At 31.6% G+C, this 108,210-nt stretch overlaps 10 protein-coding genes and 2 pseudogenes across 13 annotated transcripts; 6 read left to right on the forward strand and 6 right to left on the reverse strand.

The window, feature by feature from the left end:
- Positions 1–7,983: 7,983 nt before the first annotated feature.
- Positions 7,984–9,555, reverse strand: LOC125811182 (NAC domain-containing protein 92-like). Its single transcript, XM_049490706.1, has 3 exons — positions 9,140–9,555; positions 8,770–9,047; positions 7,984–8,694 (listed from the first exon to the last, which is right to left on the reverse strand). Exons 1-3 carry the CDS (start codon positions 9,324–9,326, stop codon positions 8,188–8,190), a joined length of 972 nt encoding a protein of 323 aa, XP_049346663.1. The 5' UTR covers positions 9,327–9,555; the 3' UTR covers positions 7,984–8,187.
- An 8,493-nt stretch (positions 9,556–18,048) lies between these two features.
- LOC125811164 (pentatricopeptide repeat-containing protein At5g15300) lies at positions 18,049–19,949 on the forward strand. The gene has a single exon (XM_049490686.1). It carries the CDS (start codon positions 18,055–18,057, stop codon positions 19,672–19,674), a length of 1,620 nt encoding a protein of 539 aa, XP_049346643.1. The 5' UTR covers positions 18,049–18,054; the 3' UTR covers positions 19,675–19,949.
- A 287-nt stretch (positions 19,950–20,236) lies between these two features.
- On the reverse strand, positions 20,237–25,106 carry LOC125811194 (casparian strip membrane protein 3-like). 2 transcript variants are annotated; one of them, XM_049490720.1, is made up of 2 exons: positions 20,839–21,038; positions 20,237–20,598 (listed from the first exon to the last, which is right to left on the reverse strand). In XM_049490720.1, the coding sequence occupies exons 1-2, from the start codon at positions 21,036–21,038 to the stop codon at positions 20,259–20,261; spliced, it is 540 nt and encodes a 179-aa protein (XP_049346677.1). In that variant the 3' UTR covers positions 20,237–20,258. The 2 variants fall into 2 exon arrangements, 1 of the variants encoding a protein (XP_049346677.1); XR_007441900.1 differs by lacking the exon at positions 20,839–21,038 and adding an exon at positions 25,073–25,106 and having other exon boundaries at positions 20,493–20,598.
- Positions 25,107–26,487: 1,381 nt separating this feature from the next.
- LOC125811165 (pentatricopeptide repeat-containing protein At5g01110-like) lies at positions 26,488–28,686 on the reverse strand. The gene has a single exon (XM_049490687.1). It carries the CDS (start codon positions 28,675–28,677, stop codon positions 26,488–26,490), a length of 2,190 nt encoding a protein of 729 aa, XP_049346644.1. The 5' UTR covers positions 28,678–28,686.
- Positions 28,687–38,561: 9,875 nt separating this feature from the next.
- Positions 38,562–38,917, forward strand: LOC125811197 (uncharacterized). The gene has a single exon (XM_049490724.1). It carries the CDS (start codon positions 38,588–38,590, stop codon positions 38,747–38,749), a length of 162 nt encoding a protein of 53 aa, XP_049346681.1. The 5' UTR covers positions 38,562–38,587; the 3' UTR covers positions 38,750–38,917.
- A 2,925-nt stretch (positions 38,918–41,842) lies between these two features.
- On the reverse strand, positions 41,843–46,755 carry LOC125810978 (RNA-binding KH domain-containing protein RCF3-like; annotated as a pseudogene).
- Positions 46,756–50,224: 3,469 nt separating this feature from the next.
- Positions 50,225–58,709, forward strand: LOC125811168 (polypyrimidine tract-binding protein homolog 1). 2 transcript variants are annotated; one of them, XM_049490689.1, is made up of 10 exons: positions 50,225–50,509; positions 51,098–51,307; positions 52,009–52,071; positions 52,155–52,228; positions 53,427–53,522; positions 55,125–55,182; positions 55,254–55,358; positions 55,454–55,535; positions 57,739–57,851; positions 58,032–58,709. In XM_049490689.1, exons 1-10 carry the CDS (start codon positions 50,327–50,329, stop codon positions 58,449–58,451), a joined length of 1,404 nt encoding a protein of 467 aa, XP_049346646.1. In that variant the 5' UTR covers positions 50,225–50,326; the 3' UTR covers positions 58,452–58,709. The 2 variants fall into 2 exon arrangements, with proteins under 2 accessions (XP_049346646.1, XP_049346647.1); XM_049490690.1 differs by having other exon boundaries at positions 57,739–57,804.
- Positions 58,710–64,244: 5,535 nt separating this feature from the next.
- LOC125811189 (expansin-A10) lies at positions 64,245–65,970 on the forward strand. Of its 2 annotated transcripts, none has more exons than XM_049490714.1 (4): positions 64,245–64,290; positions 64,388–64,519; positions 64,616–64,904; positions 65,657–65,970. In XM_049490714.1, the coding sequence occupies exons 2-4, from the start codon at positions 64,396–64,398 to the stop codon at positions 65,961–65,963; spliced, it is 720 nt and encodes a 239-aa protein (XP_049346671.1). In that variant the 5' UTR covers positions 64,245–64,290; positions 64,388–64,395; the 3' UTR covers positions 65,964–65,970. The 2 variants fall into 2 exon arrangements, with proteins under 2 accessions (XP_049346671.1, XP_049346672.1); XM_049490715.1 differs by having other exon boundaries at positions 64,276–64,294.
- A 6,407-nt stretch (positions 65,971–72,377) lies between these two features.
- On the reverse strand, positions 72,378–73,041 carry LOC125811193 (probable calcium-binding protein CML46). Its single transcript, XM_049490719.1, has one exon. It carries the CDS (start codon positions 72,939–72,941, stop codon positions 72,378–72,380), a length of 564 nt encoding a protein of 187 aa, XP_049346676.1. The 5' UTR covers positions 72,942–73,041.
- A 7,713-nt stretch (positions 73,042–80,754) lies between these two features.
- On the reverse strand, positions 80,755–83,931 carry LOC125811167 (cyclic dof factor 3-like). Its single transcript, XM_049490688.1, has 2 exons — positions 83,682–83,931; positions 80,755–82,259 (listed from the first exon to the last, which is right to left on the reverse strand). Exons 1-2 carry the CDS (start codon positions 83,820–83,822, stop codon positions 80,991–80,993), a joined length of 1,410 nt encoding a protein of 469 aa, XP_049346645.1. The 5' UTR covers positions 83,823–83,931; the 3' UTR covers positions 80,755–80,990.
- Positions 83,932–84,636: 705 nt separating this feature from the next.
- LOC125810979 (plasma membrane ATPase 1-like) lies at positions 84,637–90,030 on the forward strand (annotated as a pseudogene).
- A 2,489-nt stretch (positions 90,031–92,519) lies between these two features.
- LOC125811190 (uncharacterized protein At5g19025) lies at positions 92,520–93,738 on the forward strand. Its single transcript, XM_049490716.1, has one exon. It carries the CDS (start codon positions 92,784–92,786, stop codon positions 93,444–93,446), a length of 663 nt encoding a protein of 220 aa, XP_049346673.1. The 5' UTR covers positions 92,520–92,783; the 3' UTR covers positions 93,447–93,738.
- The last annotated feature ends 14,472 nt before the right edge of the window (positions 93,739–108,210 follow it).

A 108,210-nucleotide genomic window follows, 5' to 3' on the forward strand; every position in this document is an offset into this window, starting at 1 on the left:
GCGTGTAATTACTTTCGTTAAAGAAATAGTACCCATATACAAACAATTCTTTTGAAGGATACAACAAAGCCCTTGTATATATTTACAGATTTTTCTTAGGCTATTTCTAGTCTAAATATTTATAGAATTTAAGATGACTTCATAAGAGTCATGTTCTTTCATTAACAAATGACTTTTCATAAGAGTCATATTCTTTCAGGAATAAATGACCTTTCATAAAAGTCATTTTTTGTGTTTGTTCAATTTTAGACCTCTCTATATTACAATATATCCAACACATAGTTGATTAGGTACCTTAATTTTAATTTGCCTAATGTTTTAGAAAGTAGAACTATCTTAATTATGGAGCCAAAAAATATATTTTATGTAAATGGCTTCAAGTGTGTGCACTACTTAAAAAAAAAAGGAAAACTGCGAGAAAGAAAAACTCCTTTTATGTTTAATTTTTCCCGGGGTGTTCGATCAGGAATAGACAAATTTAAATTCATGTCTAGTACTCCCTCCATTTCATATTAATTGAATTGTTGAGATATTTTTTATTTTTCAAATTAACTTAATTGTTCAATTTTGGGATAAGGGTCTGAAAAATACCCCAACTTTGGTCGGATTTGTTGTTGCGATACTAAATCTTCATAAGGACTTATTACCTCCCTAGACTATTTAATACCGTATTTTTTTACCCCTGAACTATTTAATAGTGTATTTTAAAGGTATATATGTGCCCACGTGGACACATTATTATTGATAATTTTGCATTATTTTTTATGTCCACGTGGGCAAATATATATGTTTAAAATACGGTATTAAATAGTCTAGGGAGGTAATAGGTCCTCGTGAAAGTTTAGTATCGCAACAGCAAATCCGACCAAAGTTGGGGTATTTTTCAGACCCTTATCCCTTTAATTTTCAAGACTACTTTTAGAATGTTTTTCCAATTTTACCCTTTACTAGTTAGTATTAGAATTAGTTATTAATTAATGTTTAGTTATTTAATCATAATTTTGATAATAATTAATAAGGATAAAAATGGAAAGTTAAGCCTAATTTATGTCTTAATTTTTTTTCTTAAAGAGTGTGAAATACCTCAATAATTCAATTAATATGAAATGGAGGGAGTATACACAAGTGTGGGGGTGGTCTACACCAATTTGTGTAAGACAGGAAGTTAATATACAATAAATGTAATTAAATTTTGGTGTACTAAAAGTGGATGTAATTAAGTAGCTGTGCACCTATTATTTATTTATCCACCAAATTATTTCTTTAAGTCCATTAAAATTATACACCGACAAATTATACTATACTATAATAAAGTATCCACTTAATATGTTATATTTCTTAGGGAAAAGGTAGAAGGACCTCTCTAGATTATGACCTAAATTCTAGAGACACATTTTAACTAAATTAAGGTTTTATTACCCCCTGAATTCATTTTTTTGTAATTTTGTACACCTTTTTGGTTTACGTGACATTCAAATATCTCCCACGCGCCTCAACTGCGTGGAGTCACGAAGTGTGCCACATAAGCCAAAAGGTGTACAATATTATATATAAAATGAGTTCAAGGAATAATAGAACCATAATTTAGTTAAGGTGTGTCTCTGTAATTTCGGTCATAATCTAGGGGTTACTTGTACTTCTCCCTATTTCTTAACAAGAGTACAAAGTTCATTTTGTGGAAAATAAATATGAACTAAGAGAGTACTTACAAACTCCAGACTCGAGAGTGTCATAATTTCTTTAATTATGATGGCGTTTAACTCCAACGTGGGTTGAGAAAATTAAGGTTATGAGAGAGCTTCCAATAAACTTTAAATTATGCTTCAAACAAAACACAATAAAGAAACAAACTTGATGATACGTATTCAGAGGATAGTAGGCCAGTAGGTATTGGATAACATACATATAGATAATTACAATGTATATTTCGATCTTTCTTTTTAGATCATATTGAGTTGACCCCAGTCCAACAATATAATAGATCATATATATATATATGATTTGTATAAACTATATACTACTGATATAAAATGATTATAATTTTTGTATATTTAATTAGAAAATATAATTGTTTTTAGTTGACCGGCAGAATGTGTAACTTACCCTAGGGAAACGATAAAAAAAAAGGAATAATTGTATATAATAGCAAACTATTAATTTAAATTAAATGTCATAACCACTGTTTGATTTAATTGTACCCCGTGGCAAACTGTTGCTATTTCGCCTCTCTCCCTGGTGAATCTCGCTCGCCACTCTCGGCAGTCTCTCCCTCGCCTCTCTCGCTTTTATACAAATGCAAATGTATAAAATGCGTTTGTGTTTGTATAAAGCGAGAGAAAATTGTATATTTACATATATTTTTGTTCCCCTCTCCCAGATCTCGCTCGCGACTCTCACTCGTCTCTCTCACTTTATACAAACACAAATGTATACATTGCGTTTGTGTTTGTATAAAACGAGAGAAAATTATATTTACAAATACATATATTTTCGTCCTATACACTTATGATTATACAAATACAGATCTTTCCCTGCCCAGTTTTCTTTTGTCTTTCTCTCTTTTCTCACTTTATACAAACACAAATTATACAATTGATTCCTTTATATATGTATATCGAAACAAATTATACAATTGCTTCTTTGTATATATGCATAGCGAAATATACATATTAATAGCCGTAGCAAACATAAAGTTTGCTATGGTGCGCAATTATACAAACTATAGCTATAGCATACAAATATAATTTTTGTGTTTGTTATATGTGAAAGTTGCTCTAAAAAAACAACAATTAGTCAAGGGCTCACAATTCATTGAGTTCTTAGTCCACTATTGCAACCCATTTATTAAGAGTTTTTCATTGTTGAAGAAACGTGAGTGTGGGTTGTCTATTCCATATTGGGCTTTAAAAGTCAGTTGAGCCCAATCCGTCTTGTATGTAAGAAATTACTAACAAAATGTTAAGGTAGAGGTCTACCGTCTACACAGATGACAGATCTTACTTTTATTTTGTTAAGGTAGAGACATTGTTACCAATACAGTAACGAAAAAGCCTTCTTTTTTAAACTCCAAATTTCGAATAATTTCTTCTTACTTTGCCGATGCATGTGAAGAATCCATTACTAAATTTCAAAACCTTTGAAGAGGTTATTTTGTACTACGGATAAAGATAATAATTTTGAAATTAAATCCTAAATTAATTTATTTTATGTTTGATTGAATTATTTAATTGCAGTATAATATAAGGAGCATGGAATAATAGTAAAAAAATGACATAAGAACAAGAAAGACGTAAACTGCCAAAGTTTTCTTGTCATTTTGCTGAGTGAATATTCAATCTTTATTAAACGCTTAAACTAAACACGTGAATTTATTTTAAAATGGGATATTTTTTTAAAAAAAAAAAAGAATATTGAAGAAACAAACAAACGAATGATAGAGTGACATTTAAAATAGAAACCTAGGCAGCCAATTATTATGGGCCACAAATGTAGGCATGTGGACCAATTTAATAATAAGATGGAGAGACGGCCCATGCTTTCCATCGCTCATTTTTTCCGAATAACTCCAACTTACCATTGATTCTCAACTATCAATTTCCATTTTGTTTTAGCTGACTTCAGCAACTTGTAACATAACAACTGCTTAAGTTTCAAATAACTACTTTTTTCTTGTATTGTTTGCCAAAATTCTGCATTTATTTTGCTCAAATATATATGCTGAAATAACAAGACTAAAGTTATCTTTTGTTTTTTGGACAATTATTTAGTAAATGAATCTTTTTTTTCTTTTCTTTTTTTTATAATTTATGGACTTTTCACACCACAATACACAAAATAAATTTAAAAAAACTTAAAATCTTACCAACAAAATGTTAAACGACAATCTAATTTTGTCGGTTCCAAGGAACATCAGACAGGGACTTTGAAGGAATTGAACTAGGATGTGAAATGGGACACGTGGCCCAATCAACTACTGCACAATAATTGGTTGAAAACTGAAATGACGTGTCACAAAAAGACCAGAATGTGCCCTACAAATGACGATATACGTGTCAATTTATTAGTAGAGATAATATAATGTACTTCCTCCGTCCACAATTGTTTGTCAGGGTAAGGTCATGCACACCCCTCAAGGAAAATTTAATACAAGGTGTAATTTGACTAATATAACCCTTCTATACAATACTAAAAGTCCACATAACTTTTCAATTGAACTACACTATCATTAAGGGCAGAATTGGAAAAAAGTGACTAATTATTTCTTGATAGTTTAAATTGACAATTAATCTTGGACATCTATTTTTAGTATACCTGCCAAATAGTTGTGGACGGAGGGAGTATGGGCCTACTTGTGACGTTTCCGTTGAGCTGTTAAGGAATCCAACAAAGAAGGAAGGTGGGCTCATTGTTCTGTGGGCCTGTAGGACAGCCCAATGCTGTCGTCTCAGGGTTTGTTACTCATCATTATCACTTTCCTCATGCTTCCTCTTTTTTTTTACCTTTTATATATATATATATATGTTTTGTTTTCTTTCCCAATACTTATATTTATTTGGCCTCTCTGGAGTATTTATTTTAAAAGGTGGTTTCTTTTTTTATTACAATTGTATTTACGACTTTTTAAGATAATACTAAATGAGTGCGATATGAGAAATCAATTCCCTTTAAATAGATTTTATCAAACGTCTATTAGGATTAAGTCAATCATACAAAATATGTCATTTTCTCAATTGAAATATGTTAAGGTTTTATGATTTATTGAAATTTGCAAATTTGTGCAGACTATAAAAACTCAATTATCATTGTATATTCATAATCAAAACACATAAACTTCAAATAGTGTAGAACATCTTTTTTTTTTCATCCGATGTCTTGATATTAGTAGTTGGAATGAAAAGTCAAATTTACCACAAAAAGAAATAAAAAAGACCAAAGACAAATGACGTAAATTCGCAGAATATAATGCTGCTTTGTCTCTCTTCTATTGTCTTTTCCTTCCTTTTAAAATGGAGCAAAAATCGTATATTATGGAAACTTATGTATTCTTGTTTCCATGTTCCCTTCTCTGACATTTAAAAAAAATATAAAAAATATTTATATTTAAAGTCATATTGGAGCAACAAGAATCAACCAATTCAAATAATTAACATGTGGAGAAAAAATTAAAAAATATTTTAGAATTGAATATATCAAAGAAGATTGAAATTATCAACTTTTGATCTTATTTTTTTTTTTTTGTAAAAACTCAAACATTATCACATATTTGATCAAGTAAAATTCAACCCACCTATATATTTTCTTTTCCAAAGAGGACAGAGATTCAAAATGTTGATAATTGAGAAACAAAAATATTAAATTGAGGAATATAAATCATAAAAGTAGGAATTTGACCAAATTATTGAGTGACAGAGTGAGAACTAAACAATAAAATAAAGAATATATATGGTATATTTTGGTAAATTCACAACTTAATGCCACATAATCCATGACTTAATGATGTATGATAAATCTATCCGAAAAACCTGATTATTCTGAAAGCGCGTATCTCACTTACAAATTAATTAATCGATTAAGCGAATAATTTAATTTTGAAAGTTACAAATAAAATATACTAAGTTGGAAACAAATAATTAAATAGACCAAGTACTATTCTTCTATGTAATTAATAAATACTGAAAATCGAAAGTTCTTCTTCTTTCCTGAACAATTCATTATTAATAGATAGTATTTTATATGTTATCATTCTAATTGGCCTTTTAGAAATATTAATTTTGAATGGACGGTAGACTTTCAACTCTCTCATAGAGGGTATAATATTATGAAAAACTCTGACCATTTAAACAAAAAATATTTAAGGCAATTTTTTGAGTAGCCAAAAGATATAAAGTGTAACACATATATTTCTGTTAATCTAGTTATTTCTTACAATACTGAGTATTCAATTAGTACTAGCCAACACTTTGAACTTTGACTGCAATGTGTCGGTATATTACTATACGTTCGGATGGATGCAACTCAACTCAAACGATTGTTTGAAGTTAAGTAGAAATTATCTTGACGGTTCATCTAAAATAGTTAATGATAGATGGACTTGGTATGAGTCATGATTGATCACCAAGAATTTAATTTAAATTATATCATAATTTTGGAACAAATTGACAACTCCTAGTCCACATAAATTTCACCAACATATTTTACTTCCAAATTGATCTAAAGGACTCCAAATTTGATATTTTACAATTATTCAAAAAAATGAAATAAAAAAGAAACTCAATGATCAAGAATAAAATATCTGCAGAAGACCATTTGCATTGGGATCGCAATAAATATTCCTCCAACTGATTAAAAAAAAAACCTATTTGAATTTGAATTTTTTATTGCCTATAAGCACAAAATAGTTGAATTTTCAAGCTTAGGGTCCTAGACTCCTAATTTTATACATATCCTAGTTTAATCAATGTGATTTAAGTACTTAACAACTTGAAGCACGAAAAAAAATTATATCAAGACTGCTTAAAAGTTGTGACGTGTTGTACGTGTGCAGTCCGTGACGGAAAAATTACAGCTTAGTGCTACATGTACGAATGAACCAAATATTTTCAATAAAACCTAAATCCAATATCTATATCTATGAGCTAGCCATCGATAAATGGACATTTTTTTACCGCAATTTTCCCCCCTTGGGCATAGACTTTTTTCCATTAGGCTCCTGTAAGAGAGGGTATGAGAAGGGTCCCCTCTCCCTTGTCAAGGATTGATCGATAATATATGAACCGAAACATAAGCACATATAAAAAAAAATGTAATAAACTTTAAAATATTACTCTCTGAACTCATAATTTTATATTTTTACAAGTATATTGAATTCAGAATTTTACATATACTTGAAATTAACGAAGAAAGCTATCATGTTACTATCACGAGTTCGTAATTTGGTCCTATCTTCCTAATTTATTTGTACTTTTTTGCTTATGATGGGTCGACTAATCTAATAGAGCTAATATGGTCCCTATTGGGTCATTTTTTCCTGAAAAGTAGATATTCAGGATTTAATAAATGAGAAGTACTGTAAGTTGTATTTTTCTTCCTCAGATAAAAGCCATTTATTTTGAATTTTTACGGGTGTTTTTCACACTATCGTAGGATATTTATTTAAGTACTTTTAGGTAACTAATTAGAATATAATATTTCAAATGGGTTGCATACTTTTCTATGTTTAGAAGTTTAATTATAAAAATTATACATTCTTAGTGCACAAATATTAAATTCTTTTCGTAAATTTTCTTATCCTATGCTAAATATAGACATAAATGATATAATAAAAACAAAAGAATGTCAAATTGAAATATGGTTTTTGTGTAATCGATAAATAAAAAAAATAAAGGTCATTATCTAAAACGACTAATATCTAATTACAGACCATTGTACTGGAGTTTTAATAGATGAAGGAGAATCTGTCCTTTTTAAAAGTTCGAATATGTTAATTCAAATATTATTTCTGCAATAAAAAAATGATTAAATTTTAAAAATTGTGGTTATTTTCAAGTAGCAGTCGTAAAAAAATTCTATTTATGAATTTCTACGAGAAAAAAAGATTGTAATTAATTTGTAGATAAGTCATAAAATTGGGTTGGTAGCCTAACAGTTGGAATTACAAAGAGTTCATATACGAATCCTCCTGTGTAAAGTGATGCGATGATGAGCTAAGACTGTTAGATGGTGCAACCCAAAACTTCAACAAATGATGCAATTACAAACCAAATTATCTAACTAATACGTAATAAAATATGAATACTCCTAACTAACTCAGATTTTGAAAGCATCACAATAATATTTTTCTAATATAGACGCTTTTGATCTAGTATAAAACAAAAGTACATATCTCGATAAAAACTTCTTTATCCCTTATGAATCAACCACAAGTTTTATTAGTAGAAATAAGTAAAATGGAAAACAAAATTAGCACAATAGATGGTTTACATATTAACAAACCAATTAACTTATGTATTATTTCGAGTGGAGACAAATCTATACACAACAGATATGTAGTACTACTGCAAATGATCTAAAACAATATCTGAGAATAATAATTATAAGCACAATTCCTCTGTCCCAACTCCCACATTCAATTCTAATTTCTAATGCATTTTTCAAGTCACTACTAAATGTTTATCCAGCTCTCAAACATCAATAATTCCATAGACAATCGATGTCCACTGGGCCAGTTGAAGTGATATTGAAGTCATGATCTTCGTAACCCCTCAAACTTTGTTTTGATTCTGACCCATAATTGTTATCTATCAAAAGCCTCATTATCGAGTTATCTTGCATCAATCCAGAATCTCCATACTGGAAATTTTCCATGTACGCCATCGATTGGTTTGGTACATTTGAAGGGAAATCGACTGAAACAGGGGAACTCGATAGAGGAGCATGATAATGATCATAAGTTTGAGGTTTTTGATCCTCCACTGAATCGGAGAAACACGTCACATGTGAATTACATGTCTCACCACTACTTCTGGCTGTTGTTGTAATCTGAGTATTGTTGTTGTATGGTGACATGTCCATTAATGGTGGCAAATTTGAAGACCTCGAATTATCTGTTAAACTATCGCTTCTCGTGAGATTTGAGATTGCTATCTTTTTCCCTCCTGAATTCTTCTTGAAAATTCTACAAATCACACATTCGTTCTGCAAGAAAAATAGTACATAGAGATTAAATCCTGAATCCGGAAAACAGGGAATTGCGTGCTTAGTTATTTATACCTTGGCAGTTTTTGGGAGATTGTGGATAGAATATTTTCCATCTAATCTATATTCATGCATGACCCAATTAGTTTTTTCACCTCTAGGTGCTCTTCCTTTGTAGAAAACAAGAGTTTTCTTCATACCAACAAATGTTTTTGACTTGAATATTTCCTTATCTTTCCCTGTTGCCTTCCAATACCCTGCTTCTGTGGCTCTGTTTGTCCTCTGTCCTGTTGGATATTTCTTGTCCCTCATACAAAAGAAGTACCATTCTTTTTCACCCATTTTTGCCTTCCCTGAACAATATTTTTTTGAAAAAAAAAATCACAATCATCAAACATATAATTCAATAAAAAAAAACACAATTATGGGGCAAAAAAAAACTTACATGGCAAATCCCATGGTTCAACTTTGTTCAAATCCACCTCACCAATAGCTATAGCACAAAAGCTACTATCAAGAACCTTTGGGGCTAAATAGTGTGTAATAAGCTCTTCATCAGTCGGATGAAATCGAAAACCTGGAGGCAATTCCATTTCTTCTTCTTGACCACCAAATCCACACACACTTTCCATACTTTCTTGTTTAATTTTCAACAAATTCTAATAAACAAACAAATAAAAGAAGAAGAACCTTTTTGGATTCTTACAATTAATTTGATGATTGAAAACAATTGAAGAGGACAATTATTATATGAAGAAGTGAAAAAAATATGCACAAAAGGAGAGTGGGGCTAAGGGAAGAAAAGAAGAAAGTTTATAGTAGAAAGATTATTGGTATTCAGATAAAAGTGTAGCTAAGGAGGAACACCAGGTCTCTAAATACTAGTTGTTAGCACACAAATAATTTCTAAAATCAACTTGAGTTCGGCAGTTTTTGGCTTTAGATTTATTTCTTTCATTCATTTTTACTCGTTCACATTAAATTTTGTACGTTCATAAATAATAATTGACATAAATATTTTATCATAATATCTATATTAATTAATATTTAATATCAAATTTTATATAAAAAAAACAATTTGAGAAATATATAATTAATGCTAAGAGTGATTTATATATGTAATTAATGCTAACGATTTGTGAAAACTTATTTTTAAAAAGATTTGACAAATTAAAATGAACCGAGAAAATATTATTGAGTAAATAGTCGCTGTCGTTGTGAAGTTGACCAAAAGCAGCTCCTTATCTCTATTCTCTGCTTTCATATTTCAACTCCAATTTTAATGATTAATTAAATGATAAAATGGCGTAATCATATGTGTATGCTATTAGGTAACATTAGAAATTCAAACGGATTGGAAAATTGTTCAGTTAGTTGTCATTTGTTTAACCAATAAAATCTACTTTATAATTTTGCTTCAAACTCATGACACAATAATTTCGAAGTTTATCTTCTTGATGGAATAATTAAAATATTACTATACAAAATGATTTATGGTAAATAAAAACAAAATAGTTCTCCTTTACGAAATTGTCAAGAAAGTTCATTAATGTCAACTGTGATATTACTGCTCACACAGTCGCATAAAAGGTTCAATTAATTATACTACATGTTTAGGTACAGCTATAAATTTTACAAGACCAATCAATTATCATAAAAGTAAAAAGAAAAACAAAACATAGTTTGGTCCTTTACCAGGTTTAAATATTTTCTGTAATTAGCTTGTTGTGCTATATATTTGATCATATGGAAATTTTATCTTTTAAGACCAAAAAATTAAATTCAATCATATCATGCTGTACCATGCACATGGCTTACATCTGTCTCACACTCTTGTACTCTTTTATTATTTACTTTATGACAACAAAAACCTATAGTTCATAATACTCACGTATGCTCTTACCAGTTTCCATTGATTCTTTTTCTCTTTATTTACACTTAGATAAAATAATAGTATAATTTAAAAAGTCTTTGTGGGCGGTGTCGTATTTGAAAAAAAAACCTTTTCTTGAAAAATAAATATTTTGATTTTTTACTCATGTTCTGGTATTTGATAAGTAGGTAAAAGTATTATCGACAGTCGTATATATGGAGTGATTGATCAAAGGGGTGGGCATTAGGGGGTAGGGAGGAATGGTGAGCTTTGAACGTTATTATGTGTTGGGTAATGTTAATATTCTACCTATGGCAAGACCCACGAAGGCGGGGTGGCCCGGGTCAGAGTCATGATTGAACATGATGCTTGCTTGATGGACTTACTTAAGAAAAAAAATTACGTCTTTGCTATCAGCGATAGCTTTTGACATGGTCGTGAGCGCTTGATCCTAATACTACTATAAACTATTTTAAATATACTCTACTAATGATGTTTTGTTTTTCCTGAATTTTAAAGACTAATTTTTTGACAAATAATATTTTTTAAAATATTTTGACTAATCAATGTGAAAATTTGAAAATTATTTTCCTTTCATGCCAAACACACCCTAATTTTATCTTCAAGTCAGTGGTTTGATTATTTATTTTTTTCTTTTCCTTTATCACCTCTTTCTCTTCCTTTTGGTGTGCGGTTTGGCAAGAACTTTTGTCCGAATGCTACAAATTGTAGTAGTTCGTAAAAAGCGTATTTGAAACCCAAAAAATATAATAAAAGGAGCAATAGTTGGAGAGAGCCGTCAATTATATTCATTCACATGTAATCACGTTTCATTAGTACTGTTTGTGTATAAATTAATACAATATATACTGCAGTAGATTCAAGATTCCTTATTATCCATTGCTAGAGTTTCTTAATTAGTACTTCTTAACAGATAATTATCCCTAAATTAGTGTCTAATCCTCCTCACGTAATCACATAAGCGTGCGAATTAAAATACTTAAATGACCTACTTCCATGGTCACACCATCCCCCACCTCCACATAACGAATTGCTTCCCTATCAATCCATTCTGACTTTTCGCTTCTTTTCTTATAGTCAAGTGACTTTCACTCTTTCAAATCTATAATTATTATCAAAATTTTAATTGATTTTATGCACTTGTGAGCTACATTAGGAATGAAAAAAATTGTTCATGTGTGGACTTAATTGTCCTTTTCTTCGTCTAGTAAAGTCACCTTCAATGAGGACAATAATTGTTATTCTATCTTTATCGTGTGTAAGTACATTTTATAAAGAGTTCCACTCGAACTTTTTCTTTCTTTTAACTTTCTTTAATTAATATGGATAATCAAAAGTACTGGTCCACTGGTCCTTCACTTATCATCTCACATGACTCGAATTTCTAAGGTAAAAATTGAAGTTAAAAATGCTTAATCACTTAAGCCAACCTCTTTCGTCATCTAGCTACTATACAGTGTATTTTAATTGTTAATCATTAACCTATAAGATACTAATTAGAGAGCTTCGTGAATATAGTAATCCCCCCTTTTTATTAAAGTTGGTAATCTAAAAATTTAAGATGGTGATATTAAAGTGTATAATCATCTCATATAAAAATTTAAGTCGATACACATTTAAAAATATGTATAAAACAATATTGAGTGCAAAAATTACTAACTATTTATATTTTCTCTTCTCATCTGATTCATGCACGTAGGTGGTTTTACATCCTAATTATAAACTATATCAAATTAATCAATTACAAATATATAAACGTTAAGACTTCTACATCCTAATTCTAAAGTGTATACATTGCTCTTTATCATATATAGAGCATGTTTCTATTTACTTAGTGTCTTCTCCCTGTTACGGTTTTCATCTTATTAATTCGTGAATTAGTTCAACTTTTGTATGATTTGAAGACATGTTATTATATATCATCTAAAAAGTCTATGCAGCCAATACCAACGGAGAAACTACGTAACGACACCTTCCATTTTAGGAGATTGTTTGTTATTGGTGCCTTTCTCCAAATCGTAAAACTAAGCCTAACTTTAATTTGTTAAACTAATAATAATAACACAAATTTGACATTTGACTACAGACTTTCTTTCTGGTAAGATGGAAAAAATGTGGGCCATGTTTCATCAATACCGACAAGTAGCCAATAGGGGAAACACTCACGTGTCATCTTTTGATTCCAAAGAATGTCCAAATTATTGACGATAACAACATTATCTTCTCACAAAAAATAATAATATTTGGTTTAGATGACTAATTAAGTACTTAATTAATTAGATTAGATAAGACTAAGCAGCAAAAGTTGAAGGTGAACTCTTTGTTTCTCGTTTCCGATCATAACAATTCAACTAAATTTAGGATTGAATATTAATTAGTTTTGGCACAAGGTGTGTTAACTAATTATATAATTAATCTCAATTTTTGAGGGGTTGATTAAGATGTACTTAATTAATTAATACTTGGGAATTAAGTCGTGTAACATTAGGTAATGGATAAAGATTGAAATATGGTTCATTGTATGGAAATGAATGAGGAGGTGTAGATATTATATGAATGGATAGTAAATTCAAAGAATCGGTATAGATTAGGTCGTCTAAACTAATTAAGAGCAACAAACAAAAAAGAGGCAAAGCTAAGAATGAAATGTCCTTCTAAATTTAGAAACTTTCCTCTTTTTTTTTTTTGCTTTTGGCATCTCATATTCTTCTTAAAGTTGAAGCTGAATCAAGTGGCTATGGTACAGATACACTCCCTGTTGGATGAAACTAGCAGGCATCTAAAATGATAGTACTGTCCTTCATCCATATATTAGAAAGAAAGAACTTCCTTTTTTTCACTTTACAAAAATTGATCTTCTAGTAGTTAGGCTAGGAAAGAGCAAGAAAAAGAATCAGTAACTCAAGGTTAGGATAGATAGAAAGAATAACCTAGTATTTTTTGTCTCTGCTGAATTTAGAAACTGAGACCTTTAGGGTTCTCATTTACTTCATTGACTACCAAGCCACCCCTTGGGTGCCTAGCTAGTACAAATTTATTTCAGAATTACTCCCTTAGACCAAAACTATGACGACTAGTCATATGAATATACTTGAATGATTATAGGAAAATAATAGTATGATTAAACAAATTGATAGAGTATATATTTAAAGATTTTGAAAGTCATTGAGCTGATTTCGCAAAGATTACAAAGATAATATACTTAATCACTACTATGACAAGACTTTTATTCCCCAAGGAAAATTGAAAAAGAAAAGGCTACAAATTATTTTCAGAACTAGATATGGTAGATTGTGGTTGGTTAATCCTAACACCAACCAAAATGCAATGCTATGATCCTAATCTATTAAATAAATATAGTAAGTACCAATTAGTTTTGTTATTTTAATTTATTTTTCATTTGATATTATTTTCTAGTACGTTGTCCAACATTAGTTGTAGGAAGAAGTATGAAATAGGTCAATCTCTCTTATTGAGTCATGTAAAATTGCAGAATAACAAAAGAGTTCATTTATTCATGTTATTTATTGCTTAAATTATTTATATATAAATATTAGTTCTATATTACTTTAGTTAATACTAGTGATGATGAGGTCCTACTATCTAAGACTTCTTCAGAAAAATCTTTATCCACATAGCTATCTCGATAGTATCCTAAATCTATAGTATAATCTATTATCTATAGTATTATAACAGATTATATAGAAAAAAAAAGTAAAGATTATGAGGCCCCTTTGAAAATAAACAAATCAAAATATGCAAATTTGATGATTATTCATTTTATAATTAAATAATGTATCAAGGGGATTACTAATCATGTTGAAATTAATAATAATTCTTGAATTATTTACTTTTTATTTCATTTTTTTGATTAATTACATTAAAATTATGATATATATGGCTTACAATCTAATACATCCGTTTGACTTTAAATTGAATAAAATTATCATTGAACCTTTCTTATAAATAATATTGGAAAAAAATATATTTTACCCAAGGACACTTATATTTAGATTGTTATCTCACATTGAATGCATGTGATACAATACTATGCCAAAACTTTGGTTTAAAATATATAAAATACTATATCACTTATACATAAAATCAAAAAAACATTGAAACAACGATATAAATATTTCCGGTATATAATAAACACCAAATTTATTTATAATGATTCTAAACTACCCAACTCGTTGTTTTCAAGTTTTTGGTATGTAATATAATCTTTTCATTTATTGGTACAAGTTTTTGGATTATTACAATTTGGTCAGTTGTCGCTAGCGACACTTCCATTTCATGTATGCGGCAAACAGATTTCTAGCCTTTGAGTTGATTAATTATCTAAAATATAATTAAGAAGTGATCGAAAATTAATTAAATTAAAGATTAATTAAAAATTCAACTAGCTGAAAGTCTATTGGAAAAAACCTCTTTATCAGGGATACGATTTGCGTACATCCACCCTCCTTAAACTTCGCTTTTACATTGAATATGTTATTGTTGTTATAAAAGATTAATTAATTAAGAAGTGAGGATTTCTAGAGGTCCCAATATTTGGGACTAATGTTAGTTCAGTTAGGTAAGAATGAGCATCATATGCACGACAAGCTGGGCTTATAATGTCCAAACAGTGTATGCATGAACCACAGCCTACTATTTAGCAGTTTCCTATACTATGAAGTAACCACAGCTACTTTCCAAAATTATTAAAGAAAAATAAAAGGAGAGGAGAAAAAAGAAAAGATAATTACGTTTGTCTAATTTGTTTAGTAGCTAGGCTAAGCTATATATACTAGCTATGCCAAAGTATTTAATTAGTTATACCAACGTTTGATAAATAATACTATGGAAATTCGTCCAACTATTTAAAAATGGTGGCTTGAAGATAATAATTAGGAGTAATATTTGACTAAATATGGTAACATAAACTTAATTAATTTGACAAAATCAAAGTTCATCTTGCATTGATTCACATTGAATAGATGAAGCTTGGATTCAATCAAAGAGCTTGTAATTATGTATGTATTTTCGTTTACTTTTCCTAACATAGATCAGCCCGTCTGTAATAATTATTAATTAATTATCTGCTTTTAATTTAATATCCTCTCCTTTAGAAATATAATATTCGTGACACAATACTATGCCAAAACTTGGTTAATTTCCTGGCCATGCAATGGAATTTTTTTTATAAAAAATCCTAATTGTGATATTTTATTTTTATTTTCCTTAAAAATATGTTTTAATTACCTAGTGTAGAGGAAACGAGAAAAGAAATAGGAAAAACAAATCACTCTACCATGTAAAAGACTCTTATCGATCACCTTAAATTAATAGCCTATGAGCGAAATTATGATGAATTTATGTGATATTTCATTTGTTTTATACTCTTCATTTTCTTTTAGTTCTGGTTAATATATCATTTTAATTTTTAAGAGTCAAAGTATATTCCCTTTGATCAGTATTTTAACATGTATCTTTTCATCATATTAATATGTGAAGAAATTGTAACTTATTAGTATATTTTTTGAATTTTAAATATATATGGGGTGTGGTGTTGTTAAAAATTTTCATACAATCATCCAACATCAATTTTTTTTTATTTAAAATATATAATAAATCTAATTCAAGCTCCAAATATCAGACAGAAATTGCTTTTTGTAAAAAAGTTGACAAGTATAAAAGGGAAAGGCTGGTGTATAACATTAGAGTTTATCTTATGCAAAAAAACATTAAAGTTTATTGTTAAGGAACACCGAACACCTAAAAAACGTTGCAGTTTAAAAATTTATTTGCACCTGATACAAAATGAACCTTTTTCGTTTTACATATGCACTAGTTCTTCTGGAAAAAAAAAAGTCTATTTTCTTTTCCAATCCAAAAAGTCTAAAAACAGGAAACATTTTAAAACAACTTACTTTGACCTCTCGGAAAACACGATGCTCGTGCAACTCCTTGTTCAAAAGTCTAAATAAACTTGTATCCGTGTCTTCAATTTTTCTTCGTCAAAAATAATGGATCATAGTTTCATTTTACAAATATTATCGATAGAAAAGGTAAATAATCAGAAAAAGTAAGTTTAACCAATAATCATACATGTTTGCTCGACAAATAAGGCACGCTCAAATAATTAACCATCTTTAACAGACATTATTAACAGATATATTAGACGGTGCGATTTGCGTTGGAGGGTCTTGAGTGAAATAAAATGTATTTGATATTTTAAAATAGGAGTATATATTTTTAATGGTGAAGCCAACTTTTTGTTTTAGTTATTAGAAAACATTTCCAGAAAATACATGTTTTATCAACATTAAAAAATGATTTATTTTTTTCCTTATAACATCTCAACTCTAACTCCATGTTACTTCATCCAACTAACGCGTAGTCGTTATTAGAAATCTCTAATAGGAGTACAATAAATTCTCATCAGCAATCATGTTAGTTTTGCAGAAAATATTGACATATGGTGAAATTTCCGGGCAAGTGCACAATGGCAGTCTGTTACATAGAAAGTTGACATAACTGGTGCAAATTATGCTATAAAATTAAAATTCCTTTCGTTTCAATTTGTTTGTCTGATTTTTACTTAACTCATAATTTAAAAAAATAAAAAAAACTTTTGAATTTTGTAATTTAAACTAAAGATATGTTCATTAGAATGTCCTTTAATCTTGTAGTTATAAACATATCATATGATAAATTAGAACTAAGAATCGTCAAGAAAAACAAATTCTATGTAACATACTTAAACAATTTTATTTTTTAAAAAAGACAAATAATTGAAGGGAAAATTACGCAGTTAAGCAAACTTATACTACTGAATTACTCATCATAGCTATAGTTTGCTATAATTACCACTCGCGACTAACATTATACATTAATTACGTGGGTTTACTTCGAGTTTGTATAATTAGCCACGTTTGTATATGTATAATTCACCAGAATATACAAATACATATGTATAATATACAATTATCTAACCGATATACATATACAATTCACCTTTCTCCCACTCTCTGCCCTCTCTCTCTTGCCTCTCTCCTCCCTCTCCCAATCTCGCTCGCCTCTCTCCTTCCTCTCCCAATCTCGCTTGCCATATATACAAATACATATGCATAATATACAATTATCTAACCGACATACATATACAATTCACCTTTCTCCCACTCTTTGCCCTCTCTCTCCTAGTTTTGCTCGCCTCTCTCCTCCCTATAACATGTAGCTACGAATTGTAATTATCAAACTATAGCTATGGAGAGTAATTAAGCCATTTTTGAGTGGCTATATGTGAAAGTTCCTCATAATTGAAATGGCAGGAGTAGTGGGCCAATCTTCAAGCAAAAGATCCTTGTAGTGAACATCTGAACCTAAAATAAAGATAAAGCCCATGAGAAACAACAGGCCAGGCCCAATATTAGTTGATGAATCCGTAGAAGCACATCTATGGATGGGACTGTGGAAGATAAATGATCAAAAAGACAATAGCAAGCAGGAGTTTAAATCTTCACCGACAATCATCACTATGGAGCCAATGCAAAGATCTTCAATCCCTAAAGCAAATTCATGCTTTGATGATCATCAATGGCTTCAACTCCAATCGCATTGCTCTCAGGGAGCTCATATATGCTTCTGCTGTTACTTTCTCAGCATCTATTCACTATGCCCACAAGCTGTTTGCTCAAATTACTCAACCAGATCTCTTCATGTGGAACACCATACTTAGAGGCTCAGCTCAGAGTCACAGGCCTTCTCTTGCTGTTTCCGTTTATACCCAGATGGAAAAACGTTCCATACGTCCGGATAGTTATACTTTTCCGTTTCTACTCAAGGCATGTACCAAGCTTTCTTGGCTTGTTTCTGGCCTTACTGTACATGGGAAAATTGTGAAACATGGGTTTGAATCTAATAAATTTGCGAGGAATACCCTTATATATTTTCACGCTAATGTTGGAGATATAAGAATTGCAGGCCAACTTTTTGATGGTTCTGCTAAGAGGGACGTTGTTGCTTGGTCTGCTTTGACGGCTGGATATGCGAGAAGAGGCGAATTGGATGCGGCGAGGAGGCTTTTTGATGATATGCCGGTTAAAGACTTGGTTTCTTGGAATGTAATGATCACTGGGTATGTGAAGCAAGGGAAGATGGAGAATGCGAGGGAGATGTTTGATATTGTGCCAAAGAGGGATGTTGTGACTTGGAATGCCATGATTTCTGGATATGTGCTTTGTGGAGAAAATGAGAAGGCTTTGAAGATGTACGAAGAGATGAGAGGTGCAGGGGAATACCCTGATGAAGTCACCATGTTGCACCTTTTATCCGCTTGCACTGATTCAGCATTCTTGGATGTTGGCGAGCAGATACATCGATCAATTATTGATATGGGTGCAGGCGAGTTAAGCGTATTTCTTGGTAATGCACTTGTAGACATGTATGCTAGGTGTGGCAACATTAGGAAGGCACTTGAAGTGTTTCAAGGCATGAGAGAGAAGGACGTGTCGTCTTGGAACATAATTATATTAGGATTAGCTTTCCATGGTCATTCTGAAGAATGTATCTCTCTTTTTGAAGATATGAGGAGAATGAAGTATATCCCTAATGAAATTACTTTTGTTGGTGTATTGGTTGCTTGTAGTCACGCTGGTAAAGTTGATGATGGCCGAGAATATTTCAGCATGATGAGAACTGACTACAATATTGAGACAAACATAAGGCACTATGGCTGTATGGTGGATATGCTAGCACGTGCAGGACTATTGAATGAAGCGTTTGAATTCATAAACACGATGGAGATTAAACCTAATGCTATTATATGGAGAACACTGCTAGGAGCTTGTAAAGTTCATTCCAATGTCGAGCTGGGAAGGTATGCTAATGAGCAGTTGCTTAAATTGGGAAGGGAAGACAGTGGGGACTATGTCTTGCTGTCTAATATCTATGCGTCGAGGGATGAATGGGATGGTGTTGAAAGGGTGAGGAAGTTGATGGATGACAATGGGGTTTGGAAAGAACCTGGTTGTACTTTAATTGAGGCTGATGATTATGATCTCAAGAATTTTTGTTTTAATTCCAAGCGTAAACACTCTTGAGAATAGAGATAGCAGGCACAAGCGGAGAAGGGAGCAACTAAGCTTAATGCCAAACTTGGTACGCGTGAAGGTCCATCCTTTGTGGGAGGGTACAAAGACGACATCTTTGATCCAACTCTTCCGTCTATTCACATCATAAACCACTGTAGTTCATTAGACGTGCAAATTGCATTTTGGATTGTTTCTATCAGCAGTTCATTGAGGATTTGTGGTCATTGTATGCCTCATTTAGACATTTTGTTGTAGTCTTCGTTAGTGCATACAACATTAATTTATATTTGGCTAGTGCTGTGTCAGGTATTTTAGGACTTGTAAGTTTCAGCTCCAAATAAAATTTATAGCTAAGCTTTATACAGAAATTTGATGTACTAGTTGATTTTCAGCAGGAAGACAATTGTCAAGTAATAACAGAACAAATGCAACATCAATTTTATTGATTGAGAGGAAGAATCACTAAAACAAACAGATTTAATAACATCTTGAAGGAATAAATGACAAGAATCATTCAAAAATTTCTTGGAATAAAACACAATATCAAATGATGAAATCGCGCGTCCTTTCTTGGCGCAGGAAGTGATCAATAATCAGTTTCTTGAAAGAGCCAGAGCAGACAATATGATGAGCAGCAAAAACACAAGAACTCCAATGAAGGATCCAACCAAAGAGCCAGATGCACGATCGCAGAAAGAGTTGTACTGCTGGCAAATAGCAATCCAATTAGCACGAGCATTTCCCTTGTGTGCCAAATACACAATGGCTGCTGCTGCTGATGCTCCAGATGTTAAAAATGCCATCATCACCGTATCAAAGAAGATCAACACCACCCTTGTTATTCTTGCACCACTCATCACAATGTGCAAGATGGATAGGACAAGAGATACAGCGAGGTACGCGCTAACTATGCCATTAGCTACCACAAAGAACCTGTGAATTTTCATAAACAATAATGAGTAACCTGGTTAAAAATTAAAATTGTAATATACTACTTGCTATCTTTACACTAACATAGATAACATCTAATAAGTGTTAAACTAGTTACCTGAAAAGTAAGACAAACAACCTGCTATAACATGCTAAAGTACAGTAATAAGTAATATATTTATACATTCAGTGTATGAATTATATCGCAAACAAAAATATAGTAGTAATAGTGTATTATCTTACGTGAAAGTAGGAAGGTCCTTGTACTCAGCCTTAAACCTAATGAACTGTTCGAAGGAGGGAAGGGTTTCATTAGTTGTTCCCATGGCAATTGCACTTCCTAAGGTACCTAAAATGGCAACAATTCTCATAATAAAATCAAGAAAAGAAATTCCTCTGTTCCCCTTTGGCTTTGAATCATCTCCAGCTTCACTGCCACCCATTTTCTCCTTGATTTATTACTTTGCTATATACTCTTCAACAGTTTCGAATTAATTTCGATGTTTTTATGAATTTTTGTTGTGGTACACTTAGAGCAATACTAACATGCTATTTATACTAGGAAAAAATTCTGTTAATTTCAAACTGTACAATCAAGAATCCACTATAAAGCATAACGTAAGTCAATAAGTGGAATGGTTGGTTTTGAAAATCCTACTTATTTAATTCGTCCCATTGGTAGGTAACTATACATTACTGTTATTAATTAAGTTAAAGCCAATATGCTAGGTCTTTTTAAACATTTTTTTTTAATTCCATGGTTTTGGCACTTGAAATAAGCATTAATAAAGAGTAGAGTTGCAACTATTAAGGTGTTAATTATTACTCCCTCCATTCAACAATACTTGTCCACTTTATGAAATCAATGGATAATACTTAATTAACTTCATCAACTCCTCTTGCTTGCATTTATGTTTTCCTAGATATTGGGAAAATTAAGATAGGTAAGCGAGAACGAAGAAATCACCTAGTGTTTTTTTCCAGGAATTGAACTTGAGATGTTATGGTACTCAATCTACGTCATTGCCTACTAAGCCACACTTTTGGGTGCTAATAGTTTTACATTTTAATTCAGTAGTGTAGGAGAGCAAATTGAATAATTAGGAGAAAAAGCATTGGGTATATTAGCAGATGAATAAGCACCAAGAAAAGAGTCAATTTCCGTGTGACAATATAATGTAGCATCGTATTTAAATTTTTAAAAAAAGGTAACCAGAAATAGTCATAAGAGCTTTTGACTATGTGTTCAATAGTCAAAATACGTTAGGTGCTAAACTTGCAAAGGACTTGAAGTGAGATTGTACCTACATCTAATTTGGAAAACAAATTAAGTAAATACTCCTGAAAGTTTAATCATGTCAAAGCTACATTGGCTACAACAGGTTAACAGCCATCGAAGTCCTTCAACTGCTAGACTAGATACAATCTGAGTCCATTGTATTTTGAACCCCCACGTATGTCCTCTTTTGTGATTTCCACTTTTTTTTACTTTCTTTTTATGATTTGCATCCTATTTTCTTGTAAAATAATTTTAAAAAAATATTAAAAAGCAAGGAACAAATGGTCAAATTGAAATACAAATAATACTTAGTAAAAAAGAAATGACAGAGACTTTGAAAAGAACTCAATTAAAAAAAATGACAATTTTAAGAGAGACATTCATTGTAATAGCATACTGACACCAAAAATATAAATAAAATGGATGCACTAACCCAAAAAATGATTACCGAGAAATCCGTGTGATCCGCCCGGATCAATCATAGCCTTCTAAACTCAATGGATAATGGCCCCCCCTCTATCCTTCTCCACTTAAATACCTGGCTTCCTTTTGCATGGTGTGGGGCTTGAACCTTCGACCACCTTTTGCCACCCTATTTTACCCAAAAATTAATTGCATAATTAACTCTTTGTCTTCATCTATCCATATATTGCATAAGTCTCCACCGTAACTCAATGAGAGAAAAGTTGTCCCAACATCTGTAACCTGGGGTTTCTAACTCAGGCAAAGCTAATGTCCTCAATCTATCTACGAAACAGATCTTGAAGTCTGATCATTTCATGATCACTTCTCCGAAATGCCCCCGACATAAATATAGTCAAGGGTTGTAGTTTTATGGTTAATTGAGTAGGACTTGGAAGCTCATTTAGTTTGATAACACGAGCAACTAGAGCTTTGATACACTTTTTTTTCTTTTTGGTAACAACTGTAAAATATTACCATAACCACCAAAGAACAGATACAAATAAAAGAGCACCTATTTCTGAAACAAAGAATAGGCTTCTAACAAAACAAAACACCTAGATACATAACAAATGCTGAATAGAGTGTCTACATTTATTTGCTCTCTTAGAACTACTAAGTAAGTGTAATCTTTCACTGATTTCCTTCTTTATCTGTGTTACTGCCTCTTCCGTATGTACACATATGTCTCTAAATCTCCTCCAATTCCTAGCACGCCAAGTGTGGTATATGATTGCTCCGCAGATAGCTGCCATGATCTCTTTTTTGAATTGCTTCCAACGATTCCCTTTTATGTTATCCAGGACATGTACAATACCAATATTATGCACTGGTACTTCTGTCCATTGGTGCATAGCTTGCCACACAGCTGATGTCCATTTGCAATCTTTAAGAGATGAACATTAGTCTCCATTACTTTTTCCTCACATAAACAACATGCAGTATCCTCCACCTGAATCTGCAGTCTCAACTTTCTTTCCTATGTGAGTAATCTTCCTTGAACTGCTAACCATGTCATGAATCTATGCTTTGGTATAGCCATTGACGTCTAGATTAGTTCAGCAATATTCCATCTAGGCTTAGGACCCATGAGTGCTTAATAGCTCTTGGTAATAGAATACTTACCAGTTTGAGTCAGCATATATCTTCTGTGATTGTACCAGCCCTGCATGTGCTCTTTGAGTGCATTAATTTTCCTCCAATACCAGCTACAGTCAATAGGAGTTTTATGAGTCCATATTGAAGTGTCATTCTTCATATATATGTTGTGAACCCATTTAACCCACAATGACTCTTTGTTAACTATAATTTGCCACAATAATTGGCCCACAGATGCCTTATTCCAATTGCTACAACCTTTAATATTCAAAACACCTTGTATTTTTGGAAGACACACTTTATCCCATGCAACCAATGCTACCTTCTTCTTATCAACACTGCTTCCCCATAGGAAATCTCTGCATATCTGATCCACTTTCTTGAGAATACTCTGGGGAAGGATGAATACTGCTCCCCAAAAACTATGAATTGAGAACAGTACTGCATTAATTACTTGCAATCTCCATGCATATGAAAGTTGTTTAGAGTATGTTACTTTTATTCTGTGAGTAATCTTGTCTATCAGGAACCAACACTCAATCTTCTTCTATTTCTTAGGTGACAAGGGGAGTCCTAGGTATTTAATTGGAAACACACCCTCTGAAAATCCAGTTTTGGCTAGGATTTGAATTCTGACACTCTCATCTACCCCAGCTAGGTACACATTAGATTTCTCCAAGTTGGCCTCCAAACCAGTAGCAGTATAGAAGTGAGCTAATGCTTCCATCACTCTATTCACTGAGTCCACATTTCCTTGGCAAAAAATCATCAGATCATCAGCAAATATAAGGTGTGTAAGTTTCAGTTTCTTGCACATTGGGTGGTACTTGAAGTCTGGCAATTGACTCATTGTATGTAGTGTTCTAGACAAGTACTCCATCACAAGTACAAACAACAAAGGAGATATTGGATCTCCTTGCCTCAATCCTCTTCTACCTGCAAAAAACCCATGGCTTCCCCCATTTACTTTGACTGAGAACATGGTGATTGTTACTCCCAACATAATCCACTTTACAAACTGTCCAGGAAACCCAAAATGATTAAGTACTTCCTCCAGGAATTCCCAGCTAACCATATCATATGCTTTCTTCAAGTCTATCTTCATAAGACATCTAAGAGATGCGTTCTTCCGATTGTAATGTCTTAAGATATCATGGCAATGAGTACATTATGCATCATTGATCTTCCTTGGACAAAAGCTGATTGGTTCTCTGCTACTATAAGACTAATAGCTGATTTCAGCCTACTACAAATTAATTTTGATATGCACTTGTAAATGACATTACAACAAGAGATAGGTCTGAATTGACTGGCAAATTCAGGCTTATCAATCTTGGGAATAAGTGCAATACTAGTTGAGTTAATCTGCCTCAGAATCTTGCTGTTCTGGAAAAATTCTAGCACTGCATTTGTAACATCTTCTCCCACAATAGGCCAAGCTGATTTATAAAATCCACTTCCAAATCCATCTGGTCCAAGGCTTTTATTACTATCTATCTGAAATATTGCCTTCTTCGCTTCTGAGAACTACTACTAGCATTTCATGTTCACTGATGAAACATGTAATCATGAACATAACGATCAACCAGCAAATCATGAGAAAGTAACGGCAGCCCAGCCCATGTGTCATCAACATACCTTGGAAGTCAAAGTTCACAGCAGACAACAGACAACAGACAGACTTGGATAACTTTTCTGATTCACTTGTCACACCATCATCGCCCCTGAAGCAAAAGCATTTGGTTTAAATTTTCAGCTTTCCACAAAGACAACATAACTCGGAAGCACAAGGAAACAACAATAAAAAGAAAAAAATAGTATGTCACTGAGTAAAGCATTTTAATACCATTACATAACGATAGGGAAACCTCACAGAAACCATGGAAACTACCCCCTTCAACAATGCAACACAAGAATATTGTCCTAACATGGTTTGGACCTATGTTGCTCGGACAATCCAAAAATATTGTTGCACCCCTGTCGGATCCTCAAAAAATGCACTAATTTTGGAGGAACCCATATGCACGCAATGACATTTTTGAAGATTCCAAGCAACATATGTTTAGACACCATACCATACACAAAATCCAATATAAGAGAGTCATTGGCTAGTTGTAACATTATGTATTGCTTGCAAAAGTTGTAACCTATGTGGGCAATATATTGATTTGTAGTGTTCATAATATATTTGATATCTAAAATGACAATAACATCACCAGGAAGTGGCAACAAGAGGGAAACCAAGAATCTAAGGTCAAAACTTAGTACATACTATGCTCTTTGACAAATTGTGAGTCCACAAGGTGAACTATCAAACTCGCAGATGAAAGAGGAACTTCTGCATATTCAATCTTAATCACAGCTCTATCAAAAGGGCCCTCTTAAGTTTGTCACCACAGCCAAAAGCACATTTCTGAAAATGAAGCACCACTCTGTGTCTGGATAATGTCTCACTAACAGACAGTTCCTTAGAGCGCGGGAACGAAACGAAATCAAGCATTTCTAGCTCTAGTTTCGGATGAGCTTCTCCCAATTATGTCTGGTAATAGAATAGGGCTAGAACGAAACAAGGGGTGTTGTATGGAGGTTTCCAAGCAGAGGTGTGAAGCAATTGAGATGCATAGAGAATAGATGGTAGGGTTCCAAACCTCGCCTAGCACTGCGCTTAAGCGGAGCTTGTGGTCACTCATTCCTCTCTTGTTCGAAAGAGCTTCAGATTGGATTCAACACTACATATGTTATTCCATTCCGGCCCTCACTAGTTCTCTCTTTAACCAATCAAGCAAGACAGATGGCAACAAATGGGGGGTCTGAAAATGAAGCACCGCTCTGTGTCAAGGATAATATCTCACTAATACATAGTTAGAGAGCAGATGTCCAGTTGAGCACCCATAAGTATCTGCTCCAGCAAGTGATTTCTCCATACTTCTCCTCAAAGCATATTTCACATTAGCTAACAATTCCCTAGTGTCAAAATATCAAATTTAGAAGAGGGCTTACCCACTGAAACTGCAAAAAGCAGAACTCGTGAAATGGTAGAAATTGATGGTCAGTTAAAATTTGTCATCAGGAATGAAACCCCTCAGCAGCATTTCATCATGGAAATGAAAAGCCTCCTTCAAGTTATCCTGAGAGACATGTCCATTTATCAATAATGTATATGTGGATCTGTCTGGGTTAATACCCCTCTCAACCATTTTCCTATACAGCATGTTGGCTTCCTGCATTCTACCAAATTTACAGAAACCATCCAGCATGGTATTATAGCTAATAACATCAGGTGACAGACCTTGATTTCCCATTTCATTAACCAAATCTAAGGCTTTATCCATATTCTCCTCTCTTATAAACCCATCAAGAAGAGTATTGTACGTAATTGAATCAGGAAATAATCCTTGGGACTGCATCTTGTTCCGAAACTTAGCTGCCCTTGAAGCATCACCAGACCTGCAATATCCCTTGATAATAGAGTTGCAAGTCACAATAGTAGGTTTGATACCTAGGATAATCATATCATCCCATAGTCTTAATGCATCAGATACACGACCCTTATTACAAAAGCCATTTATGAGAATACTATAAGTAATATAATTAGGAGAAATGTTTACAGATATCATCTCATCCCTTAAACTGAAAGCTTTTTCCATATCACCAACCTTACAAAATCCATCAATCAAGCTGTTATACGTCACAACATCAGGCTTGAGGTTTCTCAGTAGCATGGCTTCAAACAGGGTCTGTGCTTTGTCCATGTTACCACACTTGCAATAACCATTGATAAGCGTGGTTAGAGTGTAAAAATCAGGATTTACATCTCTTTCCAACATCTCATTGAAAAGCTCATCAGCTTCATGAAGCATCTTTCCTTTGCATAACCCATTCAATATAGTATTGTAAGTCACCACATCCATAACTAAACTCTGCTCCAGCATTTCATCACGCATCTTCATAGCCTCCTTCATAGAACCATTTCTACAAAACCCACCAATGAGAATTGTGTAGACTACATTATCTGGTTTAAGACCCTTGTGTTTCATATGCTCATAGTATGCCAATGAGCGGTCGAGACAACCAGTTCTTGAAAACAATCCAATAAGAGAACTATAACTAACCAAATCAGGGATGATAGCTCGACACGACATTTCTTTGAAAACAGATTCTGCTTCCAGCACATTACCTGTTTTACAGCACTCAGCAAGCAGTGCATTATAACTAGCAGTATCAGGGGACAGTCCACTCTCTTCCATCTCAACCAAAAGTTCCCTTGCTCTCCCGTATTGTCCATTCTTACACAAACCATTGAGAATAGAATTATAAGTTAAAAGACAAGGTCTTAACCCCGTAGCTTTCATAATGTTTATCACTTCATAGGCTTCTTCAAGAAGCCCCTCGTGACAATATGCATTTATCAAAGTATTGTAAGTCACCATATCCGGAAAAATTCCCTTCTTTTCCATTTCTTCAATAAACGGATTCACGCTTTCAATTTTCCCATCTTTACACAAAGCATTCACCATTATATTGAGGGTATACACATTTGGCTGAATGCTACTCCCTGTCATCTCACCATACACTTCCCATGCCAAGTCAACCCAACCAATCTTCACAAGCCCTCCTAGAAGACCATTACACGCATTTATCGGAACACAAAGATTCCTCCTTTGCAACAACCTAAATACTTCTACAGCCTCCCTAATCTTCCTAGCTTGTACGTAAGTCCTAATCAGCAAATCAAAAGCATATGGATTAGACCCGCATACCCCATAAGTTGACACCAAAGATTCCACAATCTCAATTCTTGAAACTCCACTTCTTCTAATCATCCTTAAGATAAAACCCTGTGCATCAGCTACCCTCTTAGACCTAATCAATACATGTACAATAGCTCTCAATGACCTCGAGCAATGTTTAAAATTAGGACAATTTACAGAAACCAAGTTAATGAATGTCTGTGCTAAATGCAAATTATCACGACAATTACCAAGAATTTCAAGAAAAGTAGACGGATTAAAACCATGTAAAGAATTGGTTATTGGCTTACCTTGTTTAAGGTTCCACAAGATTTTCTGGACTAAAAATGTGTCATCAGATGGTGGGGTTGAAGAGCCATTAGCAAAGTGTTGTGGTTCAGAAATGGGCCATTTTGGGGAATTTTCTAAGTGGGTCGTGTTTACAAGTGAAGCACAAGTTACTGTGCCTCTAATGGTGGATTTGGGAAGACATATGCGTCGTGCTGCTTCCATGGAAAATTGTTTTTTTTGGGACTGCCAAAGTCTGGAACTATATTAACAGAGGCGGTTTAGGATTCGGAGAAAGAGAAATTTTTTTTGAAGGATAGGAATTAATTAAAGCAAAAAAATACTCAATTGGATTAACAAATAATCTTCTATCTATATATAAAAGGAGAAGAAAAAATGACACATGTCATTACCACAATTTTTTGAATTTTAAATATTAAATAATCAATAATAAATAATTATTTAAATAAATATTGAAACATATCAATAATTACAATTAGATCCTATGTAATTGTACGATAGTTACAATACCATAATTTTTTAGTATTTTAGCTTTTAGATATTTTAGATTTAGACCCATTTACTTATACGTAACTACATATAATTTTAAATAATCATTTTTTACAAATCATTTAATCAAGGAAAATTGGATTCACAATTTTATCATTTTTAATATACCCATTTATTATAAATGAGTATATATTTTACGTAAGGAGTCTAAATATATCAGTATTTTGTATTTAAAATTTATATCAAAAAATAAATATATTTTTATAGATATTGGATTCACAATTTTATCATTTTTAATATACTCATTTATTATAAATGAGTATATATTTTACGCAGGAGTCTAAATATATCAGTATTTTGTATTTAAATTTTATATCAAAAAATAAATATATTTTTACAGATAAACACAAATAAGGCAGTTCTATAACTCCTTAAGATAACTTCTCAATAACCATCCACTAAACAAGGAATTTATAACTACACTTTTCACTGCATCTTGAAAGTCACGTACTATATATAGATATTTTCAGTAATAACTTTACATTATTCTCCTATATTCAACAATAAGTGGCTTTCCAATTTAACACAATCTCAAAAATTACATCCAAATCAATGCATTGGAACTTGAAAGTTCGTGTTATTCGATTGTGGATAGTTCTTGATAAATTCAAAGCAGAAATACCTTACTCTTTGGAGATGATTTTACAAGACGAAAAGGTCGAGTGAGGATTTTGATTGCGAGAAGAACACAAGGTTATATGCAAATATTGAGTTATTGAAGTAACTCTAATTATACCTAAACAATATTTGTCAAACATTCAAAAGGTAAAAATTAGAATTAATACATATACCCTCTGTTTTGTTTATTCTTAAAATTTATTTATCAAATTCTTATGTGCAAATCATAGAGTATTATGTGAAGGTCTCCGTTTGTTATCTTTGATTATCTACTTCGAAGTTGTTGTAAACCTTTAATCAATTGAAGTTAATATGAATCATTTTGATGCTCATCTAATTATTGATTTGCAATTGTGTATAATTTATTACACCATTTAAAAGGAGATGTACTTTCTTTGTTTCTTTTCATTAAATTTATTAAAATTTGACTGTGTTAGATTATTTTATTTTTAATTACTTGAAATTGATGTATTTGTTTTTTGTTTAGGCTTTTCTTATCAATGCTAGAAGACTATATCCTAAAACAGGATGGGTTTGGGATGAAAGTACATATACTTGCAGTATTTAAAAATAATAATATTATAAAACTGTATTTTGTAATGAAAGTACCTATACTTGCAGTATTTTTAAAAAATAAATATTATAAAATTGTATTTCGTAAAAAAAAAAACATAAAAACTGACATTTGAAATTTAACAAAAAAAAAGAAGTAATGCAATAGAAACTGTGAATTGACATAAAACACACAAGTTTAATATAAAAAATAAAAAAAAATAAAAAACATACCAATTAACAATTTATTTTCATTTTAATTGATATATAATTTAAGAAGTTCTCAATATTTTATACTTTAATTCATTGAAGTTTTAATTTTAATTGCATAAAAAATTTATATTATAAATGCATGCTTGAAACATAAAACCTATTGTTATTACTTATGTGTTAAATAAAATTAATTTATTAACTATTAAAAAGCTAATTAAAAAACAAATATGCGTGAAAACAAAATCAATTTCGGATTATTTTCTTATGCATAATTATATATTTTAGTCTAATCTTAATTATTATTAGTTTAAAAGTTCCTACACACACATTAATGGAAAAAATAGTTTTAGATAAAACAATTTCATAACTCTCCATCCTTTACTACGGAGTCCGATAATCAATGAAAAACTGTGTTGATAATCTTTTATTTTATCAGTAGTTATCTTAATATAACCTATAATCTATAAGTTCTATCTTTACCTATATATAAAATAATTAAACTAATAATAATGATAATAATAATAATAGATTTCTGTTTAAATTAAACTAATAATAATAATAATAATATAATATAATAATACTAATAATAATGTATTATTTTATTTTTAAAAAAACAGCCAACTAAATATGTCCTTTTAATCTTTATTTTGAAAAAAAATAGTAATAATTATCCAACTAAATAGGAAGTTTTAAAACTTCCCATTAACTGTTGATAATCTTTTATTTTATCAGTAGTTATCTTATTAGAACCTATAATCTATAAGTTCTATATTTACCTATATATAAAATAATCAAACTAATAATAATGATAATAATAATAATAATAACAACAACAACAACAATAATAATAAATAATAATAATAATAGACTTCTGTTTAAATTAAACTACTAATAATAATATAATGTAATAATACTAATAATAATGCATTATTATTATTTTTTTAATACTGCCAACTAAATATGTCCTGTCCTTTTAATCTTTATTTTGAAAAAAAATAGTAATAATTATCCAACTAAATAGGAAGTTTTAAAACTTCCCATTGCACTCTCACTTCTAAACAAATTCAAGAACTTTTAAATTATAATTATTTATTTTAAAATAAACCACGTATGGAAAGAATTATGGGTTTTTAATCTTTATTTTGAATTTAGAAAAATACCCAACTAAATAGGGAGTTTTAATACTTCCCATTACACTCCTACTTCTAAACAAATTGAAGAACTTTTAAATTAAAATTATTTATTTTAAAAACCCCAAGTACGGAAGTTTCTTTTAAAATTTACATTTAAATATCATTTAATATTTTAAGTTTTATTTAAGATTTTTTTTTTGCATTTTAAAATTAATATTTTCTTAATAACATATAAGCTTTTATCTAAAAAATAGAACTGATGATAATGATAATGATAATAATAATAATAATAATAATCCAATTATAATGTTATTATAAACATAATTTAACAATTTATTTTCATTTTAATTGATATATAATTTAAGAAGTTCTCAATATTTTATACTTTAATTCATTGAAGTTTAATTTTAATTGCATAAAAAAATTATATTATAAATGCATGCTTGAAATATAAAACCTATTGTTATTACTTATGTGTTATATAAAATTAATTTATTAACTATTAAAAATCGAATTAAAAAAAATATGCGTGAAAACAAAATCAATTTCGGATTATACTCTTATGAATAATTATATATTTTAATCTAATCTTAATTATTATTACTTTAAAATTTCCTACACACATACATGGAAAAATAGTTTTAGATAAAACAATTTCATAACTCTCCATCCTTTACTACGGAGTCCTATAATCAATAAAAAATTGTGTTGATAATCTTTTATTTTATCAGTAATTATCTTAATATAACCTATAATCTATAAGTTCTATCTTTACTTATATATAAAAAAAGCCAAACTAATCATAATGACAATAATAATAAATTTATGTTTAACTTAAACTAATAATAATAATAATGTATTTTTTTAAAAAAAAAAACCATCCAATTAAATATGTCCTTTTAATCTTTTTGAAAAAAATAGCAATAATTATCCAACTAAATAGGAAGTTTTAAAACTTCCCATTACACTCCCACTTCTAAACAAACTGAAGAACTTTTAAATTAAAATGATTTATTTTTATTAAAAAAAACACATATGGAAAAAATATGGTGTTTTAATCTTTATTTTGAATAAAAAAAATACCCAACTATAAACAAATTGAAGAATTTTTATATTAAAATTATTTATTTTACAAACCCCAAGTATGGAAGTTTCTTTTAAAATTTATCATTTAAATATCATTTAATATTTTAAGTTTTATTTCACATTTTTTAAATTTTAAAATAAATATTTTTTAATAAGATATAACCTTAATATTACTTTTAAAGGACAATCAAATTTCAAAATTGAAAAATAATATTATGAGAAATAAAATTTAAACTTGAATTAAGATAAATAGTATTTATCTATATCTAGCTAGCATTGAATTCTATCTTGAAAAATATCACTATTATAAGTCATTTAGCAAATTTAAGACTATTCACAATATATATAACAAAATTAAATTAAGTTGAAAATTGCAATTTTAAAATATACTATAAGTTTTTAATTTCCAATTTTTAACTTTTTAAATTTGAATTCAAAGATAACTATATATATATATAAATTTAATATTGCTCAAATACACAAGTTAATGATTTGTATTATTATATTGTTATTATAATAAATTAAATATATTATTAAGTGCATTATATATTTTTTTAGTTATTTTTAATTATAAAATTATTACATTTTAAATCATCCGCGCAACGCGCGGGCACGTATACTAGTAATAGCAAATAAGGATGACCTAACGGCAAAAAAACTGAATCCTTGCGCACAGTGAAAAAAAAAAGGCAAAATAATATTGCAGACAAGGGGTTTTGGACCCTCAACACTAGAGTAATATATGATCAATTCGTCATACATATACATATATATATACAAAATTTTAACTAAAGTCATTGGGTGCCGTGGTACACCATCCATACACACAGATTCGTCCCTGACTATATATTTTTGGCTCTTGGAACCTCCTAGTTTCCATGCCAAGGAGAAAATATGGGAAATAAAAGAAGAGAGCATGTTTCCCTTGTCTTGTTTGATTTTTGCAAAATAATTAATTAAAGGGATAAATATTTATTTACATTGAATTATTTAAAATAGGATTATATATCATCCTCTAATTTTGGTGTAAACATACTTTTTCTATTAATAAGTAAGTTAAAAATATGAAAAAGCTACCTCATTAGACATGCATTCATATCAGTAGAGCTGTCAATATTGGTTGGCTCATCCCATCCAGGTTAATCCATACAGACTTTGCAATTTGACGGGTCAGGCCGGGCTAGTCCATTTTTTATGTGGGCCAAAAAATGGTCGGCCCAGTCCATAAGTGCATGAGCTACGGGCATTGCTGGGTCAGCTCTCTTTTCTTAAAAGTATAGTTTTTATAATTTTTTTAATTAAATTATAATTTTAAAATATTACTATAACTATCGACAAGACAATATTACATGGAGTTAGTGTTACTATTTGTTAATCAAATACACAAATAAAATTATCAATATAATACTCCCTCCGTCCCATTTTATGTGAGGTAGTTTGACTCGGCACGAAGTTTAAGAAAGAAAAGAAGACTTTTAAAACTTATGGTCCAAAATGAATGATAGAAATTTGTGTGGTTGTAAATCATTTCATTAAGGGTAAAATATACATTTTATAGTTAAAATGTTACTTAATATAGAAATGTGTCACTCTTTTTTGGATTGACTAAACAGGAAAGTAAGTCACATAAATTGAGACATATGGAGTATTTATTAAGTTTGATTTCAAGCGAAAACATAAATAGCTAAATAGAAATATTAACCTAATTGTTTTTCAATGATTATAATAAAACACAAAAACTATGATAACATTCCATAAGTTATGGCTTATGTAGTGATTCCCTAGAAATTTTAGGAATTTTTTATTTTATGTAATACATATTTTATAAACATAATTTGTATTTAAATTGTAATATTTTAAACTTTAAACAGATTTTGAGTGTAGACTCCTGTTATTTTTAGTACTCTATTTTATTTTTATTTATTAATTAATTTTTATTTGGCTCACGAGCCGGACTTATCCATATTTCTCAAGCCCCATAAATGACAGATTTATTTAGACCGGGCTAAAAAACTCTTTTCTTAAATGGGCTCCAAAAATTGTAGCTCAGCCCTATCAAATCACATGTTAGGTCAGGCTGACCCAACGGGCCTAGCCCATATTGACGGGTCTACATATCAGAGTCCGACTTCAAAACGAATACTATTTGGAATGGAATAAATGAGTCAACGGTAAAGGTAAACAGTTTGCTACTTTGGTACGGTGTCCAAAAAGTGTCTTTTATAGAGTCGAATTCATTGATAGTTTGATAGCATATTTATTAATCGCATTGATCACACCTACTAGTAGAAGAAAGAAAATACTTAGTTGATATAGTATCAATGAATTCGATTATTTCGACTCAATAAACGACACTTTTTGGACACCTATTCAACCCTCTTTTTTCATTTATGGGTATTTCTTACAAAATCTTTAATGGGCCTCTCCACAGCATCCGTTTTGAAAAGTTGGCACACCATAACAACCTATAAATTGACATTAAATAACATTTTTTTAAAATGGCAGTAAAAATTTTTAAATATTTATATTGGCACCAAATAGCTTGTTTTGTATTCTTGAAAATTAGAACTACTACAAAAGGTTAACATCATCCAAGTCCTTCAACTGCTATAGACTAGATACAAACTTCTGAGTCCATTGTATTTTAAACCCTCAGGTTTGTCCTCTTTTGTGATTCACATTTTTTACTTTCTTTTTATGACTTGCCTCCTATTTTCTTGTAAAATAATTAAATTATTTTAAAGAAAATTCGAGGAGCAAATTGAAATACAAATAATAATAATAAAAAAAGAAATGTCACAGAATTTAAAAAGAATTCAATTAAAAAATGACCATATTAAGAGAGACATTATTTGCAATAGCATATTGACACATGAAAGATCTTAGCACTCAACAAAATATAAATAAAATGTATGCAGTAATCCAAAAAATGATTAGACCTACACTGATATGAGAAAATTTATATTTATATTTAATCATAATTGACTATCTCCTTAATTTTAATGTAAAGGCCTGACTTTTGGAACTTGAAATGAATCTCCCTTTTAAATTTAATTATGGGCTTCTCTTACAAAATCTTTATCGGGCCTCTCCACAGCATGAGTTTTCCCTCATAAATCTATAAGGGAATTTTTCACAAATAGCTACAATAGGAAACTTAGAGTCCGTTTGGATTAGCAAAAATTTTTTTTTTTTTTTTTTTTTAAAGTGTTGAAAGTTATTTTAAAAATAAGTAGTTATGTGTTTGAATAAAAGTGTTGCAGTTGAAAAAAAGTTGTTGATGTGTTTGGCAAATAAGTGTTGTTAAACACTTTTTTTTTATTAAAATGTCTGAAATACCCTTAAAACTGTTAACATAATAAAAACTTGATTAATCTAAGGTTTTTATTTCTAAGAGAAATTAAAACAAAATTAATTTATATTTTAATTCAATTTCAATAACTTAATATTTAAGTTAATTTTAAATGTGCAACTTATTTTAAATTTCAAAAATATATATTTTGAATAGCTCACATGAAAGAATTTGGGAATTGTTTAAAAGAATTAAGGGTAGAAAAGTAATATACTTGGTCAAAGTACAATGAATTTTAAGTTTAAAAAAAAAGTAGGGGTCACCCTACTTTTAACTTTTAACTTATTTTAAGTTGTTCTTATAATTGTCAAACACTCTCACAAGTCAAAAACTGACTTTTAAGTCAGTTTGACCAACTTAAAAGTCCATCCAAATAGGCACTTAATTAGGCTCCTTAGCTACAGTTTGCCTAATTACATCTTATAACTATAGTTTTAAATTTGGGCTTGTAAAATTTATAAATATTTTATTTTGTATTAAGATCCGAAGTTACAATTATATTGTTATAGTTTTTCAAATTTGAACTTAACAATTTACTTTGTAAATATTTTGTTTTGTATTCAGTTTGCATGTAGCCTTTAATCTTATTAATTTAACATAATGAACATTGATATTTAAAAAAATATATTTTGTACTCTTGTGAATTAGGTTTAGCTTATCACACAAGTAAGTGAAAATATATTGGATTTCTTTTTCAAATACCGTATAGTTGTAAAAAAACCAAAAAATCGGAAAAAATCGAAAGAACCGACTAAAGCCGAAACCGAAAAAACCGACTTTATGTGGTTTGATTTGGTTTTTAGATTGAATAAACCGACATAATTGGTTTGGATTTTTTTAATGAAAAAGCAAACCAAACCGACCTATGTACACCCCTAACTATAGTCATATAGCATAATTAAGTACTAAATGTTAGCTTAGTTATATAACTTTGAGTAAATTTTAGGTTTAACAAACATAAAAATCATATTTATATGCTATAACTATAGTTTGTATAATTGCGCTCCATAACAAACTTTATGTTTGCTATGACTATTAATATGTATATTTCGGTATACATATACAAAAGAATCAATTGTATAACATGTTTCAGTATACATATACAAAAGAATCAATTGTATAATCTGTATTTGTATAAAGCGAGAAAGAGAGAAAGACAAAAGAAAACTGGGCAGGGGTAAATCTATATTTCTATAATTATAAGTGTATATGATGAAAATATATGTATTTGTATATACAATTTTCTCTCGCTTTATACAAACACAAACACAATTTATACATTTGTGTTTGTATAAGTGAGAGAGGCGAGTGAGAGTGGCGAGCGAGATTCTTTGGGGAGAGAGGCGAACGAAAAAATATGTATATATATAGTTTTCTCTCACTTTATACAAATACAAACACATTTTATACATTTGTGTTTGTATAAAAGTGAGAGAGGCGAGGGAGAGACTACTAGAGAGAAAACAAGAGTGGTGAGCGAGAATTTCTGGGAGGGAGAGAGGCGAATGACAACAGTTTGCTACGGGAAATAATTAAATCAAACAGTGGTTATAACATTTAATTTGAATCAGTAGTTGTTATTTTATATAATTTTTCCTATAATGTTTCCAATCATTAATGGGTTGCGAATTCGTAATAAAGCCCGATTTGAGCACCGGGGCCAGTCTATTGGGCCTTATATATGATTCTGCATTTTAAATTTTTGGAAAAATTACTTTATTTAAGTATACTTTTAATTTATTACCATTTTTGTCAACTTTTAGCAATACTTACCTAAAACAATTTTATTCTTTTAAACTTAGCAAAAAGTGCTGTCATTCACAACTTTTAGCAATACTGTCATTCAGCCAAATTGTTATATATGGTTAAAAGAATAATATTGACGAATATCGTAAATATTTTTTAAAAAGTGTACACGTAAGTGATTTTCCCTATTTTTTTCACAATGTCGGTTTATTTTAACCTCTTATATAACATGTATTATGCCTTCTTTTATGAGTTGTTAACTTCACTTATCATGTGTTGTTTCCTATAATTAACGTCTAGATGATTTGATAACATACTGAGTGTATACAAGTTAGTTGATTCCCATGCAATATTAGGTCATTTTATCAACAAACGTGATTAGACAGCTTAATAGAATATATATAAAAAAGTAAACGCGTAGAAATTCTGCACATTTGCGTACCTAACTCATATCAAATATCAAAAGAAGAGGTAAGAAATTGTGTGATAAGTGAAATGACAAATATAAATGGCCATATCAATACTCTCTCCGTTTCATATTACTTGACTCCTACATCATGAGAATTTTATCATATTTTTTCCTTTCTACCCTCAATATAACTACATAAAACAGTAATAATCAAATTAGAATTTCAAAGTTTCATTGATAAAATAATTAGTTTAGTAAATCAATACCCGAACAAGTAAAAATGAAGTGATGAATTAAGTAATAAACAAAAGCGTGTTGGTCTCCCCAAGGTGGAGTTGACTTTGTCCCTTGAGAGAGTTGGATGGTTATTAGTTGTCTCTTTATATTCAACTAATTGTTTCAGCAATTGCAAAGAATTAGATCAGAAGACGAAGAGATTTTTTTAAAAAAAGAAAGATGAATCAGAACATGATCTCATTTTTGATCGGAATAGTTGGGGCAACTTTTACGCTTGGAGCATATTCGCAAACATGGATGACTCCAACACAGAGCATAACAACTGGTCTTGTAACTCTCATGTTTGGTCTTCTCGTCCGTGAAGGTTTCATCTCCCTTTAGATCTTTTTATTTTCATTTTTGTTTATGAACATCTTCTCCTTTTTTTCTATGTTTTTTACTTTGGGGTCTGTAATAAATCATTTTACAGAGCTATATGTCATATGTGGTTGATCGATTACTAATTTTGTTACTTACAGTTTGATTGTGGTATTTACAAATGTTATTTTAGTTATGTAGTCGGTAGATCAGTAAAGGTTATTGGTAGATTGTGATATAATTCATATATAGATTTTGGCTCAAAGATTTGAAATAATATTTTGAAAATTGATCTATTAAATAATAACAAATTAATTCAAAGTTTTAAAAAATTTCATTCACAAAACAACCTATTTTTTCCCATCAAATCTTTAACTCGTGGAGATAAAAGTGAGATGCTAAAATGAAACTTTGGGAGAATGGGCCAATTTGAAAAAGGAACCTACAACTTCAAATTTAAGAACATACTCTCACAATAAACCAAATTAAGGATAACTTGTTTTTGGTATTTTATCTTACATCACATTTATTAGTCAACAAACGTTTCATGGTCCATGACCTACCTTCCTAGTTCCACACATGTTTTACTGTTAAAACACAAAGTAACTCATCATCAGCTAAATTGTGTTCAATACTTCCTCTCCTTTTTCCACTAGTTATTGTGATGTATATGTTACCATGATTGTGTCCAGTTGAGAAGCCAAGAATTCCTGTTCAAACTTTTAATGTGTATAAACAGTACATTTTGACCTATAGTATATATTTATTATTACACAGTACACTTGACATTATTGAGAAAAATATTTAAACATTCTTCAATAAATTGATGTTGGATGGCGATAGGATTTTGAGTCATGGCAACTAGATATCAGTGCAAGTTTGTTACAAACCTAGCAGCATCCACTAGCACATGTTTCTGTCGAACAAACTCTTAACAATTAACCTAATTATATTAATTAGGATTCGGTCTATGATCCAAAACATATCATATGTCCCTAACATCCTGTTGAAGCACATGAGAGATACTTTCTCCCTGCATATTAAATTACAATTATATATAACCTAATGCTAACATATTAATTAATAACTAGAGACGTGTTTCACAAATAAAAAATGTAAGCAAAGGATATATATAGTCTACCCGTTGTCTCATAGATTCCTTAGTGTTGTCCACAATTGCTGATTTGACATCCACAACAATAGCTATTTCATATGAATTCTGGCATGAGAAAATGAGGCAGATATGTAGCCAAAAATGACTTGCCAGACATGAAGCAGAATTGATCGAGCTTGCCGGCAAGTCATCCTTGGCTGCAATTCAATAACCTTATTCCCTCATGCAAGACTTTAACATGAATAAAACGTGTAGTTTCCCCAATTTAGGAGGGAGATCAAATCCAACATTCCCTGTTGCAAATAGAATTAGCGGTCATCTAACTCTCATTGGATGGAATGGAATAGAAAGAATAAAGAAGTAACTTTGACAGTGCATGAAACGAATGAGGTTTGAAGCAAAGTATACAGCCTCTAGGAGTTGTAGATAAATAATGGATTCTTGTATGGGAAAGGAAATCTAGCAATACATTAATGATAGCTATAGATCAGTCAATTTCTATGTAATGCCCAATGGAGAAAAGGGGAAAGTTAGTTTGGAGGGGCTCTTAGGATTTGGATGTGACTAGCCACTGTCCCTATCATCCCCCCCATAACTTGATATAAAGAGACAGTGAATCCAAAAAAATGTTGTACCAACACTTGTCCAAAAGATGTTATACAAGGCAATAAACGCAGTCTGCGGATCAGGCTCCCTACTTGTACCTTTCGGCATGGAGTTAGGTACACAAATTTACTGCTCCATATTTTACCAAGCTGGCCATGAATTTCATTGATTCAGCTTTTGCAGTCTGGTGACCACTGCATTGCCACCCTTACATCTTAGACATAGTAGTATGAATTTAACTTATATATATTAAATTTATTTATTTTTCCTCCAACTCATTTAAAATTATTTATATTGTCATCACATCATACAAATTAAATAATGCATGAGAATTATATCTGTGTCAATTAAGTATGGACAGGCGTTTGGAGCTAATCATGCCACGCCATGTTCAAGTTATTTTAGATATGTAACCCTTTAAATTGATGAAATTTTGTTGCACTTGCACCAGACTAGTTTAACATAAAGACGTAGATATACCACACTAAATATCCATGTTTATTTACCAGACATGCAATTGTTTGGTCACCAAGGACAACAAAAACCTCCTCTTAGTTCCATAGGAGATGGCTCTATCCTATAACTAGGTAAGCCAAGGACAACAAAGATATGTACAATTGCTTAGATTACATTCCCTAAGCAATTGTACATATCTTTTGACAAAAAGAACCATAAGAGCTGTTATCCACCACTGCCTAGTTAATTTACAGATCCCACTGCCTCCAGACCTGAGAGAAAAAATTGGTTAAGTCAATCGCAATATCCATGGTTCACAGTATACAAACCCACAAAAAATGAAGAAATTTACTTGGCTTACCTAGTTATAGGATAGAGCCATCTCCTATATACTTAGCCGAGTAACATCTCAGCTCAGCTTCGGATTCTTCTACACCATTGATTGTGTTTGTCAAAAATTATTCCCTAACCTTATAACAATTATTGTTCTTCACATGATTCATTAAATTGAACATTATTTCCCAAAAAGGTTGCAATGGCAAATGTATCAGAAGAAAACTACCAACCTCATTTTACAATTGTAGGCAAGATGAAAAGAAAGAAGTGCAACCTGAAATTTAGATCTAAATTGGCACATTTTTGAACTATCAACAAGAACAGGTAATTGGCATTGTAACATTCACATCTGAAATAAAACAACCCCTCAAAAATAGGGGGAATGAAAGCACATGCTTTTTGAAATTGAAAAAAACATTCTTGTCAAATAAATGTAGAGAAAGCGAGAGACCTATAGTGTGCATATATGAGCAAAATCACTTTTACCTGATGATTAAGGAAATTATATCTTAGATTGCACACAAACTAGTACATAGTAAGGAGAAGCACATGATTGTAAGCATACTAAAAACTTACCGCCAGATTTACCGCTTACGTACGGTAACTTATTCCTCTCTAGAGACTGTCAGGTCCACAGTGACTGGCAATGAAAATCAGATCAGATAATTTACACTTACTGGTATATTTATTATGCATTATTCAATTACATTCAAAATATATGTCTACAGAAAAATGCAAACAGACCTTTAACTCAAGCTGCATGCCTGTTGGGTATCCATGACATCCTCTTCAAAACAATCATCGAAAAGTTCGGAAGATGCTTTGAACAACGAATTGATCAGGCAAGCAAATTATAATAGAATATATGTTCTTACACGGGTTGGGAATAAAGGCTACTAAGATCGGAACTCACAACCTACGTAATATGATCACATCTTGAGCAAACATCCAGGGTTAGCATAAGCAAACAAGAGAAGATGAAATAAAATTTAAAATTTAAGATACTGTACAATGACTTATGTGTTCCAATACCGGGATACAAATTAAATTGCCCATTCTAAGGAACCAGCAAAACTAGACAGAACTGCACGAGGACAACAGGTCTAACATCTAACTTGATTAAATAAGCAAATCCCACAATAATTCATCCAAATTAAAATTGAACTGAAAAAAGGTATACCAAGACAGGCTGATATTTAAGGGCTCGTTTGGTGTGAGGTATAATAACAAATAGTCCCGGGATTAAATTATAGTACCGCTTATTTTGTTGTTTGGTTGGCAAGTTCGGGATAACTTATCCCGGGATTAATAATTAGTACCGGGATAAGTTATCCCTCTCCTTGGGTGGTATAGTAATCCCGGGATAACTTATCCCGGGATAAAATAGGTAAATGACAAAAATGTCTCTTTCAACCCTTTTGTTATATCACTTTTTACATTAATGAAGGGCATTTTTGTAAACAAATAAATTGTTCTTAAAATTTATTATTTTGAATACAACAAACCAAACACTCAATAAAAAATAATCCCAACACAACTTATCCCATCATAACTAATCCCAACATAACTTATCCCAACATAACTTATCCCATCATAACTCATTTTCAAACCAAACGACCCCTGTGTTTATTCATTTGTAATACAACCACACAAAGGGAAGAAGGATAAAGAAGGATAAAGGCGTGATGTGCTGGCTACACAGGTTCTTGGGACCACAAGATTTGAGCTTGTAAGTGAATGATGTCAGGACATGGCAAATTTCAATACTAGGTAAAATCTTCAGTTATGGTCCTCCTAAGGAAAAGCATCAAGGTAGGCCAAAGTTTCCAAATCCTCATTTATCTGGTCTTCTGGTTTAGGTGCAAGGGAGGCAATAGGTGGCTTCAGGCTTCACATATCTCAGCTGTTTTGTTGGGAGGGAAGGAAGCAAAAGGAAAACAACAGCATTAGTTTCAATATCAGGAGAGAGGCGAGGTCATCAACCAAAATGTGAACTTTAATACTTTAGTACAAGCTGAGCTAGCTACGAAATTTTGGCTAATCAAATGAAAGAAGCAATGCATGCAAAGAGGGGATCCACGAGCTACCTGCAGTCCAGTTACACACTCTATAGTAACCATAACTTTTTCTCCGGGAAGCAGGGTCTTGCCCTGATGACCTGGCAGCAGTAGCTTAACATGTGAATAATAAGAACAAGAAATTGTAACTCTCGTTTTCTAAATTTGGAGCAACTATAATTAGATAAGCTACACAAAAACTCATGTGCAGCAGATGGAGAATGGCAAAACCACAAGTGCTAGTTAATGTCTGAAGGTCAGACATGAACATTCAAGATACAAACACATGATCAAAACAGTTAGCAGCTAAAAACAGAATTAAAAGCAAACAAAAGTTTAACCGAACAGCTCATGCTGGTTTTTCTTTAAAAAAGGTTTTATTTTTATTTTATTTTATATAATATTGGACTGCAATGAACTTAAATAGAGCGGCATGGACAACGAGGATTCCTATAGCCAACCCCAACTTGCTTGGGATTGAGGCATAGTTGTATATTTAAGAGAACTGGCTGGTGGCCGGTACAATCACACCAAGACAAAACAACCAAATTCAGGACAAGGTGGAAAGCCCAGAACAACTTACCTAGAACCACCAGAACCCCCAAGGGAATATCCTTCATAAGCTCCATATCCTATGCTGCTACTCTGCTGATGGAATTAGAAATTAACAAAAAAGGATGCACATATATTCGAGAAAATATACATAGCAAAGGAAGTTAATGAATTCCCACAAAATCTTCATAAATTCTGCTCCTCAAGCAATGAAACCCTATGTTACCTGGATACCACTGTAACTTCCATAACCATCAGCACGTGGAAGATCAGTCGTACCACCATACCCCAGCTGAGTAAGAATGTCCATGTCTTCTAGAGTCCCTACTTTCATGTTTCAAGGTATCTGAACCTGTAGTCATGGGGAGGTAAGGAAGAACTGGCACAAAGGCAGATGCAGCACCCTCTCTTTCAAAAAGGTTTGCCCTCAAATGTGAAGTTACTTGTATGAGTGCATCCTTTACAACATCAAGTTCTCCTGAGATCTGATATGTTTGGAAGCATATAGATGAGGTCAGTTGAGCAAATAACAAGCATATCACAAGTAACCAGAGAATTTAACAGGATACTCCTGCATAGATAAGAAGCATAAGGAAATGCTAATAAGATCTAAGACGAAAAACAAAAACTATTCTAAGAGTCTTAAATAGGCAACCCCATCTTTTCGTATGTTTGATTGATCTTTCCCTGTTTCTTTTCTCCTTCCTGGGAGATTGCTTTCGCAAATAGAGTACGGCAGAAGAACACAAAATCAAAATAACTATGAAAGAATAATTGAATGATGCAGCCTGTGGAGCACAGGTTACATTCACACCAGACCCTTCCTAAAACTTAATCGAAGACATCTTAATTCAATTAATATTGATCTAAAGAAAACAGATATATATGGCTCCTCAATATGTCTATATCCAAAATTCAAGAACCCACATTCCTATGTCATACTGTACTCCAAAAGCTGAGTACAGGAAGAAACCAGCAACCTTTTTTCTTTCAAAGAGAGAGTAGGAGATAAATTTTGGTGCATTTAAGCTTTACAACTCCTATCAGTATGCTTACCTGCACCATCTCATCATCTTCAGCAGCAAACTTTGGGAGGCCTTCTTTGGAGAGTACACGGATATTAGCTTTCGTAATTTTCCTCATCTCATTGATTATGGTGCCTCCTTTTCCAATAAGACAGCCTATTCGAGATGTTGGGACCAGCAATCTCGTGGTTAATGGTGTAAGACCAGAATCTCTATCAACTTTCTCACTGCACCTTGGTTGCAAGCGCAATGCTGCTTCAACAGTAGGAGAATATGTGTCCTCAAAAAACTGAAAAAAACAAGCATGAAAATAAATCTTTATCTTGGACAAACACCCTCAACCTGTACACTCCAATGCTAAACATCAGAAGAAACAGAAACTACCTCTTTCACAGAAATTGAAATCACACAATCATCACCTTCAGCAGCAGAACTATCTACTTTGATTGCTGCACCAGATTCTTGTCTAATTTGATTGATTATGACACCACCTTTACCAATAACACCACCAATATTTGCTGTAGGACACAGCAAACAGATAGAAAATTCCTTTGAAGATTACTCATTCCTTGGAGCAGAGTAAAAAGACCTTGATAAGTTCCCACTCTCTCCTTTGTATCCCCTATAAGACCCCATCAATGAGGCCATGCCTACAATTGGAGCACCAACAGTATGACCTACAAGTGAACTCGAAGAGTAAATATTTGGTGCAGCAGAAGCAAGCAAGTGCTGAGAACGAGATGGATTCTTATGAAGACGCGTTGCTATTTCATAAAGAGCTTCTTCACTACAGTGGCTTCACCAGATATCTGAAACCCAATTAAATCACAGAGTACTGAAGTCAGATGTGACAAAAAAAATTCAAGTTTCAACCGCCCTATATGCAAGTAAGATTGCAATTGAAACCATAGCGTGAAGTGTGAATACACAACAATTATCGGTAACGTGGTCCAAATGTTTATAGATAATGACGCTTGAGCCATAAGAATTTCTTTTCAAGAAGTAGAGTACAATTTGCATAATTCTTTACATAACAAATCAGACAAGGGACCACCAAAAAGAACAGTAAATGAATAGCTGATTAAGAAATTGTGTAACTTCATTTTACTAATTACCATTAAGGGGAAAAAGAGAGGAGCAACAACTTCATAAATGAACCAGCAGAGCAGCAATTGATCAAATTTACTTAGCAAGACAATTAAATGAAATAACCTAATTAAATTTAATGGTAAAGAAGTACCAAACTGGGAGAACAACACTGTGATACAGACAGAGAAAGGGAAAATCAAAAAGGATATGATCCTCCAGTTACCTGCAAAAGTTCATCCGAGCTCAATGCACATGCAGGCAAATGGTTATCTTTCAATATACGAATCTGAGCACCACTTTCACTACGAATGTTCTGTACTATCTGACCCCCTTTCCCAATAACACATCCAATCTGATCTGAAGGTACTAGAAGCCTAATGGTAACCTGGGGGGCATTCTCAGAATCCTCATCAATTGTCTCGCTAACAATTTTCTCATGGACTTTAAAAAGTGCATCCTGGGCAGGACAAATACAATTTTCAAAGCCATCAAAGTTGTTTGTTTCCTCACTTGCGCTGTAGATAGTGACAACACGTTCCTCACAGTCAAGCACAGTCTCACCAATCCTGATTTTAGATTTAGTGTCCACCCTTAATTGCTTAACAATCTCACCTCCCCTGCCGATAATACTTCCAATCTTCTTTCCAGTGCATAAGTACCGATAAACTGTGTCGTCAGGACCGATTGAGAAAGGTCCTTATCAGAGCCAGTATTTCTCCTTTTATTTCCCCCATTGTCAGCATAATCAGACTGTGAATGGGAGAGTTTCCCATAGCTATTTCGTTGACCAGCCATCAGGAAATACTCTGCTTATCATACAAAGATTGCAACAAAGTTAAAAGATTATGTTTACAAAGTTGCTGTACTATACAACATTTGATCTTCAACAATTTATTGCCAGAGACGGAATCTGAAGACATATCTATTCAACAATCTTGAATTACATTGATATCATTCACATGCTAAACATGTAGCTATCTGCTAAGTGCTAACTATAGCAATTAGCAACCTCGAGCTATCAATTCCAGATTAGCAGGATTTCCTGTTATAATCCTGACGATACATGAATCACTACAATTCCATGAACAAAGAAACATGCATGCACGGATAACAAATCGTGGCAGACCTGATATTGGAATTCAGGTCCACAAATTGAATCTATATGATATTATTGTCTATTGTAATTAAATGCACTATAGCATAAGAATTGCAAAATTCAACTATCTGAAGGAATCATACTGGATCCGACAGATCTGAAATTCAATAAAGATGCGTGAATATCAATTCTCAATGCACGTATCTGTATAATTGTAAATTCAAAACATGAATACTGTTCTGTGGATTCAATTACCTGCTAATAATGTATCTGCACAAGTTGTCGATTCCAATCCGTTAAACACAGCACGTATTTTGCTGCAGTTGTTCATTAATAGGCAAGGGTTTTGGGTTTTGACCGATCACGCTCCATCGCTCCTGCTGGAAATCGCCGTTATTTTCCGCTTTCACTTCTTCAAACAAAATTAGTACGAAACGAATTATTTTCTGCTTCACTACAAACGAAAATATATTTTGTTATATTCAGTACTAATAATTTTGTTTTAAAATACTTATTTTACCTTAATGAAATAATTTATGTTTACACAGATATTTATGGGAAATGATCAAAATGGTCCTTAATGTATGGGCTTTGATTCCATTTGGTCCTTAATATATGAACTTCATGAAAATGGTCCTTTATGTATCATAAATTGTGATCAATTTGGTCCTTAACCCTGAAATTAATATATATATATTTTTTGCCATCAAAATACACGGAATATGTAAAAGATGCGCTCGTTCAAGACTTTCCTTCCGCTGTTTCCAAAAATTCCAAAAGGGCACATCAATTTTTTTAAACCAAAAGGGCAAAATCGCTCCTGACGGAGCGATTTTCTTTTGACAAAATTGACGCCGTTACTCCTTTAAAAAACATAAAAATCGCTGCCGATACAATTTTTTTTTCTTTTTTCTTTAAAATCGCTGTTGTGAATTTTTCTTTTAACAACGCTGCCCCAGCAGCGTTTAAAAAATAAAAATAGCTGCTATAGTAGCCATTTTAAAAAAAAAGTTAATTTTTTTTTTATTAAAAATTCCCGAGGCGAGAACTGCTTAAAAAAATAATGGGAAATCGTTGCCACGGCAGCAATTTCAGTAGAAAAAATTTCCCAATTGAGTTACTTTATAATTTTTTATTGTATACTTTTTGATTGCTAGCAGCAATTGGAAAATAATAATAAAAATTCTTACTGAAATTGTTGCCTTGGTAGCGATTATTTAAAAAAATTTAAACTAAAATCGTTACACTTGGAGCGATTTCCCATTATTTTTTTAAGCAGCCCTCGCCTCGAGAATTTTTAATAAAAAAAAAATTAAACTTTTTTAAGAAAATGGCTGTTGTAGTAGCTATTTCTATTTTTTAAACGTTGCTGGGGCAGCGTTGTTAAAAAAAAATTCACAGCAGCGATTTTAAAGAAAAAAGAAAAAAGAATTTGGACCGACAATGATTTTTATGTTTTTTAAAGGAGTAACGGCGTCAATTTTGTCAGAAAAAAATCGCTCCGTCAGGAGCGATTTTGCCCTTTTGGTTAAAAAAAATTTGATGTGCCCTTTTGGAATTTTTGAAAACAGGGGAAGGAAAGTCTTGAACGAGCGCATCTTTTACATATTTCGTGTATTTTGACGGTAAAAAAAAATAAATATATTAATTTTAGGGTTAAAGACCAAATTGATCACAATCTATGATACATAAATGATCATTTCCATCAAGTTCATATATTAAGGACCAAATGGAATCAAACCCATACATTAAGGACCATTTTGATCATTTTCTCCAGATATTTATCACCTATTTTATCAAGTTTCAAAAGATTTTTTTTAAAACTTTTTGTCAAGTCAAGTTAATTCATATAAAAAATTACTAGTTTTGTAACCATTCCTTTTAATTGTCCACTGAATATAATTGGTTCAAACCATTTTTTATTTTTTTTCTAAAAATTAAATAAATTTCTTTCATGATCACACTTGTTTTAATATTAATAAATATTCTCTCGTTTTTATTCATCTAATTTATTTTGAATTGACACAAAATTTAAGAATATTCATTAATCTTGTGATCTTAAACATGTCATGTAGAAAATTAAAACGAAAGAGTTGCTAAAAGAAGAAATTTATAGGAATAATATTTTTTTACATCATTTTAAAATATATAATAGAATATTTTATGTTATTAATTATTATAATTTATATTATTTTAACGCAACTTTTAAATATATAACATAATAAAAAAATAAAATATATATATTTTTAAAAAATACACACACAAAACTCAAGCATCGCATGTTAATGAAGAGTTGTGTGCTTGTAACTACTTCTAGTCTTCTACTATATAATAAAATACATATATAGCAAAACTACTATGATGAGATGAAAAGTGATGATATAATATCACAATTAAATTAAATTAAAATATTTTTTAACTAATATTTTTTAAAAAGAGCAAAGTTTATATATGACTAATAAAATTAATAGATGGTGATAATTATTTTGGAGCTAAAGGTTGAAGTTTAGATAATTTAATTCAATAACCTTGATTTTTGGATTTAAAAAGTATGAGTATCTTTTTATTATTTGAACGTGACAATAAACTTTCTAAATTATTCATCGAGATTAAAAAAATATGTTTGGTCATTGCATATATTTGAAACATATTAAAAATGATTTTCAATAAGCAATTTAATAACTTAAGAAGTTCTATTATTTTAAAATTAAAATTAATTTCTTTAAAAGTAAATTCAATTGCTTAGATTATTCGATAAGTTGGTTATATATGCTTTTTTAAAATTATTGAGCATTAATTATTTTTTTAAAATAACTACGATATGATGGCATAAAATTTTAAAAAGCTCATTTCTTCCCTTACATCGTGTTATTAGTCATTATTAATGTATTGACTATTGTAATTGAGAAAAATATGAACTCTAAAATGTTATTTGCTCATTTCACAAAATTGTCTAAATATATAGGCAAGAGAATATTTTTGTTTGAATAATGAAGTGTACGATAGGAGTAAAAAAATATGTTCTTATGAAATTAATTTAAAGATTCATAAATTACAAAAAAAAGAAAAGAAAAGGAAATTGATGGATTTTTTTAGAGAAAAGATTTAGTGTATGGTTAATTACCCTTTTAAGTTGAAGGGATTGCAAAAATCAATATACATATACACGTGACAACAGGTAATTTTTGTTGGAGTCCCAAAGAAAAGAAGCAGTTCTCAAAGTCCGTTAAAAAATATCCCGACGGTGGGAATCGTAACCCTAATCGGCCGATGTCAACATCCGGGCAACAGCAGTTCCGGTACACGCAGACACCGTCGAAAGTTCTTCACCTCCGGAATCTTCCATGGGATTGCAGCGATGAAGAGCTAGTAGAGCTTTGCAAGCCCTTTGGTAAAATTGTCAATACAAAGTGCAACGTCGGGGCCAATCGCAACCAAGCGTTTGTCGAATTTGTAAGTTATTTTTCATTTGATTATCACGATTGATTGTCTTAAGAGGGACAACGATGGACATCCGTTTTTAGATTTCTTTATTGCGGCTAAATGTGTGTAGCTAGAGTTCAATTATTAATTGTATCCACTGTTCAAGCTCTCTCAGTTCTTATTGTTCGTTCATGGCAGCTATGCTCCATGGGTAACTCATTTTGAATGTTTAGGAAATGGCTGGGTTCTTGAAGTTAGGATATATCTGTTCAAACCCCAAAACATTGTGTGTGAGTAGACAATCCTATAGCCAGGCAAGTTCCTCGGAGTTTGTACTTGTAGGAATGCCCTGCCCCAGCCAGTAAATTAGTTGAGGTCTGCTCAAACTGGCTCTGGAATAGTTTGGAGCTGTCATAATAAATTTGTAAATTAGAATATTAGGAGCTTCCATAATGAATTTATAAATTATAATTGTAGAATAATTAACTGCTGAAATAGGTTAGTTACATTCGTGGGTTTCATTCTAAAGCAATTCTTTTGTATATACGTCTTTCCCTTGTGAGTGTGTTAACATGACATTTTTTATTACCCTCTAATGTGCATATTCGTCAACTGCAGGCTGACCTTAATCAGGCAATCAACATGGTTTCATATTATGCTTCATCTTCAGAGCCTGCTCAAGTTCGTGGCAAGACGGTGTACATTCAGTATTCTAACAGGAATGAAATTGTCAATAATAAGAGTCCCGGAGATGTTCCAGGAAATGTTTTGCTGGTGACTATCGAGGGTGTTGAAGCTGGTGATGTCAGTATCGATGTCATTCATTTGGTAAGTGTCTTGTTGCTTTCTCTCCTCTTTATAGAGGAAATATTGCCAAGTAAGCTAATTCAGGCCTTATGGACTGTTCAGAAGTCGTGCCTTATGAAGAGCTGAGTATTCATCCAATAATCCTTAATAACATTTTGAACACAGCACGATTCCCTAAGAATTTAGCATTTTAATACAAGTCCCAAAACAAAGGAAAAAAACACAACTAGTGGAATTCTATGAAGAATATTCTTATGTTGCTTTGTGTTAAAATATATTTTTTCTTATCTTTTCTCGTTTTAAAATACATTTTCTCTAGCATAGCATATTGTTCTTGGGACATTATTTTAGTTTCTTGGAACCTTTACTGCTTTCTGTAGCCCGAAACCCTGGCTATGGTTCAGATTTTAGAAGAGCTCAATCTTACTAATTATTTCACTTTCATCGCATATAACAACATTAGATGACGGCAGTGTTAACTAAAGTTGATTGAATCACAGATGGTCATTATTTAAGATCTTTTGTTGGAGACATTCTGGATATGTAATCATATCGGTCATAAACCTTTCTATGGCTTGCATATACAGGTGTTACTCTGCACTCACAATCTAGTTCCTTTGTGTTTCTTCTTCAATGTGTTTTGGGAAACATAGTACACGTTGATTGTCCTTTATTACCTTTCTCTGTCTGATTTGCTTTTAACGGGCCAAAACCCATTTCAGGTATTTTCAGCCTTTGGTTTTGTTCAAAAGATCGCTACTTTTGAGAAGGCTGCAGGTTTTCAGGTCTGTATGTCTGTGGACCAATGAGTTTTGGCTTTTTCTTAATTTTGGCAGAGTGCTAATGAGTTTCTGTTACATCTTGACAGGCATTGATTCAATTTAGTGATGTTGGGACAGCATCTGCTGCTAGAGAGGCATTGGATGGGAGAAGTATACCAAAGTATGGCTAGTCCATTGTTTGAACATACCTTGGATTTATTCATCTTGCTTCCCACTTTACGTTTGATCAACTAGTGTACTTGCTCGCGCAAAGCGCGGTCATAAAATTTTATGACAGAAAGCATATGCGGAGAGCATTTTAGATTAAATATATGAAAATAACTCAGTTTAACAGTATATGTGAAGAATGATAGAAAAGAGAACAATTATCAAGTTAAGAATCTGGAGGATGTAACCCTAGAATTTTTTGCCTTTTCTTCTTCTAAGGCATTGCTTGTATTTATCTTCCAATATGAATTATTGACACTTATATTTTCAAAAAGTTGATATTATTTTTGTTTTGCTCGAGTACCTTGTGTCTATAATCCAAGGAAATGGGTGACTGATGATGAGGTTACACATCATATTAGAGTAGAGTAGAGTAGAGTAGATTAGATGAAACAGAGGCTCACATTTGGTGTCATGTGTGATAAGAATGTGCTGCCAAGGGTGTGGCCTAGTGGTCAATGTAGTGGTTGAGAGCCACGAGGTCTCAGATTCAAATCCCAGTAGAGACAAAAACACTAGGCGATTCTTTCCATCTGTCCTAACCTTGGTGGTAGGAGGTGATAGGTATCCCGTGGAATTAGTCGAGGTGCGCGAAAGCTGGCTTGGACACCACGGCCATAAAAAAAATAAAATAAGTGGAATGATAAAAAAGGGAAATAATGAATCCATATCCTATAAAAAGAAACATCCCAACTTTAGGAATTTAGTTAAAAAGGCCAAGAAGTCCCTTTTTTTTAAGCTGGCAGGAGTACTTTAAGTTATTTTGGGTAAATCAAAAGTGGGTACCATGCTTACCTGCTATCTTCCTATATATACAGAGATGGCCTTTAAGCAATAATGGGAATTCTAGTAAAGAATTGTTTCTTTTTTAAAAATAATAATTAATAAACCTTTAACTAGGTAGAATAATTTAAAACAACAAAGTAACTGTAAGAGTTAATGTTGTTAAATGTCTGTACACAATTATAGATTTATTGATAGAGTGAATTTTATTTTTCAACAAATATTTTGAGGGTAAAATAAGAGTAGTCAAAAAATTGACAAAAAAGATAAAAACCAATAGGCGAGGTGCCACATCACCTACTTAATACCTCGCTTTATTATACAGATAGATTTTTGGGGTATAATCCTAACTTTATTTTTTATCACAGGTACCTTCTTCCAGAACATGTTAATCATTGTCACTTGCGCATCTCATATTCAGCACACACGGATCTTAATATCAAGTTTCAATCTCATCGAAGCAGGTAGCACAGATTTACCTAGACAGCATTTTGTATCTCTGACTTTGTTTCTTTATATTCTTATTGTTATTGCTATACTTGCTTGCATTTTTCTTTGCTAATTTTATCATTATCTGCTTTTGATTTACAGTTGAGGTGTTTTCTAATTTTTTATGCTTCTTGTCATCTAGGGTTTAGTGAAGCTCGGCAGCTAAAACACAGATGTGTTTGTCATGGCCTCGTAGTAATTTTCTTGATCTCATAATAGTGGTTAACAACATTCTTCTCATTTCTCATTTTAGATGATCATGTGAAGATCCTTGTTTTTATACTGAGTTCATGGTTTGGAGAATGCTTGTCTATTGTTGTAGGGATCACCTACTGTGTATTCATTTCAAATACGTTAGATGGGTATATTTGCCCTTAGTAAAGAAGTATGAATGGATGAATGTTGACTTTTATTTGTATCTGGCATCACTTATCGTGGGGATCTAGTTAGAAAACAAAAAACATGGGATATAAGTTAGATGAGTATATTTGCCTTTGGTTAAGAACCTCTGTGACGTTTATGTGTGTTCCCGGTGACTCTTCCAGTATCAAACCCTAGTTATCACTGTAGTGTCACATCTACTTACCGGTGCATTGGAAGGTATGTAGGAAAACTGATGGGGAAAACTATTAGGTTGATATAGGGATAAGAGTGAGAGTTTAGAGAATATAGTTTTAGTGAACTCCTAATTTCTGTAAAGTGTAATCTATTCGTCCATTTTATATGACATTTACTCCATTCTTTGATGGCTTAAATGTTTGCGCTTGGGACTTCCATGTTGGAGGTTTCAAGTTCGAAACCCCTTGCCAGCGAAAGCAAGGGGTTTGCCTTCTGGGTCGAGCTCGTCGCACCGGGCTTGCCTAGTGCGGGTTACCTCTCCTATGTGGTTTGCGAGCTATTGCATAGGAGCGGGGGTTTTACCCTGTGCGCACCCAAAGGGTAGCAGCTGTGGGTTTCCCTTGTCATCAAAAATAAATAAATATAACTCTCCCACCTTTCAATAATTAGTATCATAAACTATTCAAATTTTAAACTTTGATATGATATTATGTCTATAAGTCTTAACTTTTCAACCACTATAATAGTTTAGTTCACTATCACTAATATTATATATAATTCAAATTAACATCTTTATTTTCTTTACAAGTCAAGCATCATCATATAAGAAGGCATGGAGGGAGAATTATTTAGTGTTGGAGTGAAACCAGTCCAATAGAGCTGATTGAATATAGATGATTCACCAGCTAATTTGGAATTGATGCATAGTTGATTGATTGATTGATTTCGAGTTTTTCATCTCAATAGTCATATGAACTGAGCTTTTAGGGGGTGGGATGGGGTAGGATCTTATTTTTGTAGTTATTTTGTGGTATAGTTGCTGTGGTGATTCCATAACGGTGATCTTTGTTTAATAGCAGTGTTTTTGCACTTATAATTGCCTTCAAGATATTTAATGTGTCTATAATTCAACTTTTTGGGGAAATATGTATTTCAGGGTTATATAATTTAGTCGATCTGATATTCATAGAAGCTTACATCAGTTTGATTCACATTTAGTTCCTTCTTTTATTGTATAGGGACTACACAAACCCTTATCTCCCAGTAAATCCTACTGCAATGGAGGGGGTTCTTCAGGTATGTTCCTTTCCTCATTTTATTTGTTGTCATCCTTGTATCGGAAATGTCCTCACAAGGTCTGTATTCAGCCTGTTGTAGGTCCAGATGGAAAGAAAAAGGAACCCGAGAGTAATGTGCTTTTTGCCTCTTTAGAAAATATGCAGTATGCTGTTACCGTCGATGTCCTTAACACGGTATTTTCTCCCGTGTTATTTCATTGATGCCCATTATGGTAATTGTGTAGTCATTCATTTATACTCTGCTATTGTTATATTCTGCCCGGAAACAGGTTTTCTCTGCATTTGGTACTGTTCAGAAGATCGCTATATTTGAGAAGAATGGTCAAACCCAGGCATTAATTCAGTATCCTGGTATGTATGGATTGTGGGTGCTGTTCTTTGGTAGTTTAATAAACTACCCGTGTATACTTAGTCTAGGCTTTAAGATTTATGGTGGCTTCTTTATTTTCTTCATCTCTTCTTTTACGCTTTCCTCACCCCAATTTGAGTTACTTGAAAGAAAACAAGAAAATAATGTGGAAATAAAAATATGAAGGATAGAGATATGCAAAATGAAGTGCTAAGAAGTAAGGACCCTGGGACTGTCTTAACCCATGTCTATCGATGTGTTTTTTTATAAGGTATGCCTATCGCTGTGTTAATAGGCCATGTATTGCTAATACTATGGTTTGTTGTGTATTAGTTGTATACCTTATAATACTGAATAGGGTAAAAATCCTACAAAACATAGGATTAAATAATATCATGATTAATACATTTTACATGTATGAATCTAATACAACCTTCCAAATCACCCCTAGTTGATCTTATTATTCAAAAATTAGCTGATTAATGTTAGTTCTGATACAAATATAGTCAATTCAAAAACTTAGATAACAAAGTTATCTAGATCTCGAAGAAATTAGAGATAAATAATTAATATAAAAATAATTACCTACTTTACTTTACTTTAATAAAAATCCAAAGATATCAAGTTAAGTATTAATCTTACATCCAAAAAAATGTTTCCGGTAAGGTTGCAATACAAATTCATAGTCACCTCACCACACACAAATGTGTAAAAAGAAGAAACATCTCTCAAATAATATTCTCAAAAATATCAAAATCCACTCCTTTATATAGGGGAGAACTATTCAAAGTAATATGAGATCTAAATTCTACTTTTATGAAAATAATAAAATACTAAAACCTAACTAGAAAACTTTTGAACTAGGAAAGCACGTAAAATAATGCCGAACTTCTTCCCTAACAAAATAAGGAAAAAGTTGCCGACCTTTTAAACATTTGGACGTGACTTCTCCGTCCATTTTGGATGAGGATTTAAGCTCACTTTTGGGCAGAATTTTCAGCCCTATGTGGGCTTGGTTTTAATTTTTGGGGCTCATATGGGCCCTAATCTTCCTCGTCTTGGGCTTGGACTTGGATCATGGAATATGTGTAGCACTGAGCCCATTCTTCTTTGCAATTCTTGGCCTCATTCTTGTGCTCTTCTTCCACAATAAACATCTTGATTTTCATTGAAGGTCGTCAATCTTTAATGGAAGTATGCCACCATGGATGCTATCAAATCCTCTTTGACGGTTGTGGCCATTGGTTTGGTCTTGAGAAATATGTGTGAGGGCAGTAAGGAGTTATACTTGAACTGGCTAGCTTCAGAGAATGATTCTATTAACATTCCCATATACAAATACACTGCCATACCTTCATCATCCTGCATGGATGTACATGATCTAATTTGCATTAGAATCATTTATGTGAATACCCGTATTTTCAATCACCTCATGTTTAAGTAGATCAGGTTTCCTGCAGAATGCACAACGGCCAACTTATACTGAATATGATTTTGGATGTCAGGATACTCTAAAGCCTTAAAAATTAGCCAGAACTCCCAATAAATGGTCTCTATAAATGTGTTCAAGTATTTTCCAAGGAAATTCATGCATCGTTGTTTCGGTCTTCTAATGGATAATTTGATCCATGCACCCAAGGGTGTGGCACAACAGTCGATGTGGGTGAAAACTACGGGGGACCAAAGTTCAAATTATGATATAGACAAAAAGAAAATGCTTCAGTAGATAATTTATTCTCTTCTGAGTTCTGCCCAAGCCTTGGTGGACAAAATTACTCAATAATTGTATTTTTGGGAGGTAATAGGTGCCTGCTTAAATAATCAGATACACAGTATGGATATATATGTAAAAAATCTACTAAAATACTACTAATATATATCAAACCTGAACCCATAACTTTAATAGTACAAAGAGTTCAATGCAAGGTTGAACCTAGTAAGTGTAAATCTTGGATCGACCTATAGAAATAGTTGAGGTGCGTGAAAGCTGAACCAAATACTACTGTTATATAGTTAGAAAAAATAGTAGTGCACATTCTGCTATCTTACACTAGGCATTAACAGATGGGTTTGTAAACATATCATCCTGTTTATCATCTCCAAGTGCACATTCCACTGTCTTTTTTCCTTTTTTTCCATGTCATCCTTTTCAATGACATTGAACCTATTGGAACATAAGGTGTTGATGGATCAGTTTTACTGCAGATGTAACAATTGCAGCTGCTGCAAAGGACGCTTTAGAGGGACACTGCATATATGATGGTGGCTATTGTAAGCTTCATCTATCATACTCTCGTCATACTGATCTGAATGTACAGGTATAGATATGTGCTTTTGAGTTGGTTTCGAAGGGAAAAATGATGTCTAAATAAATAAAGAGTCGACACCATATTTTAAGATTCTATTACTGAAAGTATGCTTCTTGACACTTGTTCCTTCCTGCATCTTTTTCATTAGACCTCTTAGCTTGAATTAATTATTCAATTGTGTCGAAGCAGGCATACAGTGACAAAAGTAGAGACTACACAGTTCCAGAATCAAGTTTGCTTGCGATGCAACAAGCATCTGCAGTCCATGCCACACCACCTGTTTGGCATAATCCTCAGTCTGGTCCAGTACAGTCATCAGCTGGCTATGCCACTACTGGTACTGTTCCTGGCCAAGCACCACCTGCATGGAATCCAAATTTGCAGGGTGGAGGATCAACCTTTCCATCGGCTCCTACTGGATATCCTGGTCATTCATATGCTCCACCAGCTCCTGCTTATGCAACTGCAGTACATCCTCCTGGATCGTCACAGCAGACCAATCACATTTCTACTGGTAGTCGACCTTTTAGTGTAAGTCAGCCTTTTCAGCCATCAACCATGCCGCCTGGAGGTGTTCCTCCTCCTGGGCATGCACCTTATCATGGTTAATAGTCTCTCTTGGGAAACATCGAAGCTGTTATTAATTTACTCTGGCTTAGGGGTACTTGTTCACTGTCGGCGTGGGTTTGTGATGTCAGCTGTATACCTTCACATTCTCTTCTTTCTTGAACTACTCCTAAATTTTAGTTTTTGGCCTTCTTGATGAATTGAACTAATGTTTGATCTGAGAGTGGAAAAGATTCATCTGTATAATGAGTTGTTTAGTAGCAATGGTTTTTCTTATTGACATTAGCATTGTTATTCTTATTATGCTATTAAGCTGGCCAAGTTATGCGGAGTTACATAAAACAAAAAAAGATGAATTTATGCGGATAACAGCTGCTACCTGATTTGCCCTCAAAGGATTTTTCAATATTATCACAACACTCTCCAAATTATTTGTTTTAATGTGTTATTTGATCGTTTGATGTCTACTTAACATATATAAATAAGGACAAGTAATCATGTCGATTTATATTATAGAAGAATCCATGAAATTGATAACGGAAAGAAAATGGAAAAGTGAGTCGTTTGTTTTCTTCATATGCTCGTACATCATGCAGCATTGTCCGATAATTTTTGTAATCGAGCCAACACTGGAAAAAGTAAATAATTTATTTTATTTATTATCTATATTTATAAGGGAAAAAAGAATTAAAAACGAAATGATATCCCGTGATACATCATGTCAAACAGGACATATTACATCTGAAGTGGACATCTCCCCCTAGTGGCACATGAGAGATGAACTTGTGCTACCCAAAAAAGAACAAATTCTAAATTTTCACGTCTTATTTTGCTTCTCCATTTTGTTTACTATTTTACAATCTTCATTTGGAAAATCTACCCATAAAATATACGACTCATACCGATTTTATTTTAGAAACGCACAAAAATAATTTTTTTTTTAAAAAAAAACCTTTTTCATCAAATGGCTTACATAAACTAACAACACATGAAATTGAAATTGACCCATGGTTAAATTCCTGTATGATATATGTAGGTGTCATAGAAATCATGTGTTTATGTTACTATCGTAGTCATGTCTGCTATCATCTTTAGTTTGTGTTGGACAAGTGAATCTATATTTGGATATTTTCAACCATTGGATCAGTTGTCATATAAGACTCATTAACTCCTCATGTGCGTATGTAAACTATGTGGGGGGAGTGTCAGCTGTCTATCAATTTTAATACTAGTGATCGAATATGGACCACCACACCCTTTTGTTTCAACAATGAATTAATTTTATTTTTGCTAGTACAACTTGTTGATATAACTCTGCAACTACTTAGTACTTATACATGTTGTTGCTTCGTCTACGTGCTGGTTGGTACCTTAACCACATTCAGTATTTATGGCCCCTCTTATCTTTTTTACATTCTTACACTATCGCTTTATCAGCCGACAATTTTCTCTTTCGGTTTTCATCTTCAAATACATATAAAACACATGCCAAATAATATCAAAATTCTATTTACAGATGAAATTATCAAAAAATAATGTTAACTATGAGAGATCAAGTAATGGATTAGCTATAAAATTCAAAACAAAATCCTACACTTAATTTCTTTTTTAAAGTTAAGGCATCTAACCATCTCATCAAAAAACTAAATTGATTAGAGGGAGGGTAAAACCTTATCTGAATCTGGTATTTCTACTGCACCAATAAATGCATGACATGTGTTTAATATATAGTCGATTATTATCACTCAATCATGATTAATTAATACTATATATTCTTACCCGGTGATAAGTTGATATGATTAATATATAGTATTGCTATATTTTTAACATGGTTCAAGCGTAGCGTTAGACAATTGAGCATAAATGGTAAAAGGGGGTTGGAATTCAGCGTGATATTAAATGGCATCATTAAATAGTTGTAACATATAATGGACTACAACTCTAAATTGTGGAGCCTTAAAAACTATCGCCAAACATATACAGGGAAGTTCTCAAGTATGATAGTGAATTAAGAGCTACTTGAAGTAAAGAAGAGTGTGATATGACACTCTAACTTCCTAAAATCACGTTTCTATTTTTAATTTTAGTGAACAAAACAGTTGTGAGCTCGATCAGATTCAAGGTTTAAATTTTATGACTTAACATAAATCCAATATGTTGTTCAGATCATATCATATACACACACCATTTAACTTGGTCTCACCTGACATTTATTCTCTTAAAAGTATGATATGCACAAGTAGACACGAATATTTATATGAAACTGAACAAGTCGATACATGCATCCTACATGACTATTCATGTGAGATATACTCATCCTACATGAAAACTGATTTATATTATGTTATGTAGGTCATGTGTGTTTATTTATTCAACTTTATACAAATTTAAGTGTCTACTTGTGTACACCCACAGTTGGAAGACATCGATGTCAACCGAGACCAAGTTAAAAGAGACATTTATATATTATGCTTATTTTTAAAGTTATACATTTATATCTATTTATTGTAATTTTAATAAATTTTCATGTAAATTTATACGTACTCCACGTCAAAAAGTATTTGGGTTCAAATAAAACCCACCCTTATACATTAGACCCCTCTGGTTGTGACGGATGAAATTATCCCTAAATTCTTGACTATTACTACTTCTATTGTCATTATTGTTATTATAGAAATTAAGGATTAGTGGTGAATGATCATGTGATGAATGACTTTATGTCACTTTCTTTTGAAACCCCAGTGTGCACATCAAAAGGGCTAAATCATGTGCCATTAATTTTTGTTTGAAATAATCCACTAATACTCTTAATTATGATTAGGATTTAAGCATTATCTTTTGTTGATCTACTACTTATTTTGATTAACATGCATGTTTAAAGTAAAATTGGTTCATCAACAAATAACTAATTGGGCTCTCGTGTGACAAAATAGAAAGTTATACTAATCTTTTACGAAATGCCAGATGTTAGTATTCCAAATTAGTGTTTCCTAGTAGTAGTAAGTAGTAACAGCTTCATAGAACTGTTAATATCGAAGATTTCCAGAACAGAGCAAATAAAAAGATAAATAGCAAACAAAACAACAAAACGTGTGACGGTACGTTTGTCTAGTTCGATATGGTGAAAATTGCATCACTTTGCTTTCGAAGCGAATTCAAGATTTAGTGTCGGTAAATTGATCTAATTATGTTTATTATATAATTTTTGAACTTTTTGAATATGTATATAATAACTTGTTCAGTTGAACCTACAAAATTCACTTTAAATATGTCTCTACTTCGTAGTCAGAGGTAGAGCTAGAGTGTAAGTTGGGGGTTTACATGAATCCATGAGATATTGTATATGTATTAAGAAATCTACATGAAAAAGTTAATATGTGTGTTTGGTAGGATGGAAAATGTTTTTCAGAAAATATTTTCTTGGAAAGCAAGTGATGTTGTTATTTATTTTTAGTGTTTGAAATGTAAACAAAAAAAAAAATATTATTCCAAAGTAATTTATATGTAATCTAGCAAAACATGAATATGAGGATGCGTTGGTGTGAGGAGTTGGGGTTCAAGGGTGGCGGGGTGAGATGGTCAGGGGATCGGGTCAGAGAGGTGTTGGATGGATGAGGAAGAGACAATGAACTTGTAATGTCACTTATTCAACTTATTTTCACTACTTTTATAAGGAAAGTCAATTTTCCTTATTCTTAAAGAAAATGTTTTTAAAAATATTTTTGGCCAACCAAACATGAAAAATTGAAAATACCACACATTGGTGCTTTGTGGACTAGGTCTTGGTGCAATTTGTTGCGGATAATGTGGCATAATTTTGTATAATCACACTAAATTTGCAAAGACTAAATGACTAGATAAACATGGAGTAGTTTAATTTCACAAATAATATTTAAAGCAGTGATGTTATTTAGTCAACACATGCATGGTCTGAGCTGGTTACCAATGTGTACATGGAAATTAAATTAGTAGGAAACCTCAACGTCAAAATGCTTTTTGGGCTGTTATAGACTTTGATAAGATGTGTGGAGTCACTTTTATTACATCAAAAATGAAAAAATATAAACAGATGAAGCCTATATTGTCTTAGGTTTCTCATTTGTCTTGAAACTTTATGATATTTGATTGTCTGGAGGAAATCTTTTAATTTTATTTCCTGAAAAATCCGTAATCAGTGCAACACTTTCTGGGAAAATGATGGATAAGATAAGACCTCTAAATCTCTGAGTTAGATATGCCTGGTTTCTCATGTCTGAATTTTTAACTTCTTTTTTTTTTTTTAAAAATAAAATAATTTCTTGGTCAACAATATTCACTTAACCCAACCACCTCACACGCATAATATTAATAGGCTTCAGACACCGGGTGGGAAACCAAAAAAGTAACTCCAATAACTTACAGACTGTGTACATGAATTTTCCACTTAGAATTACGAGTATTTTGTAAAGTGTAATCTTGTACTCTATTGCCATTTGAAAATTTATCGGAAATTAATAATAGTACTTAATAATCAAGGTAAAATAGATATAAATGATAAATTATATATCTCTGGATCTATTTTTGAATATTTTAATTGCCTTCAGACTTAAACCTTGAGGAGATACTGATAGTATCCGATTCTAGCATTAGTGGAAGGATTGCAGTTGCGTGTGTATCTTGATATTAATTATACCAAACAAATATAGATATATATCATGTGAAATTCAATCAAAAAGAGATGAAGAATATTCTTGTTATCCACAAATTCAAGACGTGGTTCTTTGAGTTGCTCCTCTATTTTTTTCTCCTTCTCTTGATAATAATGGAATCATATTTAAAGTTTTTTACAATGAAATCGACAAATCAAGCTCCTAACAATATAGTACGTAACATGTTTCTTTTTTCAAATAACAATAGTGTTCGTATTAATTTGCTTACAACTATTTCATCAGGCATAATTAATATCAAATATTCAGTCTACCCAAACTTAAGCAAATGAATATATAATGTTGTATCATTATTAAAATTTAAACTCTTATATATTACTATGATTTTTACCTGTATTATTGATCGTTAAGCTGAGTGCAAGAATGTGATAACACTGAAAGAGCGTTGTGGATACAAATGTTGAGACAGGATTAACGAATCTGATGAAGTGGATAGCATTTGATGGTTCCCACTTGTTTTCCATTTTCATTAAAATAAAATCATAATGTATAGAGGGTAGAATTAAATTAGCCATACATAATTTCACCAATCACATGAATTGTACTACTCTGCTATCGACCCTACACATACTGGATTCAATTTTGCAATGGAATTCCAGAATAGGACTGCTTCAATTATACCACGCGGCCTCTTCCCAGAGAAAACAAAACCTCTAAATATTTATTACTCCGACTGTCTCAATTTAGTTGACACAGTTAGAGAGTCAAGAGTCAAACTTCATATAATTTTAAAGTTTTTTTTTGAAAAACAACTTGCATGTTTAGAAACTACATTAAAAAAAGTATTAAAAGTAACAAAAATTTAAAATTACAGTATTTAGAGGTCATACAAATAAAATTGCGTTCAATTTTTTTTTTATTTGACTCTAAAAATTCAAATTAGATCATATAAATTAGTAACTTTTTCAACTACTCAGGCAAATCCTTTAATTCTACCAAAATAAATTATGATGAATTTTTTTTTTTTTTTATGTGAATATGCTAAAAATTATATGTAGAGAGAGGATGGTCCCAAGCAACAGTTAAAGAAACTTTATCAGTTGGTCAGCTTAATTTAATATTGGACCTTTTATTTTAACGCCCAAACCACCCTTTTAACTCCTCTATTTATTCTCCACGATTGCATTTCCTAACTATACCCTCGTTACTCAAGCAAACACATAGAAACTTTTTTTGTGAGTTATTTTCCTCCTCCTTAATTGGTTTATTTCTCTTCAATTTTTCTAGTACACTAATTTCATTAGCACTAAACTTTAATTCCCTCCCCTGCAGGTTTGAAAATGGCTCTTTTAGGTCTCCTTTTAATGGGAATTTCCCTCATGTTTCAATCAGCCCATGGCAATGGTGGTTGGATCAATGCTCATGCCACTTTTTACGGTGGAGGAGATGCTTCTGGAACTATGGGTACGATAATTTACTTAACGTTTAGTCATGATGTACAAACACTTTATTCTGTGAATGGTACGTGTCTATACTGAAATTGTGGGTGGATTTTGACAGGTGGTGCTTGTGGTTACGGAAATTTATACAGCACTGGATACGGAACGAACACTGCTGCGTTGAGTACTGCTCTGTTCAACAACGGGTTGAGCTGTGGAGCGTGTTTTCAGTTAATGTGTGTGAATGCGGGACAGTACTGCCTGCCGGGCATAATTACTGTGACAGCCACAAATTTCTGTCCACCAGGAGGGTGGTGTGATCCTCCGCGCCCTCATTTTGATCTCTCTCAACCTATCTTCTTGCGCATTGCTCAATATAGAGCTGGCATCGTTCCTGTTGCCTACAGAAGGTAATTTACTCTTAAATTCATGTTTTAGAGCCATTCATACCGTTATCATTAGCATATTTTGGAGTCAGTCGTAGTACTCTTTGTGATACTTCAAATTGGAACTCAGTTAAGATCAAGAACAAACACCTAACAATCTACTAACCGGAAGGGTATGAATGTCCTCGAAATACATCAATGGATTAAATTAAGATATGCCTCCCGTTTAGTCCGTTTAAAAAAAAGTTACATTTTTATATTTAATAATTTTTTTTACATAACATATCCAAAATTACATGATTCAAAAGACATTTTGGTACATTACACACATAGTATTTAGTTTAACGGCACAAGATTCAAAAGTCTCTTTACTTGCTTAAATTGTGTACTGAGTCTGTTAAATTAAGTCTTAGGCCTAACTCATACCCCAAAAGCTAGCTCAATGGGAGGAGGATTGCCCAATCCTTATAAGGAGTCCACCCAGACTTTTTTGCTTTTAACACCTCACCTCACGTCCAGTGCTTAACATCTAGTGCGTGGGCATTTTTTGATTTTTTTTTTTCTTGGGCCCCAGCATTGAGTGGGATGAGCCCTGCTCTGATACCATGATAAATTAGGTCATAGGCCTAACTGAGTCCAACTAAGATACATAAATTGAAATTGAGTAAGAGTATGCTTTACCATTTTCCCATAAACCGAAAAGTGTAGTTGTTTATGGTACATGTGGTAACAATTATAACTAAATTTTCTTGGATATATATGTTAATGTTTTACAGAGTACCCTGCAGAAGAAGTGGAGGAATTAGATTTACAATCAATGGTCACTCTTACTTCAACTTGGTTCTTGTAACAAATGTTGGAGGTGCAGGAGATGTACACTCCGTATACATCAAGGGTTCAAGAACTCAATGGCAACCAATGTCAAGAAATTGGGGCCAAAATTGGCAGAATAACGCTTACCTTAACGGCCAAAGCCTGTCCTTTAAGGTCACTACAGGCGATGGTCGCACTGTTGTTTCATACAATGCAGCTCCTAGTTCTTGGTCTTTTGGTCAGACATTTTCTGGAGGACAATTCCGTTAGAACGCAAATATTTTGCGAAAAAAATAATCAGAATTTTCAAGTATACTACTTACTAAAATATTTAATTTTTTAAATATTATTCTAAGAGTTTGGCCTTAATTTAAGGGTTTTACTCACCAAAATATTTGGGAAAAGCGCAGTTTGGCACTTTTTGTCCATTGTAAAATCGGTCATTCAATTGTGGAAGTAAAAAGAATTGATTCGGCCTACTATTTTTTGGGTGGTTATTAACGTTTAGGGGGCGGCAGTTGTGAGCTTTTACTGCTCAATTTAATAGTATAAATAGCATTACAATATTGTGTGCATAGAAGAAAAATATCTACTTTTTTTTTCAATGTAAAAGAGCTAAGCACTAATTATGCTGAGTATGTATGTACCAATTGTCTCTAGCTATTTGTTTGTAAGAAAATGTTACTATAATAATAAAAGGGAACTCCAAGTTTTACTAGGTGCAATGTCTTATAAAGGGGATTCTTTACCTTACAATTTCTTAAAGGTTATGATGCCTTCTTCTAATTAGTAACGAGAGTTTTGTTATAATAATGTGTCAATCTCAAACAAGTTAGTGTCGGATATATAGATTCTCGACATCCCTTCCTTTTTCCTTTTCGGATGAGGGTGAGAAAGGCAGAGGAAGTTGAGACGGAAGAAACACATTAATAATTATGGATGGTCCTCTAACTTATCTAAGTAGATGGAATTGGGCACTATTGAACTTATACCCTATCATAATAACGAGTTAAAACTCCACCTACTAGAAATTATTTTTTCACTTTATTCCTAAAACAAAATATAGACATCAGTACAAGGGGAAGTTGGATGAATTCATTGGTTTTCACCATTAAAAAATGTAGTGGGATCACAAACTTACATTAAAAGAAAAAAGAGGTAGCAATAATATTCTTATAGGACTCTGATAGATAAAGAAATAGATCTTAAATCTAAGTAAACACTAAAATCTAACCCATGAAAAATGGATTATCTAAAACTATATAAGAAATCCAAATTATGCTTAGCGTACCGATGTGGAACTCAACCGACTCTTTTAATCAAGTACATTGAAATTGAACTTTACCGAAAATCTTTTTAGTGAGACAACAAAGTCCGTGGGTGGCAAATAGATTTATCGATTAAATTAATTTTATATTTGATTAAATTATTCGTCTTTTCAATATATATCATAAATCAATCAATAAAATATAAATAATAAGATATTACAAATCCACACTCCACACTAAAAGCATGAAGTTAACAAATTTAAAACTTTCAATAATATTACTAAAATTATAAATATTCATCATTCATTTACAATTGTCCTCGACGAGTTTTCATAATCTGAAAACGATCGATAATGACATCATTAGTAACATTTATATATACATCACGCTCTATGTAACACACTAGACAATCATTTAAATATTGATTACCAATATTATTCCGCACTTCATTTTTTATGTGCTTCATTGACGAAAATGCTCTCTCCACAGTTGTCGTAGCAACAGGTAAAATCAAAGTCAACTTTACAAGTAAATAAACAAGTGAAAAGTCAAAGGAGTAATAATGTAATTAATTTAATTTAAGTCAATAACAATTATAAAAAAAAAATAATGTGCCAGCTGTTTTTCCTTAAAAAAATGTACTTGGAGCTTCTTTTTTTTCTTAAAAAACGTCTGCAGCAAATTTCTCAAAAAAATAGGTACAAAAGGGATTTGAACCCGCAACATCAATCTTCTAAAGTTGCCGTCCTACCGTGGCACCACAAGCCAGTTTTGTTTTTTGGATGGCACACTTTATATTTATATAAATATTATATACATATACCTATGTATATATAGAGTTTCTATCGAAGTTCGGGGGTCGCGTGGCACCCCACACCCCTTCATAGATCCGCCCCTGCAGTAGTGATGGCATAACAAATATATCACCCTTCAAAAAATTGAAAAAGGGCTATATAGAGTTCTCACTTTTGGCCTACTATCTTTAACATTTTAATTATCAATTATCCTAATTTTATGATGGAAACTTTAATAAAATTATTATTTTTGTATATTAAAAAAATAACTTATTAGTATCATTGATATTATTGTGCATCTTTTACCTAAAATATGGTAACAAAATACAACTGAAATGAACCATTTCGAAATAGAATAAAAGCAGTTAACATGTACAATGATGTTAAAAGTTGAAAGAATGCCACTATTTCCTTTAATTAATTTAATACAATTTATTATGTCCAACTATAATTATGTATTGATAAAATATATTAGAGGTATTCAGATTTTACGGATTTTAGGTGTTATATTCCTATAACAGTTTATTAGAGAAAAATATATATATATATATATATATATATATATATATATATATATTGAAAATAAGCACGTGCTGGCCAATAATACTATTTATCTATTTTCTCCTAAATTAGAAAAAAAATCCTTATTCAAAAATTTATGTAAAAAAAAACTCTATTTCCTTATTATTAGCATTTATTTAAAATAACGTTGTCTCCTAATGTACAGTTAAGTAATTTCTCTAATTAAATCATTGTTAAATAGTATTGGAATTAAGACATTCATTCATTAACTCCATACAAATGGCGTAATTTGTTATTACTTCCTTCTCCGTCTAAAAATATCTGATAATACTTGTCCAGTTTAGAAAATTAAGAGATAATTTATCTTTTGTTTATTTTATCTTTACTATTAAATCATTTAACATATTTCTCAAAACATTAAATTTAATAAAGTCAAAGGATAAAATAATAATATTACCCCTATTATTTATTGTTTCTTGAAGAGTATGTGAAAGTCAATAGTGGACAACTATGGTTGGACAAATGTAATATATTACAAAATAAATGGATTTAACTATATATTTAAAATCAAATTACCAGTAACACGAACGTTAGCATTATTTATGACAATCCATTTTTTAAAAATAATTGCAACATTAATAATTATATTTAATTTTTAATATCTATTTAAACTTTGTTAATCCTCAATATTTTCCTAAGCACATTCTCCCTACAAGTAATTAAATTCCTTCTATTTATTATTGCTTTGAGAAACGAGAGGTTATTCCTTAAGGCTTAAAAAGTACATAATTATTCTTTATCCCATTAATAACTTTCCTATTCTTGGTGATTTTTATTTTTTTTAGATTACCTCTAACTATAGATGTCAAAATTGTGGAGTGATGTTCAACTGAAAGTATATATTTATATTACGTTATTACTTTGTATTCTATGCACGATTGTATTGTTACATCATTTTTTTTAGTGTTTTGACCTTATTATGAATTTTATGTGCGCAATTTTATTTTTTTTGAATGAACATGAACAAAAAAGAGGTTATTTTGGCTCCTTTTGAAGCAAAGAAACGAAGATTGAAGGATGACTAGGTCCTCACCTTGAGAGACACACATGTAAAAAAAAAAGATATTTTAAAATTGATCGGCCTCACCACTAGTGTTTGAGTTTTTCAAGTACAAGCCAAGAAAAATGATCTCAATGAATTTGGATTAATTATTTGATTCCTAATGAAGAAAGAATGTATGTCTAGAAAAATTTGATCCATTTTTTATTTAGTGTATGCGTCAATTATTTGTTAATATATATGTCTTCCAACTAATTATTGTCTCCTTGTGAATTGTCATTATTTTATTTATTTTAAAAATTTCACCACTGAAATGATCTAATTTTTCATTCTTCATTTAATAGAAATTTGTTTCATTGAGAAATGCGTATTTTTACAAATTACTCTTAGAATGTCCAAAAAATGTCTTCTAAGAATTGAATTAATTAAATTGTTTCAATTCATGTAAATGTTGAAATAGTATGAGAATTTTTAAAATGTGATTTTAAGAAAAGTCAAGAGGAAAGAGGCAAGAAAATTTTGAAAGCAATTAGAGAAAAGATATACTCCCTCCGTCCACAATTAATTGTCATGGTTTCCTTTTTTAGAGTCAAACAATAAGAATTTTGACCAACATTTTACGATATATATTTTCATCATATTGATTTGCAAAAAATTGCAACTTATAGTACTTTTCGTATAGTTTTTGAATATCTAATTTTTTTTAAAAAATATCGAATTAACGTAATCTAATTTAACTTTAAAAATTAGTCAAATTGACTTTCGAAAAGCGCAACATGACAAATAAAAGTGGACAGAGGGAGTATAATTTTTGGCTAAGAAATTTTCTTGCTCAACAAATTAAGGCTAAAGATTCATGATGTGATCTTCATCAACATATTTTTAACTTTTACAGAGATAAATATTTCATATTTTGAAAATTTTACAAAGTTAGATTTAATTTTTTTCCTTTTTACTTTGTAATCTATACATAAAGTGATAGTGTTTTTTATATGATATGGGCTATATTAACAAATATTTCTTTAATGTTAGAATATTTATTTTTAAAAAAATTAGTGAACTTTGTAATTGACAAACAAATTTTAAAAAATCTAAGCTTTGAACTTGACTAATTATGAAATAGGTGATATGCAAAGTTTGGGAACTAATTTGAGAAAATATTTGAATTTGTGTGCATACATGAAGATTCATCCATTAATTCATTAAATCTTGGCTAAATTTATATCGAGATCATATCATATTCCTATTTATTTAATTTGTCACTTTTTTGGATATTTTTCTCTGTTTTAATATCGTTTCTTTGTTAAAAGTCAAGTGAGAAGATTTTCTATCATTTTATATATATATATATATATATATATATATATATATATATATATATATATATATATATATTGATAAATAATACATGAGTTTTTATACCGTTCTTGAATATATAAATTTTAATTTTAAAATATCAAAGTAATCTAATATTATTTAACTTTGAAAAATAAGCAAATTGACTCTCGAAAAGTTATAACTATTTTAAAAGGAAGAAAGTTTATTAAAAAAATAAGTTCTAATTACAACTCCAAAATAAATAAGGAAAAAATCACCGTTTTAAAAAAATAGAGTTTATCACAGCTCCATAATAAAAATAAGCTTAGAAAAAGACATTGTTACTTGACTTGATTTTAGCCATACGATAATAACTAAGAAAAAGGGTTATAAATACTTATAATTAAATAAAAGAAGCATAGTGTTTCAAGTTTTTAATCTTATAAATTATAATCAAAAGAATATATAGTAGATATACCTTTTAACTGTAATGTTTCTACTTATATATCTTTTTTTCCTTTATATATTTAGTTTCTTTTCTTTTTATTGTTTTATTCTTAATGAAAGAAATTTTCGGAAAACAAATATTTTGTACTATCTAATGAAAGCAACAAACCTACTACTTTAACCAAAAAAAAAAACCCTACTACTAAGAATCACATACACAAATTCGTATTTAAAAATGAAAATCTTTTTTATATATTTTATTTTTTAAAGAAGATATATAATAAAAAGAATACCGTTCATCTAACTCCAATTTTTATAACAAAATTATATAATAAGGATTTCATGAATATTTATAATTGTTTTTTTATGCATAAACATAAGAGTTTTATCATATTCGTTTGAAAAAAATTATATTTTAAAAATTCTTTTCTAAATTGATTAATACACCGCGCGAAGCACGAATATATTTCCTGGTAACATTATTAATTGACAACATTATCGCTGATGGTTATAAGTTTGAGATACACGATAAAATGTGGAAGGAGTGACGACAAAATTTTGGACAATGCGAGATTTTTGCAAATTCATGATTTTCTTGATAATACTTTCATTTCTTAAATCAATATTTTATTTAGAGGATTGTGGTGAGAATGAGAAATTATTAATGAAACTTGAGAAAAGAAAACTTAGGTTTACTTTCTTTTTTTTTCAGGAAAAAAGAAACTCATCTTATAGATTCAAAATAAAAAATTTGAAATAACTATATGGATCAATCTGAAGCGTCCAGTTAATAAAACCCCTCCAATCCGAACTTAAATGGATTGATTTTAAATATTAGTTTCTTGAATTCGAAAATTAAAATCTAAAAATCACATAAATAGACAACATGATAAGTTATAATCTTATTTTTCAAAATTAGAGTATTGAAAATAAATTTGTCTAAGATTAATATAGACAAGTGTTATTAAGAATAAAATATTAAAATTCAATGAAGAAATCTATGAGTCTTGCAAAATATTTAAGATCCGATTATGGTTGTTTCTTCCCTGTTTTATTTTGTGTCCAAGCTTCTTCCATGTTATTATTGCTTACTTATCTTTCATCACTATAGTTCTTCTCAAGACAATATTATATGTTTTAAACAATGAAATGATAACACAATTATAATCCAAAATATTAAATACAGGGAGCAAAAATGATGGTCATCGAAAGCAAGAGTAAATCGAACAAATTAAAGAATGTTTCATCAAATTTTTTCATTGTTGACCAAAAAATATTACAACATTTTGACAAATTCCTGGAAATCGATTCTTCCATCTCCATTTTCATCGAAGGCCATGATCATCTTCTTGCAATTATCCAATTCTGCTACTCCCTTTAATCCCAGAGCACACAGAACTCTCTGCAAATCCCTTTCGTTGATAAATCCATCTTTGTTCTCATCAAAAACATCAAAAGCTTCTCTTACTTCTTGTTCTTTAGCTTCTAATTCCTCTCCGAAAAGTTCAAAAATGTCATTAGAATCCAACCTCCCCTGAATCTTCACACCTTCAGGATTGGCAAAAATACCTAAATTAGCCATAACCATTTCCACCTCTTCCCTGTTTAAGCTTCCATCAACTAATTTCTCGCTAATAGATTTCAGTTTTTTGGGAGTCTTGTTCTTTTCACACACTTGGGATTCAGCAAAGGACAAAAAGGTAAAAAGTCTTCGTGCACAATCAAAGATTATATACAGAAAGAAGAATCCCACCGCGCCATGAATTAGCAGGGGAATTGGAATGGTAGTTACAGGGAATTTCTTGAATGGAAAGCGATTCAAATAATTAGAAGCTGCCATATTAAGATTTGTAAGTTAAAATTAAAATTCTTGATTGCGATGGCGAAGAAGAGAAATGTCTCTTTGTTGTTGTTGTAGTAAAAGGCGGGTGATATTCTTGCATGCGGAGGAAAACAGAGTGTTATTTGTTTTGGTTTTGATGAGAATTATGAAAGGTATTAGGGATTTTATATATAAGAGTTAAAAGTTTGAAGATGGAGGAAAGTGCTTGCTTAGTAGGTGCAATTGAGGAGTTCGTGGGAAAAGATGACCAAATTCATTAAAAATTTGGTGTTGCACTGAATGGAAGTGTTACAGGAAGTTTCTTCAATTCCTAATTTGTTGGGAAGAGTCATTTGCCTCTTGTTGGAAATATGGTGGGGCAGGCTGGCCTGTTCTAGTTTTTGTATATTTGTTTGCTGGCAGTTTCTGATTTCTTGTGCCCCAAATTAGCCTCTTTCACTGACCCAAAAATTAAAATGACCTTATTGAGTTGACCGTTATAGGAAGAAGGTACCTTGGAATTTCCTCATTGATTTTTATATTCCTCGTTTAAATTTGTTGGAAAATTACACGCTTGTCGCATATTCGTTAATATTAAACCACTTCTTGTTATATAATTATTCGCTAAAAGAATTGGTAAGATCCAATTTCGCAAAGAAGTAGAAAGAAAATCCAACATATTTATCTTTTGGCTCAATTCTGGTGAGCGTGAACTTAACTCGATTGTTAACTCTTTATTAACTTGCTACTTCTTCCGTTGGTGTTTACTTATTCGTAATGAATTTTGTACACCACTTAAGAAATAAATAGAAAAATATTGAAAATACTCATAAATTCGATGCGAATTGTTTGTTTCATCAACGTCATCTACTGAATTTAAATATACACCCAGATCTTATAAATGAGTGAAATATACCCCTAAAGTCTCTTTAAGTTTAGGGGTGTTTTCACTTTTCAACATTTCTCTCGATATAGTAAAGTGGATAAGTAAAAATAAAAATTTATGTAACAAATAAAAGTGAATGGATGGAAGTAAAAACTTAATTCTTTATACGAGATTGGAAAAATTATGTTTAATTAACTAGTATTTTTTTTTAAAGTAAAAAGTTGACTGAAAGTTCTTAGCAGCCAGCACTAAGCACTAATGGGAATTCATAGCATTTGCAATCGTTTTCTTAATATACACTTCAAAGTGGAAACAATTTAATACATCAATTCAATCTTAACTTATATATGAAGGACTTCCAAACTTGACCAATTGGTTAATCGCGAAATGCACGAAAATAATATATTGTTAAAGTCATATAGTATTTTCAAAAACAAGAATGACGATTAATAGTACCCCTTCAAAATTTTCCATTCTTTTCTGAAAGTAAAAAGCGCGGCAAGTCTAATTTTCTTATATTCTTTTTAGGGAAAAGGGTCTGAAAAATACTTTAATTTTGATCGAAATTGTTGTTACGATACTAAACTTTATGAAGGACCTTTTACCCCTGCACTATTTAATAGTGTATTTTAAAGGTATATATGTGTCCACGTGGACACATTACTATTTAAAATGATGCAATATTTATGATGTCCACGTAGACACATATATGCCTTTAAAATACACTATTAAATAGTACAGGGGATAAAAAGCCCTTTTCAAAGTTTGATATCGTAACAACAATTTCAGTCAAAGTTTAAGTATTTTTCAGATACTTTTGTCTTTATTAGTACTCCCTCCGTCCATAATTATTTGGCAGATATATTAAAAATAGATGTCCAATTCTGCCCTTAATGATAGTGTAGTTCAATTGAAAAGTTATGTAGACTTTTGGTATTCTTGGTATAATAGAATTATATTAGTCAAATTACACCTTCTATTAAATTTTCCTTGAGAGGTGTGCATGACCTTACCCTGACAAACAATTGTGGACGGAGGGAGTACATCTTTTCTTATGAGGGAATAGCCAAGTTTGCCGCCATAAACACCATGACATTGAAATCCATGACTTCTCATATTATATTACTTATTATCTATCCTAAACAAGTCAAAAAGAGAGTACTAATTTCTGCCAAACAGTAGATCTATTATTTACCTTTAATCAATAATTCAATCCCGCTTACTTTTCCTAGAAAACATTTTTCGAGAAGACATTTTCTATTAAAATTTTCTTTTCATATCGAACACACCTTTACAAGATGAAATTTGGTATTTACTCTTTACACATAATCTTTTTTTCAAATAATAGTGTATGCACTAGTTACACTTTCCGGTTTTGTAATTATACAATATCTCAAAATTTTATATGTAAAATTTGAAACTCCGTGATATGGTTATTTTAATTACAAAACTAAAAAGTTGTTGTTTGCGAAGTTTTCCGTTTTACCTAGACATTCAGAATCGAAATTGTAGAGAAAGTTAGACGAAGGGTATAAAGCCCTATTGTATACTTTTATGACACCCTTTAAAGTTCAAACCTATTTATTACTTACTATATTATAGTTCATATATTCATTGAAGACTGGAACAACATAACATAGAACAAACTTGAATTGTTTGGTGGTTCAACTACTATGTTGAAAATTTTCAACATTAAATTTAAAATCTATTTTGCCGTGTTGACATTTTCATTGTGTAATATTCTGCTTTTCCATTGGCTCATTCAATTTCTGCAGCTATATTTTAATATCCTTTCACATATGTATTAAAGAATCATAGTAAATTCTCTTAGGCGGCAAAAGATGTTCTAATACAAAATTTCATCTTCCCAATTGAATTAAAATAAAGATAATACTCCATCCGTTCACTTTTACTTTGACACCCACATTTTAAAAAAAAACGAGAAGTGATATGACTATCTTATCATACAACCCTTAATAATTGATACTCAAAGTGGAACGAATTCAAATTAGTCGAGTGCCAAATACAAAAAGAATTTTTTTACTATTGATAATTCTTAAGAGTTGCATCATGGTATTCTATTAGTTTAGTACCAATTATTTTATTGTTGTGTACAAAGAAAGGGGAACAGAAGAGTTACTAACTGAAAATGAACCATATTAAAAACAAAGGCCTATAAGATATTTAAAGCCCACATTTTTAGAGTTAGGAAAATAAAAGGAAGAATGAGTTCAATGTTGAGGAGGTGTTTCTGGTGTGGGAGAAGAAGGAACAGGAACACTACCATGAGAATTGAAGTTTGGCCCAGCATCGATATAGTCCAGCTCATAAGTTTCTCTTGATTTTTCCTGTTATGTCAAAAGCCCAAACTAAAATAAATGCTCTTCTTTTAGACCCAAACAATGAAACTACTAAAATAAAAACAGTAACAAAATGGCCTTAATGTGCGACAACCATAATGGACCAAAACAATTGGCTGAAAAACTCAACAAATCAGCCTTGAAATGTGGCTATCGAATTTCACAAGGGGAATGACTTTGTCCAATGTATTTTACATTTTACAAGTCACATGGGTTTAATATAGTTACTTTTAAACGGGGTCCTGTTAAGAACTTTAGCAAAGCGCTAAGGGACTAAAAATGCTCAAATAGGTTATATTTGAAGGATCAAAATGAACAGAATCACATAGATAAGAAATAATTTTATTCCAAAACTCCTTTCTCACATGCTGTTTTGAATTTATTTGGAAAAAAATGATGTCCAAATTTAACATTAAAATGATCCCTTTACCTAAGTAATACATATCTAGATTGTTATTAGAAAATAATTGTACAAATTTAACATAATACATAATAGTTAATACTAATTCACTAAATCAAAAGTGCAGATTTGAGTTACTTAAACGTGAAACATGCGTATTCAAATATTACAAAGATCAATTTTTCAGGGACTAAAGATGCAAGTTTAAATTAGAAGAAAAAGAAACGGACCTGGTGTGAAACTGTATGGGTGTCGCCATGGGAAAAAGAACCGATCGTTTTTCTGCCGGTTCCTACACCTACACCTACACAATTCACAAATCAAAACAAGTCATGAGTAATTAAAATGACAAGAGCCCAATAATGAAGAAAAAAAAAGCACTAGAGTCGTAAAAAAATGACCATGAGAAACAGAGAAGAAAAGCATGACAAAAACAGCCACAACCAAAATGGAACGCCCCATTGATAGATTTCTAATTTAGCTTGAAAATGAGTCTCTGAACCTTTTGGGGTATTTAAAAGAGTGATGTGAAGAAGGGTTTTTTTCTTTTTGGGCTATTAGTAAGGTGGGCAGCTGGCGTAAACTAGAGAACCTAGAAATCACTATATATTCACTTTGGAGACCTTCTCAGATCCGATATTGACGTGTATAAACCATAAATTTATATTTTAGTACTCCTATCATATATTTTTACAATACTACATTTTGTAAAAATACCATTATATTTATGTTTCGATAAATCAAAATCAAAGTCAAAAAGAGTATAATTTGGCGATATTTATGTCGCACAAATAAAGAAGAATATTTTTATTGAATGAGCAACATAAAAAGAAATTACTTCAAATATTTGTTACTCAAGTCTCAAGCACATTTTTTTTAGTGATGAAGGGGGTTTATTTTTTTCGGAATCACGTTTATTACTCCTTTTACTAAGCCCTTCTAAATTTTGATAAGTGGATTTTACCAACTTTCATTTTTATTATGGTGTGTGACATTAATTGACTTTAACTTATTTTAAGGGGTCACTATTAATACCATATTTGTATTTTGATGCGTGTATATTAAAATAGTACTATGTTCCTTGAACATGCAACATAAAGTTTATGAGATATTGTATCTATTCGATCAAGGTTGTCCAAAATTAAAAAAAAAGTCAACACTTCAAAAAGTCATCATAGTTTTTGGTGGATCAAAACAAAAAAAATATACTAACAAATAAAACGATGAGGAACTATATTGACTTGTCTAGTAAATATATATGTATATTTTATTTTTGATACACTTTAAAAAAAAATAAAAAATAGAATGACAATTTCATTATATTATTCTTTAAATATAGTAAATTCAATGCTTTGAAAAATTACTATAGTTAATAACAAAGATAAAGTAGGAACTAAATAATATATTATATATTAATTTTTCAAACAAATGAAGTAAAGATAAATATTTATTTTTAGTATAATAATAAACAAGTAGAAGTGGAAAAAGAAGTACATACGGCTATTTTCTGACATTTGATTGTGTAAAAATTCAGTTAGTTAAACTTGTCAAAGATTGTTTAATGTGATTAAATTTTTTATTGCAAAGTCTAAACTCATGAAGACCTTAGTAATTGATTCATCACATGCAATGAAACATTAAAAACCTTTAATTGAATTGTAGAGGGTGAAGAGGAGCTATTGTCAGATCACTTGTGTGCGTGCACATGAATGTTCACAAATCGCAATGAGGCAGGCCGAAGTTTACTACTCCTTCCACCGAACAAAAGTTGTTCACTATATTAAAAATAGTTATTCAATAATATTAGTCTAATTTATAAAATTAAGAGATAATTTATTTTTTGTGTCTTTTTATCCTTGCTATTAAATAGTACTCTCTATATCCCTAATTACTTGTCCATTTTAACAAATCAAGAAGACAAAAAAAAAATTCTCTATTACAACCTCAATTTATTACTTAAAAAAATGTATAACTTATTGAAAATCTTAAGTTTTTAATTCATCTATTTCATAATTAATAGGGGTAAAATGGTAAACTCACTATATCAATTATTGTTTTCTTAATAGGTTTGTCAATTCAAAAGTGAACAAGTAATTACAGACAGAGAGAATATGTATCATTTAAGACGTTTTTTAAAGCATTAAATTTAATAAAATCACAGAATAATACAGTAATATTACCCATATTATTCATTAGTATTTCTTAAGATGTATGTCAAGTCAGTAATGGACGACTATGGTTGGACATACAAAATATTTTCTCCGATTCAAATGGATTATTTTGGGACGAAAAAAGTACTACTAGTATCACTCAAAGTAATTAAGCATGGCTTGAATATCGAAAGTTGGGAAGTACTTCCCACATCACGTGTCACCATTTAGTATTTTCTGCTAGTGGCTACTTAATTAAAAGCTTTGCTTTTGAATTTTATCTTTTGTTGTCTTGGATGGGGACATCTCCACGCTTTAACTTTACCTTCAACAAACAAATGCACTTTATCTAGGCAGCAACATAAGCAGCTTCTTCTTTTTATTTACACCGCCATTTTACTCCTCCAATTAAACTCTTCCTCTTTTTAATGTAGCTTCCTTGGTTCAAGAATCACTTGGAAAGTAGTGCAAGCATGGACCTATTTTTAATGAAAGTTGACTTTTGATTTTCAATCCCAATAACTTTGCCATACTCCAACACGTCATAAACTTTTATAAAGCACATAGCTTGCAACTATAGACAACTTGAGCTTTCCAGGCAGCCTCAGTCTGTTGAACAAACAGAAACACTATAGTTTTGACTACACCAAAATTAAATTCTTAGACAAATAACAAAATTAGTTCATTCTGAGCTCCTCTTAAATCAAACAAGATCCCCTTTAATTTCTGTGAATGGTATTATAGTTGAGGAAAGTATAACTAGTCATAGACAGTGCATTGTGCATCAGACACGCACTTCAAACAGCTTGTACACCGACCTTACGCCTATTTTGGACCCTCAGCTCAAGGAAAAGCAAATCGCAAAAGAAATAATTGATAAAAACATTCTATCAGTGTCTGTCTTGATGTAATTTTGTGCATACAGTAAATGAAACCCATTGATCCAACTAATCCAATATTTCGTTTCGTGTAAGGTTCACTAAAAGGGCACTCTCTTTAGGGGCTTTCCATTCCCAGGGGCTCGATTCAAAGTTCAAACCCTCTAGGCTCTGACTAAGGTTGGAGGGGCGGTCTGACTTTCTGCATTATTGCACCTGTATGAGCAAATAATCTGTGTCACCATTGTAAAAGTAAATTAAACTACTTTAGCAGTGAGAGTTAGGCTGGAAAAAATTATTTTCTAACCCTCCATCACAGTTAGATGAAATCTTAATGACAGGGAACTTGACTGGTTTATACAGTTCGTTAATGTGTTAACCTAGCTCCTTCAAGAAATCAAATAGCTGCGAAGATCAAGTGGTATGAAAAGGGAAATCATCTGGCAACTTCTCTCTGTAGTATCATTTTAATTATGAATCAGCCTGATGTTGGTCCCAGGAAGCAGATGTGGAATCCCAAAGCAACTGTAAAAGTAATGTCAAATGTGCTTTGAATAGTTTGTTATCAAGGAAACTTGTATAACTCAAGAGAATCTACAAAGGATAGGTTTTCAATTAGTCAACAAATGATTTTTGTGCATAAAACAATAGTAATCTATTGCAGAAGCCACATGATAAGTTCCACAGCAAACCACCCCATTCCCTGAAAATGAATGTTGTCAAGTTCTTCACAAAATACTAGAATATCTCAAACTTTGACCATTATTTTCCCCCTCTCAATGCAGTCCCATTTATAGTTGCATATACAACTACTAGGAGTTGGACAATAGCCCCCATTCAGTTTCTGGAAAGGAACAAGATAAGCATTTAAACTGAAAATAGTTTTAAGTTCTCCAAAAGAGAGAAGAGAAGAAAAGAAGGCCAACAGGAAGAAAGGAAAGTTTAGTTATGCATGGTGAAGCTCCATTCATAGTGGTGCATTATAATAGAACTTGAAGCAGACAAAAAGGTAAATAAGGAACTCTTTCATTTCACCTCCAACTTATTCTACCACGTGATTTTCACACAGTGACTCTAGTATGTGTGTCTCGCTTTCTCAAATACAAATATACACATCAACTAAGAAACTTAATACGCAGAAAGATCAACTAGAAAACAAAACACACCGGCCTCACTCACACAAAAAGGAGGGAACTAACAGCAAGATTGATCTATTCTAATTTTGTAAAAAACTTAACATTCAGTCTACATCTAGACTTTCACTGGACTACAGTATGAATAACTGGTCTAACGGAAATGCCAGTGGCAGACAACTGTGAAGCATAGTCAGCTGAATAACTCCTGTCTTGCCACCACCATTTATAACATTTACAAAGCTTATCAACACACCTGCTTATGAGCTCTCATTGAAATTTAACGACCTGGACATTGCTGCTGGATTGACTTGTAATAAAGTAGAGTTTTCTGAAACACAGCTCCTCTCATCATTCTTTGGCAGAAAGGCATTGAGAAGACCTCCACCAACTGAATCAACAACCTCATGTTTTATTCCTAATATTGCCCAGATAGGACTCTTTGCAGCTTCTCCTGGATCACCAATTCGCAATGTTTTAGGAAACCATAGACGCTTCCCAGGATCACTCTCTTTTCGTTGCTCTTCCTCAGTGCCTTTCGATTTCAGCACATTCTCATCCCTTGAATGTTTCCCCGAAGTTGGAGAATCAGGACCAGGAGTTAGAGGCATTTGGTTGTGGGATGCAGTGGGTGGGAACATCCAAGGGACATTCCAAGAACCTGGTATTGTACAACCCCAATAAGTGGTTGCAGGGAAGAATGGCATAGGAATGCCAGGAAGGGAGTAACCCGGTGGAGGTACTGCATTTCTACAGTGCACAGAACTCCATATATATGGCCAAGGAGCTTCAGTAAAGCAAGGTGAATGAGTTGGAAAGCTGTTGTAGTTCTTCCTTGGAGTGTTAGGTAATCCATTATCATTATCCTTTGAACTTACAGCAGTAACCGAAGATCCATCGGAATGATCATCTCCATTATCTCCAGCTTGAATTCGAAGCTCTTTATATTTTTGGAACCCATTCCCAGAACAATTCTGCATAGTTTTATCAGCAACGTTCAAAACTGAAACCATTGACTCAGATAGGGGGTCTTCAGTATCAAATGTCAGAATAGTTCCATTGAGCTTGAGGGGAGGTTGCTGGGTTTCATTAGGAAAATTTGTTCTTGCATTTGATAGTGCTTCAGAGACGGATATGTGACTGTAATGCAAAACCGAGTTCTTGTGTTTCCGACGACCAGCACCTACAGGCACATTCCTCATAGTCCCACCAGCAGTCCAATATCTCTGACAATTCTTGCAGAAGTGTCTAGGCTGGCTGGCGTTGTAATTGTTGAAGTAACAAAATTTTGTTTCCATGCTATTACAGCGAGGGCATGGAAGTGTCTTGTCTGGTTTTTTCAGGTTTCTCTCCTGTGAGTTGCTTGTTTCACTGTGTTCCTCTTCACTTTTTGACCTTTTGGCTGTTGAAGATTCATAACAATCAGGCGACTCCTTTATAATATCACATCTCTGCTGAATTGGATTCTGATCCTGTAAATCCTCAGTAGTCAAATGTTCATTGTCATCAATACAATCATCACACTGACCCTGTATGTAGAGAGAAAAATCAAGTTAGTTTCTTAAATTCATTCAAGTAACGGATAACATATGGGAGTTGCAGAGTCAAGCAGTGTTTAACAAGATTTCACTAGGTCCTGATATCTACACTGAGTACTGAGCTTCCCTGTCACTGAAGCATGTGACTAGCTAGTTCCTAGATAGAATGTTGAGGTCAAAGATAAAAAGGAAGACATAAAAGTCATATACACCCTCCGATACAATTTATACAATTTGTTTGATTGGTTTTGACTTGACATGGAATTTAAGAAAGTAAAGAAGACTTTTGACACTTGTGCTCTTAAGCTAAAGATATGTAGAATGTACCAAAATGTTATTTAATCTTATGGTCTTAAAATGAGTAAAGTTAGAATTAATGAGTTACCAACAAGAGAAAGAGACATTCTTCTTTAAACGGACTAAAAAGGAAATTAGTACAAACAAACTGAAACGGAGGGAGCATCATTTAGAAGTTAGTGAAGGAGGACAGAGGATTTGAATACCTGACAACTTAAATATCTTTTGGAGTGTTCATCATAGAAAGAACGCTGAATAGAGTAGTTAAGAAAGATTTGAACATTCATCTCACGTAGAAAGCAATATCTTTTACATAATATCATATTTCATATCAATTACAGAAATTAACAAAAGACAACAACAGTTTGTGTCCTTTAATTCTTTCACGTCCCACAATAATTGACATGTTCAAAAGTAGATAAATTTGATGTATAAAAATCTGAAGCGATAAACAAAGCAAAGCTGTTGCTTGAGCTATGCAAGCGCCGCTTGTCAAATACAGGTTAAAGAAAACTAGTTTAAACATAAGGAAAACTCCTCCTATGTGCAAAGCATAATTTATCCCAAGCTGGAAAGAGGAGGAGACTTGTGGTAAGCCAACGTCAGTGTAGAAATAGTCAAATTACAATCTAGAAAGAACCTCTTGGATACACAAGATCCAATCCTAGCTAGATTGAGATTGAGTCATAGTTGAATGGAAACACAAGAAATTACAACTCTATTGAATTCAAGAAATGGTAACTTCAGTATTTAATAACAAGGGAACCCACAACCGCTGGTTGCACACGGTGTATATTTTTTTCACTACAAAATAGCTAACAATCTAAGAAAATTGAACAACAAAAGAAAAACTTAAGTGTTCAGACAAAGAAAGGAACACCAAAATAGAAAATTTCAGTAAGCATAACCTAATAGCCAAAAGAGGTAAAAATTCCCACCAAGAAGGAAAAAAGAACCAAAATATAACCAATACGGATCCCTTCCATTTCAGTATAATCTAACAAAAAAAAATAAATCCAAAACCCTAACAATATGGTCCAAAAGGAAAGTCAACAACCAGTCTCAAAATGACTTCAAAACAATAATAAAGTCATTATATACAAGAAGAAGCCATACCTTGAGCTCTTGCTCGACTTCTCCAGCTGAGAAACAATTATCTCCGGTATCCTCCGGCGCCGGAGCCGGAAAATGGGGTAACTGAATAGTCCAACCAAAGAGCTTAATGGCAGGATCCTTAATAGCAATTGCTTCAGACATTGACAAGTCCCAAAGATAAAAAGTTCAGTATAATAGCAGAGAACAGAAAGAAAGAGGAACAGATAAAATGAGATGAAATTTTGTTTGACACTTTATTCATTCACCAGAGGCAGAGAGAGAGAGAGATCTGACACCCACTAACACTTTCTTTGTTATGGGACTTTGGGTCTGGTTTTAGGCTTCGTTGGTTTTTTGGTTTACCAAAACAGGTGTTTTCTCAATTTCTCCTCTACTTTCTTGTTATATACTTAATAAAAAAATTGTTATTTTTAAGATTTAAATTCATCTATTTGGTTAGATTAAAATAAAATATAGCAATCAAACATATACGGTATAATCCAACGAGTGAATTTTAGAAAGAGTAAGATGTATACCAACTTTTGATAAATAGAGCGGTTTATGTCTAATAAATCTTTATCTCAAACAAGTGTAATCAAAATAAAATTTGAAAGAAAAATAAGATAAAAAAATCAATTGAAGAAATGAAAATTGATGAAGGAATACTTTGTGAATACTAACTAATTACTAAAGAAGGAGAAACGAGGAGGAGATTAATCTCCTCGTTCCTAATCATATGTCTTTTAATTTATGCACATATTTATTTGAGCATTCTCATTTTTACTGTCTTCATCTTTTAACTTTCGTGCGTAAATTAGAATAGATCAAAATACATGTTCATGACAAATTTACGTGAGTTTAACAATATTTTCTTAAATTACATATAAATATAATTATTATAATTTCACTTTGAAACGCAAGTATTGAACAAACTTGTGGATATTAGGTATAGAAAAAGGTTAGAGTGAGAGGTGTTATGCCAGGTGAGCAAGAAAAAGCGATAGTTAATTTAGAGCCATAAGTTGTATGTGGCTATAGATTTCTTCACTTTCTCTTTCTTGATTCTCTAAATAACACTTTTTAATCCGACTCAGCACTGCCTTTTTCTTTTTTCCTTCACTAGTAGCTGGGCACTAGCCGCCCACCCCTTTCAAAAAGATCCGCCTTTTCCCCTTTTTTGCCATTCTTCTTTCTTTTTGGGACTTCTTCCGTTTCCACGTGTATTCTTGTCCATTACTCTATTCGTTCTTTTTAGTTGTTATTTATATTTTTTTTAAATAATTATCAATTGAGAGAGAATCAATTATCTTTTTCTAACTTTGTTCTTGACATTAATTATTTTAGAATAAGGGGCACATTTTTCCGTCCTTAATTACTTATCAATTTTTAAATTAATACATCTATTAAAAAAATTAACATAGTGAGTTATCATTTTACCCCTATTATTATGAAGTGGATAAATTAAATTTTAAGATTTCAAGAATATCTTTCTTTTTCAAAATTAATTAATTGAGGGTATAAGAGGGACAAAAAAAAAATGTCCTTTCTTGATTTGTTAAAATAGACAAGTAAAAAAGAAAAATTGAATAAAAAATTAGGGACAAAAGGAGTATATAATAAAAATTAAAAAATTAATAAGGGATATATTGATCAAACATCGCTCATTATTAAATTTTTCTTAAAGATTATGTCAAACTTTTAGTATGACAACTAAAAAAAATGGAGAAAGTAATTAAAGTCTCACTATATTTTAACATACTGTTTTAATTGTTAGATGTATTATGTTATTATATTATTTTAATAAATATTATATTTGTTTAAATTTCATATTTTATGTCGTTACATAGGTATTAATATTGGGTAGAACAAAAAAATATTAGGTAGATATAATTTATTTTATAGTTGGAAATAATTTAGTTCAAAAAACATATTTTATTTTAATTTACTAATTTACGATTGTTTATAGCCATAGAGATATCATTAAATATTTGAAAAATTGACCCAACCGGATATGATGGACGCTACAAAACGTGCTTTCGCAGCCAACTTTAAATTTTAAAAAAACTTTAGTTTAATCATACTATCCCTTCTCCTACGTGGGACCAAACTCGAGAAAATCTAGAATATTAACAATACTTAATTTAATGTTGATGATAAGATAAGAGTTGACAAGGTTATTGCATTATTACATAAAAACAATACCAAATCTTGTATAAAATTCCTTAACCTCTTTTAATTATAAAATATCTTCAATCAAATCTCTTGTGTTGCATGAAGAATCATAAAAGCACCCTTTCTTTTCTTATCTCTTTTTGCATGATTACATTAAAATAATATTCTATTAAATACTCAAAAGATAATTAGCACACATATATAATAAAATAACGTACCTTGAGATTGTAGATCATATTGTACCTAATACTAATACATATGCAAATGTAATTCATATCAAACCGGTATATACGTATATTACTCGGGATTCATTCTACGTACATGCATTTAATCCATATATTTTAATTAATCAATATGATGTATAGATAGCCCACACAGTATAATGTTTCCTAAATAATATAACTAGAAGGGATGATTTGATTCTAGCAATTGGACATACATAAACCATAATTTCTAATTAAGTGTAATTTTAACAATTACACATTTTTGCATAGGAGAATGAATATATATATATATATATATATGATTCATTATTTCACTATCTTATTTATTAGATTTATTTAATTTCTTTAAAAAAACAAAGAAGTAAAAGTAAGTTACTGATCTTCCGAAAGTTTAGTATTCTTCAGTTATGTGACCATGTGATTTTAGAAAGAGAGCATTACTCTTCCACTCGTGAGTCGTAACTACTTTGCATAACATTCGAGTACAAATCTCTTAAACCTTATTTTAGAGAATCCTAAAGTAGTTGTGACACTTAAATACTCTTTTGTGTATATATAATAATAATCAGAGCAGAGAAATTAGAATAATTACACAGCAAATCCGATATTGAAGAATTTTAAAAACTTGATCCTAAGTCATTCATTCAGAAAATTCCCGCTAGACAGGTATTTTTTTTAGATATTATATATGTTTGATTTTAATCAGTTTTGAAGGATTCCTTAAAGTGAAATTTGACCATACATAATTTAGCAACCCTATGAACGCCCCTGTTCATGCATGTCTGATTTCAATAGCTTCCACATATTTGTGCATATATATTTTCCATCAGCTTGGAGTATCTGAATTAATCATTGGTAAGCAAGTGTTCAAAGACCTCAAGGCTACTTATGACAATTTATTGATGATTCATCTTGCAATCTGTTAAACGAGTCTTATGAATTGTGCAAATGAAGTACGTAATAACTCCTGGTTCCAACTTCCAATGCTTAGTCGAACGTGCATATATATATACGTCGATCTCTTAAGCTTATCTCCTGATGATATTAGTCTTACGAATTGAATTTTATTTTCATTTGCACTCTGAACCTATAATTTCATGAATTGCTGAGTCTTGTGATTTATAAGAGACATGTTTCAGTAATGCCAAAGAAAATGGCTCATTTGTTGTGAGTTTAAAGTCTTACTCATGTCTTGACTAGGGATTGGAGAAGAACTAATTGAGTCTTAATATATGGGGCTCGATGATCTGGTAGATTTGGAAAACATACCGATTGAACAAGTTTTTGAGAATTTGAAATGTAACAAGGAGGGTCTTACTTATACTGATGTGGAAGAGAGGTTGTCCATCTATAGACACAACAAGCTGGAGGAGAAGATGGAGAGTAAATTCTTGAATTTTTTGAGATATTCATGGAACCCTCTCTCACGGACTATGGCAGCTGCTGCTATCATGGCAATTGTTCTCGCAAATGGAGGAGGAAGGCCTCCAGATTGGCAGCTTTTTTTGGGTATCGTTACATTTCTAATTGTAACTAACTCATCATACACTTTTGTTGCGGTTAAACTAACTAGCGATATAGCAGCTCGGGTCCAATTTTTACACAAGTTCTGCAGAGTTCTTCGAGATGGACGATGGTGTGAAGTAGACAGTTCTAACCTCGTCCCAGGGGATATGATCCATATAAAAATGGGAGACATAGTTCCTGCAGATGTTCGTGTCCTCAATTTCTTTATTACTGATCCAGTCGTGAAAATTGACCACCCGTCTGATCTGACAGGTGAATCTCTTCCTGTAACAAAATCACGTATTGGAGATTGTGCTTACTCTGGTTCAACCTGTCAAAAAGGAGAAATTATAGCAGTCGTTATCGCTATTGGAGTTCGTACCAGATATAGGAATGCGGCAGCTCCCCACGTTGTTAAAAGTTCCAACCAAGTGGAATGTTTTCGACGTGTTTCCAAAGGTATTGGAAACTTCTGCATCCATTTTGTTGCTGTGGTAATGATGGTGGAGATCATTGTCATGTACTGTATCCAACACCGTGCATATCGTTCTGGTATCGACAATCTTCTCGTGCTCCTCATTGGTGGAATTCCAATTGGCATACCACTCACTCTTTTACTCATAATGAGACATGGCACTGTTACTAGTTCTCATTATGTTATAAAAAGTATGACAACTATAATTGATATGGCTTGTATGGACGTGCTTTGTAGTGACATGACGGGGACCCTAACACTTGGCATACTTGATGTTCAAAGAGACCTTATTGAGGTTTTTGCCAACGACATCAATAAAGATACCGTTGCTCTGATGGCAGCTCGAGCCTGTAATTCAGAGGAATGTGCTAGACGGGCTGGAATAAGGTTACGCCTTCGTTGCTGTCCAACTGAAAAACAAACATCACATACTTATTCAGATGGCAAAGGAAAAAAGCACAGGGTCAGCATCGGTAAACCAGAACATATCCTAAATAATTATGCTCATAACAAGTCAGATATCGAACATAGAGTTCATTCTGTGATTAACATGTTTGCTGAGAAGGGTTTGAAGTCCATGGCAGTGGCATACCAGGAATTTCCGTCAGATATAGAACATAGAGTACATTCTGCGATGGACATATTTGCTGAGAAGGTTTTGCACTCAATTGCTGAGCAGGCCAACCCGTCAGATATAGAACAATCAGTTCACTCTGTGATTGACATGCTTGCTGAGAAGGTCTTGCACTCAATCACTCTAGCATTCCAGGAAGTTCCGTCAGATATAAAACATACTGTTCGTTCTATGATTGACGTGTTCTCTGAGAAGGTCTTGCACTCAATCGCCGAGGCATACCAGGAAGTTCCACACGGAGCAAAGGAGAAATCTGGGAGTCCATGGCAATTCATCGGTCTTCTGCCTTTTGTTGATCCGCCAAGAGAGGGTTGTGCAAGCTCAATCAGGGAATTGTTGAACCACGGAGTGAGTGTTAAAATGATTACAAGGGATCAACTGGTAATTGGAAAAGAAATTGGGCGTCGCCTGGGAATGGGGACAAATATGTATCCTTCATCTGCTCTGTTGGGACATAATGATAAATCAATTGCTGCTGATAATGATCTATCGATTGATGAAATCATAGAGAATGCTGATGGTTTTGTTAGCTGTGCCCTTCCTGAGCAAAAATATGAGATAATAAAGCACTTGCGATCTCGGAAACATGTATGTGGAATGATTGGTGGTGGTGTCGATGATATTCCTGCTTTAAAAAAGGCTGATATCCGGATAGCTCCTTATGGAGCCACTGAAGCGGCTCAAAATGCTGCTGACATTGTCCTTATGGAATCTGGTCTGAAATACTTGTGTGAAGCTGTTTTGACCAGTCGATCAATCACTGTAAGGATGAAAAGCTGCATGGTACATGCTGTTTCAATTGCAATCCATAACGTGCTTGGCTTTATGCTTTTGGCTCTGGTCTGGAAGTTCGATTTTCCACCCTTTAAGATGCTCATTATTGCGCTAGCCAATTGCTTTATCAATGTGATAGCATCACAGAACAGGGTCAAATCATCTCCTCTGCCTGTTAATTGGAGCCTGTCCGAGATTTTGCCTACTGGAATTGTCCTTGGTAGCTATTTGGCAATGTCAACGGTAATATTCTTCTGGGCAGTATATGAAACAAACTTCTTTTCACTCGAGAAGACATATATGAAGTTTGTATTAGCAGTTCTCCTTCAAGTTAGCAGCAGCAATTATGCGCTAATATTCGTCATGAGGACTGGGAGATTGTTGCCTGGTTGTGATAGTCTCCTATTTATTTGGGTGTCTTATCAACTTCTTTCCACCATGCTTGCTGCGTCTGGAGATCAGAGCATTGGCTGGAGTTGTGCAGGAAAAATCTGGCTATACAACATAGTATTCTACGTTCCTCTTTATTGCATCAAGTTCTTCAATCAGCGCTCGCGCAAAGGATTTTTGAAAAGCATATTGTGATTGCTGGTAAGTTTAATTTATATCATATAAGCTGATTTTTTAGATTAAGTTTGTTTGTTGCATTACTTTGTTTTCTGCAAGTATTTGTTTTTTGGTCATAACCAGTTATAATGGTAAACTTCCAAACTTGATCTATTTTGGCATTAACATGGTTCATGTTATTTGGAAAATACCAATTATGATTTTGCAATATGTATTTATGTTGAATTTAACTTTATAATTTATTCCAAGTGTAGCTCTGGCAATTTGTTCCTCAAGAAAGGAGGAATGGTCTCAATTTCTGAACTGCAGTAGGTTTCTAATATTCTTGTAAGATCAAATCACACTAACGTATGACATAAGAGCGACTACTTTATTGGGTCATTTCATAACGTTTTCGTTTAACTTCCAACATTTAGCAAGTCATAAAGTGGAACAATGACACCCACAAATATCTAAGGATGGACTACTGAGCGCCACTAAAATCATTGCCAAATTTTGATGGTCTCACTTTTAGTCTAAGATCCCGTTTGAATTGGCTTAAAAAAAGTTGTTTTTAAGTCAAAAATAAAAAAGTCAAGAAATGACTTTTAAATTAAAAAATAAAAAGTAGGGGGAGACTTACTTTTGGTTTTTGATTTATTTTAAGTCATTTTAAACTTATTTTAAGTCATTCTTGATCTTATCAAACACTTCTCAACTTATTTTAAGTCATTTTTTACTTATTTTAAGTTATTTTTATATTTGTCAAACACTTTTAGAAGTAAAAAACTGACGTAAGAATATGTTTGACTAACTTTTAAGCGAATCGAAACACCCTCTAATACTAACTTGTACAACAACCCAATTTGCCATGGATTTTAGTTTGAAAATTTTATCTCCAATTTCGTCGTGCGTATAAACCAACTAGCCTCTAATTTCAACTTTGAATTCCTTGTTTGTCACGTCGAGACTTTGTGTTAGACTTTACTACTCTCACACTAGTCAAAGTATATGACAATGACGCCACCACCTCCTTGTACTTTCAAGACGCGTTGACCATCAACAACTACTTTTCTATTGCTTGCCTACTATCGCCCAAAATACCTTACTTTATTTTAGAGATATACTATACATGTTTTTTTTTATTTTTACGTAGTAACAGAGTCAAAAATTTCACCAAAAAAATTCAAAATTATGAAAGATACACACACTAAAAAGTTCAATATAAACAGATCAAGTTACAAATAGCTAGGAGTGAAATGAAAATTGTCTAACCTTTATTTTTAGGAAAAATTGTGTAGAATAGCAAACATTTAAACGCTATTAAATGCTATAGCTATTGTTTTGGAAAATTGTGATTCGCAGTCACTGTTTCGTTAGATCTTGCTATTAATTTGATTCCTGATCGTATAAATCTTTATTTTGTATATACTTATACTAGGTATTTGTATACGATTTATGAAAAATTCACAATAAATTACCCTGTTTGTTAAATCGGCAAGCGAAATATACAAACGGAGTTCTAGAAAATTTCTAAATGTATAAATACATAATTTATATATACTTATCTTATTTGTGTATTTCCAAGCGAAATATACAAACGGGCGAGCGAAAATATACAAACCGCGCGAAATATACAAATCGGGGCTTCCATAGCAAATAAAACTATAGCTACAAAGTGCAACTATCAGAACTATAATTGTAAAACGTTATTCCTTATAAGGCAAACTACATAAATTCCACTAGTTTAGGTCCTAATGCCACCTCCATTGCACGTCTCCTCGCCATCATGAAATCGTCGTCTCCGACAAAAGCTTCACCAAACTAGCAGGAAATCTTTTGTTCTTCGTTGCGCTCTTCTCCTAGGTATAGTGAGGAATTGAAACTTGATGATGTTGTACATACTGCCATACTGGCCTTGAAGGAGGGGTAAGCATCTTAACTTTTTTCACATATCCATTATTATTGTAGTCAGTAATTTTTTCCCCTTGGTTTAGTGTGTTTCTATACGTCCCTATTCTTTTCTTGAAAAAGGATGTAATTCTAATCCCCTCAATTTTGACTCATTGGTTAACATGAGGATTAAGGGAAGAAGAAGAGTTTGAGTTTTACCCTAACTCATATTCTTGGATAGGAAGATATTTGTTTTTAATTAAAACACTAATTTTGGAGTTTAAACGTAAAGATAATTAATCAATCCTAATTTTAAGGGATATGGGTATTGATTGTATCTTCAATAATATATGATATAAAATATTAAAAGTGGTAATATATGTAATTGTTTAAAAATAGAGATAAAATTAGTATATATAATAGTGATGTATGTCTAATAAAGTAGTTTATTCTTTATATTTATTGTGTTTGCTATTTCTAACTAAAATTACTCTTTTTTAACGGTGGGATTGAGTCGGGTCATTTGATCAGTCATATGGCCCATTAGAACTAGAAAAAGAAAAGAAAACTTAAATTTGGAGTGTATGAAGTCCACCATTTCATGTGAAGGAATTTAAACACACATCAAATCTCCTTGTCGTCTCTGCTTCCTTTTCTACACTCTTGATGGCCGGCCAAAATTTCAATCTACACCAGATCTCCATAAACTGATTCTCAGCTATTAGTCTTCTTCCTTCTAGATTACTTCAATCTTCTAACTTTATCTGATATAAATTCCCAATTGACTATCCATCAATATTCCAATCTCTTTTTCAATTTGGGAAAATTGGCCGATCTGATCTTCATTAAAGACTGAGTCTTTTATATTCCTAGATACAATCTTGAAATCTTTAACCCAAATGGTCTGTTTACATACCTCAATTCCTCCAATAGACCCAAAATTAGCCAGGGCAAAATCCAAGATTTCAACTGCCCACTTGAGGCAAATCAATCGGTTGGACAAGAAAAGAAACATGCCGCCAAGTGATTGTGAACAGTCTCACTCTGTTATCATTGATGTAGTGATTTTGATTGCCGTGGTTGGTGCTTCTGGGGTTTTGTTGTATCCTTATATAAATCTTGTGGTGCATATACTGATTGAATTTTTCGAAGAAGTTTCTGATGTGGTGAAAGAGGAATTTTTGCGGGCTCCGATGGTGTTTATCTGTCTAGGGCTTAGCATTTTTTTTGCTGTAATTGCTCTTTTGGCAGTGACAGTTTGTACAACAGGGAGAGGATGTGGGAGACCAGGTTGTCGTCGGCTTAAGAAAGCTGCTGAATTTGATATACAGCTAGAGACAGAAGACAGTCTTAAGAAGTCAAATTTGATTCCAAAAACTGGAGGAGTTAAAAAGGGGATATTCAAGTTACCTAGAGATTACCATCAAGAATTGGAAGGTGAACTTAAAAGAATGGCTCCGCCTAATGGTAGAGCGGTTCTTGTGTATCGAGGCAGATGTGGTTGCTCTATAGGTACAATGGAAATTCCTGGACCAAGGAAGACTGGAAAGTTTAAGAAATAATTTTAGGAAGCATATTTTGGATGCTGTAATAATCAGATGATGCCTTTGACTGGTAATCTTCTCTGAAAAGAACTAGACCCTTTTATATATAAGCTTATATATATATATATGAGAATAAATTATTACAAAGAACAGGAACTCTTATTATAATGTAACAGGGGAATCTGCCATTTCCGCTACCATAATAGTGTATTCCATCGATCCCCATTCCTGTAAATTAGTTAAGTACTATTTGGGCCACAGAAGATGTGTTTTGTGCAATAGCTACATAAACACAGTTTGACCTTGTTGATTGAGAATCTTATCTATGGCTATTGCTGTTTTACTGGTATGTGTGTCCCCATAGCTAATTCTCGCTGACCACGTCTTATAGGATCAGTTTATTTATGGTTTTAGTGTTCTCTTTCTGGAGCACTTTATATCTCTTCTTGCAAACTTATGTTAGTTGTTTATTTTCTGTTGCTATTTTCTTTAGTTTGATGACTACATTCTGCAAATTAGGTTTAAAGGAATAGTCACAAGTTCAACAATCATACTTCAATGTGTAGTACTTTCTCGAGCTGTATAAAAAAAAATCATATCAGATGATCATGTATTGAAGTTGCTTGAATTGCCTATGTCCCTCAACTGCTACAGTTAGGAATGAAAACATTATCTATGTACATAATTGATGTTCTGAGCCAATGGAAAATTGGAAACAGCCTCTCGACTCTATAAATATAGGGTAAGGTCTGCGTACATCCTACCCTCCCCATACCCCATTTGTGGGATTGCACCGGGTATGTAGTTGTTATTGTGATACATAATTGTTGTTCTCGTAATGGAAGTTCTGCTCAATTGTTTAGACTTTTTTTCAGTTTGTTGTGCAACTGATGTCCTAAACTGCTTAGCACGTTTTTACATTCTGTGAATTGTTTAATCTGCTCAACTGGGGTAGACTCTGAGTCGTTTAGCTGATTGTCAATGTGCTTTTGTGCTACTTAAAATATGTCATTGAACACACAAATCTTTGAGTTACAAGGATGGGCAGTGTTCGTCCTTGTGTGCCTTATATGATTCTTCGTTTGGTATATTACTACTACTGTCATAGTACTAGTATGTTTTTCTTCTTATGTTGCTTACTTTCTTGATGTTTTTGCCTGTGGGTTCAAGTCCCCCAAAAAACAAAAAGTACCTCTGATTGAGCCTTACAACAAGTCTTTTAAACAATTTAGATGGCATTTGTGAAAGACCTCTTTGTTGGTGTGTTAAAGGCCTAAGTTGTACGAGATAAATTATTAAACTTGAGTGATCTTTTGAGATATTAACTCTGTTTTATTACTTGAGTTTGTTAGATGATATTATGTGGGCAGGCAAGAACATTTGAATGTAGTCAGTTGATTGTCTGGTTAAATTTCTACTGTGTGACTAAACCAGAGTGGTAGATGTAAGCAGTTGATTGTCTAGTAAAAATTCCGCGTAAACTTGAAAAAGACGACTCTATTAAGAAAAATCATTTAAGTACTATTTTTTGGTAAACAAGAAAAAATCATTACCATCTCTTTTGAGAGATTATTATTCGTCAATCCACTCTCGTATTAACTAGATAGCATATAAAGTAAACCAAAATAAACAGAATAAAAAACACAACCTAAGATGCTCTCAATGTATATATCTGTTTGTTCTTCATCCAACTCATTAATACTACTACCAACACGTCTAATACTCTCTCTCAGAGTCGGTCTTCTCCCGGCCGTCACGACAGCCGCAGGCATCTTGTACCTGCAAACAGGACAGGAACGATGTATCTCCAACCACTGGTTAATACAATTTGAATGATAACGATGTTTACATGACATCTCTTTAGCTTTTTCCCCAACTTGAAACTCCGACAAGCAAATTGCACATTCACTTTCCTCTTCTATAATTTTAACAATTGGCAGTGCTTCTACCGAAGCCTGTGCCGCTGGTGGTGAAGGCCCGGCTTCATACTGGATGTATGAACTCCTGCGCGCCATCAGAGTGAGATCCCGAAACAACGTTGGCATGGTAAATTGAAGTACTTGGTATAGGATGGATGGGTGTATATGTATATTCGTAAACCTAGTCCTAGGTGGATTCGGAATAATATACTTTTAATAGCACTAATTGAAAACCGACATTAGAAAGGGTGTCTAATGGTTTAGTTTGGTTAATTGGTTATTCAAAGATTTTATATCATATTAATTCTGCGGTTATTTTATTGTCTATACTTAAAATTTGATTTTTCAAAATCTTGGTTTTTATTGGATATTTTTTTCAGTGCGATTGATTTTCTGTAATGTGATTTTAAAATATCATTTAATAATAGGGGGTATAGTAACTAGGTTGATGTTTATTATGTAAAAAATAATAACTAGTTTCAATGCACTACTAGTTTTAATATACACATATAGGTTAATTATATAAAAAAAATTATAGTGTTACAAAATTAAGAATTCCAATGTCACAGACTTGATAATTTTGAAAGGTTAAAGCCCAAAAAAAAAGAATATTAATTAAAGCTGAAATTTAGAATTTTATTTATTAACTCTAAATTAAATAATTACTTTAAATTTTATTTATGAAAAGAAAAGGAAGTCAAAATCAAATATTAATCTAATTGGCTACTAATTTATTTTCCCCTTAGATTTTGAAGTTCTAGGTTTCTAATTAAGAATTATTTTGATAAGTATAGTATTAGTTTTGAACTATTTAAAAAAATAAAATTACAAACTATCATCTAGAAAGTAATTCATTATTCTTATACAAATAAATGATTAAATTATCAATTTATTCTTCTTAATGAGCTCTTTTAAAAATGAAAAAGAAAAAAAGCATAAGGTCAGCAGCCGCAGACATTCGAGTGTGCACCTTGACTAGTCCTAAGCACCTCGCATCGCCGGGCTACATCATCTCGTTGTTTTAATGGTGTTCAAAGTGTATAATTTACTCATTTAGAATATCAAACACTTTATTTCTTCTCTCATAAATCAAATCTGAAAATTTGAAGCTGCAAAGGTGGAAGAATGAGTACTTCAACCCTCGTCTTTGAGTTTCATCAAGTCTACACTCCAACTAGCCTTGAAGCAGGGGCATTTGTAGACATTGTAATTTTGTGGGACTCTACAAGACGTGTTTAATTCGAATTGAAACTCTAGAAGGTGTGTTCAGTTTCAATTAGAATTCTTGAAGCTACTCAACCTTAAACCCTACTTCATGCCTATATAAAGGGTACTAAATTCTCTTAAAAGGCATCTCAAATATCCCATAAACTCTTGAGTATTTTAAAAAATAAAGATCTCGATATATTCCACAAAAGTCATGGAATATTAGAGGTCAAATCTAAATCATCCTAGTTCGAGAAATACGCCACTAACGGCCCTTGAATCATGGATAAATCTTAGGAGAGTAGAATCAAGGGATCAACAGAATTGTATATGCAATCTTGATGAATAAAATTATGTTTCTTCATGTTTTTTTTGTGATTGTATTTTATTTTCTGTCACTTAAAAAAAAAAAAAAACTTGTTGGGTTATGAAGGGGTGATTATGACGTCATGCGGAAGCTTACAATTGCAAATCATATAGTTGATAAATTAGATAACAAAAACTTATACTAAAAATCAAAATATTATTATATCAAAACTAATATAAAGAAAAACATTGAAACTTTAGAGAGAATAAATCTCCCCATAAACAAAAGTCTTAAACGACTACATTGTGGATGTTATTGTTTTGTGTTAGAAGAAAACAAATTTATATTTATAGAGTCCTAAAACCTTTTCTTACTAGAAAAGGAGTCCTAAAGGAGAGAATAAACCAAATATAAAATAATATTATATTTTCCTTTCAAGAAAAGTAAAAACATTTATGGTAATGTTTTATTTTATTTTTAAGGAAAAATAAACCTTAAATTATGATAAGAAAATCAGGGCAAAACCCTAACACATTATACATAAATTAATCTTTAATAAATTTTTTTGTGTGATTATCTTTAATCTACTATAGCTTTGCTCCTGATTGTCACAATGTATAAATTATATACAAGATTAGTTGTTTGATCAATTTTTTTTATTTATATTTAGGTGGTTTGTCGCATAAAAACATTAGTGCTTTATAATTGTCTAAATATAAAGACATGACTTACTTAGTACTCTGATTTTTCATCTAGGAAAAAAAGTTTCAAGGCTTGAATGTGTTTCTCTACATTCACTCCTATTTTGGAGTTTATTTTTGTTATATTTCAATTAATCATAATAAATTTTATTTTCCATATATCATAAAAAAGCTAGAAGATTTTTTTTTTCTAATATCATTATTATGTGACACTTCAAAATTGGTGCTGATAGAGAAGTATCAATCGCTGCTAGTGTAAGTATTAATGGTTATATTAGTAAAATATTGTGTATATGTTTTTACTTCTTTTTGAAAAAATTACTGTATTGTTTGCATTTCAAAAATTGTATAAATGTATAGAAATAACTTTTGATCTACTCACTTTTTCTCCTTATTATAAAGTGGTATAAATAGTTTCATTCCGATTAAACTGAAAAAATTTAGCCCCCTTTCACTTTTAATTTTAACATATAGCAAAATTAAAACTTATTAAGTTCTTCTATAATTGTACGAAGTGCGAGTAATTTCTCTCATCTAATACAATAATAATTAACACACTTATATTGACATGAACTTTTTGCAATTTAGACGGCTAAATTATTGACTAAAATAGACAACTTATGAGAGAATTGGAGGTCTCATATATGGTTCACGCATCTTATACCTACAAATTGGACAAGATGCATGTATCTCTAACCATCTGTTAATACAATTTGAATGATAGCAATGTTTACATGGCATTTCTTTAGCTGTTTCCTTGACTTGAAATTCTACCAAACAAATAGCACATTCGCTCATCTGTTCTTCTTCTTCTTGTACGATTTCAACATCTGGCAATTTTTCTATTGAAGCCTTTGTCGCTGGTGGTGGTACGGTACTAGTCGTCCTGATTATTGGCTCCCAATTCGTAGCCGTAGGCTCTGCCGTCGGAACAACTTCTCTCATGTTTTGTTGGCGCGGGATCCGCGATCGCTCATGCTGCTCCGCCTGAGAGAGTGCGTCGCGCAGCGCGTGGAATCGCGCCATGGATGCCGGCGGTGGCTGTGGCTGTGGCTGTGGCCGTGGCCGCGGCCGCGGCTGCTCACGGAAAGATCTTCTTCTCGTATTCATAGTATATTTGATAAATCAATTCCCGGACGACAAATTTATAGTATGTATATATTCTTCAACCTAGTTTTAGTTGGTTTTAGAATAACACAATTCAATTACCGAAATCCTAATTCCTAAACCAGAAGGTAATAGGATAGAACTCTGTGTTGTTCATTTAGTAGTTTAGTTTGTTAATTAGTTATCTCAATTTTTATTTTATTGGTAAAAATTTGATTCATCTAATTGGTAACGTTTAATTTCCCACTTTGTAATCCTCTTCTCAAATTCCCCTTGCCCTTATTTATAATTTTAAAAATTTACTCCACCTAATTTAACTTAACACAAAATTTAAGAATATAAAAAAAAAACTTTCTAATATATCATATGATCATGAATTAAAGTTAGTTAAACGTATCAAAATATATAACATTAAATATGTCACGTGAAAAATTGAAATTAAATTGTTACAATAAAATAAAAAAGGACTTAAATATTTCGAAGTTAGATTCTCTTAAATCTTAATGCACAAAAGTGTGCAACCAATAATAGAGTTGAAAGTAATTTGCTAAACTAAAACACTTGGCAAATAAAATATGAAAAAAATTGGAAGTCAGAAGCGAATAGTGTCAAAATTTCTTGGTTAATCCAAGTCAAAATTGTCCACTAATTCTGGCCTATGGCGGCATCTGTAATATGGACAGGATCCACGTATCTCTAACCTTAATACAATTGGAATGATATCGATGCTTATATGACATCTCTCTAGCTTTATATCTAACTTGAAACTCCAACAAGCAAATCGCTCATTCACTTTCCTCTTCTACAATTTCAACAATTGACAGTGCCTCTATTGTGTTAGCAAATAAAGTCCTATTTTCCAGCTTTGTCCTAGTCTTTAGGATAGTATTTTATCATGAATTTGGTTCCTATTTTTTAGGATTAATATTACTTAGTGTTTCCAGTTTTATTGCTTAACGTTGTTAACTCTTTGTGCCTATAAAATCTGCAGCCGCAGAGTACTAAATACAGACAGAAAGAGGTCATCTTAATTTCAGCATATCGACTCTCTTCAGTTCTTTTTGCTTTCTGTATATGCTTCATTATTCTGCATCTATTTACATATTGAAACCTATATAAATTCCAAGGTGATGGTGAGAATGCAAAAAATATATATATTAAATAAACACATTAAAAAGTCCCAATCCGTTGTTTTAATTTGATACCTACAAAGTCAAACAAGGTGGTTGTGGCTATGGCCTGTAAGCAACGACATGGTTTATAGTTGCAAATACATATGAAGAAGACAGACCCTTTATGTGTGTGTATAAATAGTGTCATGAAAAACCTAGGTTCGGTTGATATTCAATAACACTGATTCTGATTTTTACAATTTTTTTATCCCGATCAGCTTGCGTATCAAACATCCTGGAAGTTTTTTAGCTCACTTGTTTCCACATTTAATTTTTTCTTTTTGCAACACTAATGTCCTAAACTGCACAGCACGACTTCAGCTTAATACATACAACTACTTAATTAATTCTGTTGACGATATTTTCCATTTATAGTATCGTGTTTTTCTTCCTATGTTGTTTTATTTATGTTTTTGCATGTGGGTTTAATTTCGAAATAGATACACTGATTTAGCCTTACATTGAGATTTACAATACGTTTATGACAATTCAGCTCGAGTTTCTGAATTCATGAAACTTGATGAATCAATTGTCGGATCGAACTTCTTAATTGACCAATAGGCTGGGTATATATACGAAGTATTGTCGAACCTAATTTTGGTTGGATTTGGAATATATACCTTCAATTCAATAACCGGAGCAATTAAAAACCAATCTGTATCAGTATACCTGCACTAAAGCGAAAGTAAGACATTGTGTTGTTTTTGTACGTTTTCGGTTCCTATTCAATATTGAGTAGCACATTAATTTTAATTTGCTTTCTACCAATGATTTATACATTAATTAAATTTTAATAAAATCCACTTTCAACTTATTAACTTTTACATATTACTAGTTAAATAAATAATTTGTATTTATTAAAAATAATCATACTCAATTATAAGGACTAGATAAGTGATAAATAAATTAACTTGTATATGAATAATTTAATATTTTTTACATTTTGTGTAATAATTGGTTCCTTTTAGTTCATAGGCAAGTTTTGAAATCAACCCTAAACTTGACAAAAAATATTATTTTAGTCCTCCAATTGACCGTCATAAAAACAAACATCTTTTTGATTAAGTAATTTAAAAACACTTCTCTTAACCCATGTGTATATGTGGAATTAAATGCTAAAATTTTGCAAAGAAAAACTTTTTAAACTATTATTATTTTTTCTTATTCCACCCCATCCCCCTACCCAGGGTACCCCAACCCCCCAATTACCCTCCAATTCTTAAAAAAAGTTCTTATCTCACACCACTGCCTACCCCGACCCCCCCCCCCCCCCAAGAAAAAGAATCACTTTTAAAATAAAATAAAATAAAAAATCTTACCCTATCCACACACCCCTACCTCCCCTCCCCCAACCCAAAAAATAAATTTTAAAATATTTTTTTTTGGGGTTGGGTGGGTAGTGAGATGGGGTTGGGGTACTGGATAGGGAATGAGGTGGGGTGCAAAATATTTAATATTTAAAAAAAGAAAAAAAAAACACTTTTTTTTCCTTTTTAATTCGTAGCATTTAATTATTTAAATATTTTTAAAATGTATTTTTTACTTTATATCTATGTGTACGTCAAATTAACAAAAAACTTCACATATATGCTTATATTGATGACATATGGCATAAGCAGAGTGTTTTTGAATGCACTCAATCAAGCAAGGGGTGTTTTTAAGATCGTCAATAATTGGGAGACTAAAGTAACTAATAAGTCAGGCCAAGTTTAAAAGTGTTTTCAATACTTATTTCTTTAGTTTTTTTTTTAACAAAAAATTCAAACAGATTTACGCTTATTTCTAACATTTTAACCCAAACATGTATCTATTTATTTATCCAATTCTTATAAATCTCTCCTTCAATGATGCGATAAGTCTCTTTGAGAAAATATGCATTAGCAAATCATAATCATGTAAATTCATCATTTAAAATGAAACATATATTTATAAAATCCATTTGAGAACGTATCTTGTGCTCATGTGCCCTAAACATAGGCACACTTTAATTCTAGTCAACATCTAAATACAATCAATCACAGGCATTTGATATCTCCAACAACTTGTTAATACAATTAGAATGATGAAGAAGCTTACAATGCATCCCCTTAGGTTTATCCTCAACTTGAAACTCCAACAAAAAAATTGCACATTATATTCACTCTCCTCTCGAAGAATTTCAACAATTGGCAGTGCCTCCATTGAAGCCTCTGTTGTGGGTAAAGACCCTCGATTTCAACGTTTTTGAAATTTGACGGTGATGGAGTTCTTATAATCATATTAATTCAATCCATTGCTCGAATTCAATACCTACTAAATTAAATAAGATAGATATGGTGGTAAGCGATAACATGATTTATCGTTGCACATACTTTTGAAGAAGACATGTCATTTATGTGTGTATATAGATAATGTAATGAAGAACCTAATTTTGGTTGGATTTGAAATAAATGTACATTCATTAAAGTTATGCACATAAATGAGCAAAGGAGTAAGTAATGAATTGTGAAAGTTAGTCTCTATGCTATGCTGTGTAATTTTTATACAATATGGTTAAATTATAGAAGAAAGATTGATGTACCATTTTTCTAGATAAAGAAGTTTGAGTCGATTTAGCTAGGAACCTATAGAAATTTTGAGAATCTATACAGTAAATTAATTTGCAGGAAACCACAAAAGAAATTCTACAACTTAATCGATAATTTGTACCATTTATGAATAGAGGAGTCCGGAGCCTAAAGGGCAAAAAAAATTGTCAAAAATTCCAAAAGGGCACATCACTTTTTATTCTAATCAAAAGGGCAAGATCGCTGCGTCAGCAGCGATTTTCTTCTGACAAAATCGCTGCTATTTCGTCTAAAAAAAAAAAATAATTAAAAATCGCTGCCACAGCAGTGATTTTGTAAAATATATATATATATATTTTTAATTAGAAATCGCTGCTTTTTCTTTAAAAAAACTAAAACGGCACATAAAAAAAAAAAACTAACCAAAAGGGCTTCTGACAAAACAAAAATAAAAATCGCTGCATATTTTCTCAAAAAAAAAATAACTTTTTTTCTTCAAAAATAACTTATTATTATTTATGATATATAATTCAATTTTCCTCATGCTTCAACAATTTTATTGAGTATACTGTCATCTTGTTTATCATTTTTATATTATTAATAAGTAATAATAGGCATGAAAATAATAGCACTCGGCATGAAAAACGCTGCCCCTGCAGCGATGTGTAAGGAAAAAAAAAATTTGACTTAAAATCGCTGCCACAACAATTTTTTTTTTTTTTTTTTACAATGGCAGCGATTTTGTTTAAAAAATATATATTTTTTTTTTTTACAAAATCGCTGCTGTGGCAGCAATTTTTAATTTTTTTTTTTTTTTTAAAAATTTAGACGAAATAGCAGCGATTTTGTCATTTTGTCAGAGGAAAATCGCTGCTGACGCAGCGATTTTGCCCTTTTGGTTAGAATAAAAAGTAATGTGCCCTTTTGAAATTTTTGACAATTTTTTTTGCCCTTTAGGCTCCGGATTCATGAATAGAGTTTTTGAAGATTTGTATTTGTCCTTTCCTGACATTTCACACATTATTTCTACTCATGTCAATTATGACATCATATAATCACATGCAGTTTTTATTTTATGTTTTCATATGCTATTTTATCACTACTCTTTTTCTATTTTCTTGTCGCTATCCTTCGCAAAACATTCACCATATGAGAATATAAAATATTGAATCAATCTAGTTATTATTATTATTAAAAAAAAAATACAAGAGCAATTAAAGGACAAACAAGAATATTTGAAGTGTTGATTTTTATTTTTTTTGGGGGGTTAAAAGGAGTATTGAATTATTAAAATTAACTTCATTTGAAAACTAATTAAAATAATTTAACTTTAATTTTTTTATTTTACTATTAATAACATAATTTCATTAGTATTATGTAGTACCCTGACATAAATTTTTAGAAGAAATAATCTTTCTCCCCAAGAGCCACAATAGTTCCGTTAAATTGAATGAATATTTTGTTCGTTTAAATATAAATAATAAACCCAATGAAGCGAAGGATCATGACTCATGATGGTGTCACTTCGAACTACAAATATTTGTATCAGAATATTCGATATCTATGGCCGATACTGTGGTATTTTAATCAAGATTCAATTTAACATATCAATCTGATTATTTCAAAAAATCTTACAATGTCTTTATTTATAGGACTACAATATGAAATATCAATTAATATAAGATAATTATTAATTATTTTAGAAGTTATAATAATTTAAAGTTGTTAGAGTAATGGAAATAAAATCATTAAAATTTTATTTATATGTATCGTATAGTGTATAAATATTATATTGTGAATATAATAGTTTAACTCTTTTTTTTTTTTTTGCTTGATTAGAATATAATTTGATTACTTTCATAATTTTATCTTTGTAGAAAATATTTTTAAAGGCAAAAAAATAAACAATGTAAAGAAAAGGTCTAACAAAAATTTTCTAGCTTTTATACTTTCTTATTCTTTATTTTTCTTAGAAAAATGTATGGCTATATTTCACTTATGATTCACAAGTACGTTTGTAAACAATATGTTGTTAATAGCAATTTTTAAGTGATTTTCCTATTAAAAAACATAGTTCTTTTAAAGTTCAAGTTTCCACCATTCTCACATTTCAGATAATAAAATCAGTATTCTTCTGCATGTGAAATATCAAAAAGTATAATGAATTTTATCTAAAATAGTTAAAATACTTACATATTTAGGGAAAATACATAAAAAAAAACCCTGAACTTGATCGGATAACTTACTTTAGTACTTAAACTATACGGACGTTTAAATACCCCTCTTAAGATCTTTGAAGTGATTTTTTTTCCACCCTGAGACTATAACACCACTCTCACCCGCCACGTAAGCGCCACATCACAACCATGTAGGCACCATGTCATTAATCTTTATTTCTTTTTTACTTATTCACTATTTTTTTTTAAACACTTTTTAAAATTAATTATATCAATTGATTAATTTATAAATGCATAGCCCCACCCCCATCCCCACGCCACCCCCACCCCCTCTCTTTCTTCCTCCTTGTTGTTCACCATTATTCCAACCTTCAATACTTTATTTTCTTCTTCTTCACTATTCAACAATTTTTTAAGTCACTTTAAAGAAGAAATTCACATTATCTTCTTCAAACCCTCCAATGAATTTACCCTTTTGGAGAATGGATTTTTTCGAATGCCAATTTTTTCTTGACAACTAAAATAAGAAATGAAGATTGCATAAGAAAGTTGATCCAAAAAAAATATAAATTCTATGAGAAATGTTTGAATGATCTAGAAATCAAAATGGATCGCTCAAAATTTAAGAAATTTTACATTTGCCAAATCGATACAAATAATAGAGTGAAATCGACGTCAATAAAATGACATTGCTATTGAATTTTACGAATTAGTAAAAGATTAGTGGAATGAAAATAGTGGATAGAGGTGGGGAAGAAGATGGAGGAAGAGATGTTTTAATGGAGAAAAATGTGTATTGAAGAAGACAACAAAATAAAAATAAAAAAATTAAAGAAAATAAAAAGGGGACCCACTAATTTCATTTACCTCTTAATAAGAAAATTTACATATTTTAAAGATTTAATAAATATATAAAAAACTATTTAAATAATTTGTTATATATTGGCCGATAAAAAATGGCCATCTGTAGGGCTTTAAAAATTAAGTTTTTTTTTTCTCTTTTTTCACACACTTTCAGGATAATGCACTCACTCTCTCTACCACATCATCCCTTAGAGGGTGTTTTAATCACTTAAAAAGATGTTAAGGGGGTATATAAACACCCGTGTAATTTAAGTACTAAAGTAAGTTTTCGTGCTAAGTTCCGGGGGGATTTTATATCTTTTCCCACATATTTACTACATGCTATCTTCATGTTATCAATATTTGCTCCAAAATAATCACTATTTACATATTTCAAACAATTAATTTAAATAATATTCTTAAGTGAAATTAAATAGTAAGATATAATTTTGGACAACAATATAAAACAATATCAAAATTTTGGAATCATCACTTTCTGAAGAGAGATTTTGTGTGTGTAGGAGTTTTCTCTACATAGTAAAATCATGTTTTTTTATTTTAAGTATATGACTTTATAGTTTTAGGGAGAACATTGTTAATAGCGTGTTTCTTGCAGGCTGCAATTAACAATGGATTTTGCTTGCCTAAAATGAGAATGAAATACAGTTAAATATTTAATTTATCGATTTAATTATTTTTCTCGTTACTTAAATGATAATTTCTATTGCATGAATTATATCATGTCATTAGAACATGACATTTGAAACCATAGCAATTATAGGAAACTAATTTAGAACTACAATATGCTATTCTTATTTTCGAATAGCAAAAGTTTATCGCCATATTCGCCTTATTTTAAAAAATGAAATTAGATATCTCATGATTTTTTTCAAGTACTCAAATTCTTGATTCATATTAAAATATTATAATAGAATACATGAAGTCTTCAAAATGTTAAAATCACAATAAATCAAGGAAAAGAAAAATTAAGAAGGCATAAACAATATCACAACAAAGGAAAAAGAGGTTACGATGCACCTTTAAATCTTGGCTTCCTTGAAAAATTTAGCACACCACTTTCCTTCATTTTTATCACAAGAAAACTCAAACTCCTCCCACTCAAAAAGAACTGCAACATGCTATTTTTGTCACCAGATACGTCTCATTTTTGAAAAAAGAAATTGAATACCTTATAAAAAAAAAATTCAATGTTCTACTAAAATACATGAAGTCTTCAAAAGGTTAAAATCACAATAATACGAAAAAAGAGAATAAATAATATAATAACGAAAAAAAGAGGTTACAGATACCCCTTTGAATATTGACTTCCTTGAAAAATGTAGCACATCATTTTCCTTCATTTTTATCACCAGAAAGCTCAAGCTCTTACCACTCAAAAGAAATGAAGTGAGGAATTACAAAATTATGAATATTTTATGGGAATGAATGGAAGGTTAAAAGGTTTGTAACCGATTCGAAATTCTAATGACTAATTAGTAAAACTCAATTAATAAGAAATAAATGTGATTGAAATTTATCATAATTTAAGATGTGTTTTAATTTTTAATGAATGAAAAAAATATGAGAGAAGGAAGAGGAAGGGTTTTAGGAAAGATCAATTAATATAATCGTTTCATTCAGGTTAAACTGAAAAAAATTGTCTCACTTTCACTTTTACTTTAACGTATAGCAACTATTTTTTTTTTTTAATCAAAATTAAAACTTTGGTCATCATATTTTAAGTTCTTCGAAAGAATTCCGTCGTTTAATTAGTCGAAGGGGACAGGTTAGTAGCTTGAGTAGCAGTGAGAGAGAAATGAAGTAATTTCTTTCATGTAATTCAATAATAACAACTTTCATGTAATACAACAATAACAAACTTATATCGACATGAACTTTTTGCAATTTAGACGGCTAAATTATTGACAAAAATAGACAATTGGAAGTCTTATATATGGTTCACGACATCTTATACCTACAAATTGGACAAGATTCATGTATCTCTAACCACCGGCTGTTGATACAATTTGAATGATAACAATGTTTACCTGGCGTCTCTTTAGCTTTTTCCCTGACTTGAAATTCCACCAAACAAATAGCACATTCACTCATTTGTTCTTCTTCTTCTTGTACGATTTCAACATCTGGCAATTTTTCTATTGAAGCCTTTGTCGCTGGTGGTACGGTACTAGTCGTCCTGATCATTGGTTCCCAACTCATAGGGTCCGACGTCAGATCAACTTCTCTCATGTTCTGTTGGCGCGGGATCCGCGATAGCTCATGTTGCTTCGCTAGATAGAGTGTGTCGCTCAGCGCGTGGAATCGCACCATGGCTGCCGGCCGTGGCCGCTCACCAAAAGAATCTGAAGATCTTCTTCTCGTATTCATAGTATATTTGATGAATCAATTCCCGGACGACAAATTTATACTAGTATGTATATATTCTTCAACCTAGTCTTAGTAACACAATTCAATCACCGTAATCCTAAACCAACAGGTAATAGGAGAGAAACTCTGTGTTGTTCGTTTAGTAACTTAGTTTGTTAGTTATCTCAACTTTAACTTTATTGGTAAAGGTTTGATTCATTTTTGATTTCCCACTTTGTAATATTTCCCCTTGCCCCTACTCTTTATTTTAAAATTTTACTCCATCTAATTTGACTTTACATAGAATTTAAGAATATAAAAAAATTATGAAATTTTTCAATATATTTTATGCTCATTAATTAAAGTTATGTTAAATGTATTAAATTGTATGACATTGAATATGTCAAGTGAAAACCTGAAACTAAAATATTACCAAA

The sequence above is a fragment of the Solanum verrucosum genome, unplaced genomic scaffold, assembly GCF_900185275.1.
Source record: "Solanum verrucosum unplaced genomic scaffold, falcon-dt-bn FXZP01000032.1, whole genome shotgun sequence".
Lineage (NCBI taxonomy): Eukaryota > Viridiplantae > Streptophyta > Magnoliopsida > Solanales > Solanaceae > Solanum > Solanum verrucosum.

Bases quoted from the DNA above. Each gene is read 5' to 3' on its own strand.
- LOC125811182 (XM_049490706.1), bottom strand. From the start codon at position 9,326: ATGGAAAGTGTGTGTGGATTTGGTGGTCAAGAAGAAGAAATGGAATTG. The intron at 9,048-9,139 runs GTAAGTTTTTTT...AATATTGTTCAG, and splicing joins TGAACCATGGGATTTGCCAT to GGAAGGCAAAAATGGGTGAA. The intron at 8,695-8,769 runs GTATAAATAACT...TTTTTCTTGCAG, and splicing joins ATCTCCCAAAAACTGCCAAG to AACGAATGTGTGATTTGTAG.
- LOC125811164 (XM_049490686.1), top strand. From the start codon at position 18,055: ATGATCAAAAAGACAATAGCAAGCAGGAGTTTAAATCTTCACCGACAA.
- LOC125811194 (XM_049490720.1), bottom strand. From the start codon at position 21,038: ATGGGTGGCAGTGAAGCTGGAGATGATTCAAAGCCAAAGGGGAACAGA. The intron at 20,599-20,838 runs GTAAGATAATAC...GAAAATTCACAG, and splicing joins AAGGACCTTCCTACTTTCAC to GTTCTTTGTGGTAGCTAATG.
- LOC125811165 (XM_049490687.1), bottom strand. From the start codon at position 28,677: ATGGAAGCAGCACGACGCATATGTCTTCCCAAATCCACCATTAGAGGC.
- LOC125811197 (XM_049490724.1), top strand. From the start codon at position 38,588: ATGAATCAGAACATGATCTCATTTTTGATCGGAATAGTTGGGGCAACT.
- LOC125811168 (XM_049490689.1), top strand. From the start codon at position 50,327: ATGTCAACATCCGGGCAACAGCAGTTCCGGTACACGCAGACACCGTCG. The intron at 51,308-52,008 runs GTAAGTGTCTTG...AACCCATTTCAG, and splicing joins GTATCGATGTCATTCATTTG to GTATTTTCAGCCTTTGGTTT. The intron at 55,359-55,453 runs GTATTTTCTCCC...GCCCGGAAACAG, and splicing joins CCGTCGATGTCCTTAACACG to GTTTTCTCTGCATTTGGTAC.
- LOC125811189 (XM_049490714.1), top strand. From the start codon at position 64,396: ATGGCTCTTTTAGGTCTCCTTTTAATGGGAATTTCCCTCATGTTTCAA. The intron at 64,520-64,615 runs GTACGATAATTT...GGATTTTGACAG, and splicing joins AGATGCTTCTGGAACTATGG to GTGGTGCTTGTGGTTACGGA. The intron at 64,905-65,656 runs GTAATTTACTCT...AATGTTTTACAG, and splicing joins GTTCCTGTTGCCTACAGAAG to AGTACCCTGCAGAAGAAGTG.
- LOC125811193 (XM_049490719.1), bottom strand. From the start codon at position 72,941: ATGGCAGCTTCTAATTATTTGAATCGCTTTCCATTCAAGAAATTCCCT.
- LOC125811167 (XM_049490688.1), bottom strand. From the start codon at position 83,822: ATGTCTGAAGCAATTGCTATTAAGGATCCTGCCATTAAGCTCTTTGGT. The intron at 82,260-83,681 runs GTATGGCTTCTT...CTCTACATACAG, and splicing joins AAGTCGAGCAAGAGCTCAAG to GGTCAGTGTGATGATTGTAT.
- LOC125811190 (XM_049490716.1), top strand. From the start codon at position 92,784: ATGGTCTGTTTACATACCTCAATTCCTCCAATAGACCCAAAATTAGCC.